A 144,179-nucleotide genomic window follows, 5' to 3' on the forward strand; every position below is an offset into this window, starting at 1 on the left:
ATAGGTGAATGGTACACCCCATGCCTCACCTTCACCATAACCTTGTCCATAGGTGAATGGTACACCCCATGCCTCACCTCCATCATAACCTTGTCAATAGGTGAATGGTACACCCCATGCCTCACCTCCACCATAACCTTGTCCATAGGTGAATGGTACACCCCATGCCTCACCTTCACTATAACCTTGTTCATAGGTGAATGGTACACCCCGTGCCTCACCTTCACCATAACCTTGTCCATAGGTGAATGGTACACCCCATGCCTCACCTTCATCATAACCTTGTCCATAGGTGAATGGTACACCCCATGCCTCACCTCCATCATAACCTTGTCCATGGGTGAATGGTACACCCCATGCCTCACCTCCATCATAACCTTGTCCATGGGTGAATGGTACACCCCATGCCTCACCTTCACTATAACCTTGTTCATAGGTGAATGGTACACCCCGTGCCTCACCTTCACCATAACCTTGTTCATTGGTGATTGGTACACCCCATGCCTCACCTTCATCATAACCTTGTCCATAGGTGAATGGTGCACCCCATGCCTCACCTTCACCATAACCTTGTCCATAGGTGAATGGTGCACCCCATGCCTCACCTTCACCATAACCTTTCGATGAATGAATGGTACACCCCATACCTCACCTTCATCATAACCTTGTCCATAGGTGAATGGTACACCCCATGCCTCACCTTCACCATAACCTTGTCCATAGGTGAATGGTACACCCCATGCCTCACCTCCATCATAACCTTGTCCATGGGTGAATGGTACACCCCATGCCTCACCTCCATCATAACCTTGTTCATAGGTGAATGGTACACCCCGTGCCTCACCTCCTCCATAACCTTGTCCATAGGTGAATGGTACACCCCGTGCCTCACCTCCTCCATAACCTTGTCCATAGGTGAATGGTACACCCCATGCCTCACCTTCACCATAACCTTGTTCATAGGTGAATGGTACACCCCCGTGCCTCACCTTCATCATAACCTTGTCCATAGGTGAATGGTACACCCCATGCCTCACCTCCTCCATAACCTTGTTCATAGGTGAATGGTACACCCCGTGCCTCACCTTCATCATAACCTTGTCCATAGGTGAATGGTACACCCCATGCCTCACCTCCATCATAACCCTGTCTATAGGTGAATAGTACACCCCATGCCTCACCTCCTCCATAACATTGTCCATAGGTGAATGGTACACCCCATGCCTCACCTTCACCATAATCTTGTCTATAGGTGAATGGTGCACCCCATGCCTCACCTCCTCCATAACCTTGTCCATAGGTGAATGGTACACCCCGTGCCTCACCTTCATCATAACCTTGTCCATAGGTGAATGGTACACCCCATGCCTCACCTCCATCATAACCCTGTCTATAGGTGAATAGTACACCCCATGCCTCACCTCCTCCATAACATTGTCCATAGGTGAATGGTACACCCCATGCCTCACCTTCACCATAATCTTGTCTATAGGTGAATGGTGCACCCCATGCCTCACCTCCTCCATAACCTTGTTCATAGGTGAATGGTACACCCCGTGCCTCACCTTCATCATAACCTTGTCCATAGGTGAATGGTACACCCCATGCCTCACCTCCTCCATAACCTTGTTCATAGGTGAATGGTACACCCCGTGCCTCACCTTCATCATAACCTTGTCCATAGGTGAATGGTACACCCCATGCCTCACCTCCATCATAACCCTGTCTATAGGTGAATAGTACACCCCATGCCTCACCTCCTCCATAACATTGTCCATAGGTGAATGGTACACCCCATGCCTCACCTTCACCATAATCTTGTCTATAGGTGAATGGTGCACCCCATGCCTCACCTCCTCCATAACCTTGTCCATAGGTGAATGGTACACCCCGTGCCTCACCTATATCATAACCTTGTCCATAGGTGAATGGTACACCCAATGCCTCACCTCCATCATAACTTTGTCTATAGGTGAATGGTACACCCCATGCCTCACCTTCACCATAACCTTGTTCATAGGTGAATGGTACACCACGTGCCTCACCTCCTCCATAACATTGTCCATAGGTGAATGGTACACCCCATGCCTCACCTTCACCATAACCTTGTCTATAGGTGAATGGTGCACCCCATGCCTCACCTCCTCCATAACCTTGTCCATAGGTGAATGGTACACCCCATGCCTCACCTTCATCATAACCTTGTCCATAGGTGAATGGTACACCCCATGCCTCACCTCCTCCATAACCTTGTTCATAGGTGAATGGTACACCCCATGCCTCACCTTCACCATAACCTTGTTCATAGGTGAATGGTACACCCCGTGCCTCACCTTCATCATGACCTTGTCCATAGGTGAATGGTACACCCCATGCCTCACATTCATCATACCCTTATCCATAGGTGAATGGTGCACCCCATGCCTCACCTCCATCATAACCTTGTCCATAGGTGAATGGTACACCCCATGCCTCACATTCATCATACCCTTATCCATAGGTGAATGGTGCACCCCATGCCTCACCTCCATCATAACCTTGTTCATAGGTGAATGGTACACCCCATGCCTCACCTTCATCATACCCTTGTCCATAGGTGAATGGTGCACTCCATGCCTCCTTTCCACCATAACCTTGTCCATAGGTGAATTGTGCACCCCATGCCTCACCTTCATCATAACCTTGTCCATAGGTGAATGGTACACCCCATGCCTCACATTCATCATACCCTTATCCATAGGTGAATGGTGCACTCCATGCCTCACCTTCGTCATAACCTTGTCCATAGGTGAATGGTACACCCCGTGCCTCACCTTCATCATACCCTTATCCATAGGTGAATGGTACACCCCATGCCTCACATTCATCATACCCTTATCCATAGGTGAATGGTGCACTCCATGCCTCACCTTCGTCATAACCTTGTCTATAGGTGAATGGTACACCCCATGCCTCACCTCCATCATAACCTTGTTCATAGGTGAATGGTACACCCCATGCCTCACCTCCATCATAACCTTGTTCATAGGTGAATGGTACACCCCATGCCTCACCTTCATCATACCCTTGTCCATAGGTGAATGGTGCACTCCATGCCTCCCTTCCACCATAACCTTGTCCATAAGTGAATTGTGCACCCCATGCCTCACCTTCATCATAACCTTGTCCATAGGTGAATGGTACACCCCATGCCTCACCTCCATCATAACCTTGTTCATAGGTGAATGGTACACCCCATGCCTCACCTCCTCCATAACATTGTCCATAGGTGAATGGTACACCCCATGCCTCACCTCCATCATAACCTTGTTCATAGGTGAATGGTACACCCCGTGCCTCACCTCCATCATAACCTTGTCCATAGGTGAATGGTACACCCCATGCCTCACCTCCTCCATAACCTTGTCCATGGGTGAATGGTACACCCCGTGCCTCACCTCCTCCATAACCTTGTCCATAGGTGAATGGTACACCCCATGCCTCACCTTCACCATAACCTTGTTCATAGGTGAATGGTACACCCCCGTGCCTCACCTTCATCATAACCTTGTCCATAGGTGAATGGTACACCCCATGCCTCACCTCCTCCATAACCTTGTTCATAGGTGAATGGTACACCCCGTGCCTCACCTTCATCATAACCTTGTCCATAGGTGAATGGTACACCCCATGCCTCACCTCCATCATAACCCTGTCTATAGGTGAATAGTACACCCCATGCCTCACCTCCTCCATAACATTGTCCATAGGTGAATGGTACACCCCATGCCTCACCTTCACCATAATCTTGTCTATAGGTGAATGGTGCACCCCATGCCTCACCTCCTCCATAACCTTGTCCATAGGTGAATGGTACACCCCGTGCCTCACCTTCATCATAACCTTGTCCATAGGTGAATGGTACACCCCATGCCTCACCTCCATCATAACCCTGTCTATAGGTGAATAGTACACCCCATGCCTCACCTCCTCCATAACATTGTCCATAGGTGAATGGTACACCCCATGCCTCACCTTCACCATAATCTTGTCTATAGGTGAATGGTGCACCCCATGCCTCACCTCCTCCATAACCTTGTTCATAGGTGATTGGTACACCCCCATGCCTCACCTTCATCATAACCTTGTCCATAGGTGAATGGTGCACCCCATGCCTCACCTTCACCATAACCTTGTCCATAGGTGAATGGTACACCCCATGCCTCACGTTCACCATAACCTTGTCCATAGGTGAATGGTGCACCCCATGCCTCACCTTCATCATAACCTTGTCCATAGGTGAATGGTACACCCCATGCCTCACGTTCACCATAACCTTGTCCATAGGTGAATGGTGCACCCCATGCCTCAGATTCACCATAAGCTTGTCCATAGGTGAATGGTGCACCCCATGCCTCACCTTCACCATAACCTTTCGATGAATGAATGGTACACCCCATACCTCACCTTCATCATAACCTTGTCCATAGGTGAATGGTACACCCCATGCCTCACCTTCACCATAACCTTGTCCATAGGTGAATGGTACACCCCATGCCTCACCTCCATCATAACCTTGTCAATAGGTGAATGGTACACCCCATGCCTCACCTCCACCATAACCTTGTCCATAGGTGAATGGTACACCCCATGCCTCACCTTCACTATAACCTTGTTCATAGGTGAATGGTACACCCCGTGCCTCACCTTCACCATAACCTTGTCCATAGGTGAATGGTACACCCCATGCCTCACCTTCATCATAACCTTGTCCATAGGTGAATGGTACACCCCATGCCTCACCTCCATCATAACCTTGTCCATGGGTGAATGGTACACCCCATGCCTCACCTTCACTATAACCTTGTTCATAGGTGAATGGTACACCCCGTGCCTCACCTTCACCATAACCTTGTTCATTGGTGATTGGTACACCCCATGCCTCACCTTCATCATAACCTTGTCCATAGGTGAATGGTGCACCCCATGCCTCACCTTCACCATAACCTTGTCCATAGGTGAATGGTGCACCCCATGCCTCACCTTCACCATAACCTTTCGATGAATGAATGGTACACCCCATACCTCACCTTCATCATAACCTTGTCCATAGGTGAATGGTACACCCCATGCCTCACCTTCACCATAACCTTGTCCATAGGTGAATGGTACACCCCATGCCTCACCTCCATCATAACCTTGTCCATGGGTGAATGGTACACCCCATGCCTCACCTCCATCATAACCTTGTTCATAGGTGAATGGTACACCCCGTGCCTCACCTCCTCCATAACCTTGTCCATAGGTGAATGGTACACCCCGTGCCTCACCTCCTCCATAACCTTGTCCATAGGTGAATGGTACACCCCATGCCTCACCTTCACCATAACCTTGTTCATAGGTGAATGGTACACCCCCGTGCCTCACCTTCATCATAACCTTGTCCATAGGTGAATGGTACACCCCATGCCTCACCTCCTCCATAACCTTGTTCATAGGTGAATGGTACACCCCGTGCCTCACCTTCATCATAACCTTGTCCATAGGTGAATGGTACACCCCATGCCTCACCTCCATCATAACCCTGTCTATAGGTGAATAGTACACCCCATGCCTCACCTCCTCCATAACATTGTCCATAGGTGAATGGTACACCCCATGCCTCACCTTCACCATAATCTTGTCTATAGGTGAATGGTGCACCCCATGCCTCACCTCCTCCATAACCTTGTCCATAGGTGAATGGTACACCCCGTGCCTCACCTTCATCATAACCTTGTCCATAGGTGAATGGTACACCCCATGCCTCACCTCCATCATAACCCTGTCTATAGGTGAATAGTACACCCCATGCCTCACCTCCTCCATAACATTGTCCATAGGTGAATGGTACACCCCATGCCTCACCTTCACCATAATCTTGTCTATAGGTGAATGGTGCACCCCATGCCTCACCTCCTCCATAACCTTGTTCATAGGTGAATGGTACACCCCGTGCCTCACCTTCATCATAACCTTGTCCATAGGTGAATGGTACACCCCATGCCTCACCTCCTCCATAACCTTGTTCATAGGTGAATGGTACACCCCGTGCCTCACCTTCATCATAACCTTGTCCATAGGTGAATGGTACACCCCATGCCTCACCTCCATCATAACCCTGTCTATAGGTGAATAGTACACCCCATGCCTCACCTCCTCCATAACATTGTCCATAGGTGAATGGTACACCCCATGCCTCACCTTCACCATAATCTTGTCTATAGGTGAATGGTGCACCCCATGCCTCACCTCCTCCATAACCTTGTCCATAGGTGAATGGTACACCCCGTGCCTCACCTTCATCATAACCTTGTCCATAGGTGAATGGTACACCCAATGCCTCACCTCCATCATAACTTTGTCTATAGGTGAATGGTACACCCCATGCCTCACCTTCACCATAACCTTGTTCATAGGTGAATGGTACACCACGTGCCTCACCTCCTCCATAACATTGTCCATAGGTGAATGGTACACCCCATGCCTCACCTTCACCATAACCTTGTCTATAGGTGAATGGTGCACCCCATGCCTCACCTCCTCCATAACCTTGTCCATAGGTGAATGGTACACCCCATGCCTCACCTTCATCATAACCTTGTCCATAGGTGAATGGTACACCCCATGCCTCACCTCCTCCATAACCTTGTTCATAGGTGAATGGTACACCCCATGCCTCACCTTCACCATAACCTTGTTCATAGGTGAATGGTACACCCCGTGCCTCACCTTCATCATGACCTTGTCCATAGGTGAATGGTACACCCCATGCCTCACATTCATCATACCCTTATCCATAGGTGAATGGTGCACCCCATGCCTCACCTCCATCATAACCTTGTCCATAGGTGAATGGTACACCCCATGCCTCACATTCATCATACCCTTATCCATAGGTGAATGGTGCACCCCATGCCTCACCTCCATCATAACCTTGTTCATAGGTGAATGGTACACCCCATGCCTCACCTTCATCATACCCTTGTCCATAGGTGAATGGTGCACTCCATGCCTCCTTTCCACCATAACCTTGTCCATAGGTGAATTGTGCACCCCATGCCTCACCTTCATCATAACCTTGTCCATAGGTGAATGGTACACCCCATGCCTCACATTCATCATACCCTTATCCATAGGTGAATGGTGCACTCCATGCCTCACCTTCGTCATAACCTTGTCCATAGGTGAATGGTACACCCCGTGCCTCACCTTCATCATACCCTTATCCATAGGTGAATGGTACACCCCATGCCTCACATTCATCATACCCTTATCCATAGGTGAATGGTGCACTCCATGCCTCACCTTCGTCATAACCTTGTCTATAGGTGAATGGTACACCCCATGCCTCACCTCCATCATAACCTTGTTCATAGGTGAATGGTACACCCCATGCCTCACCTCCATCATAACCTTGTTCATAGGTGAATGGTACACCCCATGCCTCACCTTCATCATACCCTTGTCCATAGGTGAATGGTGCACTCCATGCCTCCCTTCCACCATAACCTTGTCCATAAGTGAATTGTGCACCCCATGCCTCACCTTCATCATAACCTTGTCCATAGGTGAATGGTACACCCCATGCCTCACCTCCATCATAACCTTGTTCATAGGTGAATGGTACACCCCATGCCTCACCTCCTCCATAACATTGTCCATAGGTGAATGGTACACCCCATGCCTCACCTCCATCATAACCTTGTTCATAGGTGAATGGTACACCCCGTGCCTCACCTCCATCATAACCTTGTCCATAGGTGAATGGTACACCCCATGCCTCACCTCCATCATAACCTTGTTCATAGGTGAATGGTACACCCCATGCCTCACCTCCTCCATAACCTTGTCCATAGGTGAATGGTACACCCCATGCCTCACATTCATCATACCCTTATCCATAGGTGAATGGTGCACTCCATGCCTCCCTTCCACCATAACCTCCCTGCTCTTGCCTTGTGCCATCTGGAAGTTTAATGCATACACCGCTCTCGGAGGGACGGTGAGGTTTTCACCTTCAGCGACCGCAAACTTGTTTATTACGGTCGGTCACCGTGACGCCTTGTTATAAATTTAGCTGCAATCACTTTGATGAATGTTATGTTAATGAACCAGCACAGGGACCATGAAAAGGCAGGAAAATCCCCGACAACCTGAAGCTATGGTGGCTGCAGACTTAATAAATGACATTTCATAGGAATAATAAAACCATGAAATTGTTTTGGCTTATTATTATTATTATTATTATTATTATTATACTTGTATAGTGCCAGCAGTTTGCGCAGCACTTACATAGCCCAGCTCCCCATCTCGTGTAAAGACAGGACAGACTCTGAATGTTTCACTTTTTGAATAAGAAAACACCCGGCTTGCCCAGTTATTCTTGTACTGGCTCTTTAGGTATCCGCGTTGCCCAGGGAGTAATGGTCAGGCTGTGCGTGTTGTTGAGGGGGAATTGTAGACACAAAGGAAAAGTTTTCCCAGAGATTAGTACATTTGGGTGAAGCTTGATTTTGCAAAGAATATCCAATCACATGCAAGGACAATACATTTTTTTTTTTTTTTTACAAAATGCTAATTTGTTTGCACATGACTGGATAATGAAAGTCAGCAGAGCTTCCCCCTCATCCACAAAGCTTCGGGGATAATATGAACATTTTGGCCAATTGAATGCATTGATGTCAGATGTTTGAACATTCCTGGAAAAAACACCTTTTTTTTAAACACTTTCTGCTGCTGCTAAACTGCAGGAGAATAAGTGTCATATAGAGAATACAGTGGCAGTGTCGGCCCATTATGCAGGGTGCTGCCCCCTATCCATGCATCCGGCCCCCTAATCTACATGCGGGGCATGGGACGAGTGGATTCCAATGGGGTTTTTATTTTTTGACACACATGATTAGAGTCTGAGGCTCTAATAGGCTTCAGAAAAGGGTGGGCTCCGGCCGCAGATGCGCTCAGCGAAGCATTTGGCTTACTGTAGGCCACATGCTGGGGGTATATTTTGGAGGTGTACACAATGCACACCCTCCCTGTCGGTTGGGTCACCCGCACCCCCAACCACCCCCCCCCCCCCCCCCGGTCGGTTACCAGCCCAGCACTTACTCCATCTATGGCATGGGCAACGCTTCCCTCTGGGCGACGGCTTCCCCTGCGTCTCCTCTTGGATATCACGGCGGCTGTGTGCCTCCTCCCTCGTTCTCCTAGGCCAATAGGATTGCTTCTCCTTTCGGCCAATGGGGAAACAGGTCTCGGGACCCGCTTCCTGATTGAGCGGGAGGAGAATCAGTGAATGTTCATAGTCACGCCAGTTGTGTGGCAATAGCGAATGAACATTCGCTATTGTCACACCGATTCTCCTCCCGGCCAATCAGAAAGTGGGTCCTGAGATCTGTTTCCAGATTGGCCGAAAAAAGAAGAAGCGATTCTATTGGCCTAGGAGAATGAAGGAGGAGACACGGCTCCCGTTGCCCGGAAGCTGTGCCATAGATAGGAGTAAGTGCAGGGCTGGTAACCGAACAGGAGGGGGGGTTGGGGGTCCGGGTGACCCAACTGACTTCGGGGGGGGGGGGGGTTGGCTGTGAGTGCATTGTTTACACCCCCAAAATATACCACCAGCATGTGGCCTACAGACTGCCAGATGCTTTGTTGAGCGCACTCTGAAATGAAGTGACAAAAGTGGTGAAATAAAGGCAGACTGGAGGGAGAAGGGCAACAATGTCTTTTATATATATAAAATCATGCCAGTTTCAGCGAATTTTTTCTGAGCCTTTTCTCCGTAATAATGGATTATAGGGGCCTTATGCCGCATACACACGATCGGAAATTCCGCCAGCAACAGTCCGATGTGAGCTTTTGGTCGGAAATTCCATGTACGCTCCATCGGAATTCCGCCAGCAAAAGATTGAGAGCAGGTTCTCTATTTTTCCGACGGATAAAGTTCCGATCGGAAATTCCGATTGTCTGTAGCAATTCCGACGCGCAAAATTCCTACGCATGCTCGGAAAAAATTTGACGCACGCTCGGAAGCACTGAACTTAGTTTTCTCGGCTCGTCGTTGTGTTGTACGTCACCGCGTTCAGAGAACTTTTGTGTGACCCGTGTGTATGCGAGCCAAGCTTGGGCGGAATTCCGTCAGAAAAACCATCCAAGGTTTTTCCAACGGGAATTCCGCTGGTGTGTATGGGGCAGTAGAGCGAGTGCGTTACCAGAGAAAGTTCTGATCTGTCGGCGGAGTGATGGCCCAGAGCGCCTCTATCGGTAGGAGAACCATCAGAGATATACAAGCAGTAAAGTATCAGTTTGTAGCTGAAATAAAAAGTATCAGTTTTGGACTTTTGCTTCAAGGAGAAAGGCAGAAAAGTGTTATTCTGTGAAGAAAAGTTACAATAAATATGAGCCCGGACTTTGTCTAAACGTTTATTAATATTCCCCTCCTGGCGGTTCCATGGTTGTCACCAGTACAATGCCAGCTCGGTCCTCATACACAGATCATCACCCCCGGGTTCTGCCTGTGATCCCTATTTAAGGTCTCTTTCACACGGGCGGCTGTCCTGCCGCTGCTAAAAGCATGTTTTGTTATGTTGAAATTCCAAGACTCCAGGCACAGCGACCACCTGCAGTTGTACATTGCGATTAGCTGCGTTTACGTGCGTTTACATGCGGCTGCGTTGGAACATTCTTGCCATTTCCAATGTGCTTCCTGACGTTTTTTTCTTTCCTTGTTGCCGCTGCTATTCGCAAGGAGAAATCGTACACTGCGATTACCTGCAGTCCTGTGCCAATAGCTGCAATAAATCCATCCTCAACGACGCACTCAAACTTATTTTTTCTCAAAACCCCCCCATGTAGCAAAACCGTTGCTAAACGCTCTGTGTGAATGGGGGCCATAGGAAAGCATTGTGTGAGTTCAGATGCGGTAGATAACTTGATCTTTCCGCAGCTAAAAGCTGAATTCTGTCCGCCCGCGTGAAAGGGGCCTTGCGGTACATTCTCATTACAAGTGCGCACGGTTCCCTTTTGTAGCGAGCGCTCCTGACCTTTCTGCCCCCCCCCCCCCGCTAACGGTTTTGTTGACCTTTTCCACCTCTCATTATGACAATCAGCTCCCTTGCAGCATCCCCCCCCCCCCCCCAGTTCCAGCTAAAACCGCGGTCTCTAATATTACATCAGTGTGACGTGCTGGCAGAGCAGCAGCCAATGGCGTCCATGGCGTCCGCGGTGACCAGACATCGGAGCACCTGAGCAACGTTTTTTTTTTTTTTTTTTTAAATCACATTTGGTAATAAAGATCTTTTAACGGGAAATCTCACTTGACATGTTGTTTCTCTTTTTCATTGTGTTGGTCTCGGTGGGAGGAGACAATTTAACCATTTGCCCCCTTAATGGCCAGGCCATTTTTTGCGATGCGGCACTGCGTCGCTTGAACTAACAATTGCACAGTCGTGCGACGCTGTACCCAAACAAAATTGATGTCCCTTTTTTTTTCCCCCACAAATAGAGATTTCTTTTGGTGGTATTTGATCACCTCTGTGGTAGAGCTGCACGATTCTGGCCAAAATGAGAATCACAATTTTTTTTTGCTTAGAATAAAAAGATCACGATTCTCTCACAACGTAAAATCTTTCACATTATACAAAAAAATGAGCTAACTTTTCTGGTTAGGTGTTTTTTTTTTATTTTTTTATTTTTTTTTAAATTCATTAAAGTAATTTTTTTCCAAAAAAATAGCATTTGAAAGATCACTGCGCAAATACAGTGTGACCTAAAATATTACAACAACCACCATTTTTTATTCTCTATGGTGTCTACTAAAAAAATATATATATATATAATGTTTGGGGGTTCTAAGTCATTTTCTAGCCAATAAAATAATGTTTATAACTTGAAACCAACAAATGTCAGAAAAAAGGTTTAGTGTTTAAAGTGGAGGTCCACCCTAAAGTGGACCTTCCGCTCATCGGAACCCTCCCCCCCCCGGCACCACAATTGGCACCTTTCAGGGGGGAGGGGGGTGCAGTTACCTGGATAATCCAGGTAACTGCACCCACTTCCGGGATAGCTCTCTGCGGAAAGGGGCGTAGATCTACGGCCCTTTCCGAAAGTCCCCCGCTGCCTGCTGGGAAACACATGGATCCCAGAAGCAGCGGGGTCCATCCTTATTACGCAGCTCGACTCGCGCATGCGCAGTAGGGAACCGGGAAATGAAGCCGAAAGGCTCCACTTCCTGATTCCCATACCCAAGATGGCGGCGGCAGCACCCGAGAGACGATCGAGAGATCAGCTTCGGGTGCCGACATCGCGGGCGCGCTGGGCGGGTAAGTGTCATTATTTTAAAAGTCAGCAGCTGCAGTATTTGTAGCTGCTGGCTTTTAAAAAAAAAAAAATGCGGAACTCCCGGCGGACTCCCGCTTTAAGCGGTTAAACTTTTTTCACTTGCACACAGTCTATTCCATTGACAAATTGTTACAATGTTTATACTTAAAGTGGAGGGCCACCCTGAAAAAAAAAAATACATTAAAAATTAGAAAAAAATCAGGAAAAATGAAAAAAATGTTTTTTTTTAACTTACCAGAAATGCCTGTTGCTAGGCACATCGTCCTAATCTGCCTCTTCCTCCTCCGCGGAGATCTTCTGTCTTCTCTCCTCCGTGCGGTGTCTTCTGGGTAATGGGTCGCGCTGTGTTCTGGGAACTGTGTGTCCCAGAACACAGCGCGCCCCATTCACAAATCGCTGCGCGACTCGCGCATGCGCAGTAGGAAACGGGCAGTGAAGCCGCAAGGCTCCACTGCCTGTTTCCCTTAGCCAAAATGGCGGCGCCGGGACCCGAGAGCCGAGGGACGGGTCAGCAGCTTAGGGTGTTTGCAGCTGCTGACTTTTAAATTTTATTTTTTTTAAAACCGGCCCTCCTCTTAAAGTTCAACTGATAAAGAATGTTGTGATTCTCGGCAGACTGCCCGGTTCTTCTCTTCCTTTCTTTTGAGGGCTTCAGAAGAGCACAGAGAATTCTTTGCATAGAAAGAATTGGGAAACACTTTAGTCGAGATCGCGATAACTATTCTTGACGATTAATCGTGCAGCTCTACTCTGTGGTTTTTATTTTTTGCGCTATAGACAGAAAAAAGAGCAACAATTTTGAAAAAAAAACAACAATATTTTTAATTTTTTTGCTATAATAAATATCCCAAAAAATTAATAAAAAAAAAATGAATTTCGTCAGTTTAGGCCAGTATGTATTCTTCTACATATTTTTTTTCTTTAAATCACAATAAGCGTAAATTGATTGGTCTGCGCAAAAGTTATAGCGTCTACAAAATAGGGGAAAGATTTATGGCATTTTTTTTTTTTTTACTAGTAATGGCGATGATCTACGATTTTTAGCAGGACTGCGACATTGCAGCGGACAGATCGGACACTTTTGACACGTTTTTGGGACCATTGACATTTATACAGCGATCGGTGCAATAAAAATTCACTGATTACTGTGTAAATGTCACTGGCAGGGGAAGGGGTTTTCACTAGGGGGCGATGAAGGGGTTAAATGTGTTCCCTGGGAGGTGTTTCTAACTATGGGGGGGGTGGGGTGAGACTGACTGGCAGGAGGAGAGAGATCGCTGTTCCTAATCACTAGGAACTGCAGCAGATCTCTCTTGCCTCCCCTGTCAGAACAGGGAGCTGTCTGTTTACATTGACAGATCTGTGTTCTGGCTCTCTGTGGAGCGATCGCGGGTGGCCAGACATCGCAGCTGCCGGCCACGCACATCGGCTCCGGCGTCACGCACGCACGCCCCCTATTGCTGTTAAAGCCCCCGACGTACACCTACGTGATTTGCGCAGGAGAGTCAACCTGCCACAGTATAATGATGGTGGCTGGTCTTTAAGCGGTTAAAGATCACTAAAACTAAATCTATTTTTCAGACCAATATTATATACCATTACAATAGGAGGCTGAGCCGGGGGCCGTGACCATGGGATCCAGTTTGTATATAAGAACGTATAAAGGTCCAGCAGACTTTCGGCTCTGATGAAGGGGGATACCCTCGAAATGTGCTGGCATCTGCATCCATCCAGGTCCATCTGAAGGTGCATGACCAGTCCTGGTCAATCTGTTGCAATGGGCTTGATGCTCTGTATTGTATGTGAGTCCATTACTTTTTATTCTTTAATAAATGGCGTCTCGGTTAATGCCTAAGGCTGGAGCGCCCCCCCCCCCCTTTGTTGTTTTATCAAAGAGAAGAAAGAGCGTCGCTCACCAACCCAGTGCATTAGTATGTAGGTGAATGTGGCTTCGGCCAGCGTCACTCCAGCCATGCCCTCCCTGACATGTTTCGCCCCACTGGGACTTGGTCAAGGTGAGCAGACGAAACATGTTAGGGGGACGTGCCTGGAGTGACACTCGCTGGTACTAATGCATTGGGTTGATGAGCGCCGCCCTTTCTTCTCGTTAATAATGTTCTTACGTCTCTGAATGGTGCACCGATGCCTGCTCCCTTCACTGCAACCAGCCGGGGGATCTCAGCTTAGAGCCGGACTGCAAGGTTCATTGGAATCCCTTCTTTGTTTTCTTATATATCGTGCTTATGGATTCTCCAGCCATAGGTGGGCAGCAAGACCAAGTGTATTGTAGAGGACCATGACCTGGGTTATGTGTTGGAGATGCCTACAATCTAGAGAGCTCCTCCCCAGAAGGACCGGGGCCATACCTAAGCGCAGAAGTGGGATTGCATAATTTTTTTTTATCTTTGTTGCTTTTATACCTTTTGCACCTGATTCCCCCCACTATCTGCATCCAAGCTTGTGAAAATACAGCCATTGCGTTCCCTGGTTCTAGCTCCGCCCCCTCTCTATGAACCACACCCACTGCCATCTGAGAGAGGGACGTGCAGCACGGAAATTGAGAAGCGCTAATAGATTCCCGCTAAATCTAGTTGCATCGTGTTTTACTGACCTGAAGTATAAATATAGGGTGGATTTTCAGATTTTAGCACAGTTGCAATATTTGCAAGATGCCGTTCTTGGAATGATTTGACTTTATAACGGCATCTTTAAGGCGTCATTTACACTTGCTTCAGAATGTGGCATTGGACGCTTTTTTATTTTTTTAAAAGCACCCTGAATGCCAATCAAAGCTCCTGTCACTAAATAAAATGATGACCTTACAGTCCTGGTCACATGTTGCGTTTGCTTCGCTTCAAAAATGATCCCCCCATGTCTCTTTCTTGATCTTCAACGCCTCCATAGAAATTACCACGCTCGCTAACAGCACCTGCAGCATTTATTCTGGGTCAGCGTTGCTTTGTTTTGGAGGTATTGGAGGCATGAGATATCCCAGGATGCACCGGGAAACCAAAAAAGCGAACTGGAACGACTTCCGGGTTCATGTGTATTCTGAAAGTGTCGGGCGCCCACGTCACATCTGGTGTGCAGCATTGAGCAGCAAGAAGGCAAGCGGGGTCCGGAGCGGAGAAACTAGCAGACATGTGGTGTGCATCATGAGAACACAATAGCGGAAGGTGAGCGGGGACTGAAGAGCGAGGACTGAACGGTGGAGGATCAGCAGAGCTGGGGGACTGAAGCAGGAGAAACTAGCAACGTCACACATGGTGCACAGTGTATGAGCAATATAGGGGAGGTAAGCATGGACCAGAAAGAGAGGACGATCAGAAAACAAGAGGATGAGCAGAGCTGGGGGACCGCAGCATGAGAAACTAGCAATGTCACACGTGGTGAGCAGAGTAGGAACAATATAGCGGAAGGTGAGTGGATGCCTGACAGAGGAAGATCAGCACACAAGATAATCAGCAGAGCCAGGGGACTGCAGCAGGAGAACCTAGAAATGTCACACGTGGTTCGCAGAGTGGGAACAATATAGCAGGAGGTGAGCGGGGACCAGAGAGAGAGGAGGATCAGCAGAGCTAGGGGATCACAGCAGGAGAAACTAGCAATATCACACATGGTGCGCAGAGTGAGAGCGGAAAGTGAGCGGATACCTGACTGAGAGGAAGATCAGCAAACAAGAGGATCAGCAGAGCTGGGGGACTGGAGCAGGAGAAACTAGCAATGTCACATGTGGTGTGCAGAGTGGGAGCAATTTAGTGAAAAGTTAGTGGGGACCAGAGAGTGAGGAGGATCAGCAAAGCTAGGGCACCGAAGCAGGAGAAACTAGCAATGTCACACGTGGTGCACAGTGTATGAGCAATATACTCGAGGTAAACAGGGACCAGAAAGAGAGGAGGATAAGCAGAGCTGGGGGAACAGAGTAGGAGAAACTAGGAATGTCTCACATGGTGAGCAGAGTAAGAACAATATAGTATAAGGTGAGTGGATATCTGACTGAGAGGAAGATCAGCAAACAAGATGATTAGCAGAGCTGGGGGATTGAAGCAAGAGAAACTAGCAACGTCACATGTGGTGCGCAGTGTATGAGCAATGTAGGAAGAGGTAAGCGGGGACCAGAAAGCGAGAAAGATCAGCAAACAAGAGGATCAGCAGAGCTGGGGGACTGGTGCACAAGAAACTAGCAATATTACATGTGGTGAGCAGAGTGGGCGCAATATTGTGGGAGGTGAGTGCGGACCATAGAGAGGGGAGGATCAGCAAACCAGAGGGTCAGCAGAGCTGGGGGACTGGAGCAGGAGAAAGTAGCAATGTCACTCGTGGTGTACAGAGTTGGAGCAATTTAGTGGGAAGTTAGTGGGGACCAGATAGAGAGGAGGATCAGCAGCACTAGGGGACTGAAGCAGGAGAAAATAGCAATGTCACACTTCGTGTACAGTGTATGAGCAATATAGGCGAGGTAAGCGGGGACCAGAATAAGAGGAGGATCAGCAGAGGTGGGGGAACAGAGTAGGAGAAACTAGCAATGTAACATGTGGTGCACAGAGTTGGAGCAATAGAGCAGGAGGTGAGCGGGGACCAGAGAGAGAGAGAGGAGGATCAGCAGAGCTAGGGGAGCACAGCACGAGAAACTAGCAATGTCACACGTGGGGCACAGAGTGAGGGCAATTTAGTGGGAAGTTAGTGGGGGCCAAAGAGTGAGGAGGATCAGCAGAGCTAGGGGTCTGGAGCAGTAGAAACTAGCAATGCCACGCGTGGTGCACAGTGTATGAGCAATGTAGGGAGAGGTAAGCGGGGACCAGAGAGCGAGGAAGATCAGCAAACAAGAGGATCAGCACAGCTGGGGGACTGGTGCACGTGAAACTAGCAATGTCACATGTGGTGAGCAGAGTGGGCGCAATATAGTGGGAGGTGAGTGGGGACCAGAGAGAGGGGAGGATCAGCAAACAAGAGGATCAGCAGAGTTGGGGGACTGGATCAGGAGATAGTAGCAATGTCACATGTGGTGCGCAGTGTATGAGCAATATAGGCGAGGTAAGCGGGGACCCGAGAGAGAGGAGGATCAGCAGAGCTGGGGGAACAGAGTAGGAGAAACTAGCAATGTCTCACGTGGTGAGCCGAGAACAATATAGCGTGAGTGGATATCTGACTGAGAGTGAGTGACTTGTATAGCGCTACCTATGCGAACTGAATCGCCTCAGGGCGCTTTTTCTTGCCACCATCTGCGGCTTTGCTGAGTCCTTTTACCCCGTAAGGTCCTGACATGCTTACAAACACATACAACATTGACATACACATATTAAGGCAAATTTTTTTTTTTTTTTTTAGACAAGGTCTAATTAACCTACCAGCATGTCTTTGGAGTGTGGGAGGAAACCGGAGTGCCCGGAGGAAACCCACGCAAGCACAGGGAGAACATGCAAACTCCAGGCAGATGGTGTCGTGGTCAGGATTTGAACCAGCAACTCTATTGCTGCTAGGTGAAAGTGCTAACCACTACACCAAACAACAGCAAACAAGATGATCAGCAAACAAGATGATCAGCAAACAAGATGATCAGCAAACAAGATGATCAGCAGAGCTAGGGGACTGGAGCAGGAGAAACTAGCAATGTCACACGTTGTGCGCAGAGTTGGAGCAATAGAGTGGGAGGTGAGCGGGGACCAGAGAGAGAGGGAGAGAGAGGAGGATCAGCAGAGCTAGGGGAGCACAGCATGAGAAACTAGCAATGTTACCAGGGGACCATAGAGAGAGAGAGGAGGATCAGCAGAGCTAGGGGAGCACAGCGCGAGAAACTAGCAATGTCACACGTTGTGCGCAGAGTTGGAGCAATAGAGTGGGAGGTGAGCGGGGACCAGAGAGAGAGAGAGAGAGAGAGAGAGAGAGGAGGATCAGCAGAGCTAGGGGAGCACAGCATGAGAAACTAGCAATGTTACCAGGGGACCATAGAGAGAGAGAGAGAGGAGGATCAGCAGAGCTAGGGGAGCACAGCACGAGAGACTAGCAATGTCACACGTTGTGTGCAGAGTTGGAGCAATAGAGTGGGAGGTGAGCGGGGACCAGAGAGAGAGAGAGAGAGAGGAGGATCAGCAGAGCTAGGGGAGCACAGCATGAGAAACTAGCACTGTTACCAGGGGACCATAGAGAGAGAGAGAAGGATCAGCAGAGCTGGGGGAGCACAGCATGAGAAACTAGCACTGTTACCAGGGGACCATAGAGAGAGAGAGAGAGGAGGATCAGCAGAGCTAGGGGAGCACAGCACGAGAAACTAGCAATGTTACCAGGGGACCATAGAGAGAGAGAGAGAGGAGGATCAGCAAACAAGAGGATCAGCAGAGCTGGGGGGTTGCTATTCATCTAGGGATCAGCAGAGGTGGGGTTTACTACTGAGTTGGGGGATCTGTTGAATCAGGGTACTAATGAGCTGGCAATCTGCTGAGCTGGGAGTTTACTGATCCCCTTTAAAACAAATAGAAAATCAACACACTCGGGGCATTTTCCAAGCATCTTTAAAGCTTCAAATAAGCATCACAGAAGCATCAAAACATCATAAATACATATTGAATTGGTAACCTGTAAGCCGGTGTGTTAAATCCAAAGCAAGTGTAAATGAGACCTAAATAAGACTTTTATTTTTTTCTTTTCTTTCTTTTTTTGCTTATTCGGAGAGCACAAGCCATGCCATGGAGTTAGAATTCCCATGTTAAAGCAGAAGGTGAGGTGCGTCTTTCTTCTGGAGATGAATCTCTGGGTTCCTCTATCTACAGACGGGAAGCTTTGCACTCTACAGGGATGATCTATTCTACAAGCTCATCTCATATATCTGTATGTTCCTGACTTCCACCCCAACGCTACAGACTTCAGCTTATCCGTCCAGGTAGAGCCCATAGGCCAGATGTTAGTACGGACCCAACATTGATGATGTGGAGGAGCTCAGAGAGTCCCACAAGGATGAACATTCATATACAAGGAGTTGTTTCGTAACGGGAACTCTTTTTTTTCCTGCGCTCTTTTATCCCCTTTTCACCTGGTGAGTGAGATGAGATTTGTTGACAAGATGTTATTTTAGGTAAACTGATACACGGGTCTACGAGAACATCTATCCCCGCCCCCGCTACGGTCGTCACGGGCCGCCAAGGATTGCAAGTCACACGGGATTAACATCAACGATCACACAACAGCGAGCTCTGGATCCTCCTAAGTGCGCACAAGACATCCACGTTCCCTCGTACCCCTGACTTCTACATACGATTTGCACCCTTCTAAACATAGAATAGATTTACTACGCAATGGCGGCCATGCAGGTGAAGCCATTTTGAAAAAAAAAAAAAAAAGAAACGTTCCGAGCTGTTTTCGGATGACTCTTCCTCCGTGATGTCTCGGTCTGTGTCTGCTGAATAGTTTGAAAAAAGGAATCAAATTTTACAAACACAACTGCTAAGCAAATATCAAGACGTGACCATTTAGGACTTGGCCGCGTCCAACCGTTTAGAAAAGTCGTGAGAATGCCTCCAGTCTTTGCCGCGGCCTCCTGATATTAACAAGTTTTCATTCCACGTCAACAAGCTTATCAGATGAGAACAGAAGAGAGACGACTCGGAAGGTGAACATGGAGTAGCCGATGATCCTGCTAGCCGTATACATTGTTGGACTGCACAGAACTGGCTTGACTAACCTATGGTGGAACACGTGGGCTGCAGGAACCCTCTTACATAGGTGTTTAATCTCTGCTAGGTGTTTGTTGAGATCACTTGTCTCTTTAGCAATAAGGAAAAAACGATGAGTGGACTAGAGGACACGTTTGGAGGGTCTGCATGGCCGGCAGAACACCAATACAGTCTCAGGGCTTGGCCACGGTCACCGATTTCAACAGGGAGACGAGGACATCTGGTCGTAGTCAGGGCATTTGAGGAGGGCGGGGTAATTGGAGTTCATCTGCAAAGAGGCTTCGCTGGAGATATCAGAAGGACTTCGCCCTCTTACCCAAGCCTCAGGGTGGAGGAACTGGCCAGAATAGTCAGAACAGTTGCTTAGCCGTGGCCTGTAGAAGCCTGGATGTGGTCTGTAGGCATCCTCGGCGGTGTATCTTTTCATGAAGAGGTACACAGACATTACTCCAGCGCTCTGTGAAAGAGAAGATGGAAAAGTCGTGAACTCAGAAAAAATTGGGATTATTATCCCCTCCCTCCTGCACCTGGATCTCCAACCATTTTAAAGGCTGTGAGACTTGACGTCTTCAAGGAGACCACCATGTGGATTAAACCAAGGCAGGGTTCCCTCCCCAGCTCAGATTGGGCCTGCCTACTTCTGTGATACAGTGGTTGATATGTATGACCATAATTGTGTTAACAGCTATGAGATAGTTTAAGACTTGCAAACCCTATTCTCCTATCTGCCCTCCTGTGTGAAAGTGATAGGCCCCATGAAGTTCAACGTGGAGCTACACTGCTTAGCCCACCTGAATTATTTTATAATGTTCTGCATTCGTGGGGCTAGGCTAAGCTTCGCACCCTTATCCCCGAGGCATTATGAAGTTTGCATCAAACTCTGAGACAGTGGTAGGCCAGGTGCAGTTAGGAACTTTGCCCGTAGGTGGCTCTTACCAGAATAGTTCCTGGTACAGCAGGTAGTGACACTAGGGGTTGGGCCCCTTTTAGGCAGAGCCCTCCCTCAGTGATATCAGGGGTGAGTCAGCACCAATATCTAAGCTAGGTGAGGAGAGGACATAGTCAGGGGTAATGGAAGTCAAACACCCAACACACATGAGCATGTAGCCAACACACCTAGGCCCTGGACAGAGCAGGAGGCCTGGTGAAGTGGACCCATATGCAGGAGGAGCCGGCTGTAGTCATTCTGCCCCTGTTATGGTGGTTTGCAAAAGGACTGACTAGAGATCCTTGTATGAGGCTTTTTCCCTGGAAGGTCCCCAGGAGAGGCGAACCTTGTTGGGAGGTGTCCACAGAGAACCCAGTCTGGTGAGTACTGATGACCCTGGGCAGAGGGGAGACTATAGGGAGATGGCTGTTGGGGTGCTGCACAAGCTTTCACCTGTGATTACTGCAGGTCGTCCACGTTATGTGATAGCCCGTGTATGTTACGTGACTCCACAATATATGTCCTTGTGTTGTGTTGTGACTGTATTACCACTCCCTAAACAACATCAATAAATTTCAGTGAATCTATTAATTGTATGGACAATCCTTCTTCAGGATATAACGGACTTTGGCTGAGAATGTTGTGAGGAGGCCCACGGTGAGGAGCAAGGCACAAGATGGCGGAAGGGGTTGTCCTCAGCAGGTGGGATCGTGTTCTAGCAGTGCTGGAGTGTGGGGGAAGGGACTTGTGCTTGGGCGTTAAAATAAGTCAACCATGAAGTTCCTCTTAGCCCTTGTACACACGGTCGGAAACTCCGACGGAAACGCGTTGTCAGATAATCCGACCGTGTGTGGGCTCCATCGTTCTTTTTCCGTCGGAATGTCGGACCAACAAAGTTTGAGAGCTGGATATAAAATTTTCCAACAACATGATCCGATCAGACTTTGTCCGATAGTTTGTAGAGAATTCCGATCGGACAAAGTGCCACGCATGCTCAGATCAGATTACGAGACCAAAGCTATTGGCTACTAGCCTGAATGTAGTCCCGTTGTAACGAACGAACGTCTTCACATTCTGAACGATCGGATTTTCCGACCGTGTGTATGCAACACCAGTTTCGGGCAAAATCCATCGGAAAAAATCCGACGGATTTTGTGGTCGGAATTTCCGACCGTGTATACAAGGGCTTACACAGTTGTATACATCTGTAACTGTTGTTCCGAGGCCAAGTCGGAGAATGGAGACACTTTATGCCACATTGGGGTTGTTAAGGTCAATGTTATCTCTTTTAGCCAAAAGTGTACAATGTATCTTTTTGCTTGGTTTGGATCATTTTAATAAAGGGCCTAAAAAGAATGGCGGTGCCTTTTTTTTTTGGTACACATTTTTGGGCTCTTGTATTCTGGCACTAGTTTAGACGGAATTTCCAAATTTTAAAAAATGTCAATTGATATGGACTATTAATGTGATACTGCAGTCGATAATGGTCAGATTTAGGCTCTAGGTTACCTTTAATTAGGTTTTAGGGTTAGGTTAGGGGTAGTTTTTTGGGGAGTTATAGGTTAGCTTTTCGGACATGATTAATTATCTACAGCAGCCTTTCTCAACCTTTTCAACACCAAGGAACCCTTGAACTAACCTTCCTGTCTCAGGGAACCCCTACTAAAAATGACTATATCTCCAACTCAAGAAATTTTACAAAGATGGTTAGTAGGGAGAATGCTCCTTACACATGTGGTCATTGGGAGGAAGAGGCAGATCAGTGAAGAGGCAGAAATTGTTCGTGGCTCGAGGAACCTCTAGCAACCTCTGGAGGAAACCTAGGGATCCATGGAACCCTGGTTGAGAAACCCTGATCTATGGTGATAAATTACATGGCAACAAACTACCATACGAGGGAAGTCTGAAAAGTTCACGGCCCGACAGGGAAGGAGTAACCACTTACAGATAAAACTTTATCGTTGCATCAAGCCGCTCCTCCAGATCTTTAGCTCTGAAAATGGCCGCATGAGCACTAAACTGATGTGTTAAAAAAAAAAAAAGTGTCATTGGCATGGAAGCCCAATACGTGAACTGTAGTGTCGTTTGGACTGTGAGGCTGTGCAGGAACTCGTATCTCACTCCTGTTGCCCCACAAATCTTAAAATGAGATAAATGTTATTAATATTCCTTGTTGGCCCCAAACCATCAAGTTCTATACCTGAGGCATCCCTGACCACCAGAGATGTTTGATTTTCCCCCTACATAAAAATACTGTGAGGCAGTGACGACTGGTGCTGTATATTTGGGGGGGGGGGGGCGGCAAACAAGACACCACCACCTCCCGGTAGTTCAGTCGCTCAGTCAACCACCCCCCCCGCTCGCTCATCCGCCCACCAGCCTCGCACTTACCCCATCTAGGTCCTTTCTGTGTCTCCTCCTCGGCGGTGGCTTCTTCCTCCTCTGCGGCTTCACCCTGCGTCTCCGGCTTCACGCCGGCTTCCGCCTTGGCGGCTTCCCTCCTCTTTCCCTCGATCGCTTCTCCTCACGGCCAATCGGGTCTTAAGACCCAGCTTCCTGATTGGCCGGGGGGAAAATCGTGAAGACACACAACTGGGTGGGCTCAGCGCGCAGTGCTCTGCGCCCCGAGCCCACCCTTTTTTTTTTTTAAGCCAATTAGAGCCTCATGCCGCGTACACACGACAGACTTTCCATGAGAAAAGGTCAGACAGAATTATTCCGATCGTGTGTGGGCTTCATCTGACTTCTTTCTTAAAAAAATTCAGATGGACCTAGAAATAGAACATGTTTCAAACCTTTCCGGCGGAATCAATTTCTATCGGGAAAACTGTTCGTCTGTGTGCTGGTCCGACGGACCAAATACGACGCAAGGGCAGCTATTGGCTACTGGCTATTGAACTTCCTTTTCTAGTCCCGTCGTACGTCATCACGTTAGAAATGAACGGACTTTGATGTTATTGTGTGTGGGCAAGTCTGTTCGGTCGGAACTCCGTCTGGAAGACCGTCGGACCTTTTCTGCCGGAAAGTCCGGTCGTGTGTACGGCATCAGGCTTTAATCATGTACTTCAAAAAAGAACCCATTGAAATCCGTGCGTCCGACACCCTGCATCTAGATTAGGGGCCGGGCACACGGATTAGGGGCGGGGGGGCGGCGCCCCTGCCCCCCGTATGGAAGGACCGCCAATACCGTGGGGTCTTCACCCTGGATGAACTTCTCAAATCTTTTCTTTTGTTAGTAAAACCCATCTAAACCTTAGGGCCCCTCTGGAAATCATAATTACCTCTGTGAGGAGGAAGGATATAGCGGCAAACGCAAAGGACCATCCGTACTTGTAACTGAAATAGGTCTCCGAGTCTTTTGTACGATTCAGGATCTCATCGTTAATGCTGGATATGTAGAGGACCAGGCCGACCACCAAGGAGAGTCCTAAGGAGGAAAAGAACATGTTGCCATGAGAATTCAGAGGACCTGGCAAACTTCTGTGTATTGAGGAACAACCAGGTCATCACCAGGAGGGCTGTGCTAGGTCTGGTATTGTTCTGGGGACAGGGAGGCTTCAGGTGGTTATATAATATGTGTGGCATGTCACAGGACCTAGACCACATGTCAAACACATGCCAAATCCCGTCCGCCAGGCCTTGCCATGTGGGCCCTCGCACCCAGTTCTACAGCCAGAACTTGTTCTAACTCCATTCCGCCACCTCCGGCTCTCTCTCTCCGCTGTCACTTGTAAACACAGAAGCCTTCTGCTTTGCTTTCAGCGGTTCCCGGAATGAACTGATCCCTCCATTCACTCACAACAGGGACAGATTTCCAGAATCTAAGAGGGAGAATGATCTCCCTGCAAGGGGAGGCAGAACCTCCTACACAGGGAGGTACTAGAGCTGGCCAGGTAGGAGAGAGAGATGCAAGGGAGCATTTTGGGGTTGCACACTGTGCATAGCGCACCCCTAAACCCTGCACTCTGTACATAGTGCACCCCTAAACCCTGCACTCTGTATGTAACACACTCCTGTACCCTGCACTCTGTACATAGCGCACCCCTAAACCCTGCACTCTGTACATAGCGCACCCCTAAACCCTGCACTCTGTATGTAACGCACCCCTAAACCCTGCACTCTGTACATAGCGTATCCCTAAACCCTGCACTCTGTACATAGCGCATCCCTAAACCCTGCACTCTGTACATAGCGCATCCCTAAACCCTGCTGTCACGTACCTGGTTAGAGAGCCCCGACGTGCAGGGAGCGGCGCCTCGTAAACCACCGGCTCTCGAGCCCCTGGTGATGGAGACAGGGGTTCAGGAGCCCGGAGGACACAAGTGCCTAGCCGGATAGCAGATAGCGGATACAACTGGAACTGATGGTAACAGGAACGGCAGGTGCACCTGGCGTTGGATGTCAGTCAAGGACTGCTGGGCGGCTGGCACAAGTGGACCGTCAAGGTGGCAGAGTCAATGGGTGCCGGACTTCGGGCAGACAGGCGTAGTCAATCAGGCTGTGTCGGTAACTATCAGGCAGCGGAGGTACAGAAGCGAGAGGCAGAGGCGTGGTCAGTCAGGCAGGGTCGGCAACTATCTGGCAGCGGAGGTACAGAAGCGGGAGGCAGAGGCGTAGTCAATCAGGCAAAGGTCAAGGGCAGGCGGAATACAGGCAGAGTCCAGGAACAGGTCGGGTATAATATCAGGAACACAATCACGAACAAACAGCAGAAGTCTCAGGAACGCTGTAGACCGAACAGCGCCGAGGAGCAGGAGCTGTGGCCTTAAATAGTCTATTGGGCAACAGGATTGGTCGTACGGCCCGTTTGCGTACCCCCGCAGGTGGCCGTGGTTACGCTCGTGACCCCGCGCACGTCCGTACGGTGCGAACGCCCGCTTGTGTCGGCGCGCACCTGCGAACGTCTGTTGGAACCTGCGTGCACCCGCGCGTGTTTGTTCGCGTCGACCCGCGTCCGAGGGCGTCGGAGATCCCGTCGTACAGGAACCCTGCAGGTACGTCTCTTCTGTACGATCGGGGTAGTGGAACGACCGTGACATTGCCCCCCCCCAAAGGGCAACCTCCGGATGCCCAACTGCATCATCCTATCAGGATGGGACCTCTTAAAGGCTTGGACTAGTTTTGCAGCATGCAGGTTGGACTCTGGTTCCCACGAGTTCTCCTCAGGGCCGTAGCCCTTCCACTTTACCAAGAACTGGATCTGGTTCCGTCTCTTCCTGCAGTCCAGGATGGACTCGACCTCGTACTCCAGTTCCCCATCAATTGTCACGGGCTCAGGAGGATTGGTATTCCGGTCAACAAAGGGATCAGGAACCGCAGGCTTCAGTAGCGAGACATGAAAGACCGGGTGTATCCTGAATGACTCCGGGAGTTTCAGCTCGACGGCCACGTCATTTAGTTTCCTTACGATGGGAAATGGACCCACAAACCTCGGGCCCAGCTTCTTGGATGGGCAGGCTAGCTTCAAATTTAGTGTGGACAACCAGACCAGGTCCCCGACCTGGAGGTCAAGTTCCCCTCTTCTCCTCTTGTCAAAGGCCTCTTTATAGCATTTCTGGGTCTTCGCCAGGGTCTCTTGAAGAAGCTTGTTATTGTTCAAAAAAAAATTAAGGTCCTCCAGGACTGCAGGTACAGAACATTCGGGGAGACTACCGGACAAAAAGGACGGATGAAAACCAAAATTTGCAAAAAATGGTGACTGTTTAGTGGCAGAATGAGTAGCATTATTATAAGCAAACTCTGCAAGCGGTAAAAGTGATGCCCAATCATCCTGAGAGAAAGAGGAGAAACAACGCAGATATTGTTCTAACGTCTGGTTGGTTCGCTCGGTCTGGCCATTGGTTTGAGGGTGATAGGCCGAGGAGAGACGGAGCTCAATCTTCAGGGCTTCACAGAGGGCTTTCCAGAACCTAGACGTAAATTGTACTCCTCTGTCAGAGGTAATGTCAGCAGGAACACCGTGGAGCCTTACTACTTCCTTAATAAAGGCCTTGGCCGTTTCTGTGGCCGACGGGGTCCCCCTCATCGGTATGAAGTGGGCCATCTTGGTAAACCTGTCTACCACTACCAGGATAGAGGAGAAGCCTTCAGAGAGGGGCAGATCCACTATAAAGTCCATAGATATCATCTTCCATGGTCTGTCCGGGATGGGTAAAGGTCTCAACAAGCCCCAAGCCCCTAATTTGCTACCTTTATTCCTGATGCAGGTGGTGCATGCCTCCACATATTCCCTGCAATGCTTCCTCATCTGGGGCCACCAGAACGTGCGCTGGAGCAAGTCCGTGGTCTTGGACACCCCAAAATGACCGGCCAATGGATGGTCGTGACAGGAACTGAGGACCGCCGTGCGGATCTCTTGGGGGACGAAGATTCGGTCCAGGTGCCAGAGAAGTCCGTCCTTGGAGGTTAAGGAGATGTCCGGTGGGATGGCTGGATCGCTGGAAGCCTGTTTAATTTGAGATAGGAGGCCTTCCTGGAGCAGAAGGAAGTTTCCTGGAGGCAGGATGGTGTCGGGGGTATGAGGTTCCACAGCTTCGTTGTACATCCGGGAAAGAGCATCAGGCTTCACATTCTTTGACCCGGGCCGGTATGTGATGTGGAACACAAATCTGGAAAAGAAAAGTGCCCACCGGGCCTGCCGAGGTTTCAATCGCTTGGCTGCTTTCAAATACTCGAGATTTTTATGGTCGGTATAGACCAGGATTGGATGAGAGGCGCCTTCAAGGAGATAGCGCCATTCCTCCAATGCTGCCTTGATCGCTAGGAGCTCCCGGTCACCGACATCGTAGTTGCGCTCGGCTTCTGAGAGTTTGCGGGAGAAGAAAGCCACCGGGTACAGAAGTGACTTGGGTCCCTGTCTCTGGGAAAGTACTGCCCCGACGGCCACTTCCGAAGCGTCCACCTCTAGGATATAAGGCAGCGAGGCGTCGGGGTGTTTGAGAATTGAGGCAGAGATAAACAGGTTCTTCAGAGTTTCGAAGGCCTCCTGAGCCCTAGGGGTCCACTGAAATTTCTGGTTCTGCTTGGTCAGCTCAGTGATGGGGGAAATAATGGAAGAAAATCCCCTGATGAATTTTCTGTAAAAGTTCGCGAATCCCACGAAGCGTTGGACCCCTTTCTTGTCCGAGGGAGCGGGCCAGTTTATGATGGCTGAAATTTTCTGTGGGTCCATCTCTATGCCGTTTACGGAGATGATCAAGCCCAGGAATTGGATACTCTGCTGTTCGAAAACGCACTTCTCCGGTTTGGCGTAAAGGCCATGGAGGCGGAGACGGGCCAGGACACTTCTCACATGCTCCCGGTGTTCAGCTAAAGAGGAAGAGAAGATTAAGATGTCATCGAGATATATAACAACAAACAAATCAAGGTACTCTCTAAAGGCATCGTTAACAAAGTGTTGAAATGTAGCGGGAGCGTTACAAAGTCCAAAGGGCATAACTCGGTACTCATAATGTCCGAAGCGGGTACGGAAGGCGGTCTTCCATTCGTCGCCTTTGCGAATGCGAATGAGGTTGTACGCGCCCCGTAAGTCTAACTTGGAGAACACCTTGGCCGACCCCAGTCTCTGAAATAATTCGGGCACTAACGGTAGAGGATAACGGTTCTTAATTGTAACTTTGTTGAGTGCTCGGTAGTCCACACAGGGCCGTAAGGAATGGTCCTTCTTCTGAACAAAGAAAATCCCTGCGCCTGCTGGGGAAGTGGATGGTCGTATGAAACCCTTCTTCAGGTTATCGTCCAGGTAGGTTTTTAAAGCACCCAGCTCGGTTTCAGATAAGGGGAAGATCCTCCCGAACGGGATCTCCGCTCCCGGGAGTAGGTCAATAGGGCAATCGTATTGCCTGTGGGGAGGTAAAGTCTCTGCGCCCTTTTTACTGAATACATCTAAAAACTGGTGGTAAGCTTCGGGCACAACCCGTCGGAGCTCAGTGTCTGTTTCCATGCAGAGCAGAGAAGAAGAGGCAGGATCTGTGTTGGCGGCTGGGAAGCAGTTTTGATGACAATATGCAGACGGGAACTCTACTTCTCCAGTGAACCAGTTAATCAGAGGGTTGTGGGCCTTCAACCAGGGCATGCCCAGGATCACAGGAAACAGGGGGGATTTGATGATATCCAGACTCAGGAATTCCTGATGAGTTCCGGCTATGGTGACGAAAAGCGGGGACGTCTCCTGAGTAACGGGTCCGGATTTAAGGGAGGAGCCGTCGGCCAGAAAGATTGAAAGTCCCTTTACCCTAGGCCGAAGAGGGATGTTATTCTTCAGGGCAAAAGACAGGTCCATGAAGCCGCTGCAAGCTCCAGAGTCTATGATGGCGTCAACGCTGAGAGTCCCTCCGGAAAACTGTAGGAGAAGAGGTACAACCAGGTGAGAGATGGTGTTGGTGCTGGGCAGAATGGCAGGAGAAGCAGAAGGTGCAAGAAGGCACTTGCGTGACTTGGCGGGGCAGGTGCGAACGTAATGTCCAGATTCCCCACAATAAAGGCAAAGGTTGCCAGTTCTCCGGCGTTGGCGCTCCTCGGGCGTCAAGGAAGGGCGAAGTAGACCCAGTTGCATAGGCTCCGAAGGATCCCGAGCAGGTGGAGCAGGAAGGACCGGAGGGTTGGGACTTGGAACCCGCGGCATCATCCAGACTGGGCGAGAAGTGGAAGTTGAGCGCTCTAAACGACGTTCCCTCAAACGCCTGTCAATCTGAATCGAGAGATCGATGAGGGCTTCGAGGGTTTCAGGGGTTCCCACGCGAGCCAATTCATCCTTTAATGCCTCCGAAAGTCCCATGCGGAACTGGTAGCGAAGGGCTGAGTTATTCCACTCTGTATCGGCACTCCAACGCCTGAACTCAGACACATAGTCCTCTACTGGCCTGCGACCCTGCTGGAGTACATGCAAAGCTGCTTCTGCAGTGGCGGCGAGTTGCGGGTCCTCGTACAGTCGGGACATGGCTAGGAAGAAATCGTTCAAAGAATCCAAAGAGGGGTCCTTCCGTTCGAGGAGACGATGTGCCCAGGTCTGAGGTTCGTCGGTTAATAGAGAAATGACGAACCCCACTTTTGTTGCCTCAAGAGAAAAAGTCCGGGGTTGGAGGGCGAAAAAGAGCTCGCAGGAGTTCCGGAAGGCCCTGAACTTATTCCGGTTACCGGAGAAGCGGTCTGGTGTAGGTACCCTTGGTTCTGGCGGCAACATGACCACTGATGGTGGGCCTGGAGACCCAGAGGCAGCCGGGGCTGCGGCAGATAGGGCCTGGACCTGTTCCTCCAAACGTCCGTAGCCTTCTTGTAGGCTCTTCACGGCCTGGGTGAGGCCGGCTAGATGATGGCAGAGTTCATCCATGGGAGACGCTCCCTGCGAGGGCTCAGACATCCTGGCTGTTCGGTACTGTCACGTACCTGGTTAGAGAGCCCCGACGTGCAGGGAGCGGCGCCTCGTAAACCACCGGCTCTCGAGCCCCTGGTGATGGAGACAGGGGTTCAGGAGCCCGGAGGACACAAGTGCCTAGCCGGATAGCAGATAGCGGATACAACTGGAACTGATGGTAACAGGAACGGCAGGTGCACCTGGCGTTGGATGTCAGTCAAGGACTGCTGGGCGGCTGGCACAAGTGGACCGTCAAGGTGGCAGAGTCAATGGGTGCCGGACTTCGGGCAGACAGGCGTAGTCAATCAGGCTGGGTCGGTAACTATCAGGCAGCGGAGGTACAGAAGCGAGAGGCAGAGGCGTGGTCAGTCAGGCAGGGTCGGCAACTATCTGGCAGCGGAGGTACAGAAGCGGGAGGCAGAGGCGTAGTCAATCAGGCAAAGGTCAAGGGCAGGCGGAATACAGGCAGAGTCCAGGAACAGGTCGGGTATAATATCAGGAACACAATCACGAACAAACAGCAGAAGTCTCAGGAACGCTGTAGACCGAACAGCGCCGAGGAGCAGGAGCTGTGGCCTTAAATAGTCTATTGGGCAACAGGATTGGTCGTACGGCCCGTTTGCGTACCCCCGCAGGTGGCCGTGGTTACGCTCGTGACCCCGCGCACGTCCGTACGGTGCGAACGCCCGCTTGTGTCGGCGCGCACCTGCGAACGTCTGTTGGAACCTGCGTGCACCCGCGCGTGTTTGTTCGCGTCGACCCGCGTCCGAGGGCGTCGGAGATCCCGTCGTACAGGAACCCTGCAGGTACGTCTCTTCTGTACGATCGGGGTAGTGGAACGACCGTGACACCTGCACTCTGTACATAGCGCACCCCTAAACCCTGCACTCTGTACATAGCGCATCCCTAAACCCTGCACTCTGTACATAGCGTATCCCTAAACCCTGCACTTTGTATGTAGCTCACCCCTGAACTCTGCACACTGTACGTAGCACACCCCTAAACACTGCATTCTCTATGTAACATACTCTTGAATCCTGCACTCTGTATATAGCACACCCCTGAACTCGTCACACTGTAAATAACACACTCCTGAACCCTGCACTCTGTATGTAGCGAACTTCTAAACCCTGCACTCTGTACACAGCGCACCCCTGAACCCTATACGCTTTATGTAGCACACCCATAAACCCTGCACGCTATACATTGTGCACCCCTGAACTCCCCTGAACAATCCTTGCACAGTATGATCTCTCTCTGACCAATCCTTGCACAGGATGATCTCTCTGAACAATCCTTGCACAGGATGATCTCTCTCTGACCAATCCTTGCACAGGATGATCTCTCACTGACCAATCCTTGCACAGGATGATCTCTCACTGACCAATCCTTGCACAGGATGATCTCTCTCTGACCAATCCTTGCACAGGATGATCTCTCACTGACCAATCCTTGCACAGGATGATCTCTCTCTGAACAATCCTTGCACAGGATGATCTCTCACTGACCAATCCTTGCACAGGATGATCTCTCTCTCTGACCAATCCTTGCACAGGATGATCTCTCTCTCTGACCAATCCTTGCACAGGATGATCTCTCTCTGACCAATCCTTGCACAGGATGATCTCTCTCCAACCAATCCTTGCACAGGATGATCTCTCTCTGACCAATCCTTGCACAGTATGATCTCTCACTGGCCAATCCTGGCACAAGACAATCTCTCTTCCAACCAAAATCGGCTGCAAAGATCTTATGATCTGTGTGAACCCACTGTAAAGTGTGCCAGTGATGATTTGCAGTTTGTGTTGTTTTGTACTCCTCAGAGCACATAAAGTGTTCCTAAGACCCGACCCAATCTACAGAACGCTCCAACGAATAAAACGCTTGTCCTTCATGAACCTCCAATGTGTGTCCGCCCCACTCCATCCATAGACGGCCTCTTTTACCACTCATCCCGGGGGGGGGGGGGGGCATTAATCTCTAATCTCCTTGTGCCCACCTGTCACTCCCACCAGTCTTCTCCTAATCCGCCATTTCCTGCCGCCCCCCCATCTCCGTCCTCCACATCTCTATATGATAAACCCGGGATTAGGAGCATTGTCATTTTCTTCCATAATCATAAGGTGCAGAGCAAGGCATGCTGGGAGAACCTTATAGAGAGGCTTATAGAACATCTGTGACAGAATAATCATCGGGAAGCCACCAGAGGGGAGCCGACCGTCATGTGAGACTTTGTGAAATAAAGAGGTTATTGGCCAAGGAGTAAGAATTGTTTGTATAGGTCACTGTATATACTGATATATATATATATACACACACACATACACTATGTTACCAAAAGTATTGGGACACCTGCCTTTTCGCTCACATGAACTTTAATGACATCCCAGTCGAATGCCTCATACACGCGTTCGGAAATTCCGACAGAAAAAGTTCAGATTATGTTGTCGGAATGCGTGGGCTCTATCAGACTTTTTCCATCTGAATTTCCGACGGAAAAAAAAAATTCGAGAGCTGGATCTAAAATTTTCCGACAACAAAATCCGATCGGACTTTTTCTGATCGTGTGTAGAGAATTCCGACGCACAAAGTGCCACGCATGCTCATAAAAAAAAAAATTGGAGACGAAAGCTATTGGCTACTGGCCTCCACGTAGTCCCGTCGTACGTTTTGTGCGTCACCTTGTTCTGAGCGTTTGGATTTTCCAACAACTTTGTGCGACCGTGTGTATGCAAGACAAGTTTTGGCCAAAATCCATCGGGAAAAAATCTGATGGATTTTGTGGTCGGAATGTCCGATCGTGTGTACGGGGCATTAGTCCACAGGGCCCAATATTGAGTCGGCCCTTTGCAGCTATAAAAGCTTCAACTGTTCTGGGAAGGCCGTCCACAAGGTTTAGGAGGGTGTCTATGGGAAGGTTTGACCCATTCTTCCAGAAGAGCATTTGTGAGGTCGGGCACTGATGTTGGACCCTGGCGGCTCGCATTCTCTGCTCTAATTCATCCCAATGGGGTTGAGGTTGGGACTCTGTGCAGGCAAGTCAAGCTCCTCCACCCCAAACTCGCTCATCCATGTCTTTATGGACCTTGCTTTGTGCTCTGGTGGGCAGTCATGTTGGAACAGGAAGGGGCCGTCCCCAAACTGTTCCCACAAAGTTGGGAGCATGAAATTGTCCAAGATGTCTTGGTATGCTGACGCCTTAAGAGTTCCCTTCACTGGAACTAAGGGGCCAAACCCAACCCCTGAAAAACAACCCCCACGCCATAATCACCCCTCCCCCCACACCATAATCCCCCCTCCACCAAATGATTTGGAGCAGTGCACAAAGCAAGGTCCATAAAGACATGGATGAGCGAGTTTGGGGTGACTGGCCTGTACAGAGTCCTGACCTCAACCGGATACATCACTTTTGAAATGAATTAGAGCAGAGACTGTGAGCCAGGCCTTCTCATCCAACATCAGTGCCTGACCTCACAAATGTTCTTCTGGAAGAATGGTCAAACATTCCCATAGACACCCTCCTAAACCTTGTGGACGGCCTTCCCAGAACAGTTGAAGCTGTTATAGCTGCAAAGGGCCAACTCAATATTGAGCCCTCCGGACTAATGCCCCCGTACACACGATCGGACATTCCGACCACAAAATCCATCAGATTTTTTCCGATGGATTTTGGCCAAAACTTGTCTTGCATACACACGGTCACACAAAGTTGTCAGAAAATCCGATCGCTCAGAACAAGGCGACGCACAAAACGTACGACGGGACTACGTGGAGGCCAGTAGCCAATGGCTTTCGTCTCCAAATTTTTTCTGCGCATGCGTGGCACTTTGTGCGTCGGAATTCTCTACACACGATCAGAAAAAGTCCGATCCCTGAGGGTCGTACTTTCCTCTTCTAATTCCTCCCTCCCTCCCTCCCTCCCTCCTGGACAGCTGGCGCAATATTCAGCAGCTGATAAGGACTCGCTTATTATAGGGCAATGATTGAGTGGGAGGGGCAGTGCGAGTGGCGAGCGCGCCCGTACCAGATGACAATACCCAAGGTCTGTGCGTGGCAGAGCCAATTCTCCGCTTCACCGCCTTCATTGAACTGGGAGAGAAATAAACATGACCTGCAAAATGGCATTTCTGGGGCAGAATGATTGAGTTTGTTGTCCCCGATGTGCAGAATGGAGGAGAAGTCCAGATAATGCAAAGTGCCGAGTGTGCAGAAAAAGGGGCAACCTTGTCACCCCCAATGTCACCCCCAATGTCGCCCCCAATGTCACCCCCAATGTAACCCCCAATGTCGCCGCTCCTCCTGTGATGTCCTATTACCTTTCCACCATCTCTCCTTTTATACATCTTTTTATTTCTCCAACTGAACAACTTTGCTACATAGTAATTTAGCTACTTTGCTAAATATTCTGCATACGGTGTCTGGAAAAAGTATTCATACCCCTTAAAATTTCCCCACATTTTCTCATGTTACAACCAAAAACTTATTTTATCGGGATTTTATGTGATGGACCAACACAAAGTGTCACATAATTGTGAAGTGGAAGGAAAATGATAAACGATACAAATAAATATGTGAAAAGTGTGGGGGAGGGGCATTTGTATGGCGCCCCCCGGAGTCAATACTTTGTAGAACCCCCTTTCTCTACAAGTCTTTTTGGGGGTGTCTCTACCAGCTTTGCCCATCTAGAGAGGACATTTCTGCCCATTCTTCTTCTTTGGAAAATATCTCAAGCTCTGTCAGATTGGATGGAGAGCGTCTGTGATCAGCAATTTTCAAGTCTGGCCACAGATTCTCAATGGGATTTAGGTCTGGACTGTGACTGGGCCATTCTAACACATGAATATGCTTTGATGTAAACCATTCCATTGTAGCTCTGGCTGGATGTTTCGGGTCGTTGTCCTGCTGGAAGGGGAACCTCCGCCCCGGGCTCAAGTCTTTTGCAGACTAACAGGTTTTCTTCTAAGATTGTCCTGTATTTGTCTCCATCCATCTTCCCATCAACTCTGACCAGCTTCCCTGTCCCTGCTGAAGAAAACCATCCCCACCACATGATGCTGTCACCACCATGTCTCACGGTGGGGATGGTGTGTTCAGGGGGATGGGCGGTGTTAGTTTCCCCCACACATAGCGTTTTACTTTTAGGCCATAAAGTTGAATTTTGGTCTCCTCTGACCAGATCACCTTCTTCCACATGTTTGCTGCCCCCTCCCCCACATGGCTTCTCACAAACTACAAACAGGACTTCTTATGACTTTCTTTCTCCAATGTCTTTCTTCTTGTCACTCTTCCATAAAGGGCAGATTTGTGGAGAGACGACTAATAGTTGTCCTGTGGACAGATTCTCCCCCCTGAGCTGTGGATCTCTGCAGCTCCTCCAGAGTTACCATGGACCTCTTGGCTCTTCTCTGATGAATGCTCTCCTTGCCCGGCCCGGTCAGTTTAGGTGGACGACCATGTCTTGGTAGGTTTTGCAGTTGTGCCATACTCTTTCCATTTTTCGATGATGGATTGAACAGAGCTCCATGAGATGGTCAAAGCTTGGGAGATTTTATTATAACCGAACCCTGCTTTATACTTCTCCACAACTTCATCCCTGACCTGTCTGGTGTGTTCCTTGGCCTTCATGATGCTGTTTGCTCACTAAGGTTCTCTAAAAAACCTCTGAGGGCTTCACAGAACAGCTGTATTTATACTGAGATTAAATAACACACAGGTGGTCTCTATTTACTAATTAGGCGACTTCTGAAGGCAATTGGTTCCTCTAGATTTTAGTTAGGGGTATCAGAGTAAAGGGGGCTGAATACAAATGCCCCTCCCCCACACTTTTCACATATTTATTTGTATAATTTATCATTTTCCTTCCACTTCAAAATTATGTGACACTTTGTGTTGGTCCATCACATAAAATCCCAATAAAATACATCTTCTAGATTGTAAGCTCTAATGATCAGGGCCCTCTTGTATTGATTTGTATTGTACCTGTACTGTTTGCCCTCATGTTGTAAAGCGCTGCGCAAACTGCTGTTGCTATATAAATCTTGTATTATAATAATAATAATAATAATAATAAATTTACATTTTTTGGTTGTAACATGACAAAATGTGAGAATTTTTCAAGGGGTATGAATACTTTTCAAAGCGCTGTATACAGGTGTGAATTACTCACCGGACAGGATGAAGAAGATTCCCGACACGAAGGCCAGAATGGTCCGATGGGGCCGGATGTGTCCGACGTTGTTGAGTATAAATCCGATAAACATAAAGAAGAGGCTGACCAATGGGAAGGGAGTGGCTGACCGAATCATTTCTGCAGGAAGACAAAAAATAAATAAAAAATGAATTATACCGATGAGAACTTTCCTTCTGAGTGACATTCAGAGATCGGCTATAAGGAGATCGTCAATAGACCACCTAAAGAGGAGGAAAAACCAGGATCGGACCATCCATGAGTTCTCCTTATTGGGAAGGAGTGTGGCCCCTTCCAATGGAATGTGTCTCAGTAAATGGTACAATGCACAGGGTATGCACTGGGGGGGGGAGGGTCATGTCATTCATTTGTAATGGGACCCCATCAAACATGCCTAAAACACGCCGGACACTCCGGGCATAAAATACCAGAACGCGGTGTGCTGCCTATGTTGAAGACTAAGTCCATCTTTCATATCTAGAATGTAAGATAATGCGGGCCGTTTTTAAGGCAGGGCCCTGTCGTTTTTGTGGGGCCCAAAGTAGCTGCCTCATACTTGCCAACTATCCTGGTTTAAATTATCTCGTCCCTTGAGGTTTTAGTCCCGTGCTGTGTCCCGATATCTCAGTGTGAAGTGCTGCTACTAATGCTGCCCAGCTCTGCCCTATTGTTGTGTACAGAGGACTCACCTGCAGACCTTGTGTTTACATGTAAATAACGGGCATTCATATGTAAATAGCGGCAGCCGGCGGCATTGATATGTATATCATGCCCCCCTGGGGTCATATCCACATTAATCTCTAGCAACCAACAAGCAGAAATCACATGCTGTAACCTTTAGCAACTAATCAGTGAGCTGTAACGTGTGCTGTAACCTCTAGCAACCAGTCAGTGAGCGGTAATGATACACTGTAACCTCTAGCAACCAGTCAGTGAGCGGTAATGATACACTGTAACCTCTAGCAACCAGTCAGTGAGCGGTAATGATACACTGTAACCTCTAGCAACCAGTCAGTGAGCGGTAATGATACACTGTAACCTCTGGCAACCAGTCAGTGAGCGGTAATGATACACTGTAACCTCTAGCAACCAGTCAGTGAGCGGTAATGATACACTGTAACCTCTGGCAACCAATTGCAATAGCTGCCTGATTCGATTCAGTAAACTGATTTTGAGTCTAGCTTCTATTCCTTGTATGTCTCAGAGCAGGGGAAGAGAAAAACTGCATGGGGGGGGGCAAGAAAACTTTTGCCCAGGGTCCAATAAATATTAAAGATGGCCCTTAAGATAATGCATGATCGCAGTCTACAGCCCCGCCTCCAAACTGCCCCCCCCCCCTTATGGAATACAGGTCTTTTCCGCCTCAGTGCATTTTTTTTTTATTTGGCTACGCCCACACATCCATGTCAAATTACTGCAAGCCTCATCTGCTGCCGCAGCAGAGAGGCTCTGAGATCCGCCCACATTTATAATCCCTTTATACTCCCTCCAGCCCCCTGTATGGACAATGGAGGAATAGTCTGCAATAGACACGTGCAATTCGTTTAGTTCTGAATTCGTTTTTTCTTTTACGAATTTCGACAAGTCTGTTAGTTCAGAAACATTCGAATTAACGAAAACCAGTTTAACGAATTTTTCAGAATATTCGAATATTCAGAAATTCGTAGATTCGTACATTCATAAATTTGAGTATTCGAAAAGTCCTAGATTCATACATTTGTAAATTTGAATATTTGAAAATTCATAAACTCAAAAATTCGGAGATTCAAAAACTCGTAAATTCGAAAATCCAACAACCCAAAAATTTGAATATTCGAAAATCTGTAAATTTATAAATTTCAACACTCGGAAATTCAAAAATCCGAAAATCTGAAATAATACCGAACTATTAAATTGTAGGTATTGTAATTTCCTTTCAAATGTGGCTGTTAGTGAACGTATTAGTGAACAAATTTATCCGGAGTTACGAATTACCCAAAATAACGAATGCCGTAGCTAAATGAATGGAGCGTAACAAATTAATAATAATAACAATAATAACAAAACTTTTTTATTATTATTATTTATTATTAATTCAATCTGTTCCATTTGTTTAGATGCGGCATTAATTATTTTGGATTATTTGTAATTTTGGATGAATTCGTATTCGTTACGTTCACAATACCTATAATTTAGTAGTTATTATCAGTTAGTTATTATTTAGAATTTTCGTTATTTCTAATTTTCGGATTTTCTTTGTAATTTTGGAATTCACTAATTTTTTTTAATTTTCAAATTTACAAATTTACAAATTGCGATCATAACAAATGATCCGAAAAATGAAAAAAGAAAAACCCCAAAAAAACGTTTTTGTTATCATTACTGAATTCTATACAAATTACTTAGCACCAGAAAATGATATGTGGTTTTGCATTCTCTAAGACGGCAGTACTGGGAGGTGGGTAGGGGGTGTAACCAAGGAAAGGTGCTCGGGGGTGGGTAGGGAGTGTAACCAAGGAATGGTGCTCGGGGGTGGGTAGGGAGTGTAACCAAGGAATGGTGCTCGGGGGTGGGTAGGGGGTGTAACCAAGGAATGGTGCTCGGGGGTGGGTAGGGGGTGTAACCAAGGAATGGTGCTCGGGGGTGGGTAGGGAGTGTAACCAAGGAATGGTGCTCGGGGGTGGGTAGGGGGTGTAACCAAGGAATGGTGCTCGGGGGTGGGTAGGGGGTGTAACCAAGGAATTGTGCTCAGGGGTGGGTAGGGGTGTAACCAAGGAATGCTCGGGGGTGGGTAGGGGGTGTAACCAAGGAATGCTCGGGGGTGGGTAGGGGGTGTAACCAAGGAATGGTGCTCGGGTGGGTAGGGGGTGTAACCAAGGAATTGTGCTCAGGGGTGGGTAGGGGTGTAACCAAGGAATGCTCGGGGATGGGTAGGGGGTGTAACCAAGGAATGCTCGGGGGTGGGTAGGGGGTGTAACCAAGGAATGGTGCTCGGGGTTGGGTAGGGGGTGTGACCAAGGAATGGTGCTCGGGGGTGGGTAGGGGGTGTAACCAAGGAATGGTGCTCGGGGGTGGGTAGGGGTGGAGAAAAGGGGGTGACTCGGAAAAAAAAGCCTGATAACAACAATATGGAGAACGAGGGAGGGACAATGAAGGGAGCGTCTTCCAAGTGTGGCTGGACTTTGGGGGGAGTGTTACAGTGAAGGGAAAAAAGTATTTGATTGGCAGCTGATTTTGTACGTTTGCCCGCTGACAAATGATCAGTCTATAATTTTATAGGTCGGTTTATTATCACGGTGAGAGACAGAATAACAACAAATATATCCAAAAAAACGTTATAAATTGATTTGCATTTTAATGAGTGAAATAAGTATTTGATCCCCTATCAATCAGCAACATTTCTGGCTCCCAGGTGTCTTCTATACAGGTAACAAGCTGAGATTAGGAGCACTCTCTCTTAAAGGTGAGTGCTCCTAATCTCAGCTTGTTATCTGTATAAAAGACACCTGTCCACAGAATCAATCAGATTCCAATCTCTCCACCATGGAGACCAAAGATCTGTCCAAGGATGTCGGGGAGAAGATTGGAGACCTACACAAGGCTGGAATGGGCTACAAGACCATCGCCAAGCAGCTTGGTGAGAGGAGACATTAGTTGGTGCAATTATTCGCAAATGGAAGAAACACAAAATAACGATGGATCTCCTCGGTCTGGGGCTCCATGGAAGATCTCACCTCGTGGAGGATCAATGATCAGGAGAACGGTGAGGAATCCGCCCAGAACTACACCGGAGAATCTTCTCCATGATCTCAGCTGGGACCATAGTCACCAAGAGAACAATCGGTAACACACTACACCGTGAGGGACTGAAATCCTGTAGCCCCCGCAAGGTCCCCCTGCTCAGGAAATCACATGTACAGGTCCCCCCGCTCAGGAAATCACATGTACAGGTCCCCCCGCTCAGGAAATCACATGTACAGGTCCCCCCGCTCAGGAAATCACATGTACAGGTCCGTCTGAAGATCACTAATGAACATCGAATGATTCCGAGGAGAATCGGGGGAAGTGTTGTGGTCAGAGGAGACCGAAATTGAGCCCTTTGGCATCAACTCAACTCGCCGTGTTTGGAGGAGGAGGAATGTTGCCTATGACCCCAAGAACACCATCCCCCACCATCATACATGGAGGACCTATGACCCCAAGAACACCATCCCCCACCGTCATACATGGAGGACCTATGACCCCAAGAACACCATCCCCCATCGTCATACATGGAGGTCCTATGACCCCAAGAACACCATCCCCCACCGTCATACATGGAGGACCTATGACCCCAAGAACACCACCCCCCACCGTCATACATGGAGGACCTATGACCCCAAGAACACCATCCCCCACCGTCATACATGGAGGACCTATGACCCCAAGAACACCATCCCCTACGTCATACATGGAGGACCTATGACCCCAAGAACACCATCCCCCACCGTCATACATGGAGGACTTATGACTCCAAGAACACCATCCCCCACCGTCATACATGGAGGTCCTATGACCCCCAAGAACACCATCCCCCACCGTCATACATGGAGGACCTATGACCCCAAGAACACCATCCCCCACCGTCATACATGGAGGACTTATGACTCCAAGAACACCATCCCCCACTGTCATACATGGAGGACCTATGACCCCAAGAACACCATCCCCCACCGTCATACATGGAGGACCTATGACCCCAAGAACACCATCCCCCACCGTCATACATGGAGGACTTATGACTCCAAGAACACCATCCCCCACCGTCATACATGGAGGACCTATGACCCCAAGAACACCATCCCCCACCGTCATACATGGAAGGGGAGACATTATACTTTGGGGGTGTTTTTCTGCTAAGGGGACAGCACAACTTCACTGCATCAAAAGGAACGATGGACAGGGCCATGTACCATCAAATCTTGGATGAGAACCTCCTTCCCTCAGCCAGGACATTGAAGATGGGTCATGGATGGATCTTCCAGCATAACAATGACCCAAAACACACGGCCTCAACAACAAAGGAGTTGCTCAAGAAGAAGCACATTGAGGTTCTGGAGTGGCCTAGCCGGTCTCCAGACCTTAATCCCATAGAAAATATGTGGAGGGACCTGAAGATTCGAGTCACCAAACATCAGCCTGGAAACCTTCATGACTTGGAGAGGATCTGCAAAGAGGACAAAATCCCTCCTGAGATGTGCGAACCTGGAGGCCAACTCCAAGAAACGTCTGACCTCTGTGATCGCCAACAAGGGTTTCTCCACCAGCTACTAAGTCATGTTCTGTGAAGGGTTCACATACTTATTTCACTCATTAAAATGCAAATTAATTTATAACTTTTTGGAAATGCGTTTTTCTGGATATTTTTGTTGTTATTCTCTCACTGTTATAATAAACCGACCAATAAAATTATAGACTCATCAGTGGGGAAAACGTACAAAATCAGCAGCCAATCAAATGCTTTTTTTCCCTCACTGTATGTGTCGGGAAAGGAAGCATGTGAATAATTGAGCTTTGTACATTGGTGGGGATTGTGGGAATAGCGGGACTTCTATGGGACTTCTATGGGACTTCTCTGGGACTTCTATGGGACTTCTCTGGGACTTCTCTGGGACTTCTATGGGACTTCTCTGGGACTTCTCTGGGACTTCTATGGGACTTCTATGGGACTTCTATGGGACTTCTCTGGGACTTCTATGGGACTTCTCTGGGACTTCTATGGGACTTCTATGGGACTTCTATGGGACTTCTCTGGGACTTCTATGGGACTTCTCTGGGACTTCTATGGGACTTCTCTGGGACTTCTATGGGACTTCTCTGGGACTTCTATGGGACTTCTCTGGGACTTCTCTGGGACTTCTCTGGGACTTCTCTGGGACTTCTCTGGGACTTCTATGGGACTTCTATGGGACTTCTCTGGGACTTCTATGGGACTTCTATGGGACTTCTCTGGGACTTCTCTGGGACTTCTCTGGGATACATTGTGGGATTAATAATAGGGATGTATCAATCATACACATATTTCTTGAAGAGACACTTGGTGAGATATTATGGGATGGGCGCTGATCATTGGGTGGGTAGAAGATCAGGAGGACAATGTATTACTGGAAGAGTAATGTTGGGCTATTTATTGCACCGACACTCCCAGTCACCCCTCCATCACATGTCTGCTTGCTGCGTAGGTGGCGGCACACGGGGCCCGCTGTAATCACACTCTGTCACACGGGGCCCCTCGTACCTGGGAAGGTGTCAGGGAGGAAGAGAAAAAAAATCTCAGCAACTCGCAGAATTATCTGGATAAATTTTGGAGATTTTACTGGTAAAATAGATTCAGAAAGTATTTCGGTATGGTTCAGAACTGTCCCTGATAGGAGCACTCCTCACCATCACCCCCCAGCTTGTATTATATACTGGGGGTACTGGTTTGTATCACCGAGGGGCCACCCTTATCCAGTGCCAGGACAAGGTCACCTATAGCTCAGGGAGAGAACATGTGCCCCCCCCCCACAAAAGATGTATGAGATGTACTGCCAAATCTGCCCCCTGCTGAAATACCCCTCCCAGTACAAATCTCTGCCTTCCCCAAATGCCTCCCCCCCCCCCCCCCAAAGATGTATGAGCCTTATGTGTCAGCAAAAATTCTAACCCCACCCCCTAAAAAATTGGGCACTAATATGCATGATTACCCCCTAAGCATAAGTTCTCCCTCCTCCCAGTCTAAATCTGCCCCCTGCTGAAATCCCCTTCCCAGTACAAATCTCTGCCCCCTTCCTTCCCCAATTCCCCCCCCTCCCCAAAGATGTATGAGCATTATGTGCCAGCAAAAATCCTAACCCCCACCCCCCAAAAAATTGGGCACAAATCTGCATGATTGCCCCCTCCTCCCAATCCAAATCTTCCCCCTGCTGAAATCCCCCTCCCAGTACAAATCTCTGCCTTCCCCAAATGCCTCCCCCCCCCCAAAGATGTATGAGCCTTATGTGTCAGCAAAAATCCTAACCCCCAAAAAAGTGAGCACTAATCTGCATGATTACACCCTCCTCCCAATCCAAATCTGCCCCCTGCTGAAATCCCCCTCCCCCTAAATCACCACTCCTACCGCACACCCCAAATTTCCCCTCCTGGAACAATTCCTAGAGAGGGGGGTAAGGGTAGGAGGAGAAGGAGCATAACAAGCCCTCTCTACTCTCCTGTCTGTGTAAAGGGGTAGGACCCGTGTGCACACTACGCGTGGTACTCGGTCTATTCTGAATATTGTGTCCGGGTTTCAGGTGGTCTAAAACCCGGACGAAGGATTCAAAACCTGGACTGTCCGGGTGAATCCCAGACGGGTGGCAACCCTATTCCTGCTCATGTGCTCTCATATCCTTATATCCTCAACTGGAACCATATAGACTGCAGGACATCACTCTTCAACACCCCCCCCCCCCCCCCGGCCCATTCACATCTATGAGTTTCATTTCCTCAAAATGTTGCATTCTATGGGCCGCCTGGGCTCCATCTCACTTGTTTGTTGTGGCAACACCTCCCAAAACATGCATTAAAGGAGAAGTATGGCCAGTGGTGGCAGGTGGTACTTTTTTTTTTTTTGGGGGGGGGGGGGTGGAAAACCGTAACCCCCCTGGGTCGGTCAGGTGGGTCTTACCCTATCTATGGTGGGCAGCGCTTCTCCCGGGCTTCACCGGAGGCTTCCCTTGCTCGGCGGCTGCTTTCCCTTTCCCTGCTCCTCACAGGCCTCCGTTTCCTTCCTTCCTCCTCAGCAGCCAATCATAGGGACTCTTCGCTTTTTGGGGGGTCAATCGGAAAACGGGGCTCAGACCTGCTTCTGATTGGCCGGATGGAGGACCAGTGTGTAACACCTGGGCGGGCTCCTGGCGCAAAAAGCACGGCTCCACGAGCCCGCCATGTTTTGAACCCCTTTTAGAGCCTCTGGCTCCAATCAGGTGTTTCAGAAAAACACCCCCCCCCCCCCGCCGCTGGAATTCACGCGCCGGCGTCCTGAAAGGGGGCCGGACGCATAAATAGAGGGTGGCGGCGTCCTGTCAAAATAGCGGCAGTGTGTGTATTTGTTTCTCTTTTTTGAACATTGTTGCACTTTTTGTTTCTGAATTCTTTCCCCATCACCTCTCCTCACTCCCAATACATTGTATGGCAGATCGATACTGCTGGGACGATCCAACCTGTGAACCACGAACAATTTATGTGCGATTGTCATCGACTCACTCAGCACGCTGATGGTGGACTCTGATGTCATCTGGACGTTCATCGGCATCACATACTCGATGGTGAAACATCGTCCTTGTTCTTCACCTGCCAGAGGACAGACAGACACAGAATGATAAATCCCAACGGGACATTCAGTATAATCCAATGGATTCTAGAGCTAACAATTCATTTTCTTACAAACCAGCCACAGCCCGAGTAGAAAAGCCTGTCACCTGCCAACCTGATGCGGAGAAGGACCCTTGCTCTCTGCGTGAAAGCAGTGGTCTCTATGCCGAGGTCCGACGCTCCCTCTGTTGAGGCATAGCTAAATCTCATGCTCCGTGCTGATTGGAGAACTCTAGCTCTGACTCAAAAGAGTTATGTCAGACCTCTGCAGAGACCCCGCTGCTTCCGCACAGCGCAAGGGTTCCTTCTTTGCAGCCTGAGTAGAAATGCATCCCACCATCATTATTTAGAGATTAGCGTACACCCCTAAGGATTGCTGCAAAACTCGCTCAGTGCTTTACTCCTATATACACACATATGATAACGATACAATTGTTTGTATTGCCATTACTTTTGAGCACAACTGGAGGACATTGCGTGATTTTTGTTCTGGTATTTTGTTGTCAGGAAAACCTGTAAGTGACTCCTGCAGATAGCAGAGGAAGGAGGCAGCAGACAGAAATGACACTCAGTGCTCTGGACTGAGACAAGTACACACTATAGAGGGCAGTGGCGTTGCTAGGAGGTGGCTTTTGGGGCTATAGCCCCCAATCTGGGGCCCATAGCCTGAGTCTCTGCAAGGGTCCCCAAGGGAAGGGGAGGCTCCCTGGGGACCCTGGTGTGAGTGGGGGGCTCTCTGGGGACCCTGATGTAAGGGGGAGGCTCTCTGGAGACCCTGATGTAAGTGGAGGGCTCTCTGGGGACCCTGATGTAAGGGGGAGGCTCTCTAGGGACCCTGATGTAAGTGGGGGGCTCTCTGGGGACTCTGATTTAAGGGGGGGCTTTCTGGGGACCCTAATGTAAGGGGGAAGCACTCTGGGGACCCTGATGTAAGTGGGGGGCTCTCTGGGGACCCTGATGTAAGGGGGAGGCTCTCTGGGGACCCTGATGTAAGGGGGAGGCTCTCTAGGGACCCTGATGTGAGGGGGAAGCTCTCTAGGGACACTGATTTAAGGAGGGGGCTCTCTGAGCACCCTAATTTAAGGGGGAGGCTCTCTGGGGACCCTGGTGTGAGTGGGGGGCTCTCTGGGGACCCTGATGTAAGTAGGGGGCTCTCTGGGGACCCTGATGCAGGGGGGAGGCTCTCTAGGGACCCTGATTTAAGGAGGAGGCTCTCTGGGGACTCTGATTTAAGGAGGAGGCTCTCTAGGGACCCTGATTTAAGGAGGAGGCTCTCTGGGGACCCTGATTTAAGGAGGAGGCTCTCTGGGGACCCTGATTTAAGGAGGAGGCTCTCTGGGGACTCTGATTTAAGGGGGAGGCTCTCTGGGGACCCTGATGTAAGGGGGAGGCTCTCTGGGCACCCTAATTTAAGGGTGATGCTCTCTGGGAACCCTGGTGTGAGTGGGGGGCTCTCTGGGGACCCTGATGTAAGTGGGGGACTCTCTGGGGACCCTGATGTAAGTGGGGGGCTCTCTGGGGACTCTGATTTAAGGGGGGGCTTTCTGGGGACCCTAATGTAAGGGGGAAGCACTCTGGGGACCCTGATGTAAGTGGGGGGCTCTCTGGGGACCCTGATGTAAGGGGGAGGCTCTCTGGGGACCCTGATTTAAGGGGGAGGCTCTCTGGGGACCCTGATGTAAGGGGGAGGCTCTCTAGGGACCCTGATGTGAAGGGGAGGCTCTCTAGGGACCCTGATTTAAGGGGGAGGCTCTCTGGGCACCCTAATTTAAGGGGGAGGCTCTCTGGGGACCCTGATTTAAGGGGGAGGCTCTCTGGGGACCCTGATTTAAGGGGGAGGCTCTCTGGGGACCCTGTTGTAAGGGGGAGGCTCTCTAGGGACCCTGATGTGAAGGGGAGGCTCTCTAGGGACCCTGATTTAAGGGGGAGGCTCTCTGGGCACCCTAATTTAAGGGGGAGGCTCTCTGGGGACCCTGATTTAAGGGGAAGGCTCTGTAGGGACACTGATGTGAGGGGGAAGCTCTCTAGGGACCCTGATTTAAGGGGGAGGCTCTCTGGGCACCCTGATGTAAGGGGGGGGGGCTCTCTGGGGATATACACACACACACACACACACACGCACACACATTATATACATGTGTATGCCCACCCAAGCTTATGACTTTCTTTACTATGCTGCTATGGGCTCTAGCTCCAGATCTTTTGTAGACCCAGCAACACTCCTGATAGAGGGATATGCTTTGTTCAGATTTCATGTCTGAGGATTACAACCACTTTGCCTCTCATCTCTTGGTGGACAAGCTTAGGGCCAGTGAAGTTGGGTCTCCCGACATCAGTGAGTGTTCCAGGTCAGAGACTCCCGGAAAGAAGTCAACTCCTGACGTGACAGGTCCACATCGAAGGTTCTACATTATTTAGTGGTTAGAAGGTTTTCGTAAATGAAAGGAGACGGCTGCCCGGCGCGGAATCTCATTCAATGCGTAGCTCTGACTTCCCCGACACCGACCGCTCTATAAATTATAATGGAGCTGGGAGCTAAAAATACCCCAGTAACGGGGTCACATAGAGCGAGGCCTGGCACTGCGCCAGTTCCTGCGGAACTGGGAGCTCCTGTGGATCCCGCGGTACGGAGGACACAGGGGACACCACAGAGGTCCCGGAAAAGACTGCGGCCTCCACAGAGCTGGACATAAGTCACTTGTATCAATCCTCTCTGCATTCCTGGCCTTTCTATTTCATTCAATTTATGTACAGAGTGGATAATAATGATTGCCCCCCCCCCCCCCCCCCCCGCAGACCACTTACATAGAAATGAAGGGTCTATAATTGTTATCAGAGGTGTATTTTATATGATGGAGACGGAATATCAACCAAAAATCCAGAAAAATCACACGATACAAATGTTATAAAACGGAGTTGCAGTTCAGTGAGTAAAAAAATTATTTGATCCCCAAAACATGACTTAGTAGTTGGTGGAGAAACCCTTGTTGGTGATCACAGAGGTCAGACGTTTCTTGTAGGTGGTGATGAGGTTTCCACACATCTCAGGAGGGATTTTCTCCTCTCTTCTCTACAGATCTTCTCTAAATCCTGAAGGTTTCTTGGATGTCTCAAAATTTCAGCTCCACTCCATAAATTTGACAAACTCCATACTGTATTCTCTAAAAGGGGTAGTACTGTGAGGTGGGTAGGTGGTGGAACCAAGGGTCAGTGTGCGGAGGTGGGTGGAGAAAAAAAGCCCTGTCTGTATGTATATATCTATAGGGCCTCTCAGTCTTTGTGTACGGTCCTGACCACAGTCCATTCCTCTCAGTCTTTGTGTATGGTCCTGACCACAGTCCATTCCCCTCAGTCTTTGTGTATGGTCCTGACCATAGTCCATCCCCCTCAGTCTTTGTGTGTGGTCCTGACCATAGTCCATCTCCCTCAGTCTTTGTGTGTGGTCCTGACCATAGTCCATTCCTCTCAGTCTTTGTGTACGGTCCTGACCATAGTCCATCTCCCTCAGTCTTTGTGTACGGTCCTGACCATAGTCCATTCCCCTCAGTCTTTGTGTACGGTCCTGACCATAGTCCATTCCCCTCAGTCTTTGTGTATGGTCCTGACCATAGTCCATCTCCCTCAGTCTTTGTGTGTGGTCCTGACCATAGTCCATTCCTCTCAGTCTTTGTGTACGGTCCTGACCATAGTCCATCTCCCTCAGTCTTTGTGTATGGTCCTGACCATAGTCCATTCCCCTCAGTCTTTGTGTACGGTCCTGACCATAGTCCATTCCCCTCAGTCTTTGTGTATGGTCCTGACCATAGTCCATTCCCCTCAGTCTTTGTGTACGGTCCTGACCATAGTCCATTCCCCTCAGTCTTTGTGTATGGTCCTGACCATAGTCCATCTCCCTCAGTCTTTGTGTATGGTCCTGACCATAGTCCATCTCCCTCAGTCTTTGTGTATGGTCCTGACCATAGTCCATTCCCCTCAGTCTTTGTGTACGGTCCTGACCATAGTCCATTCCCCTCAGTCTTTGTGTGTGGTCCTGACCATAGTCCATCTCCCTCAGTCTTTGTGTACGGTCCTGACCATAGTCCATCCCCCTCAGTCTTTGTGTATGGTCCTGACCATAGTCCATTCCTCTCAGTCTTTGTGTACGGTCCTGACCATAGTCCATTCCTCTCAGTCTTTGTGTACGGTCCTGACCATAGTCCATCTCCCTCAGTCTTTGTGTATGGTCCTGACCATAGTCCATCTCCCTCAGTCTTTGTGTATGGTCCTGACCATAGTCCATCTCCCTCAGTCTTTGTGTGTGGTCCTGACCATAGTCCATTCCCCTCAGTCTTTGTGTATGGTCCTGACCATAGTCCATTCCTCTCAGTCTTTGTGTACGGTCCTGACCATAGTCCATTCCCCTCAGTCTTTGTGTACGGTCCTGACCATAGTCCATCTCCCTCAGTCTTTGTGTACGGTCCTGACCATAGTCCATTCCCCTCAGTCTTTGTGTGTGGTCCTGACCATAGTCCATTCCCCTCAGTCTTTGTGTATGGTCCTGACCATAGTCCATCTCCCTCAGTCTTTGTGTACGGTCCTGACCACAGTCCATTCCTCTCAGTCTTTGTGTATGGTCCTGACCATAGTCCATCTCCCTCAGTCTTTGTGTACGGTCCTGACCACAGTCCATTCCTCTCAGTCTTTGTGTATGGTCCTGACCATAGTCCATCTCCCTCAGTCTTTGTGTATGGTCCTGACCATAGTCCATCTCCCTCAGTCTTTGTGTATGGTCCTGACCATAGTCCATCCCCCTCAGTCTTTGTGTACGGTCCTGACCATAGTCCATTCCCCTCAGTCTTTGTGTGTGGTCCTGACCATAGTCCATTCCCCTCAGTCTTTGTGTACGGTCCTGACCATAGTCCATCTCCCTCAGTCTTTGTGTATGGTCCTGACCATAGTCCATTCCCCTCAGTCTTTGTGTACGGTCCTGACCATAGTCCATTCCTCTCAGTCTTTGTGTACGGTCCTGACCATAGTCCATCTCCCTCAGTCTTTGTGTACGGTCCTGACCATAGTCCATCCCCCTCAGTCTTTGTGTATGGTCCTGACCATAGTCCATTCCTCTCAGTCTTTGTGTACGGTCCTGACCATAGTCCATTCCTCTCAGTCTTTGTGTGTGGTCCTGACCATAGTCCATCTCCCTCAGTCTTTGTGTGTGGTCCTGACCATAGTCCATTCCCCTCAGTCTTTGTGTATGGTCCTGACCATAGTCCATTCCCCTCAGTCTTTGTGTGTGGTCCTGACCATAGTCCATTCCTCTCAGTCTTTGTGTACGGTCCTGACCATAGTCCATTCCCCTCAGTCTTTGTGTGTGGTCCTGACCATAGTCCATTCCCCTCAGTCTTTGTGTATGGTCCTGACCATAGTCCATCCCCCTCAGTCTTTGTGTACGGTCCTGACCATAGTCCATCTCCCTCAGTCTTTGTGTATGGTCCTGACCATAGTCCATCTCCCTCAGTCTTTGTGTGTGGTCCTGACCATAGTCCATTCCCCTCAGTCTTTGTGTATGGTCCTGACCATAGTCCATCTCCCTCAGTCTTTGTGTACGGTCCTGACCACAGTCCATTCCTCTCAGTCTTTGTGTACGGTCCTGACCATAGTCCATCCCCCTCAGTCTTTGTGTATGGTCCTGATCATAGTCCATTCTTCTTTGTCTTTGTGTATGGTCCTGACCATAGTCCATTCCCCTCAGTCTTTGTGTATGGTCCTGACCATAGTCCATTCCTCTCAGTCTTTGTGTATGATCCTGACCATAGTCCATCCCCCTCAGTCTTTGTGTACGGTCCTGACCATAGTCCATTCTTCTTTGTCTTTGTGTGTGGTCCTGACCATAGTCCATTCCCCTCAGTCTTTGTGTATGGTCCTGACCATAGTCCATCCCCCTCAGTCTTTGTGTATGGTCCTGACCATAGTCCATTCCTCTCAGTCTTTGTGTATGGTCCTGACCATAGTCCATCCCCCTCAGTCTTTGTGTATGGTCCTGACCATAGTCCATTCTTCTTTGTCTTTGTGTATGGTCCTGACCATAGTTCAGCTAGATAAAATGGTGGTTGGGCCGGTGTGTAGGTGATTGCACACTTACCTGCCAGGAAGCAGACCCTCCACAGGCCGGAATGAAGGGACATTTTGATCTCGGTGGTCTGGTTTTGTGGCAGGATGATCCCCTCTTCCAAGTAGAGCCAGTAATCGGTGCTGACGGCGATTCCCAGAAGCCCCAGGCCGCAGACGGCGAACACGCTGCTGAGTAGTGTCAGAGCCTTCCTGCTGCAGGCGCCCATCCCGCAGAGCATCAGGTCCGACAGGCTGCAAATCGGAACCTGCAGAGGACCAACAGGAGATTAGTAGAATCTGGGGGGTGGGGACCTGAAGTCCACACATTCACAGGGGGCAAATGAGTTTTAGGTGTTGATCAGTGTACTTTAGTTAATAGTTTGACAGATTGTATCATTTTATGGAGACTAATCAGAAGAATAGAAAAACGATAGTAAGTTGATAATTATTAGTTCAGAGCGATGAGAAAATCAAATAAATCGGGGAGACTACAGACTCCTATTGTCACAATATACACTATATTGCCAAAAGTATTGAGACACCTGCCTTTACACACACATGAGGTTTAATGACCCCCCAGTCTTAGTCCGGAGGGTTCAATATTGAGTTGGCCCTTTGCAGCTGTAACAGCTTCACCTCTTCTGGGAAGGCCGTCCACAAGGTTACCTGCAGTAGATTGACGAAATCATCTCAGCCTAGGCAGAGTAATTGAGTGGAGACCTTAAAGTGGCGTTCCACCCAAAAGGGGATGCTTCACCTATCTGACTCCTCCCCTCCTCTGGTGCCACATTTGGCACCTTTCAGGTGCAGGGGCAGGTACCTCTCCCCAATTCCAGGAGATTGCACGACGGCACGATCACTCGGACGTTTCAGCCGCCCTTCTCCTTTCCCCCTGTGGCCGAGCCATTCAGAAAGAGCAGCAGTAGGAAACTGGCTGTGAACCACTGCCAGGTTCCCTTACTACGAATGGCAGGGGCAACACCCGAGAGCCGATGGAAACATTGGCTGGGGTGCCGACATTGCTTGACTCCAGGACAGGCAAATGTCCTAATGTATTTTATATTATTTGTAGCTGCTGACTTTAACTTTGCATATTAGTTACATGCATAGAAGAATCGGTCTTTCCAAACCAATAGATAAAGGAAGGGCCGTAGACGTGGTGTATCTATATAAAGGAAGGCCCGTAGACGTGGTGTATCTGGATAAAGGAAGGGCCGTAGATGTGGTGTATATAGCTAAAGGAAGGCCCGTAGACGTGGTGTATCTAGATAAAGGAAGGCCCTTAGACGTGGTGTATCTAGATAAAGGAAGGCCCGTAGACGGGGTGTATCTGGATAAAGGAAGGCCCGTAGACGTGGTGTATCTATATAAAGGAAGGCCTGTAGACGTGGTGTATCTAGATAAAGGAAGGCCCGTAGACGTGGTGTATCTAGATAAAGGAAGGCCCGTAGACGTGGTGTATCTAGATAAAGGAAGGCCCGTAGACGTGGTGTATCTAGATAAAGGAAGGCCCGTAGACGTGGTGTATCTAGATAAAGGAAGGCCCGTAGACGTGGTGTATCTAGATAAAGGAAGGCCCGTAGACGTGGTGTATCTAGATAAAGGAAGGCCCGTAGACGTGGTGTATCTAGATAAAGGAAGGCCCGTAGACGTGGTGTATCTAGATAAAGGAAAGCCCGTAGACGTGGTGTATCTATATAAAGGAAGGCCCGTAGACGGGGTGTATCTGGATAAAGGAAGGCCCGTAGACGTGGTGTATCTAGATAAAGGAAGGCCCGTAGACGTGGTGTATCTAGATAAAGGAAGGCCCGTAGACGTGGTGTATCTAGATAAAGGAAGGCCTGTAGACGTGGTGTATCTAGATAAAGGAAGGCCCGTAGACGTGGTGTATCTAGATAAAGGAAGGCCCGTAGACGTGGTGTATCTAGATAAAGGAAGGCCCGTAGATGTGGTGTATCTGGATAAAGGAAGGTCCGTAGACGCGGTGTATCTGGATAAAGGAAGGTCCGTAGACGTGGTGTATCTAGATAAAGGAAGGCCTGTAGACGTGGTGTATCTAGATAAAGGAAAGCCCGTAGACGTGGTGTATCTATATAAAGGAAGGCCCGTAGACGGGGTGTATCTGGATAAAGGAAGGCCCGTAGACGTGGTGTATCTGGATAAAGGAAGGTCCGTAGACGTGGTGTAGCTAGATAAAGGAAGGCCTGTAGACGTGGTGTATCTAGATAAAGGAAAGCCCGTAGACGTGGTGTATCTATATAAAGGAAGGCCCGTAGATGTGGTGTATCTAGATAAAGGAAGGCCCGTAGACGGGGTGTATCTGGATAAAGGAAGGCCCGTAGACGTGGTGTATCTATATAAAGGAAGGCCCGTAGACGTGGTGTATCTATATAAAGGAAGGCCCGTAGACGTGGTGTATCTAGATAAAGGAAGGCCCGTAGACGTGGTGTATCTAGATAAAGGAAGGCCCGTAGACGTGGTGTATCTAGATAAAGGAAGGCCCGTAGACGTGGTGTATCTAGATAAAGGAAGGCCCGTAGACGTGGTGTATCTAGATAAAGGAAGGCCTGTAGATGTGGTGTATCTGGATTTTACATGTGACACAGTTCCCCATAAACGTTTACTTTACAAAATAAGGTGGGTTGGCATGGACCATAGGGTGAGTACATGGAATGAAAACTGGCTACAAGGGCGAGTTCAGAGGGTGGTGATAAATGGGGAGTACTCGGAATGGTCGGGGGGAGGGTAGTGGGGTCCCCCAGGGTTCTGTGTTGGGACCAATCCTATTTAATTTGTTCATAAATGACCTGGAGGAGGGGGATGGGGGAAACAGCTCAATCTCTGTACTTGTGGACGATACTAAGCTAAGCAGGGCAATAACTTCTCCACAGGATGTGGAATCCTTGCAAGAAGATCAGAACAAATGAATGGGGGGAGGGGCAACTACATGGCAAATGAGGTTCAATGTAGAAAAATGTAAAATAATGCATTTGGGTGGCAAAAATGTGAATGCAATCTATAGACTGGGGGGAGGGGAACCTCTGGGGGGATCTAGGATGGAGGAGGACCTGGGGGGAGGGGAACCTCTGGGGGGATCTAGGATGGAGGAGGACCTGGGGGGAGGGGAATCTCTGGGGGGATGTAGGATGGAGAAGGACCTGGGGGTCCTAGTAGATGATGGGCTCAGCAATGCCAAGCTGCTGCTAACAAAGCAAACAGAATATTGGCATTAAAAAGGGATCAACTCCAGAGATAAAAGGATAATTCTCCCCTCTACAAGACTCTGGTCCGGCCGCACCTGGAGTATACTGTCCAGTTCTGGGCACCAGTCCTCAGGAAGGATGTACTGGAAATGGAGCGACTACAAAGAAGGGCAACAAAGCTAATAAAGGGTCTGGAGGATATTAGTTATGAGGAAAGGTTGTGAGCTCTGAACTTATCCTCTCTGGAGAAGAGACGATGAAAGGGGATATGATTTCATTATATAAATACCAGACTGGTGACCCCACAATATATAAATACCGGACTGGTGACCCCACAATATATAAATACCGGACTGGTGACCCCACAATATATAAATACCGGACTGGTGACCCCACAATATACAAATACCGGACTGGAGACCCCACAATATACAAATACCGGACTGGTGACCCCACAATATATAAATACCGGACTGGTGACCCCACAATATACAAATACCGGACTGGAGACCCCACAATATATAAATACCGGACTGGTGACCCCACAATATATAAATACCGGACTGGTGACCCCACAATATACAAATACCGGACTGGTGACCCCACAATATATAAATACCGGACTGGTGACCCCACAATATATAAATACCGGACTGGAGACCCCACAATATACAAATACCGGACTGGTGACCCCACAATATATAAATACCGGACTGGTGACCCCACAATAGGGATAAAACTTTTTTGTGGAAGGGAATGTAACAAGACTCGTGGCCACTCATTAAAATTAGAAGAAAAGAGGTTTAACCTTAAACTACGTAGAGGGTTCTTTACTGTAAGAGCAGCAAGGATGTGGAATTCCCTTCCACAGGCAGTGGTCTCAGCGGGGAGCATCCACAGTTTCAAGAAACTATTAGATAATCACCTGAACGACCGCAACATACAGGGATATACAATGTAATACTGACATATAATCACACAACATACATGATATACAATGTAATACTGACATATAATCACAGAACATAGGTTGGACTTGATGGACTTGTGTCTTTTTTTCAACCTCACCTACTGTGTAACTATGTAAGGAGCTCGTGATTGGTTGCTAGGACCACTGTGTGCTAGTTAATATGCAAATTTATCTCGGGCAGTTCCCGCCCTCCATGCAGGGCTACTATGTCTCTTGCTCTTGATCTGTCCCGCCTCCTGCTCTATGCTCTGCTGTGATAATGGGCGGGCACAGTGGTGTAGTGGGTAGCACAGTGGTGTAGTGGGTAGCACAGTGGTGTAGTGGGTAGAACAGTGGTGTAGTGGGTAGCACAGTGGTGTAGTGCTTAGAACAGTGGTGTAGTGGGTAGCACAGTGGTGCAGTGCTTAGAACAGTGGTGTAGTGGGTAGAACAGTGGTGTAGTGGGTAGCACAGTGGTTTGGTGGGTAGAACAGTGGTGTAGTGGGGAGAACAGTGGTGTAGTGGGTAGAACAGTGGTGTAGTGGGTAGCACAGTGGTGTAGTGGGTAGAACAGTGGTGTAGTGGGTAGCACAGTGGTGTAGTGCTTAGAACAGTGGTGTAGTGGGTAGCACAGTGGTGTATTGCTTAGAACAGTGGTGTAGTGGGTAGAACAGTGGTGTAGTGGGTAGCACAGTGGTTTGGTGGGTAGAACAGTGGTGTAGTGGGGAGAACAGTGGTGTAGTGGGTGGCACAGTGGTGTAGTGGGTGACACAGTGGTGTAGTGGGTGACACAGTGGTGTAGTGGGGAGAACAGTGGTGTAGTGGGTGGCACAGTGGTGTAGTGGGTGACACAGTGGTGTAGTGGGGAGAACAGTGGTGTAGTGGGTGGCACAGTGGTGTAGTGGGTTGCACAGTGGTGTAGTGGGGAGAACAGTGGTGTAGTGGGTGACACAATAGTGTAGTGGGGAGAACAGTGGTGTAGTGGGTGACACAGTGGTGTAGTGGGGAGAACAGTGGTGTAGTGGGTGACACAATAGTGTAGTGGGGAGAACAGTGGTGTAGTGGGTGACACAGTGGTGTAGTGGGGAGAACAGTGGTGTAGTGGGTGACACAATAGTGTAGTGGGGAGAACAGTGGTGTAGTGGGTTGCACAGTGGTGTAGTGGGGAGAACAGTGGTGTAGTGGGTGGCACAGTGGTGTAGTGGGGAGAACAGTGGTGTAGTGGGTGGCACAGTGGTGTAGTGGGGAGAACAGTGGTGTAGTGGGTGGCACAGTGGTGTAGTGGGTGGCACAGTGGTGTAGTGGGGAGAACAGTGGTGTAGTGGGTGGCACAGTGGTGTAGTGGGTGGCACAGTGGTGTAGTGGGGAGAACAGTGGTGTAGTGGGTGGCACAGTGGTGTAGTGGGGAGAACAGTGGTGTAGTGGGTGGCACAGTGGTGTAGTGGGGAGAACAGTGGTGTAGTGGGTGGCACAGTGGTGTAGTGGGGAGAACAGTGGTGTAGTGGGTGACACAGTGGTGAAGTGGGTGGCACAATGGTGTAGTGGGTAGCACTCTCACCTAGCAGTAAAAATCCCAACCACGACACTACCTGTCCGGAGTTTGCATGTTCTCCCTGCGCCTGTGTGGGTTTCCTCCATGTACTCCGGTTTCCTCCCATAAAGACATGCTGGTAGGTTAATTGGCTTCTGTCTAAACTGTATACTAGTATATGAATGGGGACCTTAGATTGTAAGCTCCTTGAGTGTAGGGACCGATGTGAATGTACAATGTATATGTAAAGCGCTGCGTAAATTGACGGCGCTATATACGTACCTTAAAAATAAAATAATAATAATGACAGTGGCGGTGTCTGGGGGAAGGAAGTGGCTCTTAACGGCTGGTCCGGATGGGTCAGTGCCTCAGTCCCGATCCAGACGGCGGTCCACCATTTACTGATAGACTATCACTGACTACGATGCTGTTGCTGGATATTGTGACATGTCAGGAATTTATTTAGGGAGACAACGCAAAGTTCCTGACCGGTCCCTTTAACAATAATCAAACCCTTCACTCCCTAAACCACAATATCAGTTGAACTATCAGGCTGGCACTTGCCAGCCAATATAGCGGCCCATATATACACACAGCAATCAGGCGGATCACATTTACACATATACAGTATAAAGACTGCACATCCGAATTGTTACATTTCTGTGAGCGCTTCATTGTAATCCAGACGTTTCGTATTTCCCACAAAGGCTTTTCCACGTATCGGACTGATAAGAATACGAATAGGAATATCTCTTATTGTAAAAGCAGAAGTCTAATGAATTTCTCATCTCTAATATGAAAAATAATAATGTATTATTTGGTGAATATTTTATAATAAGCTCAGATTCCCTGTGGGGAACTCTGGCTGAGATGACACATCGTATCCATAGGAGATGGTCGGCGTGTGATTGGCAGAGAGAGCAACACTTGTGTACAGCCTGTAGCAAAAAAATAAAAATAAAAATATGGCAGGGCCGCATGAATAGGTGCTCAGGGGAGCCGGGCAAGTGGGGGTTAATCCTTGTCAGGCAACTAGAGGCGGCAGTGGATTGGGCAAACATTGGGGGTGGTGGGTGGGGGGTATTGTAGAAGCAGGAGTGAGGGAGGTCAGTGGTGACCGGACATCCTGCCAGCATACACAAGGAAGAGAAGCGTTCCCACCCCGCCTGCCCTGCATGGTTTGAGTCTTTTTGTAGGTGTTGTTTGTTTTTTTCTCTTACAGGGTGTGTGCGGTTGGGTATTTGGAGGCATTTTTTAAATAACCTGCTGTAATTAGAAGATCGGGACACATCCAAGGTATGGGGTCCCCGGTGGAATGCCAGCTATGGTGGGAGTTGTAATGGTGTATCCGCAGAACGTGGTTCGTCCCCGAGTCGGTGCACTGCGGCAGGGACCGTGGAAATGGTTTTATGCAGTTACAAGGAAATATTTTGATATTTTGAGCCTCCAAGGATCGGCAAACAAAAGGTTACGTTTTTGTTTGTAATATTGTTTACATAATTGTTCGTTTTAATAAAGGGGCCCGAAAAACGGCCAGTTCACTCCCAGCCTTTGCGCCAGTATATTTTTGGTAATTATAGTGGGGCAATAAGATAGGGGGTAGAGTAATTTGGAGGCAAAGAGTCAGGTTACAGCTGGGTTACCTTTTCATGTCTTCTCTTCCTACGGATCGACCCTCTGATCCCAATTAAACGGCATGCAGTAAAGTCTTAATGAGCAGCGCAGGCAGAGCCGACTGATGGGGGTCGGTATCCAGGCAGATTAATGAGGGGACTCTGAGAGTCCTCTGGAAGTCCTTCACAGCATGATTGCAAAACATCTGCGCCGCTTCCACTGCATGCTTACACGGGCGCATCGCAGACCTGTGCCCTGTACGGGGGTGGGGGGGGGGGGGACAATGGGGGTTATGTCTATAGCAACCAAGCTGAATATTCCTTGCAGCATCCAAACTGTACAGGAGGAAGACATCTGGAGCCTGATTGGCAACCGCTGAACCCACCACAATAAAATGACAATGGTAACATTTTAGATTTCCTATCACTTCCTGTCCTGGTGATAAGAGTCACCATGAAAATAGAGAAGAGGAACCTCCATTGTGGGGACATAGACAGCAGTAATAACCTAATGGATGGTCTAACCCAGCCTTTCTCAACCCTTTCAACACAGAGGAACCCTTGAAATAGTTCTCCAGTCTTGGGGAACCCCTACTAAAAATTAGGAATCTACTACTCCCGATACATTAGTGTGATGGTCAGTGGGAAGTCTGTTCCTTACACTGGTGATCATTGGGAAGAATTACCCCCTTACAGATAGCTGAAAGGATCAATGGTGTCAGTGGGAACGAACCCGGGAGACAGAAATTACCCAATGCTGAAGGAACCCCTAGCAACCTCTGGAGGAACTCTAGTGTTCCATGGAACCCTGGTTGAGAATCACTGGTCTAACCTTTCCATCCTCCAAAACTTGTCTATACATACCCTTTAGGCCTTGCAGCACGGAAAGCCAGCTTCAAACTGAAGAGGGATCTTCAGAATTCCAAGCTACTACAAGGATGATGACCATTGGCACCCTCAGCCGTCAGCTGACTATCCCGGCCAAATTACTGGAGGCGATCTGAACGGCACTGTGAATGGTGGAGCCAAGCCCGACGTTTGCAGGAAAAGTCAAGATTTGCTGCATTATATGCAATAAGGCCAAAAATATGGGAACCCCCTCCATGTTAAGTTTTGGTGTCTCCATTGTAGGGTACTACATCATACAAAGACATTGTAGACAATTGTGCCCCTGTGGTAACAGTTTGGTAAAGGCCCTTTTCTGTTCCAGCATGACTGTGCCCCCCCCCCCCCCTATACAAAGCCAGCTCTATAAAGATGTGGTGTGACCAGTTTGTAATGAAGGATCCAGTGTGGTCTTCACAGAAGCCTAACCTCAAACCTACTCAACAGCTCCACAAGGACAATAAGGTTTGTCCAGTTTAGTTTGGTGTAGCTCAAGTGTCCTACACAGAGCCCTATCCGCAACCCTACTGAACACCTTTTGGATTAATTGAATGCCAGTTGTAAGCCAGGCCTTTTTATTTTGTGCCCAACGTGGTGTGTCAGCCAGGTCTTCTTATCCAACATCAGCATTTGACCTCACAGATGGGAACAGATTATGGGCTACCTTGCGAGAGTAGTCGAGTCAACTCTATAAAGACATGGCTTGACCAGATTGGTGTGAAGGAACTGCACAGAGCCCTGACCTACTGAGCACCTTTGGGGTGAATTTGATTGTGAGCGAGGTCTTCTCATCCAGCATCAGTACCTGACCTCAGAAATAGGCACAGATTCCCACAGACATCCTCTAAAATATTGTGGAAATTCTTCCCAGAAGACAGGACCATGATATAGCTACAAAGGGGGGCAACTCCATATTAATGGCCATAGGGAGGTGGGGCAACCTTATAGTAATGGCCATAAGGATGTGGGGGGGTCAACTCCATGCTAATAGCTATAAGAAGGAAGGAGGGCAACTTCATATTAATAGCCATACTAGTGGGTGGGGGAGGGTGGTCACTGACATCATGTTCGTGAGCCCAACCAAATGGAATGTGGGACTAGTAGTTCCATGAGATGGCTGTTTGCCTGTATGACTGTACACCCGGACTGCATATCCCAGGGATCCTTGCTACCACCAGAGAGATTGCTGGGAAGAGTTATAAAGGAGACCAGAGATCCGCCCCACGTTCTCTTCCTCCTGGGCCTCGTGTGTGAAGGGATTTCTCCATGCAGGGAGAGTGAGGTCGCGGCCTACCACGTAGGTCTTTAGACATCCGACCTGGCTGAGAAGGGGTCCAGCATTGCCTGCAGTTCATCGGACATCTGACCAGCACCACCTATGCAGAGCAGCAACCCACGCTTTGTGCGCCGCAACGGGTGATCACCACAAGCGAGTCTGCAGCCAGGACGTTCCTCCTTGATTCGCTAGCTGGAAGACATCGAATGGCTTTGGTCGTTGGTGAGAGGGCAACTGCCCATCTTTGCAAGGCTTGTCTTTGTTGTGTCACTGGGACACTGTGCACAGACAGCTTTACTTTACTGGAACACTTCACTGCACCTTTATTTGAACACAGTACATAGGCATCTTTAGCTGCAGTCATCATCAGATACACTACCGCTCTGTTACTACACTTTATTGGATACAATTAATGAGCTCCGACTGCCGGTGCAGACCATCAGATCTGCAACAGGGACATTCTGTCCTTGCTACTTAAAGGGCCCTCATACCATCCATGTTTAGCTTAATCTCTTATTAGGATTAAAAGGTTAAACAGGCCGGCCTGGGTTCCTCTTTCTAGAAGTATTGTCAGAATTGATACTTAAAGCGGAGCTCCGCCCACCGCTGCGAAAATGAAAAGCCAGCAGCTGCACATACTACATCTGCTGGCTGTTAATAATCAGACACTTACCTGTCCTGGAGTCCAGCGATGTCGGCACCACAGCTGATGTTTCCATCAGCTGTTGGGTGCATACCGCCTCCATTGCGAGTAAGGGAACCTGGCAGTGAAGCCTTACCAGTGAAGCCTGCCACTGTGTACCCGACAGCTGATGGAAACATCAGCTGTGGAACCCTACTGCGAATGCACAAGGCTCTGCTCCTCTTTCCTACTGGCCCGGCGGCTGGGGAAGTAGAAGGGAGCCTGGGCGAGGATGTCAATACCCGCGGCTGAGGCTCCTGGAAGTTGGAACAGGATACCTGTATTGGGCAGGTATCCTCTTCCCCCTCCACCCCGAAAGGTGCCAAATGTGTCACCGGAGGGGGGGAGGAGTACAACGAGCGGAAGTTCCACCTTTGGGTGGAACTCCGTTTTAACTCCTGCTTATCCGTACAGGTTATGTTCAAGTGTTACTACATTGTACATATATTTATATAATAATCTGTTCTTGCCAACTGTATAACTGGCATTTTCCTTAGGAGTCACTCAACTGAGTTTGTGTTGTTCTCCCAAGCCCAGTTGAACTGGTTCCTTTTTTGTACAATCGTATCTTCACTGAAGTACTCCAGTAAACGTTAACAGAATATAAACGTATTGAGTGTTGTCTTATTACTTAAAGGTGTTGCAGTGATGTCTGAACCCAGAGTGTCAGGTGGGTTTGGAATGTTCACAGGGTCAGGGCGATGCAGATGAGCAGGTAAATCCAAGCAGTCCCCAAGGGGGCCGTGCTACACACATGTTACATGTATACAAATAATTTCTCGAAGTGAAGATTATTGTAAAAATGTGTCTTTGACTTCCCAAATTAGATGCAAATGAGCCATTACATTTCCTCCAGCAATACCCCCTCCCCCCCCCCCCATAAGTAAAAAAAAAAAAAGTCCCTGACACACTAATTACATCCCATGGAAAGGAATAAGTGTGTTATTATTGGTGAAATGATTTATAAAATACAGGAAATGAGATTGTTCCTTGTTATTTGTAGAGGCCGGATGACGTAAGGAGAATGGGTGAGAATACTAAACATATCATTATGAGTGAATGGCGAGGCGTACGTTTGTAAAATAATACGGATTGGGGGTCATCAGGCGTGTGGCGGGGGTCTCTTACTTCATGTCAGGAAAGCCAGGGAGCAGCAACCTATTGAATCCTTCAGACCAGCAGAGGAACCCGACACCATGCGCTCCACCGATGATGGAATCGTGGTCCACCTCTGCTCCGGGAATAGGGTTGAGCCAAACCCCCCCCCCCCCCCCCCCCGTTCGGTTCGCAACAGAGCCTTAGAATGAACCAAAAATTCATACGAACTTTAGAACCCTATTAAAGTCTATGGGGCTCGAACGTTCGCAATCAAAAGTCCTAATTTTAAAGGCTAATATGCAAGATATGCAACAGACAACACCAGCAATAAGGGGCATCTTCAGGTGTATACTGTGCTGGAGGCACACAACACCCACTTAAACTCCTGCAGATGCCTGTATTAGAGAACCCCAGCAATAAAGGGTATCTTCAGGTGTATACTGTGCTGGAGGCACACAACACCCACTAACTCCTGCAGATGCCTGTATTAGAGAAAACCAGCAATAAAGGGTAGATACAGGTGTATACTGTGCTGGAGGCACACAACACCCACTAACTCCTGCAGATGCCTGTATTAGAGAAAACCAGCAATAAAGGGTAGATACAGGTGTATACTGTGCTGGAGGCACACAACACCCACTAACTCCTGCAGATGGCTGAGAAAAGAACACTCTGTCCCTGCCTATCTTGCTCTTTCCCTGCACGCCGGAACACACTACACAAGGCCGCCTCACTGGCGGCCTTATATAGTGTGGGGCGTGTACTAAACCCCCCTGAGCTATAATTGGCCACAGGCATCCTGCCTGTGGCCAATTATGGCTCTCCTCGCTGCCGGCGCTGTGATTGGCCAAGCATGCGGGGGTCACAGTGCGTGCTTGGCCAATCATGAGCCAGCAATGCACTTCGATGGCGTAGTGCATTGTGGGCCATTCGTGCCACACGAATTTGGTGCGAACGGTCCACAAAGTTCTGAATTCGCCGAACAGACAAACGGCCCGTGTTCGAGTCGAACACCGAGCTCATCTCTATCCGGGAATGACAGGAACACTTTATTACATCCGTGTGACCCAAAGCATGTAGACGTGGTCAAGAGATCCATCCATGTGTTAGAATGGTGAAGATGCGTGATCTAAGTGAAAAGTTTGTTGATGACAGATGTGGTCATCTGCAGCATCTCCTGGGGTTTACAGCCTAGAATGGTGGGGAAAACCATCCAATTCTGTAGGTGAGAAGACCTCGTTAAAAGGGAGAGTCTAGAGAAGAGCGGCTGGAAGGAAGTTCACAGCTCCTCCAATAGGAGCAGTGCCGCAGACCATCTCTGAACACCCAACGTGGGAAACCTGGAAAATGTCAGACTGAGGACCTACTGAGGTCCTTTCTGTCCACCTAGAAGAGGAAAATATGGGTGAAGAGAGTGACCAGTGCTGGAGGGCTACTTGACCTCCGGAAAGATTTATCCCCCCTTCATGACCAGGCCATTTTTTGTGATGCGGCGCTGCGTTACTTTAACAGACAATTGCGTGGTCGTGCGATGCTGTACACAAATAATATTGATGTCCTTTTTTTTATGCTTTATTCATGGTAGTATTCAATCACATTCCTTTTTTATTTTATTTATTTTTTTTTTTTTTTTGCGTTATAAACAAAAAAGACTGTCAATTTTAAAAAAAATAAAAGAAATTATATATATATATATATATATATATATATATATATATATATATATATATATATATATATATATATATATATATATATATATATATATAAATTTTTTTTTTATTGGATATGTTTTAAAACAGAAAGAAAAAAAAAAGTATTATATATATATTTATAGAATTTCTTTTTTATTTTATTTATTTATTTTTTTTGCATTATAAACAAAAAAGACTGTCAATTTTAAAAAAAATAAAAGAAATTATATATATATATATATATATATATATATATATATATATATATATATATACATTTTTTTTTTATTGGATATGTTTTAAAACAGAAAGAAAAAAAAAAGTATTATATATATATTTATAGAATTTCTTTTTTATTTTATTTATTTATTTATTTTTTTTGCATTATAAACAAAAAAGACTGTCAATTTTAAAAAAAATAAAAGAAATTATATATATATATATATATATATATATATATATATATATATATATATATATATATAATTTTTTTTTTTTATTGGATATGTTTTAAAACAGAAAGAAAAAAAAAAGTATTATATATATATTTATATAATTTTTTTTTTTTTTTTTACTTTCTGTTTTTTCAAAACATATCCAATAAAAAAATAATAATGGAATTTCTTCATAAATTTAGGCCAATCTGTATTCTGCTACATACTTTTGGTAAAAAAAAAATCCCAATTATGCCCCGTATGCACAAGCAGATTTTCCGTTGGAAAAAACTTGGACAGGCTTCCCTGCTGACAGCTGAATAAAAAAAAACAATCATTGCTGACAATAAGAATGTCTGAAAAAAAACGTTGTGGGCCTCCCCCCCCCCCCATCCCCCTAAACCACACCAGGCCCACCAGCTCTGGTATAGATTCAAAGACGAACCCCGTGCCAAAAAAAAGAAAAAAATGTGTGCAATCCCCCCAAAATCCATACCAGTCCCTTATCCGTGCATTCAGCCCAGTAGGTCAGGAAAGGGGGGGGGGGGGGGGGGAGAGACAAGCGAGCACCTCCCCCACCCCCGAACCATACTAGGCCACATGCCCTGTTGATGGGGACAAGGGCCTCTTCCTGACAACCCTGGGCGGTGGGCTTATTGGAATCTGGAAACCCCCTTTAATAAGAGAGCCCACAGATCCCGCCCCCCCCCCTTCCATGTGAATGAGTATGGGGTACCTCTACCCATTCACCAAAAAAAAATCTCAAAAAGAAATAAAAAAACAGACAGTTTTGATTATTGAATGAATAATTTGTATAGCACTCAAAACGAACTGAATCGCATCAAGGCGCTGCGATTCAGTTCGTTTTGACTATTGCGTTATTAAAAAAAAAAAAAAAAAAAAAAAAAAAAGCTCCGCCTGCAAATTCAGGTGTTTGCCGTGCAGGCAATGTTTGGACCGAACTTTTGCTCGGCCTGAACCATTCGCCCAATACCATTTCTCATGCATGTTCCCCTCCACAGGACACGCGTGTAATGCCTCCTACACACGATCGGAATTTCAGCCAACAAAAGACCGATGGGCGCTTTTCATCGGAAAATGCGACCGTGTGTGTACGCTCCATCGGAAATTTCGATTTCCCGCCAGCAATTATTTCAGAGCATTTTCTCAATTTTCCCGACAGAAAAACTTTCTACCGGAAATTCCGATCGTGTGTAATGCAATTCCGAACACGCAAAAACTCACGCATGCTCAGATTCAACTACGAGAGACGGAGGCTACCGGCTATTGAACTTCCTTTTTCTAGTCCCGTCGTACGTGTTGTACGTCACCGCGTTCTTCTTGGCGGTTGGAATTTGGTGTGACCGCGTGTGTAGGCGAGACAGCTTGAGCGGAATCCCGTCGGAATTCAATTGGGAAAACCATCAGAACTTTTTCCGATCGTGTGTACGCGGGAATAAGGAATAAACATACAGGTGTTGCACTAATCGTAGTACAGAATTACCCGCCATGTGCCGGGGCTCCCCCCAGGGGGTGGCCCCTGTATCACGGGGGCCCGTGTCTTCTATAGGTTGTATATTATAGAGAATAAACCCAGCAGGTCTTCTTGGCAGCCGAGGCCTTCCTCCAGATCTCTGTGTCACCTCTGCGTGGCTCCAATCACAGGGTGTTGTATTATCAGGACGGCGCTGGGAGAGGCGACAGATGTGCGGTCCTGTCATCTCTCAGGTGTGAAATGGGAAGATCTGCCCACTCATTTATCTGTAAAGAGATTGTATAGTCTGTGGTTGGATGTGTTGTGCGTTCAGAGACGGTATTCTGCGTACCTCGGGTGTAATGACTAGTTATTAGAGTCGCTGTTGTCTTTCTATCATCTGGAACCAGTCCGCCCATTCTCCGCTGACCTCAGCAAGGCATTTTCCTCCACACAACTGCCGCTCACTGGATATTTTCTCTTTTTCCCCCACCTTTCTCTGTAATCCCGAGAGATGATTGTGTGTGAAAATCCCAGAAATAGTCTGCCACCAACCACCATGCCACGTTCACAGTCACCCAGATCCCCTTTCTTCCCCCCCATTCTGATGCTCAGTTTGAACTTTAGCAAGTCGTCCTCACCACGTCTAGAGGCCTAAATGCACTGAGTTGCTGCCTTATGATTGGCTGATTAGCAATTTGTGCTACCGAGCCATTGAACAGGTGTACCTAATAAAGTGGCCAGTGAGTGTCTATCCTTCTAGTCACAGATCGGAACATCACTGCAAAATGTCATTTGCCAAAAATGATTCTTTTTTTTGCCGCGCAGCTCTGCGACTTGCAGCTTTGACCTCCCAGGCGGGATGATTATGTCAGATCTTTGCGTCTCAAAGCGGTACAATTATTTTGCATAGAAATTTGGCGTTTTATATTGTAGGCCTGAAATTCTTTGCAATAACTCACTTATTAAAATCTGTCCAAACCAGAGTCTAGTAGACATCCCGGGTACCATGAAGTTTGAAACACAAAATCATAAATTATAATATAAAATAAATAATTATAAAAAATAATAATATAATAATAAAATGAATTTCCCCACGAAGTCTGCAAGTGTTTTAATTTATTATCGCCGTTTTCTAGCTGGTCCAAAACCACTTTTGACGTCCACCCAGAATAAGCCGAGCGCGCTGTAGCCGTCTTTCGGCTGTGGCCCGGTCGGCAAGTGGTTAAAAGGGTGTCGTCTCTGGTTCCCTGTACTTCTCTATGCAATGCAGGCAGAGTATGGCTGGTGGGAGGGGCCGGCGAGGGGGCTGTACATCGCTTCCTGAAATCCTCCCAGCGCCCCGCCCTCAGTACTCCTCTCCAAAGCCATCAGTTCTGATGTAAGCAGTGGGAGGAGTTATCCAAATCTCGAAATGCCTTGATGGGTGTCAGCAGTGCCATCTTAATAGCGGCAAAGTAATACACTGGGAGGTCGTTTCCCGTGGAGCGCACCGCAGCAAATAGTGGGTGTGAACGCTACATATTGGGCGTGGCTTTTTAGTCTGATTAGAAACAAATAAGCACATCCAAGGGAATTATATCAAATTAGATACGCCGCCTGTACACCCTGTCCCACCCTCTCTACACACTGACCCCCTTTATACACTGACCCTCCTCTCCCCTGTACACCCTGTCCCACCCTCTCTACACACTGACCCTCTTCTCCCCTGTACACCCTGTCCCACCCTCTCTACACACCGACCCCCTTTATACACTGACCCTCCTCTCCCCTGTACACCCTGTCCCACCCTCTCTACACACTGACCCTCTTCTCCCCTGTACACCCTGTCCCACCCTCTCTACACACCGACCCCCTTTATACACTGACCCTCTTCTCCCCTGTACACCCTGTCCCACCCTCTCTACACACTGACCCCCTTTATACACTGACCCTCCTCTCCCCTGTACACCCTGTCCCACCCTCTCTACACACTGACCCCCTTCTCCCCTGTACACACTGCTCCCACCCTCTCTACACACCGACCCCCTTTATACACTGACCCTCCTCTCCCCTGTACACACTGCTCCCACCCTCTCTACACACTGACCCCCTTTATACACTGACCCTCTTCTCCCCTGTACACCCTGTCCCACCCTCTCTACACACCGACCCCCTTTATACACTGACCCTCTTCTCCCCTGTACACACTGCTCCCACCCTCTCTACACACAGACCCCCTTTATACACTGACCCTCTTCTCCCCTGTACACACTGCTCCCACCCTCTCTACACACCGACCCCCTTTATACACTGACCCTCCTCTCCCCTGTACACACTGCTCCCACCCTCTCTACACACCGACCCCCTTTATACACTGACCCTCTTCTCCCCTGTACACCCTGTCCCACCCTCTCTACACACCGACCCTCTTTATACACTGACCCTCTTCTCCCCTGTACACACTGCTCCCACCCTCTCTACACACCGACCCTCTTTATACACTGACCCTCTTCTCCCCTGTACACACTGCTCCCACCCTCTCTACACACCGACCCCCTTTATACACTGACCCTCTTCACCCCTGTACACACTGCTCCCACCCTCTCTACACACCGACCCTCTTCTCCCCTGTACACACTGCTCCCACCCTCTCTACACACAGACCCCCTTTATACACTGACCCTCTTCTCCCCTGTACACCCTGTCCCACCCTCTCTACACACCGACCCCCTTTATACACTGACCCTCCTCTCCCCTGTACACACTGCTCCCACCCTCTCTACACACCGACCCCCTTTATACACTGACCCTCCTCTCCCCTGTACACACTGCTCCCACCCTCTCTACACACCGACCCCCTTTATACACTGACCCTCTTCTCCCCTGTACACCCTGTCCCACCCTCTCTACACACCGACCCCCTTTATACACTGACCCTCTTCTCCCCTGTACACACTGCTCCCACCCTCTCTACACACTGACCCCCTTTATACACTGACCCTCTTCTCCCCTGTACACCCTGTCCCACCCTCTCTACACACCGACCCCCTTTATACACTGACCCTCTTCTCCCCTGTACACCCTGTCCCACCCTCTCTACACACCGACCCCCTTTATACACTGACCCTCCTCTCCCCTGTACACACTGCTCCCACCCTCTCTACACACCGACCCCCTTTATACACTGACCCTCCTCTCCCCTGTACACACTGCTCCCACCCTCTCTACACACTGACCCCCTTTATACACTGACCCTCTTCTCCCCTGTACACCCTGTCCCACCCTCTCTACACACCGACCCCCTTTATACACTGACCCTCTTCTCCCCTGTACACACTGCTCCCACCCTCTCTACACACTGACCCCCTTTATACACTGACCCTCTTCTCCCCTGTACACCCTGTCCCACCCTCTCTACACACTGACCCCCTTTATACACTGACCCTCCTCTCCCCTGTACACCCTGTCCCACCCTCTCTACACACTGACCCTCTTCTCCCCTGTACACACTGCTCCCACCCTCTCTACACACCGACCCCCTTTATACACTGACCCTCCTCTCCCCTGTACACACTGCTCCCACCCTCTCTACACACTGACCCCCTTTATACACTGACCCTCTTCTCCCCTGTACACCCTGTCCCACCCTCTCTACACACCGACCCCCTTTATACACTGACCCTCTTCTCCCCTGTACACACTGCTCCCACCCTCTCTACACACAGACCCCCTTTATACACTGACCCTCTTCTCCCCTGTACACACTGCTCCCACCCTCTCTACACACCGACCCCCTTTATACACTGACCCTCCTCTCCCCTGTACACACTGCTCCCACCCTCTCTACACACCGACCCCCTTTATACACTGACCCTCTTCTCCCCTGTACACCCTGTCCCACCCTCTCTACACACCGACCCTCTTTATACACTGACCCTCTTCTCCCCTGTACACACTGCTCCCACCCTCTCTACACACCGACCCTCTTTATACACTGACCCTCTTCTCCCCTGTACACACTGCTCCCACCCTCTCTACACACCGACCCCCTTTATACACTGACCCTCTTCACCCCTGTACACACTGCTCCCACCCTCTCTACACACCGACCCTCTTCTCCCCTGTACACACTGCTCCCACCCTCTCTACACACAGACCCCCTTTATACACTGACCCTCTTCTCCCCTGTACACCCTGTCCCACCCTCTCTACACACCGACCCCCTTTATACACTGACCCTCCTCTCCCCTGTACACACTGCTCCCACCCTCTCTACACACCGACCCCCTTTATACACTGACCCTCCTCTCCCCTGTACACACTGCTCCCACCCTCTCTACACACCGACCCCCTTTATACACTGACCCTCTTCTCCCCTGTACACCCTGTCCCACCCTCTCTACACACCGACCCCCTTTATACACTGACCCTCTTCTCCCCTGTACACACTGCTCCCACCCTCTCTACACACTGACCCCCTTTATACACTGACCCTCTTCTCCCCTGTACACCCTGTCCCACCCTCTCTACACACCGACCCCCTTTATACACTGACCCTCTTCTCCCCTGTACACCCTGTCCCACCCTCTCTACACACCGACCCCCTTTATACACTGACCCTCCTCTCCCCTGTACACACTGCTCCCACCCTCTCTACACACCGACCCCCTTTATACACTGACCCTCCTCTCCCCTGTACACACTGCTCCCACCCTCTCTACACACTGACCCCCTTTATACACTGACCCTCTTCTCCCCTGTACACCCTGTCCCACCCTCTCTACACACCGACCCCCTTTATACACTGACCCTCTTCTCCCCTGTACACACTGCTCCCACCCTCTCTACACACCGACCCCCTTTATACACTGACCCTCTTCTCCCCTGTACACACTGCTCCCACCCTCTCTACACACCGACCCCCTTTATACACTGACCCTCCTCTCCCCTGTACACACTGCTCCCACCCTCTCTACACACTGACCCCCTTTATACACTGACCCTCTTCTCCCCTGTACACCCTGTCCCACCCTCTCTACACACTGACCCCCTTTATACACTGACCCTCTTCTCCCCTGTACACCCTGTCCCACCCTCTCTACACACCGACCCCCTTTATACACTGACCCTCTTCTCCCCTGTACACCCTGTCCCACCCTCTCTACACACCGACCCCCTTTATACACTGACCCTCTTCTCCCCTGTACACCCTGTCCCACCCTCCCTACACACTGACCCCCTTTATACACTGACCCTCCTCTCCCCTGTACACACTGCTCCCACCCTCTCTACACACCGACCCCCTTTATACACTGACCCTCCTCTCCCCTGTACACACTGCTCCCACCCTCTCTACACACCGACCCTCTTCTCCCCTGTACACACTGCTCCCACCCTCTCTACACACCGACCCCCTTTATACACTGACCCTCCTCTCCCCTGTACACACTGCTCCCACCCTCTCTACACACCGACCCTCTTCTCCCCTGTACACACTGCTCCCACCCTCTCTACACACAGACCCCCTTTATACACTGACCCTCTTCTCCCCTGTACACCCTGTCCCACCCTCTCTACACACCGACCCCCTTTATACACTGACCCTCCTCTCCCCTGTACACACTGCTCCCACCCTCTCTACACACCGACCCCCTTTATACACTGACCCTCCTCTCCCCTGTACACACTGCTCCCACCCTCTCTACACACTGACCCCCTTTATACACTGACCCTCTTCTCCCCTGTACACCCTGTCCCACCCTCTCTACACACCGACCCCCTTTATACACTGACCCTCTTCTCCCCTGTACACACTGCTCCCACCCTCTCTACACACTGACCCCCTTTATACACTGACCCTCTTCTCCCCTGTACACCCTGTCCCACCCTCTCTACACACCGACCCCCTTTATACACTGACCCTCTTCTCCCCTGTACACCCTGTCCCACCCTCTCTACACACCGACCCCCTTTATACACTGACCCTCTTCTCCCCTGTACACCCTGTCCCACCCTCCCTACACACTGACCCCCTTTATACACTGACCCTCCTCTCCCCTGTACACACTGCTCCCACCCTCTCTACACACCGACCCCCTTTATACACTGACCCTCCTCTCCCCTGTACACACTGCTCCCACCCTCTCTACACACCGACCCTCTTCTCCCCTGTACACACTGCTCCCACCCTCTCTACACACCGACCCCCTTTATACACTGACCCTCCTCTCCCCTGTACACACTGCTCCCACCCTCTCTACACACTGACCCCCTTTATACACTGACCCTCTTCTCCCCTGTACACCCTGTCCCACCCTCTCTACACACCGACCCCCTTTATACACTGACCCTCTTCTCCCCTGTACACACTGCTCCCACCCTCTCTACACACCGACCCTCTTCTCCCCTGTACACACTGCTCCCACCCTCTCTACACACAGACCCCCTTTATACACTGACCCTCTTCTCCCCTGTACACCCTGTCCCACCCTCTCTACACACCGACCCCCTTTATACACTGACCCTCCTCTCCCCTGTACACACTGCTCCCACCCTCTCTACACACCGACCCCCTTTATACACTGACCCTCCTCTCCCCTGTACACACTGCTCCCACCCTCTCTACACACTGACCCCCTTTATACACTGACCCTCTTCTCCCCTGTACACCCTGTCCCACCCTCTCTACACACCGACCCCCTTTATACACTGACCCTCTTCTCCCCTGTACACACTGCTCCCACCCTCTCTACACACTGACCCCCTTTATACACTGACCCTCTTCTCCCCTGTACACCCTGTCCCACCCTCTCTACACACCGACCCCCTTTATACACTGACCCTCTTCTCCCCTGTACACCCTGTCCCACCCTCTCTACACACCGACCCCCTTTATACACTGACCCTCTTCTCCCCTGTACACCCTGTCCCACCCTCCCTACACACTGACCCCCTTTATACACTGACCCTCCTCTCCCCTGTACACACTGCTCCCACCCTCTCTACACACCGACCCCCTTTATACACTGACCCTCCTCTCCCCTGTACACACTGCTCCCACCCTCTCTACACACCGACCCTCTTCTCCCCTGTACACACTGCTCCCACCCTCTCTACACACCGACCCCCTTTATACACTGACCCTCCTCTCCCCTGTACACACTGCTCCCACCCTCTCTACACACTGACCCCCTTTATACACTGACCCTCTTCTCCCCTGTACACCCTGTCCCACCCTCTCTACACACCGACCCCCTTTATACACTGACCCTCTTCTCCCCTGTACACCCTGTCCCACCCTCTCTACACACCGACCCCCTTTATACACTGACCCTCTTCTCCCCTGTACACACTGCTCCCACCCTCTCTACACACCGACCCCCTTTATACACTGACCCTCTTCTCCCCTGTACACACTGCTCCCACCCTCTCTACACACTGACCCCCTTTATACACTGACCCTCTTCTCCCCTGTACACACTGCTCCCACCCTCTCTACACACCGACCCCCTTTATACACTGACCCTCTTCTCCCCTGTACACCCTGTCCCACCCTCTCTACACACTGACCCCCTTTATACACTGACCCTCTTCTCCCCTGTACACCCTGTCCCACCCTCTCTACACACCGACCCCCTTTATACACTGACCCTCTTCTCCCCTGTACACACTGCTCCCACCCTCTCTACACACCGACCCCCTTTATACACTGACCCTCTTCTCCCCTGTACACCCTGTCCCACCCTCTCTACACACTGACCCCCTTTATACACTGACCCTCTTCTCCTCTGTACACACTGCTCCCACCCCCTCTACACACCGACCCCCTTTATACACTGACCCTCTTCTCCCCTGTACACACTGCTCCCACCCTCTCTACACACTGACCCTCTTCTCCCCTGTACACACTGCTCCCACCCTCTCTACACACCGACCCCCTTTATACACTGACCCTCCTCTCCCCTGTACACCCTGTCCCACCCTCTCTACACACTGACCCTCTTCTCCCCTGTACACACTGCTCCCACCCTCTCTACACACCGACCCCCTTTATACACTGACCCTCTTCTCCCCTGTACACCCTGTCCCACCCTCCCTACACACTGACCCCCTTTATACACTGACCCTCTTCTCCCCTGTACACCCTGTCCCAACCTCCCTACACACTGACCCCCTTCTCCCCTGTACACCCTGTCCCACCCTCTCTACACACCGACCCCCTTTATACACTGACCCTCCTCTCCCCTGTACACACTGCTCCCACCCTCTCTACACACTGACCCCCTTTATACACTGACCCTCTTCTCCCCTGTACACACTGCTCCCACCCTCTCTACACACTGACCCCCTTTATACACTGACCCTCTTCTCCCCTGTACACACTGCTCCCACCCTCTCTACACACTGACCCTCTTCTCCCCTGTACACACTGCTCCCACCCTCTCTACACACCGACCCTCTTCTCCCCTGTACACACTGCTCCCACCCTCTCTACACACTGACCCTCTTCTCCCCTGTACACACTGCTCCCACCCTCTCTACACACCGACCCTCTTCTCCCCTGTACACACTGCTCCCACCCTCTCTACACACTGACCCTCTTCTCCCCTGTACACACTGCTCCCACCCTCTCTACACACTGACCCTCTTCTCCCCTGTACACACTGCTCCCACTCCTTCTTTACACTCCCTGTACACACCCACTCCTCCCCCCCCCCCCCCCCCCCCACGTCATAAATGCCTTTTCCAGCCCAGGGGTGCAGGAGGGCAAAGTACAGGGTGGGCAGGTAGAGCTCAGTACAGGGGCACAAGGACACAGCACAAGATGGGCAGGAGGGCACAGCACAGGGTGGGCAGTAGGGCATGCTGTCAGTCTGGAAGAGTGGGCGTTTCCAGGCAGGTTCAATTTGCATGCAGACTGCGCTAGATAACGCCCACATGTGATTCTGAAATCCTGTGAATGAATGAAATGGGCAAGGCCAGGGACAGTCAGGCTGGGAAGAAAAGAGTTAGATGAAGCCGGATGTCCTCCAGCCAGGAAATGAGGCGGGGCTCTATCTGACTTGCTGCGGCCTCTATTGCACATTGTGAGATGCTCACAGTGTGCAGTGAAATCAGTCCAGGAGATTTCTGAAGTGGCGCACCATATGACTCGGAGATTGGTTCAGTCCGTGCGAGACGAACGCTCAGGAAACACACCTTCCAGCCGGTACAATCTGCGCGGGTTGTGTGATGTGCGGCGGGTGGTGGTGTGAAATCTTCCGACAGATGGGAATAATTACCCCAATTTGTCCTTTGTAGAATCTTCCTCCATCCTTTGTGCAGCCACAATAGACATTGATTCCGCTGCCTCTCTGCCAGAATGCCGGGATTATCTTCTCCCACAAGGAGTTAAATCTTCACCAATCCGGCAAATTCTTCCTTTTCATGTGCTCAGTGCTCCATCCATGGAGAGGAGAGACCCCGCCGAGCGCAATCCACGCCCAGCGCAATCCACGCTCTTCCTATCCAACCGTACCGAATATCAGAAGCAACCCGAGTCACCATTCACCCGAACGCAGCGTTAACCCGCCATTTATTCCACCGGCTGGGTGAATGTTCCACCTGCCTCACTATAGATGTCTTCCATCAAATGTATCTCCTCATCTATGGACACCCAATCGCTGAAATCTCGTGCAGGGCCTGGACAAGGGGTGGGCGGGAGGGACGGCTGCCCTGGGCAAAAAGATTTACTGTAGGGATGAGGGCACCCTCTTTCTGTTACAAGGCTGACAGGAGGCACTCCCCCTACTGCTGCACCCAAGGCGGGTGCCCCTTCTGCCCATTCCTAGTCCCAGCCTTAACTGGCCATTCAGGCCCCATTCTATACATAACAAAAGGTGATCTTCCGATCAACTGCATGTCAGATATAATCAGTAGATCAAAAGATACACAAAATGGGCAAAAGTTTGTGTATCCTTGACCATCACATCTATATGAGCTTGTTGGACATCCCATTCGAAAAACCTTGGCTAATAATATGGAGTCACTCCTCCCCTCCATGGCCATTAATGGGGTGTTGTCTTGTTCTGGGAAGACTTTTCTCAATATTTCGCAGGGTGTCTGTGTAAATTTGTGGCCATTTGTGTGATACTGATGCTGGATGACAAGACCCGGCTCACACATCAGGCGCCACCAGAAAATGGGGGGAAAAAAATGTGCCTGGCATACAATCGTTGTTCCAATTCATCCCAAAGAAGTTCAGTAGGGTCAGGGCTTTGTGCAGGACCCTCAAATTCCACAAACCAAACTGGTCAACCATGTCTTTATGGAGATGGCTTTGTACACAGAAGTCCTGGCATGCAATTGGTGTTCCAATTCATCCCAAAGGTGTTCTGTAGCGTAGAGGTCAGGGCTCTGTGCAGGACACTCCAGTTCCTCCACACATCCAAAGATATTCAGTAGGGTTGAGGTCAGGGCTTTGTGCAGGACCCTCAAATTCCACAAACCAAACTGGTCAACCATGTCTTTATGGAGATGGCTTTATACACAGACGTCCTGGCTTGCAATTTGTGTTCCAATCCACCCCAAAGGTGTTCAGTAGGGTAGAGGTCAGGGCTCTGTGCAGGACACTCCATTTCCTCCACACCTCCAAAGATATTCAGTAGGGTTGAAGTCAGGGCTCTGTGTAGGCCCTCAAGGTTTTCCATGCCATACTGGTAAAACAATGTGTTTATGGAGATGGCTTTTTACACAGAAGTCCTGACTTGCAATCGGTGTTCCAATTCATCCCAAAGGTGTTCAGGAGGGTTGAGATCAGGGCTTTGTGTAAGCCTTCAAGGTTCTCCATACCGTGCTGGTCAAACCATGTTTTTATGGAGATGGCTTTGTACACAGAAGACCTGGGTTGCAACTGGTGTTCCAATCCACCCCAAAGGTGTTCAGTAGGGTAGAGGTGAGGGCTCTGTGCAGGACACTCCAGTTCCTCCACACCTCCAAAGATATTCAGTAGGGTTGAGGTGAGGGCTCTGTGCAGGACACTCCAGTTCCTCCACACCTCCAAAGATATTCAGTAGGGTTGAGGTCAGGGCTCTGTGCAGGACACTCCAGTTCCTCCACACCTCCAAAGATATTCAGTAGGGTTGAGGTCAGGGCTCTGTGTAGGCCTTCAAGGTTCCCCACACCATAGTGGTCAAACCATGTCTTTATGGAGATGGCTTTGTACACAGAAGACCTGGTTTGCAACTGGTGTTCCAATTCACCCCAAAGGTGTTCAGTAGGGTAGAGGTCAGGGCTCTGTGCAGGACACTCCATTTCCTCCACACCTCCAAAGATATTCAGTAACGTTGAGGTCAGGGCTCTGTGTAGGCCCTCAAGGTTCTCCATACCATACTGGTCAAACCATGTCTTTATGAAGATGGCTTTGTACACAGAAGACCTGGGTTGCAATTGGTGTTCCAATTCACCCCAAAGGTGTTCAGTAGGGTAGAGGTCAGGGCTCTGTGCAGGACACTCCATTTCCTCCACACCTCCAAAGATATTCAGTAAGGTTGAGGTCAGGGCTCTGTATAGGCCCTCAAGGTTCCCCATACCATACTTGTCAAACCATGTCTTTATGAAGGTGGCTTTGTACACAGAAGACCTGGTTTGCAATTGGTGTTCCAATTCACCCCAAAAGGGTCACAAGATCGGGATTGGGGAAATTGGGACTTTAAATTAAGCCATGGCCAGGTATGGTCATGTGCCTCCATCCCTATCATTACGAGGAAGAAGCAGCAAAAAGGCTGGGACTTTGAATGAAGCTCATGCTAGCAAATGAATAGAAGGTGGATGATAAAATATTTAATAATCCATAAATATATGTTTACATACATTAAATTTCATATACATAGAAATGCACACTTTCATAGTGTCAATTTCTGAAACAGTAATATCTGGTAATAATATATTTATAAATATTAATCATATGGTAAGGTTAAGGGAATCCACCGAAATTCGTGATTAGATGTACACATATATCACCTGCATGGTCTATGGCAGGGATCCTCAAACTACGGCCCTCCAGCTGGTCTATGGTCTTTCTGATCCCTATCACAATCTAAAATGATATTTACAAGGGCACATATCTTAATAGGCGTATAATTGTAGTACACGACAACTGGCAGCTCGACGCGTTTCTCAGCTTTAAGCCGCTCTTCAGAAGCAGGCATGTGATGTATCTGCAATGGGAAATCAGATTGACTGAGTAGACTAGCTTGTATCCTATCCTGTTATATGTGTACAACGAATCATGAATTTTGGTGGATCTCCTTAACCTTACCATATGATTAATGTTTATAAATATGTTATTACCAGATATTACTCTTTCAGAAATTGACACTATGAAAGTTTGCATTTCTATGTATATGACATTTAATATATGTAAACATGTATTTATGGATTATTAAATATTTTATCATCCACCTTCTTTTCATTTGCTAGCATGAGCTTCATTTAAAGTTCCACCCTTTTGGCTGCTTTTTTGCTGCTTCTTCCTCACCCCAAAAGGGGTTCAGTAGGGTTGGGGTGAGGGCTCTGTGCAAGACCTTCAAATTCCTCCAAACCAAACTGGTCAAAGCATGTTTTTATGGCGCTAGCTTTGTATACAGGAGACTTGGCTTGCAATTGGTGTTCCAGTTTATCCCTAAGGTGTTTAGTTGGGTTGAGATAACTGCTCTGTGTAGGCCCTCAAGGTTCCCCACACCAAAATGGTCAACCATGTTTTTATGGAGCTGGCTTTGTACACAGAAAACCTGGCTTGCAACCAAAGGTGTTCAAGTATTGTAGAAATCAGGGCTCTGTGCAGAACACTCCAGTTTCTTCACACCTCCAAAGGTGTTCAGTAAGGTTGAGATCAGGGCTCTGTGTAGGACCCTCAAATTCCTCCAAGTCAAACTAGTCAAACCATATCTTTATGGAGCTGTCTTCTTACACAGAAGACCTGGCTTGCAATTGGTGTTCTAATTCATCCCAATTGTGTTCAGTAGGGTTGAGGTCAGGGCTCTGTGTAGGCCTTCAAGTTTCTCCACACCATACTGGTCAAACCATATCTTTATGGGGCTGGCTTTGTACACAGACCTTCCTTATAATCAGTATTCCAATTCACCCCAAAGGTGTTCAGTAGGGCTGAGGTCAGGGCTCTGTGCAGGACACTCCAGTTCCTCCACACCTCCAAAAATGTTCAGTAGCGTTGATGTCAGTGCTCTGTGTAGGCCTTCAAGGTTCTCTACACCATACTGGTCAAACCATGTCTTTATGGGGCTGGCCTTGTACACAGAAGACCTCCCTTATAGTCAGTATTCCAATTCACCCCAAAGGTATTCAGTAGGGTTGAACTCAGGGTTCTGTACAGGTCAGGACACTCCAGTTCCTCCACACCAAACTGGTCACACAATGTCTTTATGGAGCTAGCTTTGTACAAAGAAGACCCAACTTGCAATTGGTGATCCAATTTATCCCAAAGGTTTTCAGTAGGGTTGAGGTCAGGGCTACGTGTAGACCTTCAATGTTCTCCACACCATACTGGTCACACCATGTCTTTATGGAGCTAGCTTTGTACAAAGAAGACCCAACTTGCAATTGGTGATCCAATTTATCCCAAAGGTTTTCAGTAGGGTTGAGGTCAGGGCTACGTGTAGACCTTCAATGTTCTCCACACCATACTGGTCACACCATGTCTTTATGGAGCTAGCTTTGTACACAAAAGACCCAACTTGCAATTGGTGATCCAATTCATCCTGAAGGTGTTCAGTAGGGTTGAGGTCAGGGCTATGTGTAGACCTGCAAGGTTCTCCACACCATACTGGTCACACCATGTCTTTATGGAGCTAGCTTTGTACACAAAAGACCCAACTTGCAATTGGTGATCCAATTCATCCCAAAGGTGTTCAGTAGGGTTGAGGTCAGGGCTAATTGTAGACCTTCAATGTTCTCCACACCATACTGGTCACACCATGTCTTTATGGAGCTGGCTTTGTACATTGAAGACCCAACTTGCAATTGGTGATCCAATTCATCCCAAAGGTGTTCAGTAGGGCTGAGGTCAGGGCTCTGTGCAGGACACTCCAGTTCCTCCACACCTCCAAAAATGTTCAGTAGCGTTGATGTCAGTGCTCTGTGTAGGCCTTCAAGGTTCTCTACACCATACTGGTCAAACCATGTCTTTATGGGGCTGGCCTTGTACACAGAAGACCTCCCTTATAGTCAGTATTCCAATTCACCCCAAAGGTATTCAGTAGGGTTGAACTCAGGGTTCTGTACAGGTCAGGACACTCCAGTTCCTCCACACCAAACTGGTCACACCATGTCTTTATGGAGCTAGCTTTGTACAAAGAAGACCCAACTTGCAATTGGTGATCCAATTTATCCCAAAGGTTTTCAGTAGGGTTGAGGTCAGGGCTACGTGTAGACCTTCAATGTTCTCCACACCATACTGGTCACACCATGTCTTTATGGAGCTAGCTTTGTACACAAAAGACCCAACTTGCAATTGGTGATCCAATTCATCCTGAAGGTGTTCAGTAGGGTTGAGGTCAGGGCTATGTGTAGACCTGCAAGGTTCTCCACACCATACTGGTCACACCATGTCTTTATGGAGCTAGCTTTGTACAAAGAAGACCCAACTTGCAATTGGTGATCCAATTTATCCCAAAGGTTTTCAGTAGGGTTGAGGTCAGGGCTACGTGTAGACCTCCAATGTTCTCCACACCATACTGGTCACACCATGTCTTTATGGAGCTAGCTTTGTACACAAAAGACCCAACTTGCAATTGGTGATCCAATTCATCCTGAAGGTGTTCAGTAGGGTTGAGGTCAGGGCTATGTGTAGACCTGCAAGGTTCTCCACACCATACTGGTCACACCATGTCTTTATGGAGCTAGCTTTGTACAAAGAAGACCCAACTTGCAATTGGTGATCCAATTCATCCCAAAGGTGTTCAGTAGGGTTGAGGTCAGGGCTATGTGTAGACCTGCAAGGTTCTCCACACCATACTGGTCACACCATGTCTTTAAGGAGCTGGCTTTGTACAGTGGGGGGGCACAGTCATGGTGGAACAGAAAAGGGTCTTCTCCAAAATGTTATCACAAGATTGGAAGAGCACAATTGTCAACAAAGGTTTTTTTTATGATATACATAGTGAATAATACAGCTGAATGTATATGCAATTTCTGACGTTCCCTGCAAAAGTCAAGCTTGGTCCCACCATTCACCATGCTGGTCAGATTGGTGGAAATGGATGTGACTGAACACTCCGCCTCCAGTAATTTGGCCAGGATAGTCGGATGACGGCTCGCCAATGACCTCTACACAGTTTTCTCACTATCACGGCCCTGAGGGCACAGATTGTTACCGTCCTTATAGAAAATTGGCGTTGTGAAGAGCCCTCTTCAGTAATCTGCTCTGAATTAGCCAGTGATTGGCTTCCATTCAGGATCAGCGAAGAGCTTTCTAGAGGCTCCTCCGCGTGAAAGTCAAGTGGTGTCAGCAGCAAGAGGCGCGGAGGGCGGAGCTGTGATTGCGGTTCTTGGCCCCGGGATCCAGCTAAGCCTCTGCCAAAGGCTGTCACCACCACAGATAAAATATATTTCAATTAAAGCCGCAGTCTGCGGAACGCCAGCGCGTCTTTGTCCGGATTATGCCGACACATGAGGAATAGATATGAGAGAGTTTCCGGAACACAGAGATCAGTGAAGAGCGCAAGGAGATGCCAAAAACAAGCCATTTCTGATGTCACAGAGCGCGGGGGCTTTTTCGTTCCCGCTGTTACCGAGTCTGTCCGGGAAATATGCGGATGTTCCAATTATATGAGCGCTCGGACACGGAGCAGATAACATGTTTCTGCCAAGTTCGTCAGCGTACCAATTATTATTACAATGCAACGCTGAATTCATTCAGAGATTTATATCTGAAAGCGGACCGCTTTTCCACTGCTGTTCACTGGGCAATCCCAGCATGGATCCACAATGTGATCCATGCATCGCCTCCGTCTACGTCCCGTCCTGACCCTGGCACCTCGCTTCATATGCGACAGCTCCACTTTAATCAAAATCATTTCTATTTTGCTAATACTTAAATATCTAAAAAGCAAAAAATAAAAAATAAAAAAAAACTTTAAAAAGTAGTTGTATGTTTATTAAACACATTTCAGTAAAAAGAAAATTCTATTTTAAAATCCAGCTAGTATATATACCAGAAATCTGTCGTCATATGTCTTCCCCACAATGCCCTGACAGGCTTATCCGCCCCTATGTTGGCAGCAGGATGCCCCTTCCAGAACCCCCACAGAGTCTCCGTCTTTCTGCTGCGTTCCCTGATCTGTATCTGAATAAAGGAAGGGCAGGAAGGTGGAGCAGCAGAGAGACGGGATTCTCACCTGTCTAATCTCCACCCCAACCTGAAATAGCAATGATTTCTGTCAGTGTCACAGTTCTGATATAGACGGATCGCACAGAGAGAACCAATCAATCTGCAGACAGGATGAAGGTTCATTATGATGGAAATCCCTCCGATGGCACCAGATGAATGGAAAGCGGGACGGGGCTGTGACTAGAGAGGGAGGAGGTGGAAGAGGAGAGACATCTTCATAATTACTGAGCAGATCTTCTAACCCCCCCCCCCCACCTTACCATCAAAGATTCCTGTCCTCCCTCCTAGGAATCCTCTTCCCCCCCTACAATCCCCCGTCCTCCCTCCTAGGAATCCTCTCCCCCCCTACAATCCCCCGTCCTCCCTCCCAGGAGTCCTCTTCCCCCCTACAATCCCCCGTCCTCCCTCCTAGGAATCATCTTCCCCCCTACAATCCCCCGTCCTCCCTCCCAGGAATCCTCTTCCCCCCTACAATCCCCCGTCCTCCCTCCTAGGAATCCTCTCCCCCCCTACAATCCCCCGTCCTCCCTCCCAGGAGTCCTCTTCCCCCCTACAATCCCCCGTCCTCCCTCCTAGGAATCATCTTCCCCCCTACAATCCCCCGTCCTCCCTCCTAGGAATCATCTTCCCCCCTACAATCCCCCGTCCTCCCTCCCAGGAATCCTCTTCCCCCCTACAATCCCCCGTCCTCCCTCCTAGGAATCCTCTCCCCCCCTACAATCCCCCGTCCTCCCTCCCAGGAGTCCTCTTCCCCCCTACAATCCCCCGTCCTCCCTCCTAGGAATCATCTTCCCCCCTACAATCCCCCGTCCTCCCTCCCAGGAATCCTCTTCCCCCCTACAATCCCCCGCCCTCCCTCCCAGGAATCCTCTTCCCCCTACAATCCCCTGTCCTCCCTCCCAAGAGTCCTCTTCCCCCCTACAATCCCCCGTCCTCCCTCCCAGGAATCCTCTTCCCCCCTACAATCCCCCGTCCTCCCTCCCAGGAATCCTCTTCCCCCTACAATCCCCCGTCCTCCCTCCCAGGAGTCCTCTTCCCCCCTACAATCCCCCGTCCTCCCTCCCAGGAGTCGTCTTCCCCCCTACAATCCCCTGTCCTCCCTCCCAGGAGTCGTCTTCCCCCCTACAATCCCCCGTCCTCCCTCCCAGGAGTCGTCTTCCCCCCTACAATCCCCCGTCCTCCCTCCCAGGAATCCTCTTCCCCCCTACAATCCCCCGTCCTCCCTCCCAGGAGTCGTCTTCCCCCCTACAATCCCCCGTCCTCCCTCCCAGGAATCCTCTTCCCCCCTACAATCCCCCGTCCTCCCTCCCAGGAGTCGTCTTCCCCCCTACAATCCCCCGTCCTCCCTCCCAGGAGTCGTCTTCCCCCCTACAATCCCCCGTCCTCCCTCCCAGGAGTCGTCTTCCCCCCTACAATCCCCTGTCCTCCCTCCCAGGAGTCGTCTTCCCCCCTACAATCCCCCGTCCTCCCTCCCAGGAGTCGTCTTCCCCCCTACAATCCCCCATCCTCCCTCCCAGGAATCCTCTCCCCCCCTACAATCCCCCGTCCTCCCTCCCAGGAGTCGTCTTCCACCCTACAATCCCCCGTCCTCCCTCCTAGGAATCCTCTTCCCTCCTACAATCCCCCGTCCTCCCTCCCAGGAATCCTCTCCCCCCCCTACAATCCCCCGTCCTCCCTCCCAGGAGTCGTCTTCCCCCCTACAATCCCCCATCCTCCCTCCTAGGAATCCTCTTCCCTCCTACAATCCCCCGTCCTCCCTCCCAGGAATCCTCTCCCCCCCTACAATCCACCGTCCTCCCTCCTGGGAATCCTCTTCCCCCCTACAATCCCCCATCCTCCCTCCCAGGATCCATCTCCCCCCCTACAATCCCCTGTCCTCCCTCCCAGGATTTGTCCTCTCCCCTAAAATCCCTCGTCCTCCCTCCCAAGATCCGTCTGCCCCCCTACAATTCCCCGTCCTCCCTCCTAGGATCCGTCCTCCCCCCTACAATCCCCCGCCCTCCCTCCCAGGAGTCGTCTTCCCCCTACAATCCCCCGTCCTCTCTCCCAGGATCTGTCCTCCCCCCTACAATCCGCTGTCCTCTCCCCTACAATCACCTGTCCTCCTTCCCAGGAATCATCTTCCCCCCTACAATCCCCCGTCCTCCCTCCTAGGAATCCTCTTCCCCCCTACAATCCCCCGTCCTCCCTCCCAGGATCCTTCTTCCCCCCTACAATCCCCCGTCCTCCTTCCCAGGATTTGTCTGTCTTCCCCCCTACAATCCCCCGTCCTCCTTCCCAGGATCCGTCTGTCTTCCCCCCTACAATCCCCCGTCCTCCCTCCCAGGATTTGTCCTCTCCCCTAAAATCCCTTGTCCTTCCTCCCAAGATCCGTCTGCCCCCCTACAATTCCCCGTCCTCCCTCCTAAGATCCGTCCTCCCCCCTACAATCCCCCGTCCCCCCTCCCAGGATTTGTCTCCCCCCTACAATCCCCCGTCCTCCCTCCCAGGATCTGTCCTCCCCCCTACAATCACCTGTCCTCCTTCCCAGGAATCATCTTCCCCCCTACAATCCCCCGTCCTCCCTCCTAGGAATCCTCTTCCCCCCTACAATCCCCTGTCCTCCCTCCCAAGATCCTTCTTCCCCCCTACAATCCCCCGTCCTCCTTCCCAGGATTTGTCTGTCTTCCCCCCTACAATCCCCCGTCCTCCTTCCCAGGATTTGTCTGTCTTCCCCCCTACAATCTCCCGTCCTCCTTCCCAGGATCCGTCTTCCTCCTACAATCCCCCGTCCTCCCTCCTAGGAATCCTCTTCCCCCCTACAATCCCCCGTCCTCCATCCAAGGATTTATCTTCCCCCCTACAATCCCCCGTCCTCCCTCCCAGGAATAGTCTTCCCACCTACAATCCCCCGTCCTCCCTCCAAGGATTAATCTTCCCTCCTACAATCCCCCGTCCTCCCTCCCAGGAATAGTCTTCCCACCTACAATCCCCCGTCCTCCCTCCAAGGATTAATCTTCCCTCCTACAATCCCCCGTCCTCCTTCCCAGGATTATTTTTCCCCCCTACAATCCCCCGTCCTCCCTCCCAGGAGTCGTCTTCCCCTCTACAATCCCCCGTCCTCCCTCCCAGGAGTCGTCTTCCCCTCTACAATCCCCCGTCCTCCCTCCCAGGATTCGTCTTCCCCCTACAATCCCCCGTCCTCCCTCCCAGGAATCATCTTCCCCCCTACAATCCCCCGTCCTCCATCCAAGGATTTATCTTCCCCCCTACAACCCCTCGTCCTCCCTCCCAGGATTCGTGTTCCCCCTACAATCCCCCGTCCTCCCTCCTAGGAATCATCTTCCCCCCTACAATCCCCCGTCCTCCCTCCAATGATTAATCTTCCCCCCTACAATCCCCCGTCCTCCCTCCCAGGAATAGTCTTCCCCCCTACAATCCCCCATCCTCACTCCCAGGATTCGTCTCCCCCCCTTACAATCCCCCGTCCTCCCTCCCAGGAATAGTCTTCCCCCCTACAATCCCCCGTCCTCCCTCCCAGGATTCGTCTCCCCCCCCTTACAATCCCCTGTCTTTCCCAGGATCCACCTTTTTGCATCCAGGAATCACTGTCCTCCCTCCAAAGATCGCTACTCTCCATTCAGGATCGCCATTCTCCTCTCCACCCCACAACCCCAATTGCTATTCTCCTCTCAGGATCATTGTCTCCCCCTGCCCCCGCCTTTCCCCCAGGATCACAGATCCCAAGAATCAGTGTTCCTCCCCCAGGATCGCTGCTCCCACCTTCAGGATCACAATTCCCCTTTCCAGGATTCTGATCCTCCCACCACCATCCTACTTCCCCCTTCTCAGGTGAACACAACCCTGCTGGCACACATTGCCCTCCTCTCAGGTGAACATAGCCCTGCTGGCACATAGTGCCCCCTTCTCAGGTGAGCACAGCCCTGCTGGCATGCACCGCCCTCTTCTCAGGTGAACACAGCCCTGCTGGCACACATTGCCCTCTTCTCAGGTGAACACAGCCCTGCTGGCACACATTGCCCTCTTCTCAGGTGAACACGGCCCTGCTGGCACACATTGCCCTCTTCTCAGGTCAACACAGCCCTGCTGGCATACACCGCCCTCTTCTCAGGTGAACATGGCCCTGCTGGCACACGCTGCCCTCTTCTCAGGTGAACACAGCCCTGCTGGCACACATTGCCCTCTTCTCAGGTGAACACGACCCTGCTGGCACGCACTGCCCTCTTCTCAGGTGAACACAGCCCTGATGGCACACATTGCCCTCTTCTCAGGTGAACACGGCCCTGCTGGCATGCACCGCCCTCTTCTCAGGTGAACACAGCCCTGCTGGCACACATTGCCCTCTTCTCAGGTGAACACAGCCCTGCTGGCACACATTGCCCTCTTCTCAGGTGAACACAGCCCTGCTGGCATACACCGCCCTCTTCTCAGGTGAACATGGCCCTGCTGGCACACGCTGCCCTCTTCTCAGGTGAACACAGCCCTGCTGGCACACATTGCCCTCTTCTCAGGTGAACACAGCCCTGCTGGCACACATTGCCCTCTTCTCAGGTGAACACAGCCCTGCTGGCACACACTGCCCTCTTCTCCGGTGAACATGGCCCTGTTGGCACACATTGCCCTCTTCTCAGGTGAACACGGCCCTGTTGGCACACACTGCCCTCTGCTCGGTGGTGTGGAACATGTTGAGTCACTTTGTTCTGCTCTTAGGAGGCTTCTCAGTCTCTTCAGCCCCAGGCAACTGTGAGTAATACTTCCCAAAGTTAGTCACTGCAACCCACACCGCTCTGAACACCTACTACTTGTTATGCCGGCGGCCTGATAATAAACAACCGAAGAGGAAACAAACTATATTAGAATTCCCCCTTGTGCTGGGATGCCCTAGACCTTGGGATGCACTGCCCAAGGCAGCACCCCCCCCCCCCCCCCCCAAGAACTGGATGTACAGACAGGGAACCCTATCCGTGTCTCGGAGTTCCTGCACCTTAATAGTGTGCTTTCATTTAACCAATCAGACGCAGATATCTTTGTTTGAACGCGCCATTTCCTCATTTAAATGTTAAAAATGAGCTCTTCATATCAGTCAGCTGCTGAGATCTTCTAAATTCCAAAAATGATCAGAAATACATTAATTCTTCTTCTTGTATCCATGGTGACAGTGTTCAGTTTGCAGACAGTTTTTCACCAGAATCCTCATCCCCGAGCTCCTGGAATTGGTCCTCCCAGCGGTCCACGTATAGACAGCCTCGTGCCAGGAACGTGGCCTCCCAAGACATTGGCCTTAGGTTTACTACACTGAGATTCATCATCAGCTGCACAGGGGGGTCCTTCACATCTCCATGAATGCAGGGGTGCATTGATACTTATTTCAGCATTGGGGGCAGTCATGTGATTGTTGTATACTGCCTACTCTGATCTTAAGTTACAACTAAAGTCTGCAGTGCGGCGGTCTACATAAAGCCGGTCATACGCAGAATTTATTTTCTGCAACCACGGATGGTGTTGACCGGGGAATCCCTCCCGCCAAGCCAACAGGAGAAGATACGGAGTATTGCTACTGGTCATACTGGCCACTAGCGATAATCGCATGCAAAATCCGGCAGGCTGGTTGTACCCAAGTTGATCGTTTGCTTAACTTGGTACAATCAGCCTGTCCATGCATGGTTCCTGCCAGTAAAAGTCCGTCCATTCGGGGCGCACAGGTGCCGCCCCCTCATCCATGCGTCCGGCCCCCAGAGATACAATGTAACCCCATAGAGGGATCTCCAGTACAGAGATACAATGTAACCCCATAGAGAGATCTCCAGTACAGAGATACAATGTAACCCCATAGAGGGGTATCCAGTACAAAGATACAATGTAACCCCATAGAGGGATCTCCAGTACAGAGATACAATGTAACCCCATAGAGAGATCTCCAGTACAGAGATACAATGTAACCCCATAGAGAGATCTCCAGTACAGAGATACAATGTAACCCCATAGAGGGATATCCAGTACAGAGATACAATGTAACCCCATAGAGGGGTATCCAGTACAGAGATACAATGTAACCCCATAGAGAGATCTCCAGTACAGAGATACAATGTAACCCCATAGAGAGATCTCCAGTACAGAGATACAATGTAACCCCATAGAGGGATATCCAGTACAGAGATACAATGTAACCCCATAGAGGGGTATCCAGTACAGAGATACAATGTAACCCCATAGAGGGATCTCCAGTACAGAGATACAATGTAACCCCATAGAGAGATCTCCAGTACAGAGATACAATGTAACCCCATAGAGAGATCTCCAGTACAGAGATACAATGTAACCCCATAGAGGGGTATCCAGTACAGAGATACAATGTAACCCCATAGAGAGATCTCCAGTACAGAGATACAATGTAACCCCATAGAGGGATATCAAGTACAGAGATACAAGAATGTAACCCCATAGAGGGATCTCCAGTACAAAGATACAATGTAACCCCATAGAGGGATCTCCAGTACAGAGATACAATGTAACCCCATAGAGGGATCTCCAGTACAGAGATACAATGTAACCCCATAGAGGGGTATCCAGTACAGAGATACAATGTAACCCCATAGAGGGATATCAAGTACAGAGATACAAAAATGTAACCCCATAGAGGGATCTCCAGTACAAAGATACAATGTAACCCCATAGAGGGATCTCCAGTACAGAGATACAATGTAACCCCATAGAGAGATCTCCAGTACAGAGATACAATGTAACCCCATAGAGAGATCTCCAGTACAGAGATACAATGTAACCCCATAGAGAGATCTCCAGTACAGAGATACAATGTAACCCCATAGAGGGATCTCCAGTACAGAGATACAATGTAACCCCATAGAGGGATCTCCAGTACAGAGATACAATGTAACCCCATAGAGGGATCTCCAGTACAGAGATACAATGTAACCCCATAGAGGGGTATCCAGTACAGAGATACAATGTAACCCCATAGAGAGATCTCCAGTACAGAGATACAATGTAACCCCATAGAGAGATCTCCAGTACAAAGATACAATGTAACCCCATAGAGGGGTATCCAGTACAGAGATACAATGTAACCCCATAGAGAGATCTCCAGTACAGAGATACAATGTAACCCCATAGAGGGGTATCCAGTACAGAGATACAATGTAACCCCATAGAGGGATCTCCAGTACAGAGATACAATGTAACCCCATAGAGGGATCTCCAGTACAGAGATACAATGTAACCCCATAGAGAGATCTCCAGTACAGAGATACAATGTAACCCCATAGAGGGATCTCCAGTACAGAGATACAATGTAACCCCATAGAGAGATCTCCAGTACAGAGATACAATGTAACCCCATAGAGAGATCTCCAGTACAGAGATACAATGTAACCCCATAGAGGGATATCCAGTACAGAGATACAATGTAACCCCATAGAGGGGTATCCAGTACAGAGATACAATGTAACCCCATAGAGAGATCTCCAGTACAGAGATACAATGTAACCCCATAGAGAGATCTCCAGTACAGAGATACAATGTAACCCCATAGAGGGATATCCAGTACAGAGATACAATGTAACCCCATAGAGGGGTATCCAGTACAGAGATACAATGTAACCCCATAGAGGGATCTCCAGTACAGAGATACAATGTAACCCCATAGAGAGATCTCCAGTACAGAGATACAATGTAACCCCATAGAGAGATCTCCAGTACAGAGATACAATGTAACCCCATAGAGGGGTATCCAGTACAGAGATACAATGTAACCCCATAGAGAGATCTCCAGTACAGAGATACAATGTAACCCCATAGAGGGATATCAAGTACAGAGATACAAGAATGTAACCCCATAGAGGGATCTCCAGTACAAAGATACAATGTAACCCCATAGAGGGATCTCCAGTACAGAGATACAATGTAACCCCATAGAGGGATCTCCAGTACAGAGATACAATGTAACCCCATAGAGGGGTATCCAGTACAGAGATACAATGTAACCCCATAGAGGGATATCAAGTACAGAGATACAAAAATGTAACCCCATAGAGGGATCTCCAGTACAAAGATACAATGTAACCCCATAGAGGGATCTCCAGTACAGAGATACAATGTAACCCCATAGAGAGATCTCCAGTACAGAGATACAATGTAACCCCATAGAGGGATCTCCAGTACAGAGATACAATGTAACCCCATAGAGGGATCTCCAGTACAGAGATACAATGTAACCCCATAGAGGGATCTCCAGTACAGAGATACAATGTAACCCCATAGAGGGATCTCCAGTACAGAGATACAATGTAACCCCATAGAGGGGTATCCAGTACAGAGATACAATGTAACCCCATAGAGAGATCTCCAGTACAGAGATACAATGTAACCCCATAGAGAGATCTCCAGTACAAAGATACAATGTAACCCCATAGAGGGGTATCCAGTACAGAGATACAATGTAACCCCATAGAGAGATCTCCAGTACAGAGATACAATGTAACCCCATAGAGGGGTATCCAGTACAGAGATACAATGTAACCCCATAGAGGGATCTCCAGTACAGAGATACAATGTAACCCCATAGAGGGATCTCCAGTACAGAGATACAATGTAACCCCATAGAGAGATCTCCAGTACAGAGATACAATGTAACCCCATAGAGAGATCTCCAGTACAGAGATACAATGTAACCCCATAGAGGGATATCCAGTACAGAGATACAATGTAACCCCATAGAGGGGTATCCAGTACAGAGATACAATGTAACCCCATAGAGAGATCTCCAGTACAGAGATACAATGTAACCCCATAGAGAGATCTCCAGTACAGAGATACAATGTAACCCCATAGAGGGATATCCAGTACAGAGATACAATGTAACCCCATAGAGGGGTATCCAGTACAGAGATACAATGTAACCCCATAGAGGGATCTCCAGTACAGAGATACAATGTAACCCCATAGAGAGATCTCCAGTACAGAGATACAATGTAACCCCATAGAGAGATCTCCAGTACAGAGATACAATGTAACCCCATAGAGGGGTATCCAGTACAGAGATACAATGTAACCCCATAGAGAGATCTCCAGTACAGAGATACAATGTAACCCCATAGAGGGATATCAAGTACAGAGATACAAGAATGTAACCCCATAGAGGGATCTCCAGTACAAAGATACAATGTAACCCCATAGAGGGATCTCCAGTACAGAGATACAATGTAACCCCATAGAGGGATCTCCAGTACAGAGATACAATGTAACCCCATAGAGGGGTATCCAGTACAGAGATACAATGTAACCCCATAGAGGGATCTCCAGTACAGAGATACAATGTAACCCCATAGAGAGATCTCCAGTACAGAGATACAATGTAACCCCATAGAGGGATCTCCAGTACAGAGATACAATGTAACCCCATAGAGGGATCTCCAGTACAGAGATACAATGTAACCCCATAGAGGGATCTCCAGTACAGAGATACAATGTAACCCCATAGAGGGATCTCCAGTACAGAGATACAATGTAACCCCATAGAGGGGTATCCAGTACAGAGATACAATGTAACCCCATAGAGAGATCTCCAGTACAGAGATACAATGTAACCCCATAGAGAGATCTCCAGTACAAAGATACAATGTAACCCCATAGAGGGGTATCCAGTACAGAGATACAATGTAACCCCATAGAGAGATCTCCAGTACAGAGATACAATGTAACCCCATAGAGGGGTATCCAGTACAGAGATACAATGTAACCCCATAGAGGGATCTCCAGTACAGAGATACAATGTAACCCCATAGAGGGATCTCCAGTACAGAGATACAATGTAACCCCATAGAGAGATCTCCAGTACAGAGATACAATGTAACCCCATAGAGAGATCTCCAGTACAAAGATACAATGTAACCCCATAGAGGGATCTCCAGTACAGAGATACAATGTAACCCCATAGAGGGATCTCCAGTACAGAGATACAATGTAACCCCATAGAGGGATCTCCAGTACAGAGATACAATGTAACCCCATAGAGGGATCTCCAGTACAGAGATACAATGTAACCCCATAGAAGGAAGAAGGACATCTGGTTACAAAGGATGGGGGATGGTGAAGGTATTGAATTTATTCTTCTCCTCAGTCGTCACGAGGGAATCGGGGGGCTTCAGTAACCAAAACTGCAGTGTTTATCCTCATCACACATCACAGGAAGCACCTCCATTGCTAACAGAAGACGGAATTAAAATTAGACTTGGGAAACTTAACATTAATAAATCACCGGGACCAGATGGCTTGCACCCGAGGGTACTTAGGGAACTCAAGTCAAGTAATTTCCAAATCATTGTTCCTAATTTTTACTGACAGTCTACTGACTGGAATGGTATCAGCTGATCGGAGAAAAGCCAGTGTAGCACCAATATTTAAAAAGGGCCCAAAATACATCCCTGGGAATTACAGACCAGTTAGCCTAACATCAATAGTATGCAAACTCTTGGAGGGGATGATAAGGGACAAGATTTTAGTAATGGGAACGGTATCATTAGTAGTAATCAGCACGGATTCATGAAGAATTGTTCTTGCCAAACCAATCTACTAACCTTCTATGAGGAGGTGAGTTGCCAGCTAAATAAAGGAAGGCCCGTAGACGTGGTGTATCTGTATAAAGGAAGGCCCATAGACGTGGTGTATCTAGATAAAGTGAAGGCCCGTAGACGTGGTGTATCTAGATAAAGGAAGGCCCGTAGACGTGGTGTATCTGGATAAAGGAAGGCCCGTAGATGTGGTGTATCTAGATAAAGGAAGGCTGTAGACGTGGTGTATCTGGATTTTGCAAAAGCATTTGACACAGTTCCCCATAAACGTTTACTGTACAAAATAAGGTCGGTTGGCATGGACCATAGGGGGAGTACATGGATTGAAAACTGGCTACAAGGGCGAGTTCAGAGGGTGGTGATAAATGGGGAGTACTCGGAATGGTCGGGGGTGGGTAGTGGGGTCCCCCGGGGTTCTGTGCTGGGACCAATCCTACTTTATTTGTTCATAAACGATCTGGAGGATGGGGATGGGGGAAACAGTTCAACCTCTGCATTTGCGGAGGATACTAAGCTAAGCAGGGTAATAACTTCTCCGCAGGATGTGGAAACCTTGCAAGAAGATCTGAACAAATGAATGGGGGGAGGGGCAACTACATGGCAAATGAGGATCAATGTAGAAAAATGTAAAATAATGTATTTGGGTGGCAAAAATCTGAATGCAATCTATAGACTGGGGGGAGAACCTCTGGGGGGTATCTAGGGTGGAGAAGGACCTGGGGGTCCTAGTAGATGATGGGCTCATCAATGCCAAGCTGCTGCTAACAAAGCAAACAGAATATTGGCATTAAAAAGGGATCAACTCCAGAGATAAAAGGATAATTCTCCCCTCTACAAGACTCTGGTCCGGCCGCACCTGGAGTATACTGTCCAGTTCTGGGCACCAGTCCTCAGGAAGGATGTACTGGAAATGGAGCGACTACAAAGAAGTGCGAAAAGCTAATAAAGGGTCTGGAGGATATTAGTTATGAGGAAAGGTTGTGAGCTCTGAACTTATTCTCTCTGGAAGAAGAGACGCCTGAGAGGGGATATGATTTCATTATATAAATACCGGACTGGTGACCCCACAATATATAAATACCGGACTGGTGACCCCACAAAAGGGATAAAAAAACTTTTTCGCAGAAGGAATTTCAATAAGACTCGTGGCCACTCATTAAAATTAGAAGAAAAGAGGTTTAACCTTAAACTACGTAGAGGGTTCTTTACTGTAAGAGCGGCAAGGATGTGGAATTCCCGTCTCAGCGGGGGGTCATTGATAGTTTAAAAAAACTATTAGATAAGCACCTGAACGACTGCAACATACAGGGATATACAATGTAATACTGACATATAATCACACATAGGTTGGACTTGATGGACTTGCGTCTTTTTTTCAACCTCACCTACTACGTGACTGACTATGTAAGGATATCCAGTAGCAGTAGTCTTCAAGGCGGGGTGCGTACATTTGGAGGCGGGGTGCATACATTAGGAGGCGGGGTGTGCACATTTGGAGGAGGGGTGTGTACATTTGGAGGCGGGGTGCGTACATTTAGAGGCGGGGTGCGTACATTTAGAGGCGGGGTGCGTACATTTAGAGGCGGGGGGCGTACATTTGGAGGCGGGGTGCGTTCACTACAAGATCCCCTAAGCCCGGCACAGGCCCGTCCTTCACAGATGATGTTTCAGGCGTAGATCTCATCAGTGCTCGATACGAAAGAACGGGAGGAGGAGGAATGTTGCCTATGACCACAAGAACACCATCCCCACCGTCATACATGGAGGAGGAAACATTATGCTTTGGGCGTGTTTTTCTGCTAAGGGGACAGGACAACTTCACCACAAAGGGACGATGGACGGGGCCACGTACCATCAAATCTTGGGTGAGAACATCCTTCCCTCAGCCAGGGCTAGGGATGAGCTCGGTGTTCGAGTCGAACATCGGCCGTTCGCCTGTTCGGCGAAATCAGAACTTTGTGGACCGTTCGCACCATATTCGTGTGGCACGAACGGCCCACAATGCACTACGCCATCGCAGTGCATTGCTGGCTCATGATTGGCCAAGCATGCACTGTGACCCCGCATGCTTGGCCAATCACAGTGCTGGCAGCGAGGAGAGCCATAACTGGCCACAGGCAGGATGCCTGTGGCCAATTATAGCTCAGGGGGTCTAGTACACGCCCCACACTATATAAGGCCGCCAGCGTGGCGGCCTTGTGTAGTGTGTTCCGGCGTGCAGGGAGAGAGCAGCATAGGCAGGGACAGTGTGTTCTTTTCTTGTGAATCTGTAGCAGTTAAAGTGGGTGTTGTGTGCCTCCAGCACAGTATATACCTGTAGCTACCCTTTATTGCTGGTGTTCTCTAATACAGACATCTGCAGGAGTTAAAGTGGGTGTTTTTGATGCAATGCTTTGCAGCAGGGCTCATTCCTGCACTCCAACTAGAGTATATGGGAGAGGTTGTAGTGTCGTGGCAACAGTACCAGTGCCTAAGGCCCAATTTTTCTGCCCCTGTTTAACAGGGACATGTAATTACAATTCTTGATATAATATTTCACAGGAGGGCCCCTTCCTGTGCCCACCCAGAGTAACTGTGAGGACTTATAGTGTTGTGGCACCAGCACCACAACCACCAAAGGTCAATTTTTCTACCACTGTTCAACAATGGTATGTAATTACAATTCTTGATATAATCGTTCACAGCAGGGCGCTCCAGCGCCCACCAAGAGTCACTTTGAGGGCTTACAATGTTGTGGCAAAACCAACACCTTGTTCCGCCATTTCTGCAGAGCATATAGGGCAGGCCCCTACTTTCAAACATCCAATTTACAAACATCTCCTACTTGCAAACGGAAGGAGACAACAGGAAGTGAGATGAAAAAAGATGGACGACAAAACAAATTATACAGGGGTGATAACCCTTCCCTATGTTTTCCAAAAAGCTTAAAAAATAGATTTTTTGACTAGAGCTACACTTTAACCACTTCAATGCCGGGGGGCACTTAAACACCTTCCTGCCCAGACCAATTTTGAGCTTTCAGAGCTGTCGCACTTTGAATGACAATTGCGCGGTCGTGCTACACTGTACCCAAATTAAATTTTTATCATTTTTTCCCCACAAATAGAGCTTTCTTTTGGTGGTATTTGATCACCTCTACGGTTTTTATTTTTTGCGCTACAAATAAAAAAATACCGAAAATTTCGAGAAAAAAAAATGTTTTTTTTGTTTCAGTTTCAAAACTTTGTAAATAAGTAAATTTTCTCCTTCACTGATGGGCACTGATGGGGCTACACTGATGGGCACTGATAAGGCGGCACTGATGGGCACCAATGATGTGGCACCAATGAAGTGGCACTGATGAGGTGGCATTGATGGACACTGATAGGCGGCACTGATGGGTGGCACTGATGGGCGACACGGATGGGCACTGATAGGTGGCACAAATTGGCACTAATTGTCATGGATGGGCGGTACAGATGGGCATGGATGGGCGGTACAGATGGGCATGGATGGGCGGCACAGATGGGCATGGATGGGCACTGATAGGCGGCACAGGTGGGCACTGATAGGCGGCACAGGTGGGCACTGATAGGCGGCACTGTATTATGTTATACTGTACTAATGGATACCAATCAGTGCCAAACAATAATGCATGCCAATCAGTGATACCCATTGTGGGCACTGATTGGCATCCATTATGGGCACTGATTGGCATCCATTGTGGGCACTGATTGGCATCCATTGTGGTCTAGGGAGGATTACCTTGTGCTGGGCATCCCTGGTGGTCTGGTGGCTTCCCTGGCGGTCCAGTGTGGGCATCCTCAGGGGGGCTGCACTGATAATCGATCAGCACAGACCCCCCCTGTCAGAGGAGCAGCCGATCGGCTCTCCTCTACTCGCGTCTGACAGACGCGAGTGAGGAAAAGCCAATCACCGGCTCTTCCTATTTACACTGTGATCAGCCGTCATTGGACACGGCTGATCATGTGGTAAAGAGTCTCCGTCGGAGACTCTTTACCGAGATCGTACTTGCAGGGTGTCAGACTGACACCCCACAACAATGATCGCCGCGATGCAGGTCATATGACGTCCGATCAGGATTATGAAACCACTTTGCCACCGTCAATTGCCTATAGGGCGGGCGGCAAGTGGTTAAAAATGTAGCAGTTCAAAATTACAAACAGATTCTACTTAACACAACAAACCTACACAGAACCCCATGATTAAGTCAAGTGAATGACGAAACACGTTGGGGCGTGGCTACTAGGTAACAGAGTGAGAGGAACCATCGGACGGCTCACGTCTATCTTCACCAAGGTGCTGGCAAGGCCAAGGAGCGGTGAGAGATTTAAAGAGTGTGTCTCGCATACCCTGGGTCCGCTAAAAATCACCAATGCTTTGGCAATCAGCTGTGTTAAAGTGTGCTGTGGCTTGACTTATTTGGCGTGGTTACAAGTTTTTAAATGCGAGTGTAACTTAAGAGGATCTTCCTATGTGTGATTAAAAGTTTTTTTTTTTTTACGGTATCACGCTATGGGAGCATTTCCTTTTTTTTCTATTTCATGAGAGCGTTCTGTCTATGAAAGTGTCAATTGGGTCAGCTTTTCTCCCACTGAAGTGAAGGATTGTATACCTGTCATCCACATCCCTGCAAAAAGGGTTTGGAAAGCGCTTTTTCTGCCAAACACGTTGGGTGTGAGGCTGATTTACAAGACCCTTTTTTTTAAACGCATCGCATTCGGAGAGGAACGCATATATGTGAACGACCGTAATGAAAAACGATTACTTTTTGGATGACATGTGAATCTAGTTTTTGTTTAACGCATCGCATTCGTTATCAACTCGCACAAGTGTGAACCGGCAAATCAGTCGGTTTTAAATTACCGTATTTATCGGCGTATAACACGCACCCCAAGTTTAGGAGGCAAGTTTAACCAGTTGCCGACCGCCGCACGACGATGTACGTCGACAGCATGGCACGGGCAGGCATATGGGCGTACCTGTATGTCCCTGCCTTCCCGCGGGTCGGGGGCCCGATCACTTCCTCTCCTGTAATGTAAACACAGGAGAGGAAGTGATGTATTCTCTCCTCCGTGTCGGTATTTTTCGTTCCGACACCGAGGAGAGAGGATCGGTGAGTTGCACCAACACTCTACACACACAGTAGAACATGCCAGGCACACTCACACCCCCCCGATCACCCCCCCAATTACCCCTGCCCCCCAGTCACAGTGACACCAATGTCATTTTTTTTTTTTTGCATTGGTGTCATTTGTGACTGTAATAACTGTTAGGGAAGTTAGGGTTAGCCCCCTTTAGTTCTAATGTACCCCCCTAACCCCCCCAATAAAGGTTTAACCCCGTGATCACCCCCGTCGCCAGTGTCACTAAGGCTGGGTTCACATTGCAGCGGTTTATGAGAACGGATGTGATTCGCACCGCACTGCAGTGCAAATCACATCCGATCTCTGTGCGATTCGAGTTCAGCTATACAGATAGTATGGCTGAATTCGTGTCGCACCCGCCGCACCCGACGCAAACTCGCACGGGACCCTTTTTTTGGTCCGCAGCAGAATTGGATCGCATGGGTGTTCACACCATGCGATCCAAGTTTGCAGATCGCACTGCGATATGCGAACTGATCTGGGGGTGTCATTAACATTTCACTGACACTCCCAGCAGTTCGCATAGGGCAGTGTGAACTGCCGCCGGAGGCATGCGATGCGGGAACCCGCCGCGCATTCGTGGCGTTCCCGCATCGCTCCAGTGTGAACCCAGCCTAATAAGCGATCGTTTTTCTGATCACTGTATTAGTGTCACAGGTGACGCTAGTTAGGCAGGTAGGTATTTAGGTTCGCCGCAGCTTTTTATAGCGCCAGGGACCCCCATATACTACCGCATAAAGCCCCCTGATTGCCCCCTAGTTAACCCTTTCACCAGTGATCACCATATAACTGTTACAGGTGACGCTGGTTGGTTAGTTATTTTTTTATAGTTTCAGGGCACCCGCCATTTATTACCTAGTCTCACTAGTGTACCCCTAAATTTAGGGGTGTCTACTTTCCAAAATGGGGTCATTTGGGGGGGGTTTGTGCCATCTTGGCATTTTATGGCCTTCAAAACTGTAATAGGTAGTGAGAAGTGAACTCAAAAATTTACGCCCTTAGAAAGCCTGAAGGCGGTTCTTGGTTTTCGGGGCCCCGTACGCGGCTAGACTCCCAAAAAGTCCCATATCCCCGTACTCAGGAGAAGCAGCAGAATTTATTTTGGGGTGTCATTTCACATATGCCCATAGCATGTGTGAGCAATATATCATTTAGTGACCACTTTGTGTAAAAAAAAAAAAATTTTTTTTTTTTTTGTCATTATTCAATCGCTTGAGGCAAAAAAATAAAATATTCAATGGGCTCAACATGCCTCTTATCAATTTCCTTAGGGGGTCTACTTTCCAAAATGGGGTCATTTGGGGGGGTTTTGTACTGCCCTGCCAATTTAGCACCTCAAGAAATGAGATAGGCAGTCGTAAACTAAAAGCTGCGTAAATTCCAGAAAACGTACCTTAGTTTGTAGATGTGACAACTTTTGCGCAAACCAATAAATATACAATTATTGACTTTTTTTTTTACCAAAGACATGTGGCTGAATACATTTTGGCCTAAATGTATGACTAAAATTGAGTTTATTGGATTTTTCTAATAACAAAAAGTAGAAAATATCATTTTTTTTCAAAATTTGCGGTCTTTTTACGTTTATATCGCAAAAAATAAAAATCGCAGAGGCAATCAAATACCATGAAAAGAAAGCTCTATTTGTGGGAAGAAAAGGACGCAAATTTTGTTTGGGTACAACATTGCATGACCGCGCAATTACCAGTTAAAGCAGCGCAGTGCCAAATTGTAAAAAGACCTCTGGTCATTTACCAGCAAAATGGTCCGGTCTGAAGGTGGTTAAGGAAAAAACCTTACATTTTAAACGCCCATCAATGTAGCCTTCCACTGTCCCCCTGCAGCCTTTCCCAAAATTGCAGCATGGTTAGTTTTAAATTTACCGCCGCCGCCGCCGAGATCTTCGGCTCCTCCCACCGCCGCCTCCGAGATCTTCGGCTCCTCCCGCCACCGCCGAGATCTTCGGCTCCTCCCCCGCCGCAATCTTTGGCTCCTCCCACCACCGTGGCCGAGATCTTCGGCTCCTCCTGCCGCCGCGATCTTCAGCTCCTCCCGCCGCCGCGATCTTCGGCTCCTCCCGCCGCGATCTTTGGCTCCTCCCACCGCCGTGGCCGAGATCTTTGGCTCCTCCCACCGCCGTGGCTGAGATCTTTGGCTCCTCCCACCGCCGTGGCCCAGATCTTCGGCTCCTCCCACCGCCGCGATCTTCGGCTCCTCCCGCCGCGATCTTCGGCTCCTCCCGCCGCCGCCGACATAGACCGAGCCGAGCCGAGGGTACTCGGCTACTCAGCTCTGCTCGCAGTAACGCCCCCGTCCCGCCCGTTGTCCTGGCTCCTGTGATGGACACAACACTGGGCCAATGAGGGGACGTAAAGGCTAGGAGGCGGGACTGGGCGTGACTGAGAGCGGAGCCGAGTACAATGTCGGCGGCGCTCCACAGGCAGCGCGGATCGGCGTATAACACGCACCCATGATTTTCCCCTGATTTTAAGGGGGAAAAAGTGCGTGTTATACGCCGATAAATACAGTGGTGGGGTGAAGGAAAGACGGTTTGAGAGAGGAAAAAAAAAAACACTGATCAATATTGCTTGTTAAAGTGAAATATGTTTTGGAGACTCCCGGACTTTTGCAACATTGTATGAACACTGCATATGCTCTGCAATACTCCCTGAGGAGTGTTTAAATGTACATAGTGTGAACTATCACTTATTCACTGGGTTATTTATTTTTATTTAATGTTTATGTACTATTAATAATTTTTTTATTTATGTATACAATTTTTTTGAGCTATATCTGATGCACTTTGTAGTATAATATTTAGTGGTGTAATAGTCACTTGGTTTAGCGCCACGTGTTTTAAATTATTTATAATAGGAACAAATACACAGAAATTACACATTATTTTAAAAGTGGCTGCTTAGTGGGGAAGGGTTCTTTTGCTGGAAGCGCAGTGGTAAATACACAGGTGAAAGGGCCTTAGTGAGTGTATTATTGATTTGCACAGTCCCTGTCTTGTTTGCACCGCCTGTATACTGCTAGTAATGGGCAGGGGGGGTTGGGCTACCCATGCCATTTTTCTCAATGATTTTCATCCGTATTGCCGGAACCAGATATAACATTAAAAACGCAAGCAGTTTTAAATGACTTTTTTTCCGTTAGATGTGATTTTGTGCAGGGACTGTTCTAAACACGGGAAACACGTGGCACTTCACAGGCATACTACAGACACCCCCCAGGCACCATATTTATAGGAATATTTTCACTTTAATCGTCATTAAAATCAGTGCTCCCGAAAAAACGTCAGTTTAAAAAAAAATTGGCATTGACCCATGTCCCCTGGGGCACGAGCCAGGTCCCCAAACCCTTTTAGGACAGTATCTTGCATATTAGCCATTAAAATAAGCACTTTTTATTTCGAACGTTTCGAGTCCCATAGACTTCAATGGGGTTCTAAAGTTCACACAAATTTTTCGGTCCGTTCGAAAGTTCTGGTGCGAACCGAACCGGGGGTGTGTTCGGCTCATCCCTAGCCAGGGCATTGAAGATGGGTCTTCCAGCATGACAATGAAACAAAACACAAGGCAACCAAGGCAACAAGGTAACAAAGCCAAGGTAACAAAGGAGTGGCTCAAGAAGAAGCACATTAAGGTCCTGAAGTGGCCTAGCCAGTCTCCAGACCTTCATCCCATAGAAAATATGTGGAGAGAGCTGAAGCGAGGGGGAGAATCAGACTGACGGGGGAGGGGGGGGGGGGGTGGGATGAGAAGCAGACAGATGGGGGAGGGGTCTGAGAAATAGACAGAGGGGAAAGGGTGAGAAGCAGACAGATGGGGGAGGGGAGGGGGAAAAGGGTGAGAAGCAGACTAAAGGGGGGGGGGAGGCTGGGAAGCAGGCTGAAGGGGGGGGATGTGAGGGGGAGAAGCAGACAGACGGGGGAGGGGAGGGGGCTGAGAAGCGGACTGAAGGGGAGGGTGAGAATCAGACAGACGGGGGGAGAGGGTGAGATGCAGACTGAAGGGGAGGGGAGAGAGGGTGAGAAGAAGACTGAAAGGAGAGGAGGGGGAGGGGGTGAGAGTCCCCCTTTACATCAGAGTCCAGAGCGTTTTCCTTTTACATCTGAACTCGCAGAGTTCCCTTAAGTGTAAGGGGGGACTCTGCAGACTCTGATGTAAGGGGGGACTCTGCAGACTCTGATGTAAGGGGGGACTCTGCAGACTCTGATGTAAGGGGGGACTCTGCAGACTCTGATGTAAGGGGGGACTCTGCAGTCTGTGATGTAAGGGGGGACTCTGCAGTCTGTGATGTAAGGGGGGACCCTGCAGTCTGTGATGTAAGGGGGGACCCTGCAGTCTGTGATGTAAGGGGGGACTCTGGGGACTCTGATGTAAGGGAGAACTCTGGGGACTCTGATGTAAGGGAGAACTCTGGGGACTCTGATGTAAGGGAGAACTCTGGGGACTCTGATGTAAGGGAGATCTCTGGGGACTCTGATGTAAGGGAGATCTCTGGGGACTCTGATGTAAGGGAGAACTCTGGGGACTCTGATGTAAGGGAGAACTCTGGGGACTCTGACGTAAGGGATGCTCTGGGAACCCTGATTTAAGGGGAACACTCTGATGTAAGGGGGAACACTGTGGCCTCTGGTGTAAAGGGGAACTCTGATGTAAGGGGTGCTCTGAGAACCCTGAATTACCTTAGTGTACTCACTCAGAGGCCGGAGAGAGAAGGGGGAGGGGGAGAGACATCATAGACAGGGGTGGATGGTGAGCTCACTCACCCCTTGGCAGTCAGCACCTCTCATATAGACATATCTGTGTCTGCTCGGCTTCAATGCCCCACCTCACTTTCTATGGCCCAGCACCGGGTATGGGTATGTAGACAGACACAGAGGACTAGGAGCAGATTGATCCCCCTCTCCTCTCCCGCCTGTGTGAGTTGGGGGGGGGGGGAGTGTAGCGCCGGCTTTGGGAAGTGTAAAGGAGAAATGAAGGCGAGAAGGACAATGAAATGAGATAAATCCATCCCGCCACCATGAGGACTGTCTCTCCTCTCCATCTTTTCTACATTAGAGAAAAGGAGCGGTCGGCAGTCATTTCCTTCAGTGCGGAGCTGAGCGCAGCACTCAGCGCTCACATCTCGCCGCTCCGCCGGGACTGTAAAGTGCCCGGCGTATTACATATTAATCGGCGCCATGGCGGCCCGGTCATTAAAGTGCCCTCTGTGTGCCGGCCGAGCCTCAGCAACATATGGCTTTCCTTCTACTTCACGGAGCAAAGAAGCCGAATGATTCTCGCCGCCAATCGCTTGAATACACACCGACTTTTCACATACCCCCCCCCCCCCCGCCTTGTCACTGGCAATCTTCATCACCGCAATCCGACTACTGAGGGTCAGCCTGGGGGGGGGGGGCACACTGGGGGCCAGTGATAGGAAGGATGGGGCAACTAAACCATTTACTTCTTGGGTGGGGCAAAACACAGGGAGAGCACACTGCCAGGAATACATTGTTATAGTATGAGCCCGGAGAGCACACTGCCAGGAATACATTGTTATAGTATGAGCCCGGGGAGCACACTGCCAGGAATACATTGTTATAATATGAGCCCGGAGAGCACACTGCCAGGAATACATTGTTATAGTATGAGCCCGGAGAGAGCACACTGCCAGGAATACATTGTTATAGTATGAGCCCGGAGAGCACACTGCCAGGAATACATTGTTATAGTAAGAGCCCGGAGAGCACACTGCCAGGAATACATTGTTATAGTATGAGCCCGGAGAGAGCACACTGCCAGGAATACATTGTTATAGTATGAGCCCGGGGAGCACACTGTCAGGAATACATTGTTATAGTATGAGCCCGGGGAGCACACTGCCAGGAATACATTGTTATAGTATGAGCCCGGGGAGCGCACTGCCAGGAATACATTGTTATAGTATGAGCCCGGAGAGCGCACTGCCAGGAATACATTGTTATAGTATGAGCCCGGGGAGCACACTGCCAGGAATACATTGTTATAGTATGAGCCCGGGGAGCACACTGCCAGGAATACATTGTTATAGTATGAGCCCGGGGAGCACACTGCCAGGAATACATTGTTATAGTATGAGCCCGGAGAGCACACTGGCAGGAATACATTGTTATAGTATGAGCCCGGGGAGCACACTGCCAGGAATACATTGTTATAGTATGAGCCCGGGGAGCACACTGCCAGGAATACATTGTTATAGTATGAGCCCGGGGGGCACACTGCCAGGAATACATTGTTATAGTATGAGCCCGGGGAGCACACTGCCAGGAATACATTGTTATAGTATGAGCCCGGAGAGCACACTGGCAGGAATACATTGTTATAGTATGAGCCCGGGGAGCACACTGCCAGGAATACATTGTTATAGTATGAGCCCGGGGGGCACACTGCCAGGAATACATTGTTATAGTATGAGCCCGGGGAGCACACTGTCAGGAATACATTGTTATAGTATGAGCCCGGGGGGCACACTGCCAGGAATACATTGTTATAGTATGAGCCCGGGGAGCGCACTGCCAGGAATACATTGTTATAGTATGAGCCCGGAGAGCGCACTGCCAGGAATACATTGTTATAGTATGAGCCCGGGGAGCACACTGCCAGGAATACATTGTTATAGTATGAGCCCGGGGAGCACACTGCCAGGAATACATTGTTATAGTATGAGCCCGGGGAGCACACTGCCAGGAATACATTGTTATAGTATGAGCCCGGGGGGCGCACTGCCAGGAATACATTGTTATAGTATGAGCCCGGGGAGTGCACTGCCAGGAATACATTGTTATAGTATGAGCCCAGAGAGCGCACTGCCAGGAATACATTGTTATAGTATGAGCCTGGGGAGCGCACTGCCAGGAATACATTGTTATAGTATGAGCCCGGGGGGCGCACTGCCAGGAATACATTGTTATAGTATGAGCCCGGGGAGTGCACTGCCAGGAATACATTGTTATAGTATGAGCCCAGAGAGCGCACTGCCAGGAATACATTGTTATAGTATGAGCCTGGGGAGCGCACTGCCAGGAATACATTGTTATAGTATGAGCCCGGGGAGCACACTGCCAGGAATACATTGTTATAGTATGAGCCCGGGGAGCACACTGCCAGGAATACATTGTTATAGTATGAGCCCGGGGGGCACACTGCCAGGAATACATTGTTATAGTATGAGCCCGGAGAGCGCACTGCCAGGAATACATTGTTATAGTATGAGCCCGGGGGGCACACTGCCAGGAATACATTGTTATAGTATGAGCCCGGGGAGCACACTGCCAGGAATACATTGTTATAGTATGAGCCCGGGGAGCGCACTGCCAGGAATACATTGTTATAGCGTGAGCCTGGGGAGCACACTGTCAGGAATACATTGTTATAGTATGAGCCCGGGGAGCGCACTGCCAGGAATACATTGTTATAGTATGAGCCCGGGGGGCACACTGCCAGGAATACATTGTTATAGTATGAGCCCGGGGAGCACACTGTCAGGAATACATTGTTATAGTATGAGCCCGGGGAGCGCACTGTCAGGAATACATTGTTATAGTATGAGCCCGGGGAGCACACTGCCAGGAATACATTGTTATAGTATGAGCCCGGGGAGCACACTGTCAGGAATACATTGTTATAGTATGAGCCCGGGGAGCACACTGCCAGGAATACATTGTTATAGTATGAGCCCGGGGAGCGCACTGTCAGGAATACATTGTTATAGTATGAGCCCGGGGGGCACACTGCCAGGAATACATTGTTATAGTATGAGCCCGGGGAGCACACTGTCAGGAATACATTGTTATAGTATGAGCCCGGGGAGCGCACTGTCAGGAATACATTGTTATAGTATGAGCCCGGGGAGCACACTGCCAGGAATACATTGTTATAGTATGAGCCCGGGGAGCACACTGTCAGGAATACATTGTTATAGTATGAGCCCGGGGAGCACACTGCCAGGAATACATTGTTATAGAATGAGCCCGGGGGGCACACTGCCAGGAATACATTGTTATAGTATGAGCCCGGGGGGCACACTGCCAGGAATACATTGTTATAGTATGAGCCCGGGGGGGGGGGGGGGCACACTGCCAGGAATACATTGTTATAGTATGAGCCCGGGGAGCACACTGCCAGGAATACATTGTTATAGTATGAGCCCGGGGAGCACACTGTCAGGAATACATTGTTATAGTATGAGCCCGGGGAGCACACTGCCAGGAATACATTGTTATAGAATGAGCCCGGGGGGCACACTGCCAGGAATACATTGTTATAGTATGAGCCCGGGGAGCACACTGCCAGGAATACATTGTTATAGTATGAGCCCGGGGAGCACACTGCCAGGAATACATTGTTATAGTATGAGCCCGGGGGGCACACTGCCAGGAATACATTGTTATAGTATGAGCCCGGGGAGCACACTGTCAGGAATACATTGTTATAGTATGAGCCCGGGGAGCGCACTGCCAGGAATACATTGTTATAGTATGAGCCCGGGGGGGGGGGGGGCACACTGCCAGGAATACATTGTTATAGTATGAGCCCGGGGGGGGGAGCACACTGCCAGGAATACATTGTTATAGCATGAGCCCGGGGAGCACACTGTCAGGAATACATTGTTATAGTATGAGCCCGGGGAGCACACTGCCAGGAATACATTGTTATAGTATGAGCCCGGGGAGCACACTGTCAGGAATACATTGTTATAGTATGAGCCCGGGGAGCACACTGCCAGGAATACATTGTTATAGAATGAGCCCGGGGGGCACACTGCCAGGAATACATTGTTATAGTATGAGCCCGGGGGGGGGGGGGGGGGGGCACACTGCCAGGAATACATTGTTATAGTATGAGCCCGGGGAGCACACTGTCAGGAATACATTGTTATAGTATGAGCCCGGGGAGCGCACTGCCAGGAATACATTGTTATAGTATGAGCCCGGGGGGGGGGGGGCACACTGCCAGGAATACATTGTTATAGTATGAGCCCGGTGGGGGGGGAGCACACTGCCAGGAATACATTGTTATAGCATGAGCCCGGGAGCACACTGTCAGGAATACATTGTTATAGTATGAGCCCGGGGAGCACACTGCCAGGAATACATTGTTATAGTATGAGCCCAGGGAGCACACTGTCAGGAATACATTGTTATAGTATGAGCCCGGGGAGCACACTGCCAGGAATACATTGTTATAGTATGAGCCCAGGGAGCACACTGCCAGGAATACATTGTTATAGTATGAGCCCGGGGAGCACACTGCCAGGAATACATTGTTATAGTATGAGCCCGGGGAGCACACTGCCAGGAATACATTGTTATAGAATGAGCCCGGAGAGCACACTGTCAGGAATACATTGTTATAGTATGAGCCCGGGGAGCGTACTGCCAGGAATACATTGTTATAGTATGAGCCCGGGGGGCACACTGCCAGGAATACATTGTTATAGTATGAGCCCGGGGGGGGGGGGGGGAACACTGCCAGGAATACATTGTTATAGTACGAGAAAGAGAAGAATCCATAGGACAGAGTGCCCAGCATGCTGGTCCAGATTCTCTCTGTGTCTTCCTCTCTCCCCCTCCACTTCTCTCTCTGTGTCTTCCTCTCTCCCCCTCCACTTCTCTCTCTGTGTCTTCCTCTCCCCCCTCCACTTCTCTCTCTGTGTCTTCCTCTCTCCCCCTCCACTTCTCTCTCTGTGTCTTCCTCTCTCCCCCTCCACTTCTCTCTCTGTGTCTTCCTCTCCCCCCTCCACTTCTCTCTCTGTGTCTTCCTCTCTCCCCCTCCACTTCTCTCTCTGTGTCTTCTCCTCCCCCTCCACTTCTCTCTCTGTGTCTTCCTCTCCCCCCCTCCACTTCTCTCTCTGTGTCTTCCTCTCCCCCCTCCACTTCTCTCTCTGTGTCTTCCTGTCTCCCCCTCCACTTCTCTCTCTGTGTCTTCCTCTCCCCCCCTCCACTTCTCTCTCTGTGTCTTCCTGTCTCCCCCTCCACTTCTCTCTCTGTGTCTTCCTCTCCCCCCCTCCACTTCTCTCTCTGTGTCTTCCTCTCTCCCCTCCACTTCTCTCTCTGTGTCTTCCTCTCTCCCCTCCACTTCTCTCTCTGTGTCTTCTCCTCCCCCCTCCACTTCTCTCTCTGTGTCTTCCTCTCTCCCCCTCCACTTCTCTCTCTGTGTCTTCCTCTCTCCCCTCCACTTCTCTCTCTGTGTCTTCTCCTCCCCCCTCCACTTCTCTCTCTGTGTCTTCTCCTCCCCCCTCCACTTCTCTCTCTGTGTCTTCCTCTCTCCCCTCCACTTCTCTCTCTGTGTCTTCCTCTCCCCCCTTCCACTTCTCTCTCTGTGTCTTCTCCTCCCCCTCCACTTCTCTCTCTGTGTCTTCTCCTCCCCCCTCCACTTCTCTCTCTGTGTCTTCCTCTCCCCCCTTCCACTTCTCTCTCGGTGTCTTCTCCTCCCCCCTCCACTTCTCTCTCTGTGTCTTCCTCTCTCCCCTTCCACTTCTCTCTCTGTGTCTTCCTCTCTCCCCCTCCACTTCTCTCTCTGTGTCTTCCTCTCCCCCCTCCACTTCTCTCTCTGTGTCTTCCTCTCTCCCCCCTCCACTTCTCTCTCTGTGTCTTCCTCTCCCCCCCTCCACTTCTCTCTCTGTGTCTTCCTCTCTCCCCCTCCACTTCTCTCTCTGTGTCTTCCTCTCCCCCCTCCACTTCTCTCTCTGTGTCTTCCTCTCTCCCCCTCCACTTCTCTCTCTGTGTCTTCCTCTCCCCCCCTCCACTTCTCTCTCCGTGTCTTCCTCTCTCCCCCTCCACTTCTCTCTCTGTGTCTTCCTCTCTCCCCCTCCACTTCTCTCTCTGTGTCTTCCTCTCTCCCCCTCCACTTCTCTCTCTGTGTCTTCCTCTCCCCCCCTCCACTTCTCTCTCCGTGTCTTCCTCTCTCCCCCTCCACTTCTCTCTCTGTGTCTTCCTCTCTCCCCCTCCACTTCTCTCTCTGTGTCTTCCTCTCTCCCCTCCACTTCTCTCTCTGTGTCTTCCTCTCTCCCCCTCCACTTCTCTCTCTGTGTCTTCCTCTCTCCCCTCCACTTCTCTCTCTGTGTCTTCCTCTCTCCCCCTCCACTTCTCTCTCTGTGTCTTCCTCTCTCCCCTCCACTTCTCTCTCTGTGTCTTCTCCTCCCCCCTCCACTTCTCTCTCTGTGTCTTCCCCCTCTCCTCTCCTACTCTATCCTTCTCTATCCTTGTCTCTTTTTCTCCTTCCTTCTTTCCCTCTTTCTCTCTCCCTGTTCCTCCTCTTCTCCTCTCTCCCCCCCCCCCTCCCTCATTGTCTCTCTCTTTTTCTCCTTCCTTCTCTACCTCAGCCTTTTTCCTCTCTCCCTCCCTCCTTCTCTCTTTCTCCTTTTCTCTCCCCCTCTCTTCTCTAATCCCCCCTCTGTCTCTCTCCCTCCTCCTTACTCCCCCTTCTCTCTCTTCTTTTTTCTATCTCTTTGAACCTCTCCCTCTTGCCCTCCATCTCTCTCTCTCTCTCATACCTTCCCACCTTTCCTCCTCTCTCTCTCCCCTCCCTCTCTTTCTCTCTCCCTTATTTCCTTTTTTCTCTCTCTCTTTCCCCTCTTGCCCTCCATCTCTATCACATACCTTCCTCATCCTTCCTCCTTCTCTCTCTCCACCTCTCTCTCTTCCTTCCTCTCCTTACTTTTTTTCTTCTCTCTATTTTTCTCCTTTTCTCTCTCCCCCTCCTTCTCAGTCTCTCTCCCCCCATCTCTCTTTCTCTCTCTACCCCCCCCCCCCCCCCCGTCTCTCTTTTTCTCTCTCTCTCCCCTCAGTCTTTCCACCTCCCTCATATATATATATATATATATAGAGAGAGAGAGATGAAATATGAACAGGAGGATCATGGCATCCGAATTTGTTGCACCCCCTCCCCCCGAGGCTCCTCACCCAACAAACATCCAGAGAGAAGAGCGCTCGGTGTGATTACCAGCCAGGGACATATTTATTAAATGAGATCTGATTGGCTCCCATGGGGACTCTTTGCACATTATCTTTGCTCTCTGCGCCGTCTCACCGAATAATTACCAAAACATAAGATTAAGGAAACGATTACCAATCATAACACTTGGCTGTGCTCCCCCTGGGATAGGGCGCTCCTAGACCGCTGCCTGCTCTGCCTCTGTGATGAGTACAATCTTATTACAAGGCTGGAAGATTTATATTCTCATAGAAAGTTCTTCATCCTTCCAGAGTCCAGTGGAGATTATATATCTATATATCTATAGGGATGGTCGGAGACAAATCTAGTGGTATATTCATCTCCATCCATCCTCTTCAACATAGACGGTATTTATTGCTTCTCGTTACCTTGTCACATTGTTCTACTGAGGACCTCCCAAATATTGGGGACTATGGTCCTCTACTACAGAACCTCCTCCTAGGATCAATGACTATCGGGGGGGGGGGAGTCTGTAGTACTACAACTCCCAGCATGTTCCTCCAGGAATGGCCCTCTACTACAGAACACCTTCCAAAGATTAGTAACTATGGGGGGGGGTCTGTACTACTACAACTCCCAGTATGTTCCACCAGGGACTTACCAATGGCTGGAGATCCTGCAGAGGGATCCAGTTATTTTTTATTTAATTGACATCACAGACTCCATCTTGTCACACTCTGATTGGTCTCTGAATGATCCCGTATATCCCTGTCTATAACTTTCCTATCCTCATATTCCTCTAATGGCGAATTCTGATATTTCCTTTCCAGGATCCGAGCAGCCAAGACGTCCCCTCATTGGTGGAGGGAGGCCAATTCCGAGGCTTCCAGGTGGGACTTCATAGTTCTGGTTATAGTCGTACCTGGCAGGACCCAATCCTGATCCCCCAGATACTACCAATCCCTGGTACAGAATTCAGGGACTGATTGTGCATAGTGGGGTCTCCTTCAGACAAGAGTCAGGATGACAATGGTGAATGAAAACTCCTGGGAAAACGTGGGCCCCTGGATCAGATATGAGACCCCCTCAACCAGACACGTGGACCCTCTGGATGAGGTATGAGACCCCTTAACCAGACACGTGGACCCTCTGGATGAGGTATGAGACCCCTCAACCAGACACGTGGGCCCTCTGGATGAGATATGAGACCCCTCAACCAGACATGTGGACCCTCTGGATGAGATATGAGACCCCTCAACCAGACACGTGTACCCTTTGGATGAGGTATGAGACCCCTCAACCAGACACGTGGACCCTCTGGATGAGGTATGAGACCCCTCAACCAGACACGTGGACCCTCTGGATGAGGTATGAGACCCCTCAACCAGACACGTGGACCCTCTGGATGAGGTATGAGACCCCTCAACCAGACACGTAGACCCTCTGGATGAGATGAGGCCCCTCAACCAGACACGTGGGCCCTCTGGATGAGATATGAGACCCCTCAACCAGACATGTGGACCCTCTGGATGAGATATGAGACCCCTCAACCAGACACGTGTACCCTTTGGATGAGGTATGAGACCCCTCAACCAGACACGTGGGCCCTCTGGATGAGGTATGAGACCCCTCAACCAGACACGTAGACCCTCTGGATGAGATGAGGCCCCTCAACCAGACATGTGGACCCTCTGGATGAGATATGAGACCCCTCAACCAGACACGTGGACCCTCTGGATGAGGTATGAGACCCCTCAACCAGGCACATGGACCCTCTGGATGAGATGAGACCCCTCAACCAGACATGTGGACCCTCTGGATGAGATATGAGACCCCTCAACCAGACATGTGGACCCTCTGGATGAAAACTGTGACCTGTCTGGATGGGAATTTTAGTTCTCTGAATGGAAAGTGTAAACCCTCTGGATTGGGGAGTGTGACTTGTGGGAATGGGGAGTGTGATCCCTCTAAATGGGGAATGTAGATCACCCAGAATGAAAAATGTGCTCTCCCAGGGTAGGAAATCTGGAGATGTGCTTCCTCTAAATGGAAAGTGAGGTCCCTTGGGATAGGAAGTGTGGCCCCCAGTTCCCCTTATTCCCTGGAAGGGAAGTGGGGCTCCCCTGGATAGGAAGTGTGCCGCCCAGTTCCCCCATTCCCAAGATGGGGTGGGGACCCCCTGAATGGGAAGTGTGACCCCTTGTGTATTAAAATGTGCCCTCCTCACCCCTTGATATGTAGGTTGAACCCTCTGGATAGGAAGTGTGGCCCCCTCCGATTTTGAAATCCGCCCCCACATATGGAAAACGTGGCCCCCTGTACGGGGAGTGTGGCCCCTCTGGACAGCAATTCTGATTCCCTTGAATGGGAAGTTTGATCATTCTGGATAGGAACTCTGCCCCCGTGGGATAGGAAGTGTGGCCCCCCTGGATGGAAAGTATGGCCCCCCTGGATGGGACCAGTGGCCCCTCTAAATAGGAAATCTGCCTCCCCCTCCTCCATATGAAAAGTGTGACTCCCTCTGAATGGGAAAACTGTCCCCCCCAGATGGAAAGTGTGTTTACGTGAGAAATGTTACCCCTCTAAATAGGAAATCTGCCCCCTGGGAAGGGAAGTGTGCCCCCCTGCATAAGAAGTGTTCCCTCCTCCCCCCCCGGATGGGAAGTGTGGCCCCCTGGATAAAGAAGTGTCCCCTCCTCCTCCCCGGATGGGAAGTGTGCCCCCCCTGGATAAGAAGTGTGCCCCCCTCCCCCCCGATGGGAAGTGTGCCCCCCCCCCCCCGTGTATGGAACGTGTGACGCCTACAAATAGGAAAACTGACCCCCCCCCCCCCCCCACATGGAAAGTGTGTTCCTGTTCCACACCAATGAGAAATGTTACCCCTCTGAATAGGAAACTTGCCCCCTGGGATGATAGTGTGGCTCCCTGAATGGGAAATGTGCCGTGTGGTCCCCCTGAACGGGAAGTGTGACCCCTTATGTGTTGAAAATCTGCCCCCCCCCCCTTACCCCTTGATATGTAATTTGAACCCTTCGGATAGGAAGTGTGGACCCTCTTAATGGGAATCGTGACCCCTCTTGGTAAGAAGTGTGACCCCCCTCTGAATAGGAAATATGCCTCCCTCGTCCTCCATATGGGAAGTGTGACCCCCCCTGAATGGGAAAATGACCACCCCCCCCCACCTGAAGGAAAGTGTGTTCCCCCCATGAGAAATGTTATCCCTCTGAATAAGAAATCTGCCTCCAGGATGGGAAGTGCCCCTCCACCTGACGGAAAGTGTGTTTCCCCCCCATGAGAAATGTTACCCCTCTCAATAAGAAATCTGCCTCCAGGATGGGAAGTGTGTTCCCCCCATGACAAATGTTACCCCTCTCAATAGTGCCCCTCTCCCCCCCGGATGGGAAGTGTGACCCCCCCTGAATGGGAAAATGCCCCCCCACCTGAAGGAAAGTGTGTTCCCCTCCATGAGAAATGTTACCCCTCTGAATAAGAAATCTGCCCCCCCCGGATGGAAAGTGTGTTCCCCCCATGACAAATGTTACCCCTCTGAATAAGAAATCTGCCCCCCAGGATGGGAAGTGCCCCCCCTGGATGGAAAGTGTGTTCCCCTCCATGAGAAATGTTACCCCTCTCAATAAGAAATCTGCCTCCAGGATGGGAAGTGTGCCCCCCCGGATGTAAAGTGTGTCCCCCCATGAGAAATGTTACTCATCTGAATAAGAAATCTGCCCCCCCAGGATGGGAAGTGTGCCCCCCCCAGATGGAAAGTGTGTTCCCCCCATGAGAAATGTTACTCATCTGAATAAGAAATCTGCCCCCCAGGATGGGAAGTGTGCCCCGCCGGATGGAAAGTGTGTTCCCCTCCATGAGAAATATTACCCCTCTAAATAAGAAATCTGCCTCCAGGATGGGAAGTGTGCCCCCCCCCAGATGGAAAGTGTGTTCCCCCCATGAGAAATGTTACCCCTCTCAATAGTGCCCCTCCCCCCCCCCCGGATGGGAAGAGTGACCCCTTTTGGATAGAAAATCTGCCCCCCCCCCCCCCCCCCAAAGCATCCTTTCCTCCACCCCTGGCAGTGTGATAGGTGAGAGGTCCCCAGCTGGGTGCTTCTGGCCGGTGATCCCGATGTACAAACCACGATCCAACCTGAATCTCTGAGCGACAATACCCCCCCCCCCCCCCCCTCCAGTGCATTGATTTCCTCTGCTATGTACAGAAATATCCTCATTATATTCAGTAGGTCCTAATCACAGCACCCCCCACCCCCCAGAGTTGGCCACTTACCTGTGTGTGCAGAAGGCTGTTGACTTCCCGCAGAAGGCTCAGGACAAACTTCCTGGGTTTACTTCTACCTCTGAGGAACAATCTGCACCAGCGCATGGGAGGGGGCGCAGCTGGCGGGGGGGTACAGGCTTGGTGATGGTGATGGTTGGGGGGGGGGGCTGGTCCGGGAGTCTCTGCTTGGGATAGCTCAGAACACCCCTTGTGCCTCCTGCTCTGAGCCTGGGGTGGTCGTTGGCAGAGCGATGTGGGTGGTCAGGGGGCGACTCGGGCGCTCATGATGTAGCTGACAGAGAAGAGAGTCGTCGGCGGCGGCGGCTGCTGTGGACTGTGGCAGCCTTTGTACGGTCCCCGTTCTCTAATGCTCTGTAACACCAGGATCGCCCCTCCCCTCCGATAACGAGGGAGGCTGAGCGAGACGCCGAGCCAGCAGGTGCTGAGACAATAGCAGAGCGCTCATCGCCTACATTGTAATGTATATCTCTGTCATTACCGAGATGCACCGACTTAATACCTGCAAGCTGCACGCAACCCGCAAGCTGCACGCAACCCGCAAGCTGCACGTAACCCCGCAAGCTGCACGCAACCCGCAAGCTGCACGCAACCCGCAAGCTGCACGCAACCCGCAAGCTGCACGTAACCCCGCAAGCTGCACGTAACCCCGCAAGCTGCACGTAACCCGCAAGCTGCACGCAACCCGCAAGCTGCACGTAACCCGCAAGCTGCACGCAACCCGCAAGCTGCGCGTAACCCGCAAGGTGCACGTAACCCGCAAGCTGGACACAACCCGCAAGCTGCACGTAACCCCGCAAGCTGCATGTAACCCCGCAAGCTGCACGTAACCCCGCAAGCTGCACATAACCCCGCAAGCTGCACGCAACCCCGCAAGCTGCATGTAACCCCGCAAGCTGGACACAACCCGCAAGCTGCACGTAACCCCGCAAGCTGCATGTAACCCCGCAAGCTGCACGTAACCCCGCAAGCTGCACGCAACCCGCAAGCTGCACGTAACCCGCAAGCTGGACACAACCCGCAAGCTGCACGTAACCCCGCAAGCTGCACGTAACCCCGCAAGCTGCACGTAAACCCGCAAGCTGCACGTAACCCGCAAGCTGCACGCAACCCGCAAGCTGCACGCAACCCGCAAGCTGCGCGTAACCCGCAAGCTGCGCGTAACCCGCAAACTGCACGCAACCCGCAATCTGCATGCGTTTTATCCTGTCCTATTCTGCGCTGCTTCATACCGTCTGCCAGATTCCTCCACCGTGGACAGAAGGTCCAAAAATGCAATGTGAAAAAAAGTTCCTTTTTATTATCACCTAACGGCATCATTTTTATTCCATGTAGAACTAATCAATAATTGCACGCAACCCGCAAACTGCACGCAACCCGCAAGCTGCACGCAACCCGCAAGCTGCACGTAACCCGCAAGCTTTGTAGAACCCCCTTTCTCTACAAGTCTTTTTGGGGGTGTCTCTACCAGCTTTGCACATCTAGAGAGGACATTTCTGCCCATTCTTCTTCTTTGTAGAATATCTCAAGCTCTGTCAGATTGGATGGAGAGCGTCTGTGATCAGCAATTTTCAAGTCTTGCCACAGATTCTCAATGGGATTTAGGTCTGGACTGTGACTGGGCCATTCTAACACATGAATATGCTTTGATGTAAACCATTCCATTGTAGCTCTGGCTGGATGTTTCGGGTCGTTGTCCTGCTGGAAGGGGAACCTCCGCCCCGGTCTCAAGTCTTTTGCAGACTAACAGGTTTTCTTCTAAGATTGTCCTGTATTTGTCTCCATCCATCTTCCCATCAACTCTGACCAGCTTCCCTGTCCCTGCTGAAGAAAACCATCCCCACCACATGATGCTGCCACCACCATGTCTCACGGTGGGGATGGTGTGTTCAGGGGGATGGGCAGTGTTAGTTTTCCGCCATACAGAGTTTTGCTTTTAAGACCATAAAGTTGAATTTTGGTCTCCTCTGACCAGATCACCTTCTTCCACATGTTTGCTGCCCCCTCCCCCACATGGCTTCTCACAAACTACAAACAGGACTTCTTATGACTTTCTTCTTGTCACTCTTCCATAAAGGGCAGATTTGTGGAGTGCACGCCTGTTTACACACACACAGATCCCAGTTCTCGCTCTGTCACAAGCGACTGCAGGAGCCTGGCGCCTGCCGGGCACTCACGTCGGGCATGGATCAAAGCCTAGCACAGGGCACATCAGAGTGTTTGGATGTAAAGCATATGTCTATATTCCAAGCAAAACGCGATCGGAGCTGCAGAACAGAGCCATAGAGGGCATTCTAGTGGGCTACGGTGAGCAAACTAAGGGTTACAGAATTCTACACCCAAAGACTGACAAAGTGACAATAAGCCACAATAGAGCCCATCACCAGAAACACTGAGCCCTGAAATCTGTGAAGGGACTATGCCCAGCAACTGGAAGAGAAGGTCAACCAAAGCCAACCTTTGCAGGAGTCAGAACAAGAGGTGGAGCTCACAATACCTCAATCATCTTCCCCACCAGATCCTGCTGAACTGCCTGAAATCAGAAGATCCACTCGGACTACAAAGGGTAGACCACCCCCAGGGCCGTTTTTAAGGCAGGGCAAAAGGGGCAGCTGCCCTGGGCCCTGTCATTGTTGTGGGGCTCAAAGCAGCTGCCTCATACTTGCCAACTATCCTGGTTTAAATTCCCTTGTCCCTTAAGGTTTTAGTCCTGTGATGTGTCCTGATATCTCAGTGTGAAGTGCTGCTACTAATTCTGCCCAGCTCTGCCCTATTGTTGTGTAAAGAAGACTTACCTGCAGACCCTGTGTTTACATGTAAATTACCATCATTTATATGTAAATAGGGGCGGCCGGCGGCATGGATATGTATATCATGTCCCCCTAAAGTCATATCCACAGTAATCTCTAGCAACCAATCAACAAGCAGAAATCATGTGCTGTAACCTTTAGCAACTAATCAGTGAGCCGTAATGTGTGCTGTAACCTCTAGAAACCAGTCAGTGAGCGGTAATGATACACTGTAACCTCTGGCAACCAATCGCAATAGCTTCCTGATCTGATTCAGTAAACTGATTTTGAGTCTAGCTGCTATTTATTGTATGTCTCAGAGCAGACGGAGAGCAAAACTGCATGGGGGGGGGGCCCCGAGAAAAGTTTTGCCCAGGGTCCAATCAATATTAAAGATGGCCCTGACCACCCCGAAAGTTACCATACACTGCCAAAACACACAGAAAACTGGAACCAACTTCCTGGGAAAATATAGAGAAACTGCCAAAACATGAAGCCAATAAATGGAGAAAGGCAGCAGAAGAACTAAAGTCTCTTCAAGAAAATAAAACCGGACTAGTTGCCAAATGTTACGCCTAGGGATGAGCCGAACACCCCCCGGTTCGGTTCGCACCAGAACTTTCGAACGGACCCCGCGTTCGAAACGAACGTTAGAACCCCATTGAAGTCTATGGGACTCGAACGTTCGAAATGGAAAGTGCTAATTTTAACGGCTAATATGCAAGATACTGTCCTAAAAAGGGTTTGGGGACCTGGCTCCTGCCCCAGGGGACATGGGTCAATGCAAAAAATGTTTTTAAAAATGGCCGTTTTGGCGGGAGCACTGATTTTAATGACGATTAAAGTGAAAAAAAAAAGTGAAATATTCCTTTAAATATGGTGCCTGGGGGGTGTCTGTAGTATGCCTGTGAAGTGCCACGTGTTTCCCGTGTTTAGAACAGTCCCTGCACAAAATGACATTTAACGGAAATAACGTCATTTAAAACTGCTTGCGGTTTTAATGTTATATCTGGTTCCTGCAAAATGTTTGAAAATCATTGAGAAACATGGCATGGGTAGCCCTCCCTGCCCATTACCAGCCTATTTGGGTCTTGTACACATATTAAGGGGAACCCCGTACCCATATTAAAAAAAGGAAATGCGTGTGGCCCCCAGGCTCTATATACTCAGAACAGCAGTATACAGGCGGTGCAAACAAGACAGGGACTGTGTAGGTTTGTTGTGTTAAGTTGAATCTGTTTGTAATTTTCAACCGGTACATTTTTAAAGTGTAGCTCCAGTCAAAAAAACTATCTTTAAGCTTTTTGGAAAACATAGGGAAGGGTTATCACCCCTGTATAATTTGTTTTGTCGTCCATCTTTTTTCATCTCACTTGCTGCTGTCTCCTTGTGTTTGCAAGTAGGAGATGTTTGTAAGTTGGATGTTTGAAAGTAGGGGCCTGCCCTATATTATAGCGGTATGTACTGGGTACAGAGCACGCAGACAGCACGCACTATCTCCTAACACTACTGACTGCAAGCTCTATTATTAAAGATGGATCACTAGCTATATAGGTGAGGTGAATATCGCGGTGTATACTGCGGTCAGGGCACGCAGACAATAACCAGAAAACAGCAGAGATAAAGGGGTATATACAGATGTATACTGTACTGTGCTGGAAGCACACACAACTTCCAATAACTCCTGCAGATGGCAATTGGGCTCAAATAGAGAAGAGCTATGTAGGTGTATATAGTGGTATGTACTGGGTACAGAGCACGCAGACAGCACGCACAAGCTCCTAACACTACTGACTGCAAGCTCTATTATTAAAGCTAGATCACTAGCTATATAGGTGAGGTGAATATAGCGGTGTATACTGCAGTCAGGGCACAGACAGTAACCACTACACAAGAGCAAGATAGGAAATCAGCCAAAAACGATCGGTGTGTACTGTGTTGAAGGTACACAGAACACCCACTGCTTCAGATGCCAACACACTACACGAGGCCGCCTCAAAGGCGGCCTTATATAGTGTGGGGCGTGCACTACACAGCCTGAGCTATGATTGGCCACAGGCAGGATGCCTGTGGCCAACCATGGCTCTCCTCGCTGCTGGCGCTGCGATTGGCCAAGCATGCGGGGTCACAGTGCATGCTTGGCCAATCATGAGCCAGCAATGCACTGCGCCAACGCAGTGCATTGTGGGCCACACTAATTTTGCCGCGAACGGCCCAAACGTTTGGAATTCGGCGAACGCCCGAACGACCAATGTTCGAGTCGAACGTACGTTCGACTCGAACACGAAGCTCATCCCTAGTTATGCCCAGAAAATTTGGTGAAGATTACGATGAAACATTCGCTCCTGTCGTAAAAAAACACTTCACCAGCAGAGCGCTTCTTAGCCTTGCAGCCGGGAAGGGCATACAAGTGAAACGCCTAGACATTAAAACTGCTTTCCTATATAGAGACATTAAGGAAGAACTCTACATGGAGCAACCACAAGGCTTTGAGCAAGGAGACTACCCCGTGTGTAAACTTCAGAAGAGCATCTACGGCAGGGTTGCCCAACCTTTTTGAAGAGCGAGGGTCACTTAACCAGTTCCCGACCATCGCACGCCGATGTACGTCGGCAGAATGGCACGGGCAGGCATATTGGCCTACAGGTACGTCCAATCTTTAAAGCCGTCCTGCTGGTCGGGACCCCCGTAAGTCCAGTCGCGGGTCCTGCGGACTCGATCGCCGCGGGGATACCCGCAATTGTCTCACGGGGGGCTGCTGAACGGAGAGATGCCGTTGTAAACAGCATCTCCCCGTTCTGCCTAGCAACAAGTGACGCTGATCTCTGCTCCATGTGATTGGAGCAGAGATCAGTGTTCACTAAATAAAAGCCCAGCCCCCCCCCAACAGTTAGTAACACACCCCCTAGGAACACTTAACCCCTACACTGCCACCCACTGGTTAACTCCTTCACTGCCAGTGTGTGTGTGATGCACAGGAATCACTGCATTTGTATAGCACTGATTGCTGTATAAATGACAAAGGTCCCAAAAATGTGTCAAAAATATCTGATGTGTTCGCCATAATGTCGCAGTCACAATAAAAATCGCTGATCGCCGCCATTACTAGTAAAAAAAAAATTATTAATAAAAATGCCATAAAACTACCCCCTATTTTGTAAACGCTATAACTTTTGCGCAAACCAATCAATAATCGCTTATTGCGATTTTTTTTTTACCAAAAATATGTAGAAGAATACGTATCGGCCTAAACTGAGGGAAAAAATGTTTTTTATATATTTTTGGGGATATTTATTATAACAAAAAGTAAAAAATAATGCGTTTTTTTTTTCAAAATTGTTGCTCTATTTTTGTTTATAGCGCAAAAAATAAAAACCGCAGGGGTGATCAAATACCACCAAAAGAAAGCTCTATTTGTGGGGAAAAAAAGACGTAAATTTTGTTTGGGAGCCACGTCACACGACCGCACAATTGTCAGTTAAAGCGACGCAGTGCCGAATCGCAAAAAGTGGTCTGGTCTTTGGCCAGCAAAATGGTCCGGGGCTGAAGTGGTTAAGCGACTTGGTAACCGGTCGGGGGCCACAATGAGCGGAGCGGGTGGATGGCATATCCGTGTCCGCTCTGCATTTGCAGAGCGGACACAGAGGCAGCCCACGATACTTTTTTACGGATCGTATTGGAGGTAGAACACAAGTCGGTTTATGTCTGCCACTACTTAAGCCTCATGCACACGAGACGCAGTTAAACGCACGTTCAGATGCAGTTGGACAGTTTTTTCAACTGCCCCTGAACTCATTCAATGTTATCCTATGTGTCCATGCACACAGTCTCTTTTTTTTCCGTTTATATGCAGTTGCGTTTAATCTTGTTTTTCCAGAAGCAAAAAAATGCGTTCAGAAACAAAAATTTCTGCGTTTCAGACGCAAAACGCGGCAAAACGCGGTAAAACGCGGCAAAACGCCGCTACCGCGTTTAGCCGCGTTTGCGTTTATATGCGTTTTTAAAGGTGACCTTTTTTTTTACATTAAAAATCTCAAAAATGATTGCAAATGATGAAAAACCATTAGAAAAATATTTTAAACAATTGCAATTGCAAGTGGACAATCCACAACTTGTGGCAAGTGACGTGGCAAGTGGACAATCCACAACTTGTGGCAAGTGACATGGCAGGTGGCAAGTGATGTGGCAAGTGGACAATCCACAACTTGTGGCAAGTGACGTGGCAGGTGAAGTGGCAAGTGACGTGGAAAGTGGACAATAGACAACTTGTGGCAGGTGACGTGGCAAGTGACCTGGCAGGTGACGCGGCAAGTGACTTGGCAGGTGACGTGGCAAGTGGAAAATCAACAACTTGTGGCAGGTGACTGGCATGTGACGTGGCAAGTGGACAATAGACAACTTGTGGCAGGTGACGTGGCAAGTGACCTGGCAGGTGACGCGGCAAGTGACTTGGCAGGTGACGTGGCAAGTGGAAAATCAACAACTTGTGGCAGGTGACTGGCATGTGATGTGGCAAGTGGACAATCCATAACTTGTGGCAGGTGACGTGGCAAGTGACGTGGCAAGTGGACAATCCACTTGTGGCAGGGGACGTGGCAAGTGACGTGGCAAGTGGACAATCCACTTGTGGAAGGTGATGTGGCAAGTGACGTGGCGAGTGGACAATCCACAACTTGTGTCAGGTGACGTGGCAAGTGGACAATCCACAACTTGTGGCAGGTGATGGGGCAAGTGATGTGGCAAGTGGACAATCCACTTGTGGCAGGGGATGTGGCAAGTGACGTGGCGAGTGGACAATCCACAACTTGTGTCAGGTGACGTGGCAAGTGGACAATCCACAACTTGTGGCAGGTGATGTGGCAAGTGATGTGGCAAGTGGACAATCCACTTGTGGCAGGTGACGTGGCAGGGGACGTGGCAAGGGACGTGGCAAGTGGACAATCCACAACTTGTGGCAGGTGATGTGGCTGGTGACGTGGCAAGTGGACAATCCACATCTTGTGGCAGGTGACGTGGCAGGGGACGTGGAAAGTGGTGTGGCAAGTGGACAATCCACAACTTGTGGCAGGTGATGTGGCTGGTGACGTGGTAAGTGGACAATCCACAACTTGTGGCAGATGGCATGGCAGGTGACGTGGAAAGTGGACAATCCACATCTTGTGGCAAGTGACGTGGCAGGTGATGTGGCAAGTGACGTGGCAAGTGGACAATCCACAACTTGTGGCAGGTGATGTGGCAAGTGATGTGGCAGGTGATGTGACAAGTGGACAATCCACATCTTGTGGCAAGTGACGTGGCAGCTGACGTGGCAAGTGACGTGGCAGGTGACGTGGCAAGTGACATGGCAAGTGGACAATCCACATCTCGTGGCAAGTGACGTGGCAGGTGATGTGGCAAGTGACGTGGCAAGTGGACAATCCACAACTTGTGGCAGGTGACGTGGCAGGTGACGTGGCAGCTGACGTGGCAAGTGGACAATCCAAAACTTGTGGCAGGTGACGTGGCAAGTGACGTGGCAGGTGACGTGGCAAGTGATGTGGCAAGTGGACAATCCACAGCTTGTGGCAAGTGACGTGGCAAGTGGACAATCCACAACTTATGGCAGGTGACGTGGCAAGTGACGTGGCAGGTGAAGTGGCAAGTGACGCGGCAAGTAGACAATCCACAACTTGTGGCAGGTGATGTGGCAAGTGACGTGGCAGGTGATGTGGCAAGTGACGTGGCAAGTGGACAATCCACAACTTGTGGCAGGTGATGTGGCTGGTGACGTGTCAAGTGGACAATCCACAGCTTGTGGCAGGTGGCATGGCAGATGACGTGGAAAGTGGACAATCCACATCTCGTGGCAAGTGACGTGGCAGCTGACGTGGCAAGTGACGTGGCAAGTGGACAATCCAAAACTTGTGGCAGGTGACGTGGCAAGTGATGTGGCAGGTGACGTGGCAAGTGATGTGGCAAGTGGACAATCCACAGCTTGTGGCAAGTGACGTGGCGAGTGGACAATCCACAACTTGTGGCAGGTGACGTGGCAGGTGACGTGGCAAGTGAACAATCCACAACTTGTGGCAGGTGACGTGGCAAGTGACGTGGCAGGTGATGTGGCAAGTGATGCGGCAAGTAGACAATCCACAACTTGTGGCAGGTGATGTGGCTGGTGACGTGGCAAGTGGACAATCCACAGCTTGTGGCAGGTGGCATGGCAGATGACGTGGAAAGTGGACAATCCACATCTCGTGGCAAGTGACGTGGCAGGTGATGTGGCAAGTGACGTGGCAAGTGGACAATCCACAATTTGTGGCAGGTGACGTGGCAGGTGATGTGGCAAGTGGACAATCCCCAACTTGTGGCAAGTGACGTGGCAAGTGGACAATCCACAACTTGTGGCAGGTGCCGTGGCAAGTGACACGGCAAATGCAAGTGTACAACTGCTCTCTATGCTGCTGCTGCTCACTCTGATCAAAATAGCAGAAATAGTTAAAAAAAATGCTTTGAGAGCTTGGGGAGGGTCTACATGATGTTATCTTTATAAACGCGTCTAAACGCAAACGCGTCTAAACGCGTCTAAACGCGACATGCAAACGCGGCAAAACACGCGTTTCTAAACGCGCGTTTCAGCTTTTTTTTAACAGAGGTTTCATCTGCGTCTCGTGTGCATGAGGCCTTAGAGGTGAATGGAGGGTCCAATTGGTCGGACTGACCGTGTGAAAGGGGTCCAAGGCTGCTTTCACACTGATTGCGCTGCGGTATACCCGCACCACGTGCGCAACACAGTGTCCCTTTTGGCTTTCCTGCAGTTTGCAATAGACTTTTATTATATTCTGCAGGTTTGGTGCACTTTCAGAAAGCTCACCAAACTCACAGGTAATCACAGAAGTCTATGGCTCAGTGCTGATAACCCGAAGGTGCAATGCTCTGCACCTGCGGATCAGTTTGAAAGCAGCCCAGTAACCGCTGCAGAACAGATATCCCCATATATACACTGTGATTTGAGTAATAAACTGACCTTTAAAGAGGAAGTAAACCCTGATGGGTGTTACTTCCTCTTTGATTCCCTGTAAAGGTAAAGCATAATGGACTACTATGCATCGCATCGCATCACATCGCATCGCATAGTAGTCCATTATGTGTCACTTACCTGACACAGGAGCCAGCGAAGTCACCGCTGTCCCCTGTAGTTCCGAGCATCCATCTTCTTGGTGGGTCTCGCTGCTCCGGCGCTGTGATTCGCCGGAGCAGCGATGACGTCACTCCCGTGCATGCGCACGGGAGCCGACACTCGCGGCATATCGCCAGCGATCTGCGGCTTGCCCAGTGCGCCTGTGCGCCGCTGTCTACGGCGAGGTGGCTGTCTTCAGGTAAATATCTCCTAAACCGTGTAGGTTTAGGAGATATTTCTTGGACCTACAGGTAAGCCTTAATCTAGGCTTACCTGTAGGTCAAAGTGGTTTGTAAGGGTTTACAACCACTTAAATAACGTATTCTTGCTATTCTATCTCAGAGCAGGAGGTCGTGGGCCACATCAGAGGGCTCCCCGGGCCATATGTGGCCCCCCGGGCCGCTGGTTGGGCACCCCTGATCTATGGTCTTAAGCAATCTGCAAGGCTGTGGAATGAGAAAGTGAACAAGGTGATTACCAGAGAGGGCTTCTCAAGAAGTAAAGCCGACCCACCCGTCTCTACTCCAAGAATCCAGAAGACAGATGGATATACATCCTTTCCTATGTTGATGGCATTATAACTTGTTTTGAACAAGAAGGACAGTCAGATGGTTCACAAGCTGAAAGGAAACTTTGAAGTCAAAGAGCTGGGGAACATGAGCTACCATCTGGGAATCCAAGTAGAGAGAGAGAAGAAGATGGAAGTTATCTTCTCAACCAATCTCGGAAAATCTCCAAAGTCTTGGAACAATTCCATATGCATAATGCAAAGGAAGTGAAAACTCATATAGAACCAGGCTATCGGAAGAGCGATGAAGCAGAAAACTTGCTACCATGACATAGTGTATACCGCAGAGCAATCGGTAGGCTGCTATATGTTGCCAGGCATAGTTGCAGCAGTGGGCATACTATGCAGGAAAAGTCTCAGCTCCCTGTCAGAGTGACTGGAACGCAGTAAAAAGAGGGACGCGATGCCTCAAAGGAACAATTCAGATGCAGTCACGTTTTCAGCAACATCCAATACAAAACTGGTCAGATATGTGGATGCTGATTGGGCCGGGACCTGCAAAGACCGCAAATCCACAAGTGGATTCATCTCCCAGTATGGGGAAGGAACCATAAGTTGGTCTAGTCGAAAAGCAAGCAACCGTGGCTCTATCTTTAACTGAAGCAGAGTACGTTGCAGCATTCACACGCATTTCAAGAAGCGATATGAATTCGTCAACTTTTTGTGGACATTGGGATAGACATGTCAAAACCAATTCCCATTTATTTATTTTTTTTTCAAATATACAATTTTTATTAAACACCAACAAAGGGATGGAATCCCAGCGATACATAGAAAATAAACATAAGTGCGAGCTGTGAAAACAAGTTGCATATCGTACATGGCATTAAACATCAGCCCCAATACAATAAAACCGTCATGTTACAGGCCAAGTGCAAAAAACTTGTTGGCATATAAAGGTCAACCGGATAATCTAAGTTTGAAGGTAGCTGGACTCCATCCCTACGTTTTCCATTATCTGAGGAAATTAGCGGGAAAATGGATAGAAACAGAATGTGGAGGGGGGGGGGGGACACACAAATGGAGTGGAAGGAAAGGAAAGGAGGGGAGGTCAAAGACAGGCCAAAAGCAGCCAGGGCGAGGGCGGGAACAATATCAGTGTATCTAGGTCTGCAGAGATAGAGACTGTGCATGCTTGGTTAGGAATTCAGCAGTTCAGTCCCTTCATCCGAATAGATGAAGATTTTCCATTGCGTCCAGGTTTCCAAATACTTCTCATGTTTGTGTTGTGCCGTAAGGACCAGATCCTCCAGCTTACCGACCTCCTCCACTTTCCTCAGCCAGTCCACTACAGAGGGGGGGGCAAGTTTGTTTCCAACGTAGGGGTATGCAGGCCTTTGCCGCATTGAGCAAATGGCGGGTCAGCGATCTTTTATATTTTTTGAGTGGGACTTCGGTCAAATGAAGAAGGAAGAAAGCCGCATCCTCTGGTATTTCGTATTCCGTGAACTTCTGAGTGATGCGCCTAACTTCCCTCCAAAAACCCTGCAGGCTGGGACAGGACCAGAACACATGAAGCAAAGTGCCCTCCTCCCTCCCACACCGCCAACAGCGGTCTGAGGTGTCTGGGAAACACTTGGTCAGTCTAGAGGGTGTGAGGTACCAGCGCGTCATGATTTTGTAGTTCGTTTCCTGTATTTTGGTACATGTGGATGTTTGGAGGGCGCAGCTGATAATCTTCTGTTTTTGTGCCTCTGAGAACGTGCGGTTGAGGTCCCTTTCCCACCTAGCAAGATAGGTCAGCTGTGGAGGCGACGAGGCGTTGCTCAGCATGGAATACATGTTGGATAGGGTTTTTGATATCGAGTCATTATTCAAGCACAACTCCTCATATGCGGTCGGTGGTCTGGTGAAGTCTCTAGGATTGGGTAGCGAGTGGAGAAAGTGATGTAATTGTATAGCCTTCCAGAAAGGAAGTTGGAATCTCCCTGTCACAGCAGTCAGTTCTGCTATGGAGGGCCAACGCCCGTCTATCACGAAGGCAGCGGCGTAGTCTAGACCGGCCTCCCTCAAAGTACTGTACTCATTAGGCTCCATTCCCGGCGGGAACTCCGGGTTGCCCAACACCGGATATAGTGGAGAATAAGCTGATGTAATCAATTCCCATTTTTGAAGACCACCAGGGATGTATAAAGCTTTACACAATCAGAAAGGGTCAATCCTAGAACCAAACACATAGATGTCAAGTATCACCTACTGAGGGACAAATCAAAGGCAAGGTGTTATTGGCATTCAATAGTTCCCATCAGAGGAGATGACTGCCGGTGCACTCACCAAGCCTTTCTTGAAGGAATGTCATAATTATATCCAGAAGATTTGATCAAAGATTGTGTGGCTCAGAGCAGTCTTCCTTTGGAAGTTTGGAAGTTTGCAGTCAGGGTGTCCAAGCTGAGGTGTCCTCCCACACACCAATAGAAAAAACGGTCATCGAATAAAAGAAGCAGCCCGCAACTCCATAACATCCAGTGTATTTAAAATAAATACGCTTGATGTTAGGGAGTTACCGGCTGCTTCTTTTATATCCAGAAGAAGCTGACTGTAATTTTGACAAAGCACATGTTGTTGAGAAGGGGTGTTGGAAAAGCAACAGCAAGTTATATAAACTGAACTATATATGCATTATACTGTACCTATCTATACCAGTAGGTGGCACTGCAGTGGTATAGTGTGTTATTCTATGGTAATGTGATCACAGGATGTTCTGTCTATGTTCAATGCATGTACTTGTATGCTCCTTGTTGCTGTTCACGTTTCTTATGCTGTAAGACATGCATTGCTAATCCTCCATGAAAGTAAAGCCGTATTGCTGCATCCAAGAAGCTTCCAGCGCTTATATCAATGCTCTGCACAATAGGTTATGGGTCCCAAGCACCCAGGCATTGGAGAGGATACTACAAGCCCAGGCACCCAGCAGCACCCAGGCTCTGGAGAGGATACCGCAAGTCTGCGAGTACTGTATGCAAACTGCTGAAAGATGGCAAGTGGTTCATTACTGTATCCAAGAAGCTTCCAGTGCTTATATCAATACTCTGCACAATAGTCCTGTGGACAGATTCTCCCCCTGAGCTGTGGATCTCTGCAGCTCCTCCAGAGTTACCATGGGCCTCTTGGCTGCTTCTCTGATGAATGCTCTCCTTGCCCGGCCAGTCAGTTTAGGTGGACGGTCATGTCTTGGTAGGTTTGCAGTTGTGCCATACTGTCCATTTTCCGATGATGGATTGAACAGAGCTCCGTGAGATGTTCAAAGCTTGGGGTAGTTTTTTTATAATCGAACCCTGCTTTATACTTCTCCACAACTTTATCCCTGACCTGTCTGGTGTGTTCCTTGGCCTTCACGATGCTGTTGGCTCACTAAGGTTCTCTAACAAACCTCTGAGGGATCATAGAACAGCTGTATTTATACTGAGATTTAATTACACACAGGTGGACTCTATTTGGTAATTAGGTGACTTCTGAAGGCAATTGGTTGCACTAGATTTTAGTTAGGGGTATCGGTGTAAAGGAGGCTGAATACAAATATGCAGATATTTGTAAAAATTTTGAAAACCATTTTCCTTCCACTTCACAATTATGTGCCATTTTCTGTTAGTCTATCACATAAAATTCCAATAAAATAGATTTGCGTTTTTGGTTGTAACATGACAAAATGTGGAAAATTTCAAGGGGTATGAATACTTTTTCAAGGTGAATTGAGGCAAAACTGGCTGTAGACATGTGATGCTGACAAGAGACATGGAGATGAAATCTGACCAGAAATGAAATCAGGAAACCAGAGATCAGCGTAGTCGGAGGCAGCAGACAAGATCAGGAACCAGAAGGGACGTCAGCCAGACAAGTCTTCAACAGGAACACAGCAGAGAGTATCTAGATATTTTGACTAAGGCGAAGGAGCTGAATGAATAAGTCAGGCAGTGTAAATAGCCAGAAGGGGCTGGCTGTGGGCTGGACTGAAGAGCAGGAAATGAACAGCAGGTGAGCCACCGTGGAACGATGAGTGCTGGCAATTAACCGACAGCTGAGCAACCTGAGCACTGAGAAGGGAGAGCTGAGCCCAGCCCTGACAGGGAGCCTTGCCGGGGATTTTGTATCTCCTGAGAAAAGTAAAGTAATTGGCCTGTGGACTGAGGCACAACTGGTTGTGGACATGCAATGGCCAACTGTTCATGGAGATGAAATTCGACCAGCCAGAGATCTTCCTTTCAAAAGGTCTTTCTATAAACATCTATGCTTAAATCGGTTGTGTCTATGACCAAGGAGAAAGGAAGGGAGCCTTGCCAGGGATTTCTTATCTCTTGGGTAAAATAAAGTTATGGTTCAGGAGAACCCAATCCGAAAGTCTGAGGCAAAAATGGTTGTGGATATACAATGGCTGACTGGACATGGAGAAAAATCTGACCAGCCAATGTTCTTCATTCCGAAAGTCTTTCCATAAACATCTATGCTTGAATTGGCCAAGTGTTCATGTTAATGGCTATGGAGAAGGGAAGGGATCCTTACCAGGGATTTTTCTTCCCCTGGGAAAAGTAAAATGATTGGGCAGAAGAACCCAACCCTGTGGATTGAGGTAAAGCTGGCTATGGACATCTGATGGCCAACTGGAGACATGGAGATTAAATCTGACCAGTCAAGGATCTTCCTTTCAGAAGGGCCTTCCATAAACATCTATGCTTGGATTGGCCAAGTGTTCATGTTAACGGCTATGGAGAAGGGAAGGGATCCTTACCAGGGATTTTTCATCTCCTGGGAAAAGTAAAATGATTGGGCAGAAGAACCCAACCCTGTGGATTGAGGTAAAGCTGGCTATGGACATCTGATGGCCAACTGGAGACATGGAGATTAAATCTGACCAGCCAAGGATCTTCCTTTCGGAAAAGGGCCTTCCATAAACATCTATGCTTGGATTGGCCAAGTGTTCATGTTAACGGCTATGGAGAAGGGAAGGGATCCTTACTAGGGATTTTTCATCCCCTGGGAAAAGTAAAATGATTGGGCAGAAGAACCCAACCCTGTGGATTGAGGTAAAGCTGGCTATGGACATCTGATGGCCAACTGAAGACATGGAGATTAAATCTGACCAGTCAAGGATCTTCCTTTCAGAAAGTCCTTCCATAAACATCTATGCTTGCATTGGCCAAGTGTTCATGTTTATAGCTATGAAGAAGGGAAGGGAGCCTTGCCAGGAATTTTCCAGTAGAACCTAACGCTGTGGATTGAGGCAATACTGGTCGTGGACAATACGGTGGTTGATTGGACATGGTGATGAAACCTGACCAGCCAAAGAGCTTCATTCAGAAGGTCTTTCCATAAACATCTATGCTTGGATTGATCGAGTGTTCATGTTTATGGCTATGGAGAAGGAGAGGGAGCCTTGGCTGGGATTCCGTATCTCCTGGGTAAAGAGAAGTGATTGGCCTGGGGAACAGTAGAAACCCAACCCTGTCACTCAATTTTTTACAATAATGGGGTTGGTCAAAGGTTTGTGTGGCCACCATAGACATGCAATGATAGTAACCATTATCTTATGTGGCCATATTATACTGTATGTGTGTTTTTCATTCAACATACAGTGGTGTGAAAAAGTGTTTGCCCCCTTCCTCATTTCCTGTTCCTTTGCATGTTTGTCACACTTAAGTGTTTCGGAACATCAAACCAATTTAAACAATAGTCAAGGACAACACAAGTAAACACAAAATGCAATTTGTAAATGAAGGTGTTTATTATTAAAGGTGAAAAAAATCCAAACCATCATGGCCCTGTGTGAAAAAGTGATTGCCCCCTAAACCTAATAACTGGTTGGGCCACCCTTAGCAGCAACAACTGCAACCAAGCGTTTGCGATAACGTGCAATGAGGCTTTTACAGCGTCCTGGAGGAATTTTGGCCCACTCATCTTTGCAGAATTGACCTAATTCAGTTACATTAGAGGGTTTTCGAGCATGAACGGCCTTTTTAAGGTCATACCACAACATCTCAATAGGATTCAGGTCAGGACTTTGGCTAGGCCACTCCAAAGTCTTCATTTTGTTTTTCTTCAGCCATTCGGTGGTGGACTTGCTGGTGTGTTTAGGATCATTGTCCTGCTGCAGAACCCAAGTTGGTTTCAGCTTGAGTACACGAACAGATGGTCGGACATTCTCCTTCAGGATCTCTTGGTAGACAGCAGAATTCATAGTTCCTTTTATCACGGCAAGTCTTCCAGGTCCTGAAGCAGCAAAACAGCCCCAGACCATCACACTACCACCACCATATTTTACTGTTGGTATAATGTTCTTTTTATGAAATGCAGTGTTCCTTCTACGCCAGATATACTTGGACACACACCTTCCAAAGAGTTCCACTTTTGTCTCATCGCTCCACAGAATGTTGTCCCAAAAGTCTTGGGGATCATCAAGATGTGTTGTGGAGAAATTGAGACGAGCTTTGATGTTCTTTTTGCTCAGCAGTGGTTTTCTCCTTGGAACTCTGCCATGCAGGCCATTTTTGCCCAGTCTTTTCCTGATGGTGGAGGCATGAACGCTGACCTTAACTGAGGCAAGTGAGGCCTGCAGTTCCTTGGACGTTGTTGTGGGGTCTTTTGTGACCTCTTGGATGAGTCGTCGCTGCGCTCTTGGGGTAATTTTGGGCGGCCGGCCACTCCTGGGAAGGTTCACCACTGTTCCATGTCTTCGCCATTTGTGGATAATGGCTCTCACTGTGGTTCGCTGGATTCCCAAAGCTTTGGAAATGGCTTTATAACCCTTTCCAGACTGATAGATCTCAATTACTTTCTTTCTCAATTGTTCCTGAATTTCTTTGGGTCTCGGCATGATGTGTAGCTTTTAAGGATCTTCTGGTGGACCTTACTGTGTCAAGCAGCTCCTATTTAAGTGATGCCTTGATTGTGAACAGGTGTGGCAATAATCAGGCCTGGGTGTGGCTAGAGAAATTGAACTCAGGTGTGGACAACCACAGTTATAGTATGTTTTAACAAGGGGGCAATCACTTTTTCACACAGGGCCATGATGGTTTGGATTTTTTTTCACCTTTAATAATAAACACCTTCATTTACAAATTGCATTTTGTGTTTACTTGTGTTGTCCTTGACTATTGTTTAAATTGGTTTGATGTTCCGAAACACTTAAGTGTGACAAACATGCAAAGGAACAGGAAATGAGGAAGGGGGCAAACACTTTTTCACACCACTGTAAGAAGTAGTAAGAAGATATTCCTGTCATTTGGGGCTCAACGGCTGACCTAGAGGACCAGGACCTCGAAATCGGTCCCGGCAAGTCTCAGATTCTGGAAGACCTGCAGCAAATGTCTCTTTGGAATGCTCCTATATACGTTTCTTCAAGGTAATACCAATAGATATTTGCCAATCGTATGGCCATCTGTACTCCTAAGTCCCTCTGTTCTCCTCTGTCCTCCACATCTGTCTAATGTAATGATGAGTAGAAATAAACCTCCTCTTTACTTCCTATATGTATGTATGTCACATTATATAAGCCCAGCTGCTAAAATAATACATGAGGCAAAGAACAAAAAAAAAAAAAAAAAGAGATGCTGCATCTCTGGCGGGGGAAGGTAGCATGCAAAGATCAGGCAGAGTTCAAGCAAAGGGGAACAACTTAGGGCTTGGAATATTTTCAGTCTCAATAAGCAGCCATGCATCATGGAAATGCTTCCATCTCCTTCTACAAAGTTACAATGTACAGTCTTCTCACTGGAGGAGAGGGGACTGAGGAAATGTATCTTCCTCTTTCTACAAAGTTACAATGTACAGTCTGATCACTGGAGGAGAGGGGGGACTGAGGAAATGTATCTTCCTCTTTCTACAAAGTTACAATGTACAGTAGGGTTGCCACCTTTTCTTCAAGTCAAACCCGAACGCTTTAGCGGCACACAGCAATCTTTTTTTTCTTATAGTATAAACTATACATATATTTTGCTATTAATAGCATTTCTAATCATATGAAGCTAATAACAAGAGTCCCCCTTTACATCAGAGTCTGCAGAGTTCCCCTTTACCATCTGAACTCGCAGAGTTCCCTTTCACTGTAAGGGGGGACTCTGCAGACTCTGATGTATGGGAGAACTCTGGGAACCCTGATTTAAGGGGAGAACATTGAGAGCTCTGATATACGGAGAGGACCGATGTAAGGGGGAATACTGTGGCCTCTGGTGTAAAGGGGAACTCTGATGTAAGGGGTGCTCTGAGAATTACCTTTTAGTATAATCACTCAGAGGCAGAAGAGAGAAGGGGGGAGACTTCAATCACAGACAGGGATAGATGGTGAGCTCACTCAGCACCTCTCATCCAGATGCATCTGGAAGTCATAGTCCAGTCTGAATAATGTGTCCGGGTTTCAGGCAGTCTGAAGCCTGGACGCATGATTCCAAACCCGAACTGTCCGGGTAAATCCCGGACAGGTGGCAACCCTAATGTACAGTCTGATCACTGGGGGAGGGGAGACTGAAGAAATGCTTTTTCCTGCCTGCAGCTAACTGATGACATCATCTCAGCCTAGACAAAGCCACTGACTGAAGCTCTAGAATGATGTTTTATTGAACCTCTCTGAAAATTGAGAAATGTCAGGAATTCAAAGTTAGCAACAGGTCCTCTTTAATATCAGACGGCGCCTGTTTGTCACAGCGGCAGGACCCGGCTCCTCACAGAATAGCAGTGAGGGGGTTAATCAGAGAGTCTTTATTCTGTGAGAATTCCACCCCCCCCCCCCCCCGATTGATGAGGGTGAAGTGATTGCAGCGCAGAGAGCGGCGGTTCCTCCTTTTAACATTCGCATTTCCTCATCACCAATCAGTCTAGAAGTGCGTGAAATCGGCAAGAAAAGGGGCTCTGGGCCCCGGCGGAATTATTCCGTAAATAAAAAAGCATTGTGCCTGAGAATGACGATAGGATCTGGTAATTACGGGAGCTTCTCGCTGGATGGAAGAAGTCATTTCAATTCAACGGCACGCCGGACGCGGCATCACCTCCAACAAAACCTTTGTGAGATCAGCAACATCAACGTGTCCACCAATTTCACAGGAAATGTATTTTCCGCGAGAATGACGTCACAAAGTAGAAAAAGTGAAAAGTAAAAAGATTAATGACAACAAAAAAAAAAATTGAAAATAATGCAAAGGGGAACCGAGGGAAGGCGGACTGCCATTGGAGATAACAGAGAACGTTCTCCTCATAGAGACAGAGTCCGTTTACAAATTGTTTTCCTTTATGTCCCCATGATTGGAGACTCTGATACCCCTAGTGATCAGTAATTCACCAATCAGGTTATTCATTTCTATATGTAAACTCTAAAGTGGACCTGTCAGTAAGCTTCTCATTGCGGCCAGTAGGGTCACCCCCGGTTCCTCGCCACTGGCTGATATTTGTCAGAATGTACAGCCAAGGCGGGTATCACTGTAGATGTTTATGGGAGTTGGGTGAGTCTGGTTTGTCTCTAACCCAAATAATGGGGCTGTGAAATGGACTTTGTGGGCCTCCAGATACTTAGCTGTATGATGAGTCTGGCAATCATGGCCTCCTAAGGTTCTCAAACTGATGGGTGGTGTTTGTGTCCTGGGGAAGGCTCTTATCCAGTTTTAGGATTCTCACTGTATTGGGTTTATAGATAATTATCTGTATGATGGTCTTTTTAAGTAGTCTGGGAACAATGCCATCCTGAAATAATTCTAGGTTTGGTGGACAGCCTTTGTGTCCTAGAGGCGATATGTCTTTATGATGGTCCTCTTCAGTAGCCTGGGAATGATGGCCTCCTGAGGTCCCAGGATTGATGGATGGTCCTTGTGTCCCAGATTTAACCTATCCACTTTTAGGACTGTATATGCAGTGGGCTTCCAGATACTTAGCAGTATGATGGTGGTCCTTAGGAGGAGGAATGATGGCCTCCTGAGGTCCCTGGGTGGATTTTCTTTGTGTCCTAGAGGTAACCATATCTTGTTTTAGGACTCCATGTGCAGTGTGCCTCTAGATACCTAGCTGTATGATGGTCCTATGTAGGAGTTTTGCAATGATGGCCTCCCGAGGTCCCCAGATAGATGGTCTTTGTGTCCTTTTCCAGTTTTAGAACTCTAACTGCAATGGTTTTCTAGATACTTAGCTTTATGATGGTCCTCTGAAGTAGTTTGGGAAGAATGCCACCCTGAAAGCTCAGGTTTGGTGGACGATCTTTGTGTGCCAGAGGTGATATGTCTAGATTTAGGACTCTTGCTATACTGGTCCTGGCTGTATATTGGTCCTCTTCAGTAGTCTGGGAATGGTGACCTCCTGAGGTCCCAGAATTGATGGACAGTCTGTGTCCCAGAGGTAACCTATCCAGTTTTTGGACTCTATGTGCAGTGAGCCTCTAGATACTTAGCTGGACGATGTTCTGACAAGGATGGCCTCCTGGGGTTCTCAGATTGATGGATGGTCTTTGTGTCCTTGGGGGGGGGGCACTTTTTCATTTTTAGGACTCTCTCTGCATTGGGTTTCTACAGAAAATACTGTATGATGGTCCTCTGAAGTAGTCTGGGAAGAATGCCATCCTGAAATCTCAGGTTTGGCGGACGATCTTTGTGTCCTAGAGGTGATGTGTTCACATTAGTTCTCTTGATGTAGTGGTCCTTCAGTTAATTATCTGTATGATGGTCCTCTTCAGTAGTCTCGGAATGGTGACCTCCTGAGGTCCCAGGATTGATGGAAAGTCTTTGTGTCCCAGAGGTAACCTATCCAGTTTTGACTCTATGGGCAGTGGGCCTCCAGATACTTAGCTGTATGATGGTCCTCTGTAAGAGTCAGTCAATGATGGCCTCCTGAGGGTCTCAGACTGATCGATGCTCTTTGTGTCATGGGGGGCACTTCTCCAGTTTTAGGACTTTCACTGCATTGGGTTTTTAGATACTTCGCTGTATGGCGGTGCTCTTTAGGGGTCTGGCAATGATGGCCCCCTGAGATCCCAGGATTAATAGACAGACGTTGTATCCTAAAGAGGACTTGTCTAGTTTTAGGAGTTTATCATGTAGTCAGGAAGATTTTCATCCTCTAAGATCTGGTCTGGTGCTTCATAAAGATGGACAGATTCTCCCTCGAGTGTAAGGCCAGTCCTTGCACAACAAGCGACTGTTATGGGGCCCGGTGCTGTCTGGTTGCACAGTGATTTGTGCAGGTAGGAATAAGGTGTGGTAGATAGATAAAATGAAGGTATATCTAGTTTGGGAGCGTCTACATGACTGCTGTGTAAACCATGTTCTGCATCACTTGGGGACTTGGCTTTGAAAAGGTGATTAGAGAGACAGGGGGTCCCTTCATGGTTTTACTATGTGGCCCCATCACATATAGGTGCTGCTGTGGTTTCTCTGTTTTGATTGGTTGGTTGTTACACGTTACGGTATGATGTCATTGGCTGCAACCAGGACTTTTATAGCATGGATTTACTTCGGATGGAGCGAGGAAGAGTTGGAACCTATGAAGCTGTGGACTGCTTCAGCAGCATAGGTTAGACCTGACCCTTTTTGCTCCCCACATCTGCTAGAGCGCCCAAGGCAGTTGCCTCTTCTGCCTACCCCTTGGCACGGCTCTCCCAGGATTTTTATTGGTATATATGATGCCTTGATATGTTTAGAGCATCTTGGCCATCTCTTTCTGGGTTCCACGTCAAGGTGGTATATCACAAATAACATGTTTGCTTGTGTTTAGTGCTGAGCTTATTGGATTGTTTAGGATTTTGTTGGGGAGTTTTGGCCTTTCTTCCCGTGACTTGGTGTCTCTGAGACAGGAAGTGAGGAAACCTCTCCGGGGGGGGGGGGGGGGGGGGGGACACATTGCAGTTATGACCCCTTTGTGCTCTTGAATGACCTCCAGTGGCAGCAGATCAGCACTTAATAGTGGGGGTAGATATGAGAGGGCAAGTTTATTTATTAAAAAATGTCTAAAAGTCTTATGGAGCCACCCAGAGTGTATGGATGGAATGGCCTCCATTAGAGCTGTACTGACCCCGATTATTGCACCAGTGGTCCCGGCTGGCCAGTGCTGGGTTAACGGTTCACAAATCAGTCAGAGTCAGGAACTGGGACATCCCACTGGAGGACATACGGCTATGTTTAGACTGTGAAGCTCTGAATTGATTCTCTGTTCTGACCGTATTTCATGGATCAAACTGAACTCATGAATATTCATTAGGTCTGAGAAGAACACCGCACTGCCCCTCCCCCTCTTCTCTTACCCCGCCAGGATTCATGGACAGAGGACAGGCCCTTAAAGGGGAACACCGTGCACTACAATATTGCTTCCTACTTCCACCTGTCACTAGATGATGCACATGATGCACATAGGGACCCGCCAACCACCAGGTCCTTTCCCCAAACGGTTTTCATTGTGTTCATTTCATATCAAAGAATTTTATGTGGCGTAATCTCCCCGTATCTGGGCGACTTATTGTACAATTGGGGTTTCATTTTGGTAGAAGATCTGAAGGCAAAGAGGATTTTTTTACATTCATTTTTCTGGAGTTTTTCCTGATGCCGCTTTTACCTGACTGTCACCAACACAGATTGTACCCCGAAATATAACATTACTGTCTCCAGTACAGAGATACAATGTAACCCCATAGAGGAATATCCAGTACAGAGATACAATGTAACCCCATAGAGGGATCTCCAGTACAGAGATACAATGTAACCCCATAGAGGGATCTCCAGTACAGAGATACAATGTAACCCCATAGAGGGATCTCCAGTACAGAGATACAATGTAACCCCATAGAGGAATATCCAGTACAGAGATACAATGTAACCCCATAGAGAGATCTCCAGTACAGAGATACAATGTAACCCCATAGAGGGATCTCCAGTACAGAGATACAATGTAACCCCATAGAGGAATATCCAGTACAGAGATACAATGTAACAGCATAGAGAGATCTCCAGTACAGAGATACAATGTAACCCCATAGAGGAATATCCAGTACAGAGATACAATGTAACAGCATAGAGAGATCTCCAGTACAGAGATACAATGTAACCCCATAGAGGAATATCCAGTACAGAGATACAATGTAACCCCATAGAGGAATATCCAGTACAGAGATACAATGTAACCCCATAGAGGAATATCCAGTACAGAGATACAATGTAACCCCATAGAGAGATCTCCAGTACAGAGATACAATGTAACCCCATAGAGAGATCTCCAGTACAGAGATACAATGTAACCCCATAGAGAGATCTCCAGTACAGAGATACAATGTAACCCCATAGAGGGATCTCCAGTACAGAGATACAATGTAACCCCATAGAGAGATCTCCAGTACAGAGATACAATGTAACCCCATAGAGAGATCTCCAGTACAGAGATACAATGTAACCCCATAGAGAGATCTCCAGTACAGAGATACAATGTAACCCCATAGAGAGATCTCCAGTACAGAGATACAATGTAACCCCATAGAGGGGTATCTAGTACAGAGATACAATGTAACCCCATAGAGAGATCTCCAGTACAGAGATACAATGTAACCCCATAGAGAGATATCCAGTACAGAGATACAATGTAACCCCAAAGAGGGATCTCCAGTACAGAGATACAATGTAACCCCATAGAGAGATATCCAGTACAGAGATACAATGTAACCCCATAGAGAGATATCCAGTACAGAGATACAATGTAACCCCAAAGAGGGATCTCCAGTACAGAGATACAATGTAACCCCATAGAGAGATATCCAGTACAGAGATACAATGTAACCCCATAGAGAGATCTCCAGTACAGAGATACAATGTAACCCCATAGAGAGATCTCCAGTACAGAGATACAATGTAACCCCATAGAGAGATATCCAGTACAGAGATACAATGTAACCCCAAAGAGGGATCTCCAGTACAGAGATACAATGTAACCCCATAGAGAGATATCCAGTACAGAGATACAATGTAACCCCATAGAGGGATCTCCAGTACAGAGATACAATGTAACCCCATAGAGGGATCTCCAGTACAGAGATACAATGTAACCCCATAGAGAGATCTCCAGTACAGAGATACAATGTAACCCCATAGAGAGATCTCCAGTACAGAGATACAATGTAACCCCATAGAGAGATATCCAGTACAGAGATACAATGTAACCCCAAAGAGGGATCTCCAGTACAGAGATACAATGTAACCCCATAGAGGGATCTCCAGTACAGAGATACAATGTAACCCCATAGAGAGATATCCAGTACAGAGATACAATGTAACCCCAAAGAGGGATCTCCAGTACAGAGATACAATGTAACCCCATACTGAGATCTCCAGTACAGAGATACAATGTAACCCCATAGAGGAATATCCAGTACAGAGATACAATGTAACCCCATAGAGGGATCTCCAGTACAGAGATACAATGTAACCCCATAGAGGAATATCCAGTACAGAGATACAATGTAACCCCATAGAGGAATATCCAGTACAGAGATACAATGTAACCCCATAGAGAGATCTCCAGTACAGAGATACAATGTAACCCCATAGAGAGATCTCCAGTACAGAGATACAATGTAACCCCATAGAGGGATCTCCAGTACAGAGATACAATGTAACCCCATAGAGAGATCTCCAGTACAGAGATACAATGTAACCCCATAGAGAGATCTCCAGTACAGAGATACAATGTAACCCCATAGAGAGATCTCCAGTACAGAGATACAATGTAACCCCATAGAGGGATCTCCAGTACAGAGATACAATGTAACCCCATAGAGGGATCTCCAGTACAGAGATACAATGTAACCCCATAGAGAGATCTCCAGTACAGAGATACAATGTAACCCCATAGAGAGATATCCAGTACAGAGATACAATGTAACCCCAAAGAGGGATCTCCAGTACAGAGATACAATGTAACCCCATACTGAGATCTCCAGTACACAGATACAATGTAACCCCATAGAGGAATATCCAGTACAGAGATACAATGTAACCCCATAGAGGGATCTCCAGTACAGAGATACAATGTAACCCCATAGAGGAATATCCAGTACAGAGATACAATGTAACCCCATAGAGGGATCTCCAGTACAGAGATACAATGTAACCCCATAGAGGGATCTCCAGTACAGAGATACAATGTAACCCCAAAGAGGGATCTCCAGTACAGAGATACAATGTAACCCCAAAGAGGGATCTCCAGTACAGAGATACAATGTAACCCCATACTGAGATCTCCAGTACAGAGATACAATGTAACCCCATAGAGAGATCTCCAGTACAGAGATACAATGTAACCCCATAGAGAGATCTCCAGTACAGAGATACAATGTAACCCCATAGAGAGATATCCAGTACAGAGATACAATGTAACCCCAAAGAGGGATCTCCAGTACAGAGATACAATGTAACCCCATACTGAGATCTCCAGTACAGAGATACAATGTAACCCCATAGAGGAATATCCAGTACAGAGATACAATGTAACCCCATAGAGGGATCTCCAGTACAGAGATACAATGTAACCCCATAGAGAGATCTCCAGTACAGAGATACAATGTAACCCCATAGAGAGATCTCCAGTACAGAGATACAATGTAACCCCATAGAGAGATCTCCAGTACAGAGATACAATGTAACCCCATAGAGGGATCTCCAGTACAGAGATACAATGTAACCCCATAGAGGGATCTCCAGTACAGAGATACAATGTAACCCCATAGAGAGATCTCCAGTACAGAGATACAATGTAACCCCATAGAGAGATCTCCAGTACAGAGATACAATGTAACCCCATAGAGAGATCTCCAGTACAGAGATACAATGTAACCCCATAGAGAGATCTCCAGTACAGAGATACAATGTAACCCCATAGAGGGATCTCCAGTACAGAGATACAATGTAACCCCATAGAGAGATCTCCAGTACAGAGATACAATGTAACCCCATAGAGGGATCTCCAGTACAGAGATACAATGTAACCCCATAGAGAGATCTCCAGTACAGAGATACAATGTAACCCCATAGAGGGATCTCCAGTACAGAGATACAATGTAACCCCATAGAGGGATCTCCAGTACAGAGATACAATGTAACCCCATAGAGAGATCTCCAGTACAGAGATACAATGTAACCCCATAGAGAGATATCCAGTACAGAGATACAATGTAACCCCAAAGAGGGATCTCCAGTACAGAGATACAATGTAACCCCATACTGAGATCTCCAGTACAGAGATACAATGTAACCCCATAGAGAGATCTCCAGTACAGAGATACAATGTAACCCCATAGAGGGATCTCCAGTACAGAGATACAATGTAACCCCATAGAGGGATCTCCAGTACAGAGATACAATGTAACCCCATAGAGAGATCTCCAGTACAGAGATACAATGTAACCCCATAGAGAGATATCCAGTACAGAGATACAATGTAACCCCAAAGAGGGATCTCCAGTACAGAGATACAATGTAACCCCATACTGAGATCTCCAGTACAGAGATACAATGTAACCCCATAGAGAGATCTCCAGTACAGAGATACAATGTAACCCCATAGAGAGATCTCCAGTACAGAGATACAATGTAACCCCATAGAGAGATATCCAGTACAGAGATACAATGTAACCCCAAAGAGGGATCTCCAGTACAGAGATACAATGTAACCCCATACTGAGATCTCCAGTACAGAGATACAATGTAACCCCATAGAGAGATCTCCAGTACAGAGATACAATGTAACCCCATAGAGAGATCTCCAGTACAGAGATATAATGTAACCCCATAGAGGGGTATCCAGTACAGAGATACAATGTAACCCCATAGAGAGATCTCCAGTACAGAGATACAATGTAACTCAATGGAGAGATATACAGTGGCAGAGGTCTCTAGCAGTCTCTGGAAGTCTCTAGAAGTCTTCACTAACATAGCAGCAGTCTCCAGTACCATGGAATGGTCCATAGTAACTTAGCAGGAATATCTTGTAATATGACGGTTTCTTACAACATTACTGTGCGAAATGCAATTTTCAAGCAGGTTTGCCAAGCTCTTCTGTTTATAGCCCCCTTGTCCTAAACAGGGGCTATTATGCCAATTTCGTGTTTGGCTGGGCTGATTGTATAATTCTTCACCTGTTTTTCCCTAAGCTTAAAGTGGTAGTAAAGTCTTTTTTTTTTTTTTACCTGTACCTCCCGCACGCACTCGAACCCAGAAGGAAGGTCCGGGTGAAGATGGAAGCCCTGTCAGCCGTGACAGCATGCCACTGGGGGGGCTTCTTTCTAAGGTAAGTATTTCATAATACAAAATAAGGTTAAACAAAACCTTCAACCTGTGCACTCTGGATCAACCAAAAAAAAATATTAATAGTAAGTATCATTAATGTACATGAAGCAGCCCATAGTGAGGCTCAAGTGGCCTAAATCATAAAAAAGAAAACAATAATGAAAATTTTCATCTGAAAATAATTGTTTTCTTTTTTATTATTAAATATTTCATAATGTGCTAGTATGTGATGTGCAGTTTACTACTGCTTTAATTTGGCTTGTGCTTTCTTACTGCCAGTAGATGTCACTGGTATCACTGGTCATAGTATGAGATTTCACAAACAAAACTTAGTTATGAATACTTATATTTTCTTCAGCCAATCTAGTAGGATGTTTATACCACTGGTGCATGCTGGAGGGGGATATCAATATTTGGAGCATGCCATTTGCTCACTTTCTTCCCCTGGTCTGAGGCCTAAGGAAGCGCTGCTGGGTAGAACTCTGATGTTAGGCCCAATAGCCTGTTTTGGGCCTATTGTGTGTTGAAGTGGTCCTTTAAGTGGTTGTAAACCCTTACAACACATTTTCACCTACAGGTAAGCCTAGATTAAGGCAATGCATAGTAGCCCATTATGCTTTGCTTTTGCAGGGAAACAAGGAGGAAGTAAACCCATCAATCTAAACCCATCAATCTAAAAATGATTGCCCGCCCCCTAATTATAATAAGACTCCACCTACAGACAAAAAAGTGTCCCTATAAATTTTTTGACAATGTTGGCAACTATGTGCTCACAGTGTTGTCTGGCAGTCTTAACCACTTGCCTACCGGGCACTTAAACCCCCCCTCCTGCCCAGACCAATTTTCAGCTTTCGGTGCTCTCACATTTTGACTGACAATTACTCAGTCATGCAACACTGTACCCAAATAAATTTTTTGTCCTTTCTTTCCCACAAATAGAGCTTTCTTTTGGTGGTATTTGATCACCTCTGGGGTTTTAATTTTTTGTGCTATAAAAGAAAAAAGACAGAAAATTTTGAAAAAAAACGCATTTTTCTTTGTTTCTGTGATAAAAATTTTCAAATTATTAATTTTTCTTCATAAATTTTGGCCACAATTTATACTGCTACATATCTTTGGTAAAAATAACTCAAATTAGTGGATATTATTTGGTCTTTGTGAAAGTTGGAGAGTCTGCAAGCTGTGGTGCGAATCATACAAAATTGATCACATCTGATGTACTGGTGGTCGATCTCATTTCTTGCGACCCGAACAAGTCAGGAAAGTACAAATACCCCCCAAATGACCCCTTTTTTGAAAGTAGACATTCCAAGGTATTTAGTAAGAGGAATGGTGAGCTTTTTTATATTGTCATTTTTTCCCACAATTCTTTGCAAAATTAAGATTTTTTTATTTTATTTTAATTTTTTTCCACAAAATTGTCATTGTAATAGGTTATTTCTCTCACGTGGCATGTGTATACCACAAATAATGCCCCTAAATAAATTCTGCTCCTCCTCCTGAGTATTATGATACCACATGTGTGGGACTTTTCCACAGCCCGGCCACATAGAGAGGCCCAACATGCAGGGAGCGCCATCAGGTGTTCTAGGAACATAAATTACACATCTAACTTTTTGACTACCTATTACACTTTTGAAGGCCCTGGATCACCATGGCACTGATACTTGGCACTGATGTGGCACTGATGACAGATGCCACTAATACGTGGCACTGATGACACGTTACACTGACAGATGGCACTAATATGTGGCACTGATGACAGATGGCACTAATACGTGGCACTGATGACAGATGGCACTGATACCTGGCATTGATGACACGTGACACTGATAACAGATGGAACGTGACACTGACAGGGGCCACTGATGACAGATGGCACTGATATGTGGTACTGATGACAGATGGCACTGATACCTGGCATTGATGACACATGACACTGATAACAGATGACACGTGACACTGACAGGGGCCACTGATGACAGATGGCACTGATATGTGGCACTGATGACAGATGGCACTAATATGTGGCACTGGTGACAGATGGCACTGATGCCTGGCATTGATGACACGTGACACTAATAACAGATGGCACGTGACACTGACAGGTGCCACTGATGACAGATGGCACTGATATGTGGCACTGATGACAGATGGCACTAATATGTGGCACTGGTGACAGATGGCACTGATACCTGGCATTGATGACACGTGACACTAATAACAGATGGCACGTGACACTGACAGGTGCCACTGATGACAGATGGCACTGATATGTGGCACTGATGACAGATGGCACTAATATGTGGCACTGGTGACAGATGGCACTGATACCTGGCATTGATGACACGT

The 144,179-nt window shown here is 48.8% G+C and overlaps 1 protein-coding gene across 2 annotated transcripts; it reads right to left on the reverse strand.

The window, feature by feature from the left end:
* Positions 1–18,848: 18,848 nt before the first annotated feature.
* On the reverse strand, positions 18,849–114,444 carry CACNG5 (calcium voltage-gated channel auxiliary subunit gamma 5). Of its 2 annotated transcripts, none has more exons than XM_077460651.1 (6): positions 114,081–114,444; positions 50,962–51,196; positions 44,733–44,819; positions 36,471–36,611; positions 24,234–24,379; positions 18,849–20,481 (listed from the first exon to the last, which is right to left on the reverse strand). In XM_077460651.1, the coding sequence occupies exons 1-6, from the start codon at positions 114,174–114,176 to the stop codon at positions 20,224–20,226; spliced, it is 963 nt and encodes a 320-aa protein (XP_077316777.1). In that variant the 5' UTR covers positions 114,177–114,444; the 3' UTR covers positions 18,849–20,223. The 2 variants fall into 2 exon arrangements, with proteins under 2 accessions (XP_077316777.1, XP_077316778.1); XM_077460652.1 differs by lacking the exon at positions 114,081–114,444 and adding an exon at positions 58,257–58,401.
* Positions 114,445–144,179: the final 29,735 nt, after the last annotated feature.

Source organism: Lithobates pipiens, unplaced genomic scaffold (assembly GCF_037356315.1).
Source record: "Lithobates pipiens isolate NorthernLeopardFrog02 unplaced genomic scaffold, aLitPip1_a1.2 Scaffold_28, whole genome shotgun sequence".
In the NCBI taxonomy this organism is placed as follows: Eukaryota; Metazoa; Chordata; class Amphibia; order Anura; family Ranidae; genus Lithobates; species Lithobates pipiens.

Coding starts and splice junctions, on each gene's coding strand:
- CACNG5 (XM_077460651.1), bottom strand. CDS start 114,176: ATGCGCTGGTGCAGATTGTTCCTCAGAGGTAGAAGTAAACCCAGGAAG. Junction 44,820..50,961: donor GAGGGTCTGCTTCCTGGCAG/GTAAGTGTGCAA, acceptor GTCCTCTGGCAG/GTGAAGAACAAGGACGATGT. Junction 24,380..36,470: donor AATCTTCTTCATCCTGTCCG/GTGAGTAATTCA, acceptor TTTCCTCCTTAG/GACTCTCCTTGGTGGTCGGC.